The sequence below is a fragment of the Phaseolus vulgaris genome, chromosome 11 (assembly GCF_051622355.1).
Source record: "Phaseolus vulgaris cultivar YP4 chromosome 11, ASM5162235v1, whole genome shotgun sequence".
Lineage (NCBI taxonomy): Eukaryota > Viridiplantae > Streptophyta > Magnoliopsida > Fabales > Fabaceae > Phaseolus > Phaseolus vulgaris.
Genome location: NC_143508.1, coordinates 52,968,437 through 53,080,585, shown reverse-complemented (window position 1 = coordinate 53,080,585; position 112,149 = coordinate 52,968,437). Strand labels below are relative to the sequence as shown.

Genomic DNA, 112,149 nt, shown 5'->3' with positions numbered 1-112,149 from the left:
AAAAGGACAATTTTATTGTTATAATTTTTTAATAAAATTATATTAAATTGTTGACTTTCTTGCTGGTATATTTCTCTTTTTTTATAAAGTTCAGACACGCCTATTGAATGGTGTGTATGTATCGGACACACGTATGATACTCGTAAGATACATATTGGTGAAATGTCAATTTAAAAAATATTTTTTGGATGACAATTCTAGTACGGTTCTAACACAATTTTAAAAATGAGAAATACATTAATTTTCTAAAATCTCAAACTTATCGTATGAATTTTTATTATGATTATAAAAATAAGGAACAAATCCTATGAGAAACATCTTTCAACTAAAAAAAATTGAAATATACTTATGCACGTAAATTTTTATTGTTAATTTATATAATTCATAATTATACATTTTAGAGATTATGCGTATCTCTATATCTGATGTCATATGTCAGTGCTACATGGTTTTTAATACTAAATTATATAATTTTGTAATTTTGGCGGAAATGTTTGTAACACTTTCTAGGAAATTCAATTGTTGTTTCCACAAACTAGCCACTCCAAGCATTGTTTTGAAGTAATTAAGAGTCCTTCCTAGAATCTTCATGTTCAAGTGTATAATCATGAGTCTATAAGTAAACTCTTCTTCCACTAGTGTTTCCAAAAATGAATTTCCCAAAAATGAGTTATGTTCAAGAAAATGATACACTGAATTCTCTTTATGAGGTTTCACTGAGAGGTAGTGTATTTGAGTTAGAAACTCTTATTGGAAGAGACCCTCTTATCCTTCACAAGCTTTCCTTAACAACCTTCACTGAAACTCCCTTACACATATCATCTTTACTTGGCCACCTTGATTTCACAAAGTCCCTTCTAACTCACAAACCTCAACTTGCTCTTGAGATGGACCACTGCAAACGCACCCCTCTTCATCTGGCTTCTGCAGAAGGCCATGCAGAGATTGTTCATGTGTTGCTGCAAACATGTGAAGATGCATGCTTGGTGAGTGACCAAGATGGAAGAATCCCTCTTCATTATGCAACTATGAGAGGAAGAACAGAGGTTGCAAGAAAGTTGATTGGTGCAGCAAAGTCAGAATCAGTTATGGTGTTTGATGGATCAGGAAAAACTATGTTTCACCTTTGTGTTGAGCACAATCACTTGGATACCTTGAAGACATTGGTGCAAGTTGGAGATGTTAGGGAGGATTTTCTTAACTCTGGAGACTTACATCATGGAAATACCATTCTCCATCTGGCTGTTATGTTCAAGCAAATTGAGGTATGTTATTTCCTTTTTCTTTCACAAGCTAAATTATTATACTTCAGAGCTAAATTATTATACTTCAGATATTTTATCTGAGCTTTATAATTCATCAGGGTTTCTTATTTTCCAAAAAATCTTCTTTGATCCTTTATCTTTTAAATCTGCATCATTTGGTCCTTTCAATATAGCATTTGTTTTCAATTTTTGGAACACAATTTTAAATTATCATTTGAATGATTGAAAGAGTGAAACTTTGTCTCACTATATTCACTACAAGGAAATTATAGAATTGAACTGATGTTTAAATAAAGATAACACAACACATGGTTTCTATTTATATGGCTTACGAAGATTAATTTGGTGATTTGTAGAAACTAAAGTATGTTCGTAAGTCAGGTGTTGAACAGATTGATTTTTGACTACTTTTTGTATAAGAGTTAGGACATCCTTGAAGTGTCAGATTGATTTTTGACTACTTTTTGTATAAGAGTTGGGGATATCCTTGAAGTGTCTGCATAAGGATTGAAACACTTTTAAAATGTCTCATTTTATTTTATTTTATTTATTCTTTGCTAATAAAAAAAAGATTTGTGTGAAAAATAATTCTGTAAGCAATAATGAAATAGTTGACTTGACTTGACTTTTTCATCACTGCTTAATCTTAGTTAATAAACTTAATTAATGTATCTATGGTGTATGTTTCTAGACTGTAAGGTACTTGCTATCAATATCCAAAATAAGAGAAGAAGCAAATATTGAGAACAAGATGGGTTATACTGCTTTGGACATTATAGAGCAGGTTCCAAAAGACACCAGAAGTCTTCAAATAAAACTCATGTTGATGGATGCTGGATTCAAAAACAATGGAAAGAGCCAAGTACATCATCCACCATCTGCATCAATCATAGATGTTACTCCATCAAGAACACTGAATCCAAATGAAAAGTCTTGGAGAAAGTCTTTGAAGCGTGTGAACAAGCTCTTGCTACAAAAGAGTGATAGGTTGGAAGAAATGAGAGGGATGTTGAGTTTGGTGGCTACAATGATCTCAACCGTGACCTTTGGTGTTGTGATGAACCCACCAGGTGATAATTTAACTCCAATGTTACAATTTCAATTTCGAGAAATGTTCACAAGTTTGTTAACCATGAACACCATCTCTTTCATTTCATCACTTGGTGTCACTCTCTTACTTATAAGTGGAGTTCCCTTAAAGAATGAAGTCACAATGGGGTTCTTATCAGTAGGCACAAGTGTCTCTCTCACATTCCTTGTGCTTACTTACATACATGCTGTGCCTTTGAGCCGATTTATGTATTTTGGAGAAACATTTTCTGTGTTGTTTTCTTGGCTTGGAATTTTTGGGGCAATAGCTGTGTTTATCATAATTCGTGTAGTTTCTAGGATAGTGAAAGTTTTGTAACATGGAGCAAAAGGGGATTGGAACCTTTTCAAGAATGTCTTGGTGACTGACACGCCACTTAAATGGTATGTCCGTCGAGTTGTAATATACTCGTATGACATATATGAATATATGAATGAAGTGTTTAATTAAAAAAAGTATTTGTTATATTTTTAAAAATTCTAACATGATTTTAATATAATTTAAAAAAATACAATAATTTTCTAAAAACTCAAATTTATTATATAAATTTTTATTATGATTACAAGAATAAGAAATAAATTCTTTTAAACCAATTATGATAAACATTTTTCTATTAAAAAAATTAAAATATATTTGTTATACATTATTGTCAATTTATATAATATATAGATCCATAATAATATGTCCTACATTTTAAAAATTATATGTATTTTCGTATTTATATCCTTATTCATGTCATATTAAATATTTAATCTATTCATTTAAGTTTGCTGGAAAAAGTTTGTTCAAACAAACCAAATTAAAAAGATATGCAAAAGTTGAGATATTCAAATTCCACAAACAAATGTATCCATAAACCTTCATTCCATAATTGCACAAAATATGATGATAACTTGTATTTTTCAATAAGAAATTTGGATATTCATAGTGAAGCAGAATAACTTATGTTTAGATTACATCATATCAAAGATCATATCAAAGGCTAAATGTAAATTACAATCTTAGATGTCACACATGGATATTCTCATATCAATATAACATTAACATATTTTGGAGATATGATAGTGATTAGAATAAAACTAAATTAGAATGGATGCAAACTTTCTATTACAAATTAGTTTCTGTAAAATTAAAATAGATATAAAATCATTTATTAATATTAAGAAAGTTTCCTTTAAATTTTCATAAAATTATTTTTAAGATGAAGTTTGCATATGTTATGAAATGTCTTAAGGGATCTCTACAACATTCTCGTTCATTATATTTATGAACAACATTTTTTATAAATAAAAATTCAGAAATTATTTTATTGTTTAATAAATATAATTTCAAATCTTATTCTTTACTGTATATATATTAATTATTCAATGACGATTATTCCAAGATACTTTCTTTAAATAACTACAGATATACCTTTTAAAATAAAATCAAATAAAATAATAATTTCTTTTAGTTTCTATAAATATATTACTTTTATTTTAATCTTCAATAATTTGGTGACTTGACATTTTTTTATGACAACACCCATTAAGGAAAATATATATAAGGAAAACCACAAACAAAAAAGAGGAACTAAAACCAAAAGAAAATATATTTTTGAAGATTAAAAATCTAATTAAAAATGAAATATTACAAATATTATAAACAGTTTCACATATTTCCCGAATTAATAATAAAAATGGATACTTACGGTAATTCTAAATTAAGAAAATGTAATATTAATTATATTATAAAATTCTATTAAATTAAAATGAAATGGTTATTAACAGCATGATTAAACACACGGTTAATAACAATACTAAATAAATAATTAAACAATATCAACAATAAAAATAAATATTGATAAAATAAACTAAATGCTAATAATGAAATTAATATTAATATTAATAAATTGTAATAATAAAATATTTATTTACTTCTATTTTAAATAAATAATTTCAAAAGTAAAATTATTTTTCTCCGTTTCACTCTAATAAATGTTTATGTTTATTCTGTTCTTATTAAGAATTTTTTTTGGCTTAAATATAAATCATTTTTTAATTTACTTATTATCAAAATAACTTTATAAGTAGTATTTCTCTACTTGTTTTTACATATTGTTTTATATATTTAGAATACATTCATACTTTTTTTTTCTATTTCAATTAAAATATGACAAAAAAACTCTCAAGTATGCGAATATAAATATTATCTAATTTTTTAAATAACTTATAAGTTTTAATGATATTTTACTTAACTAAGTTATGATATAATATTAATTTGTATTTTAATAATTAATTATTTTTTGAAAACAACATTCATCAAGTTTTGGAATAACACCATTATTTTCATTTGATTAAAAACATCCAATGTAGAATTATTGTGCGGTATAGAATAAATCTGGAAGAAATTTTAAAATAATTTTCAGTTAGTAATAATTAAATAAGGGTAAATGAAATATTTTAAACTTGAATAATTAGAAAACCAAACATGTAATTAAAAATTTATAAGAATACAAATTTTACATCTTTAATAAAATAAGGGTTTTTCTTCTTCAACAAAACCCTGGTTACAGCGCAAACTGCAACCCCTAACACAGACCCAACTCAACTCCCTCTGCCTCAGGTGGCGGCAACGTAATTTTTTTTTAATTTTTCCATTTGGGTTTTCGAATGAACGAGTAATCGTGTATAATGCTGAATCAAAATTCCTCCTTTACAGATACAAGGATTTTTGGTTGAGAAACGAAGAAGAAGAAGAGGGTGTGAAGAGAGATGGGAAAGAAGAACAAAGTGAAGGATAATGGAGGCAAAGAGCATTGCTCCTCCACACTTTTTGTCTCGAACTTGCCCTATTCCTTTTCCAATTCTCAGGTATTCGTTATTTCCTCTGTTCTTCTCCATTCATTTGTTGGTTTGTTTGTTACTTGGTTAAATATTTTTTTTCCTGATAATATATTTTCTAATTTTTTGCAAAAAAATGTAAAATCAGTTGGAGGAGACGTTCAGTGAGATTGGACCTGTGAGGCGTTGCTTCATGGTCACACAGAAAGGTAAAAGTTTAGTTTTTTTTTTTCATGAGCTTAGTAATTGATGTATATTAGATTATGCATATAGATTATGTATGTGGGTCAAGAGGGTTGAGCTTAGTTGGGTGAAAAGGGTGAGAAAATTGTTCTAAACTCCATGATATGTGTTCAACTCTACTGGTAAAAGAAAATTATGTATATAGAGACGTCAGGCATAACTGAGGTGTATAATATATTTTGCTCTTTATACTCTAACATCTTTTTCTTTGGTTAATAATCCACAGGATCAGCACAGCATCGTGGTTTCGGTTATGTCCAATTGTGAGTTTATATTTAGCTTCCAAAAGTTTAATTTGTTGTCATCACATTCTTTGGTTGTCTTATCACTAGCAGTTGTCAGCGTACTCTGGATTTGTTTGGAGAAATTTCTCCATAAGAACTTCTAGGAGAGAAACACAAGAAGAAAAAAATGAGATGGACTTCTTAAAAAATGAGACGGACTTCTCTCGCAGAAGTTCTTGTGGAAAAGTTTGTCCAAATAATAAGCTCTCTATGTCATGACTGGATATTAATTTTGATATGGTTTCTTGCTCATGTTTTGACTAAAAACTCATTCAGTTCAACTGAAGCTGTCAATAAATTTGAATACTCAGTTGTCAGTACCCAAGTGAAAGTTTTCCCTTTTTGGAAAATGTCCTCAAATATGGACTGGAATATTCTCTTCTTGCTATTGTATCTCAGTAAACCTCCATGATCCTGTCACTAAGTTGCTAAGAAAACTTAAAGCACCATGATTTATGAAAATCACTCAAGATATCAATAGACAAAGTTTATTGTGGATATTCAAGTTGCATAGTGTAGTGCTTCAATAATATGAAACCTGTCTTCTGTTGATGGTGACTGTGCTGTATAACAGTGTTGTGGTTATTGGTAAATTAATCCATAATCATAATGTTCGTTGTCTCTATTTTTGTTTGAAATGTATGGTTCTTCTCTCTCAACTTTATCAGAATTAGAATCTGTGACTTAGCTTTTTTTTAGTTTGTAATTAATTGTTTCCATCTTCAGTGCTGTTGAGGAAGACGCCAACCGTGCTATTGAGCTGAAGAATGGTGTATCTGTTGAAGGCCGTAAAATTGGAGTGAAGAATGCAATGCCTCGTCCTCCCCGTGAGGAACGAAAGTCGAAACCAAATAAAGGTTGATGCTGACTTAATTATGGCTCAGCACACTGTGATATTTTCATATTCCATGTTTGAAAAGTTATGGAAATTATTTTAACCTTGTTGATACTTTTATTCCTTTGTTTTCTCTTCCCCCTCTTTCTTTCGTAATGTAGTAGCTAATGTAGTAGCGGGAACACCAGATGATCTTGTAAAACCAAAAGATGATGATGTGAAAGACAGCATATCATCTGGAACAGAGAAGCATGTTTCAGTTTTGAAGGAAGGTTGTGAATTTGTTTATACGATTATTTTATATTTTTTACATTTGTAATTTTCCCCTTATTTTATGTTTTTTTTTCTAGAAGTACAAGTCAAAAGTAAACAGAAAAGCTCTAAGAAGCCCCTGGAAACGAAAAAATCAGCTCTTTGTAAAGATGTAGCAGATGATGGTGGTTGCTCAGAAAAACAGAGGTATTTACTTATCTGTTCTCTGCAATTGTACTTAATCCAACCTTTCTAAATCAGTTAGTTTCCAAAGAGATAAAAGATGAATCCAGGAAGTATGATTAAGTGGAAATGACTAATGAGATGACCTGATTCCAACTTACGGATGTATCTTATGTTTGAATTATGTATTGTTCCTAAAATGCTGTTTCTTATTGTATTTTTTTTTTTGGACAGGGTTGCTAGAACTGTTATTTTTGGTGGCCTTATCGATTCTGATATGGCTGAAGAAGTTCACAACCAAGCCAGAGAGATTGGCACTGTGTGTTCTGTTAACTACCCTCTTTCAAGGAAAGATCTTCAGCAACATGGTAACTGTGGATTTTGATCTTTTCAGCTAGTGATATATAATGCAGATGAAGTAGGTTTTTGTGTTTATCTAGTACCGTAACTTGTCAGTTATATTTAGAAGTGATATAAAAAGATCTACACTCTTTTCTTTTTATTAAATAAAACAGGCTGCATTAGTGTTCTTTGTAAGATTTGACCTGTTTTATACTTGGTGTAAAGTCATTTGTAATTTCTGTGTGAAGCTGATTCTAATTAGATTTGCCATGTAATCATATTGAGTGATGATATGGATGTTGAAGTTTGTTCTTCCACTGAAATTGTCAAAGAGGTGGCTTTCCAGCTAGAACGTCGAACAAGATTTAATACATTACATCATTTATTCAAAGATTCTTTAAATTTCTTGGGATTTTATAATTCATTATGGAAATTTTCCAGGTCTCATGCAAGATGGCTGTACCATGGATGCTACGTCTGTACTTTATACAAGTGTTAAATCAGCCCGAGCTTCTGTTGCAAAGTTGCATAAAAAAGTGATAAGAGGGGAAACAGTTTGGGCCCGCCAACTGGGTGGAGAGGTAAAGTACTTGTCGTAGAACTCAACAGAGTCAGTACAATATCATCAGCTCCAGCAAAACATAATTTGTATATGAATAACTGCCAGCTGAGAGAAGCTGTATCATTTCGTTTTGTATTCATAATTTGCTTGATGTCTTAAAATTTGTTTTGCATGGTACTAATTAATTATATTGAATGTTATTCATTTTCTAAAAACTGAGTAGGTCAAAACCCTGTTCTCTAAATTTCTTTTTTATGCAAAATTCATTACTCATTATTACTAGTAGTGAGTTTTTATGTGTTGCTTCTAAAGGTTTAATAGGATTTTTATTTGGGTTTGGTTTTAGCCTCTGTTTCCTATGCATGTGCAGAAACTGGTTGGAATGCATTTAGTAACTATAAACTGTACTTTGTCAGATTCATCTAATAATCTATTAGGTGGTGGAATATAGACTCATATTGTTTATGCTTTATTGTTGTTTTTTTGTATGATTTTTAATTGTTTGTAGGTGAAGTTAACTTCCCTGTTTACTGTTTATGATCTTGAATGAGATATTTGTTTCTTAACAATTTTCTGCTGTATGTGGATCAGGGCTCCAAGACTCAGAAATGGAAGCTTATTATCAGAAACCTTCCTTTCAAGGTTCAATGCATAGAATTAAAAAAACTTGAATCAAATATTTTTGGATACCTTGACTTCTGACTAGTTGACTAAACATGGATGCAGGCGAAAGATACTGAAATAAGAGATATGTTTTCATCTGCTGGATATGTGTGGGACGTATTTATTCCACAAAAGTCAGACACAGGGTCAGTTCTTTCTACTTTTCCTTGACTAAGATTTTCAATATGCTATCATACATAATGGTTTCTTAAAATGTTTTTCTTTTTTCCTCTTCTCCTTTGTGCAGTCTGTCTAAGGGCTTTGCATTTGTAAAGTTCACCTGCAAACAAGATGCAGAAAATGTATGAACTGTTACCATTGTTTTATTTTATTTACCTACTACTGTTTGTGTTCTGCATATAAACTTCATTTTTTCTTTTTCAGGCCATTCAAAAGCTGAATGGATCAAAGTTTGCTAAACGAGTCATAGCTGTTGATTGGGCTGTTCCAAAGAAAATATTTAGTAGTGAAATGAATGATCCTCGTGCATCAGAGAAAGGTAATTTTTATCTTCAGTGAAAATGGTACTTTCATCAGCCATTCTTATTGTCTATATTTGAAATTGAATGAAGTTATGTAATTATTATACGTTGTCTAGATCTTATTCTTAATTTAAAAATATAATTTTGCTTGCCCTGCATTGCTCAATACATGAGGTGGATTGCTTAATCAGTTGAAGTTCCTTTTGGCGTTTCAATGCAGAAATGTATACTTATTTGAAGTGCTCTCCTTTATTACCAATTATTTAATAGTACTACTTTATGAGGTATAAATATTTTTATTTGGAAAACTTCTTGCCAGCAATATTTTAATGGAGTACATTACGTTAAAACATGGTGCTTGTAAGTGTTCTACTGTTGAATTAGAAATTGGGACTAGTCTATCACTGTTCACATGTTTGGGTTTTAACCTCAATTTCTCCATTACGTTAGTCAGCTGTTTGGTAGATTTGTGGAGTAAAAGGCCAGCTTCTTGTTATGTGGCTCAATCTTTATTACACTTAACTGAATACATGTTTCGTATAGTGTTCCTCTAATTTCTATGTTGTTCTAAACTTAAATAAATTCTTCAGTGGTTAATAAATTGGAGCCATGCTGCTGAGTTGTTACAAACTTAATTATTGTCGTTGACTTTGTTGGAAATCATACGTTTTTTTTCTTCTGGAATTTCAAAATTTAAGTTCAATAGATTTCTATTTGGTACTATCTCTATGTTGAGGTAAAAGTTTATTGATTCTTTTTGTAACCTTTGTGATTTCCCTGGTAGATTGTGTATTCATTTAGTGCTTTAGTTTGGTGCACCATTAATCATAATGTATTCCTATAGAAAAGTTTGAGCTTGTTTCTTCATGAACTGCTAACATAACATTTGAAGTATTGAGTCAGTTCTAGTATTCAAATATACTATCTATCGGAGCTTTACATAAGTCTCACTCTTCATCTTTGCCCTGTTTATTTTAGTATGCCAAAAAACTTTATTTAGAATATAAACTATTTAAATAATACGTCCTTTGCAATTTCTTCAGGACAACAAAACTTGAGTGATGAAGATAGTGATGAGGAAGATGTCGAGCTTGTTGATAAAATATCTGGTCAAGGAGATGATAATGATATGAACAGCCCTAGTGCCATGGAGGAAGAGGGAGCTCCTCCTGAAGATAATTTTGACGAGGAAGCAGACCTTGCAAGAAAGGTTCTTAACAACTTGCTTGGATCCTCAAGCAAAGGAACATCTGAAAACAATGATTCTATGTTGTCCAGAGAAAAGAAAGAGTCAAGATCGGATGAAGATTTTAAGGATGCAGATGGAAAAGTATCCGATGATTCTGAAAAGGTTTCAGGTGCTTCTAATCCTGAAATTTCCAGCAAAAACAACTTATCAAATCCTAACGGAACCGAAGAAGATTTGCAGAGAACAGTTTTTATAACTAATCTTCCCTTTGAATGTGATAACGAAGAAGTAAAACAACGATTTTCTGGGTTTGGGGAAGTAGAATACTTTGCTCCTGTTCTCCACCAAGTTACCAAGTATGTCCTTGTGTTATTTTTCTGTCTCTATTTCACTGGGCATTATTCATAGTCCCCTTTTACTCAATGCAGGCGACCAAGAGGAACTGGTTTTCTAAAGTTTAAAACTGTAGAAGCAGCTAATACCGCAATTTCAACTGCTATTGCTGCTTCTGGGACAGGTATTTTACTTCAGGGTAGACCATTGAAAGTTTTAAAGGCTTTGGATAAGAAATCGGCACATGACAAGGAACTGGAGAAAGCAAAAAATGAGGTTCATGACCACCGAAATCTTTATTTGGCAAAGGTTTGTCTTCTCCTTTGTAACTCTTGTGGAGTACGTTGTTGAAGCTGATAGATATTCATAAGATTAACATTTTGCATTCTACTAAATTGTAACAGGAGGGACTTATTCTTGAGGGATCTACAGCCGCCGAAGGGGTTTCAGCCAGTGATATGTTAAAACGCCAAGAGTGAGTATGGTCTTGAGTGCTGGTGGTTTTATTATTTAAACTCACATCTACGATGTTGGTTTTAGTTATTATGGGATGCACAACTTTTTCAATCTCAAACTGTCAAATTGTTATAATAGACCACTGATTCTCCATTGAGGGACTGACCAGTTGGTTCATGTTATGTGACAAATATGTGCTGTTCTTACCCTATGTGAACATAAGGAGAAAAAAAAAGTTGTATTGTGTTCTTCTCTTTGTTTTCCTTTTTCTTTTCATGCTTAGTTTTTGTTGGGAAAAATCACAAGAGGGCTGGAAAGAAGGCCTCTTGATAAGTTTAGATATATTTTCTAGCTCACAATAATTCTTGGCACAATCCATTTTGTGTATAGGTCAACAAACGAACTAATATCATTAGTGGTACTATTCTGATTTCTGTATGTTATGTTGCATCTGATCTTGCAAATGTAGTGGTTTAAAATTCTATCTTCTTTCTCAAGTGTAATTCTTCAGCTGGTGTTAGTGCTCAACATATAGTTATTGAAATTTCGTATAGGTTGGAGAGGAAAAAGAAGACAAAGCTTCAATCTCCGAATTTTCATGTTTCGAGAACTCGACTCGTGGTCTACAACTTACCCAAGTCAATGCATGAGAAAGAACTCAAGAAGCTTTGCATCGATGCAGTCATCTCTAGAGCTACCAAGCAAAAACCTGTAATTCGGCAGGTTGGTTAAGTAGATCATGACTTTAAGTTGTCAATTATTGTTTCTCTAAAGCTTTAAGGGTGTCAAATTTATAACAAAATATATGCCAATCTGCAGATAAAGTTTTTGAAAAATGATAAGAACGGAAAGGTAGCTCAAGAACGCTATTCTAGGGGAGTTGCCTTTATTGAATTTTCTGAGCATCAGCATGCTCTTGTGGCTCTGAGAGTTCTCAACAATAATCCTGGTACAACCATTTCTCATCATCTCTGGGGATCACACTATTTTGTACTCCTATTTCTGTTTAATTTGAAGTTTGCTTTCATTGACAACAGAAACATTCGGTCCTGAACATCGACCGATTGTGGAGTTCGCGCTTGATAATGTTCAAACACTTAAACTTCGGAAGGCGAAGCTACAACAATTTCAACAGCAGGCTCCTCAAGAAGACAACAATGCCATGCAAAATGACAAACCTGGCAACAATGAAGTTCACACGCCGGACAGAAAACGAAAGGCTAGGGAGCATGGTGAACCGGCTAAGGAAACAGTACTGAATACAAATGGTGAATCAGAGGCAAATGGAAAATCCCCTCAAGGACAAAAGTTCAAAAGACAGAAAGGCAACAATAAGACCAAAAGGGCACTGAAAGAAAATCCAGAAGCCTTGTCCATGAAGCCAAAGAATAACCAAAATGGCCAGAAAAGTGGTGGTACAGCAGTTGAAGATCAAAACACTGCCACTGCCACTGCCACTAACAGAAGAAAACCAGGAAACAAAGGTGATGATACTGGGTTTAGAAAAAGAAAGATGCAGACTCAAGAACAAGAAGCAGGCCATAAGGTGGTTTCTAAGAAACGGCCTAAGAAGAATAAAGGTTCAGTAGGGAAGGACGTAGTAGACAAGCTTGACATGCTTATAGAACAATATAGATCCAAATTCTCACACAAGGGTTCCCAAGAGAATGCAGAGAAAAAACCTTCAAAACAGCTTAGGAAATGGTTCCAATCATAGTCTACTTTTTCTTTGCTTCATATGAATTTTGTTACTTGTATTATTCTCTTACTGCCTTTGAAAAAGTTTAAGCAATCTAACATTAGTTGCACCATATCTTATGTTGTTTTGCCTTTTTTTGTCCCTAACAAGATTTCAAATATTGATGATTTTTCTGGTATTTTTTGCTGTGTTTGTGTTTGAGGAATGTGTGTGCAAAATATCTAATTGATTAAACCAACTAGTATTATTTAGTAAAATCATTTACTATTAATTTTTATACTTTGTTAGTTAAAACCATATTATACCATTGATTGATTAGAACATTGAAGAAAACATTCATACATGGCCTTTAACACTGTAGTTATTATTCAATGCATTTAATAAAATATAAATTAGCAAAGGAAAATTCTAAGAGAATATTAATACAGCATCATAGGTGCATGCAAGTTTGTCCTAGAAATTATTGTTGGTAGTTTCTAAAATAATTATAATAAGAGTAAATGCACTTACATTAAACAATGGAATGTGATTAGATTATAATGACATTTTTACAATGATTGTGAGTGTACTATTTCAAAACAACAAGATATTTTAAAACTCAAGCTTTAATAAAAAAGAAAAATTCATAATTCAAACTAGATCAAATATACAAAAAAATATTTTATACTATAAAATTGAATACGAATCTCATTTTATCAGTTTAAATTAGATTTAAAATTTTTCTATAAAAAAACTAACTTCAAATATTCTTTGAAAAACTTCTTTAAATGTTGGAAAAGTGCTTACAAAGGACTAAACAAGTTTTTTTTTTTCAAATTAAACTTAAGATTAATGTCATTTTGGATGAATACAAAAATCCTTAAAAAGAGACAAAATCACTTAATGATATTCCTTTTAAATAGCTCATTTTGCTTTATCTATCTTAAGTAACACACTTGTTTTCTTCTTAACAATTGTCACTTTACTAAAGATGTAACAATTATCTTTTCCTCCTATATAGTAAGTTTTTTTATGCATTTTGATTTTGATAAGTTTTAAACTTCAAAGTTTGAACTCCAAATTAAAAGCTGAGAAGCAAACAAATCTAGCTTTTAAACATCAGAAAAAGGGATTTTTTAAATATTATTACATATCATAAATTTATCAATTTTTTTATAACAGTTTTAAAAAAATCATTATTTGAGATAAAACTAATATTGTCCCAAATAAATAACATGTTAAAATTAAACTCAAATATTAATTAACATCTAAGCCCCTCTTAGTGATTTGAAAAAAAAAAATCAATTCAACTATTGAAGCATTAATTCTTCTCTTCCTAATTTTTCATCAAATTAATTACTATTCCCACATGAGTTAAAATTATGCATTTATGACACGCTTTCTAATAAAGTAGTTGTGCAGTTTCTATATATATTTAATCATTAAAATACTTTCTAAAATAACACATTTTAATTTTTGTTTTATCCTAATAGGATACTGTGTCAAATAAATTTAGGATGATAAATTTGGGATGATTGACTTACATTTGTAAGGAATTGAATCCTAGGTTTTATTTTTTTTTAATTTAAAAATAAAAGAAAATTAATTTTAAAATAAAAAAATTGTAGAAGAACACATATTTAAAAAAAAATATGTTGAGGGATAATATTCTAGAAACATAAATATATTAAAAAGTACTAATTTAAAAAATAATTATATATCAAAATAAATTCTATATTAAAATATATTTTGAGTCCACTTTCAATTTTTTTATTTATATTTTTTTAAAATAAATACATTTTAAAAATCTAATATTATAAATTCTTTCATCTCTTTTTAAATAATAAAAAAACAAAAACATAAAACCCAATTCTGTTTTTTTACACCAAATCATGTTTAAAATTTGATTTTCTGAAATTGAACTATTAACTATTAGAGTAAATGATGCTAGTTGGGTAATTATTCAACGTACTATCCTATTTAAGTAAAAAAAGAAGCATCAAATTTTGCTATTTTTGTAAATTTTCTTAATCAGTTTGTTTTTCCATTTAACACACTAAACATATATGCATTTATTCTTGTCCTAAAATTCCCTTTTCAAAATATAAGATAATGTTAATTAATTTTTATTAATCATACCATTAATCAAACTTAAAATCTCTATTTGATTAGATTTTTTTTTATAAAACTTTTATATTAAATATTTCTATGCAACTTTACACTTGACGTCTCAGTAACAATAATTATCTGTTATCATAAAAAAAAATATTATTAAAAAAAATAATATTAAAAAAAATACAGTAAAATTATAAAAAATTAGAAAAAAAAACCTATATGTTAAAAAAATTAAAATAAATAGATTATAAATATTTATAAAAAAAATAATTTTATGTATTAAAAAAATAAAAATGTTTTTTAACTGTAATCAATTAACTGCGTCTATTCACCAATCACGCATGCATCATGATTGGATAGTGCTTTTTGACCAACACCAATGAAACAGTTAAAAAGTTTGTTACCACGTGAATCTAACGGTTCAAATTTCTTGATCCCTTTTCTTGTAATACACTCGCCGTTAATTTTGCATTCACACTGCATGAATGCTGCAGCTTTGACACAGAGGATCATGGAAACTCAAGCGTCGTAAACTCACTAGTTACTCTATAAAATGTTCAGTGCTTTCACTCTCTCTGGATTTCTCACACTCATTTTCTCTCTTCATCACTTCATCTTCTTCGTAACCCTCGTTCTCTTCTTTTTCTGCAATCGCTGTTAGAAAATGGATAAACTCAACACTTGTTTTTTATTTTTCTGTTTCTGTTTGTAATCGTTTTATTTGTTTTTGCTTCGATTTTCAGTTTCTTCATTTCGTTGAAAGTTACCGATGGAATCCTCTGATGATGTGTCATCAGCTAAACGCTACTGTTCAACCGGTATATTCCTCATTTTCTTGTTTTTTTTTTTCTCTTTTATTTTTTTTTCTTTTACTTTGACATAATAAAATGTTGATAACCACTTACAGTGTCTGCATTTTCAATATCATTTTCCTTTTTTTAAAAAAAATTATCTATTTTTCTGTAGATTCTTTCAAATTTTTTTATTTATTTTAGGATTTAATGAGGATATTTTCTTTAATATTTTCGCGTGCAGTGTGGTAAGAAACTTAAATGTTGAGTCTGAACATTCTCATTTTTTGGTAGATTATTTCAATTTTTTTTATTTATTTTAGGATTTGATGAGGATATTTTCCTTAATATTTTTGTGTGCGGTGTGGTAAGAAACTTAGGACGAAACTTAGATAGTGTTTTTAATCAGAATTGGAATTTTAGCTATGTAATATGCTTAATAAAACTTAAGAAAGGTTTGTATTATTTATGTGAATTATCAAGGTGGTACCTTTTTTACTCTAATCATGGTGATACTTGAATTTTAATTAGAGAATATAAAAATAAAATAAATAACATGTAAGGTGCTATTTTAAAGTTTTTTGCTTTGATTATATTTTATGATTTTCTTTTGTTTTGATTTGATTAGTTGGTGGTTGGAGTTGAAACTGTGTTGGGGTGTGTGTACAGTATGTAAGCATTGAGAATATTTGGTTGTGCTTCATGATGGAATATATCTGGAGCTGTTCTTAGTATAGTTTGATTTTGTGAAACCAGGATTTTCCCCTGGCCCTCACAAAGACAAAAGACAGAAGTTATCAGATGTCGATGACCATACGAATCCATTTGCAATTTCGGATGTTGTGGTTCGTATAGAGCATGGGAAATTTGGAAGTGTCACAAAAGAGATAGAGGCTCTTGTAGCCCGAAAAATGCAGATACTTGGACCTTACTTTGCAAAGTATCCCGGACTTGTTGATCAATTGATCAATGTGGTAACTGACCACGATGAAGACACTGCTATGTTCGAAGATCAACTAGACAATGGTTTGACATTTCATAATGTCATAGATTCGGAGGGGAAGGATGTTAGTGCAGCTCCAATTCCTGTTATCCACATTGATTCAGATGTGGAAGATGATGGAGATGAAAGATCTATTGTTCCATTTCCTGAAGCTTCAGAGGAGGAAGATGATAGACATAATAAATCTATTGTTCCTTTTCATGAAGCTTCAAAAGAGGAAGATGATAGACATAATATATCTATTGTTCCTTTTCTTGAAGCTTCAAAACAGGAAGATGACAGACAAAAAAAATCTGTTGTTCCATTTCATGAAGCTTCAGAAGAGGAAGATGATAGACAAAAAAAATCTGTTGCTTCGTTTTATGAAATTGTGTTGCCGAGACAAGTTGCACCATCCCCTGTTGTGATGAAGACAACTGTAAGTTTTTCCTTAGTTTTTTAATAATTTAAATATATGAGTTACCAATATTGAAATAATGGTTACTAATATGCATACCTTTTAATTTGGAATATAATAGTAACACGCTCCAAGGAGAAACAGAAAATAATTATGGATTGAGATATCTCCTTACAAATATGGAATAGTCATCAAGCAAGTAAAACCAATCAGATAATGAGAAAAGTCAGCGTGTACTCAAAATCACCACCCAAAATCTCAGAATAATTCCTCCTTCATTTGGCTACCCTCCTTTTGTATATACAAACATGACTTATAGGCCTAACAGATGATTTAACAAAATTGTAGCACTTTTTAATTTTTGTGTTGTGGCTGAAGTTTCCTTTAAAACATTGACTTTTTCTTGTATTATTTTTTTTTTCTGATTTGAAGCTTGAAACAAAAATCGTGAAAAATTCTCAATTCCTTACTTTCTTGACACTGCGTAGTTCTCTTAAAAAGAAGTTCTAAATTTCTAGGTACTTTGGCTGAGTTTGACTTTTTTTCTAGTTCTGAAATCTTTGTATTGGATGTATCGCTAAACTTGAATGTTTTGACGAAGTATGATTTTTACTTTCGATCCTTTATATTATGCTTGGTGATTGGGCATTTGATGGGGTTTAAAATGGAAATAGTGGATGTGTCTGGATTTATATTTTATCTAGATGTCGTGCTATTTTTACATATTCTTTTTCTTTGCTCCTTTTAATCACATATCAATGTAGAAAAGGGAACAGTGAATGATATATGAGTTTAACCATTTGCTTTTTTTGAACATATTGTGTGAACTTTTTTCATTTGAATCACTTAACATTTGCATTTAGGTAACTTCTTAAGTTTCTGTGTATTTAGATTTAAATTTGTAGCTACTCTTCATGAGAAGATGCAAGCTCTTTCTTCTTTCTCTTCATTTCAATGTAAGTTGTTTCACTAACATGCTTTACTGTTCTGTGTCGAACAATGCATTTTAGAGGCCGCGTACTCCCATGCGTAACCATGGCAAAAGTAAAGATCTGAAAATTGAGACAAGTATGGCGGATAAAGGTACCACTAGAGATAAAGGTGTTTATATCGGTGTAGAGGAGCAAGAGGATCTTCAGGTTGACACCGCAGATAATGAGGGCCTAGAAGATATTTGGAAGGAGATGTCAATGGCAATGGAGTGTTCCAAAGTATAATACTTCAAATATTTTTTCAATAGTAATTTTTGTCTTATGTAGACAAATGTAAATAATTTTCTATGCATGTTACCTGTTGTATGTATGTATAAAACATGTAAGGCTTCAAAAATTACATTTAAATATTACTTGCTAGTTTGTTTTTTGCTACGTAAAACTATTTGTATACACGTCGTAATTTAAATTTGAAGTACATCATTTATTACGTTGAAGTCTACCTGCAAATTGCAGTTTCAGGGTTCCTTTGTCATTGATGTAGTTTAACTGTCCCTCTACTAGGTTGTTTCCGGGAATCCTCTGCCAGATGAAGAAGTAGGAAGAGACCATGAAGAAGAAGAAAGAGATGAGGACTGCGATCATTCTTTGATTTTAAAAGATGATATTGGTTATGTTTGTCGGGTTTGTGGCATTATTGACCGAAGAATTGAAACCATATTTGAGTTTCAGTACAAGGTTAGACTATTGTTTTTGCATCAATGTTTTTTTTTGTTAAACATAAAATATGCTTTTAGTCTTATGATCGCTTTTAATTATGGGGCTTGAAATTAGATGCACAACACATTAATTTTTGGGGAGACATACAAAATGACAAGTGAAACAGATCGCAACATGTGTTAAATAACCTCTTCTGATAATTTGCCAACCTCTACTGAGAAACTGTTTATTTTATTTATTCCACTAAATTTTCTTTGAGGACTGAGAAACCGCTTTATTAAACCAAAATTTTATTGCAGGTAGATCATTCATATCATGTGGACTTAACTGCTTCATAATACCTTGTTTTCATGCTCACGGTGTTGAGTATATTCTAGACTAAGATTACTTCTGGCTGGGACAGGAAGTGTTAAAGTTTGACTTATTATTTTTATTATTACTATCATTAATTTTATATTTTATTGAAGGTTAAACGGAGCACAAGGACTTATGCCTCTGACTCCTGTAAGACCAAAGCAAAAGCAGATGTATTTGGAATTAACGTTATTGGAGATGACCTCATGGTTACTGAAATCCCAGCGCACCCTAGACACATGAAACAGATGAAACCCCATCAAGTTGAAGGATTCAATTTTCTTGGTAGAAATCTTGCAGGTGACCATCCTGGTGGCTGCATCTTAGCCCATGCTCCAGGATCTGGGAAAACATTCATGATAATCAGTTTCATGCAAAGTTTTCTAGGCAAGTATCCAAATGCAAGACCCTTAGTGGTGCTTCCTAAGGGAATATTGTCAACATGGAAAAAGGAGTTTCAAATATGGCAGGTGGAGGACATACCTCTGTATGACTTCTACACAGTGAAGGCAGACACCAGAAGTCAACAACTGGAAGTGCTGAAGCAATGGATGGAGAAGAAGAGTGTTCTTTTCCTAGGATACAAACAGTTCTCCTCTATTGTCTGTGATAATGGGACCAATAGTACATCATTATCTTGCCAAGATATGTTGCTCAAGGTTCCTTCAATTCTTATTTTAGACGAGGGACACAATCCTAGGAATGAAAACACAGATATGGTGCAGTCCCTTGCAAAAGTTCAAACGCCAAGAAAAGTTGTACTGTCAGGAACCCTTTATCAAAATCATGTCAGGGAGGTGTTTAACATTTTAAATCTTGTTCGGCCAAAATTTTTGAAGATGGAAACATCTAAGCCTATTGTGAGACGCATTGAAAGTAGAGTTCATATACCAGGAATGAGAACCTTTTATGATCTCGTTGAAAACACTTTGAAGGGCACAGATTTTAAAGGGAAAGTGGCTGTCATACGAGATTTGCGCGAGATGACAAGCAATGTCCTTCATTATTATAAAGGGGATTTTCTTAAAGAGCTTCCCGGTCTCTTTGATTTTACTGTGGTTCTCAATCTTAGCCCTAAACAAAAGCTTGACCTTGAAAGATTAAAGAAGTCATCTGGAAAGTTCAAGATATCTTCTGTAGGCAGTGCTCTCTATTTGCACCCCAAACTGAAATCTTTAGCTGAAAAATGTGGAGAAAATAATATATCTGATGATATACTCGATGCTCTGATAGAAAAATCAGATCCCAGAGATGGTGTGAAGTCCAAATTCTTCTGGAACATGCTAAATTTGTGTGAATCAGCCGGAGAGAAACTTCTAGTATTCAGTCAATATTTGCTTCCTTTGAAATATCTAGAAAGGTTAACCGTGCAAACTAAAGGGTGGAGTCTAGGCAGGGAAATATTTGTAATCTCAGGAGAATCAAGCTATGAGCAGAGAGAATGGTCCATGGAAAAATTTAACAGTTCTCCAAATGCCAAAGTCTTCTTTGGCTCCATTAAGGCATGTGGAGAGGGCATATCATTGGTCGGGGCATCACGCATAGTTATTTTGGACGTTCATCTTAATCCTTCAGTTACTCGCCAAGCTATTGGTCGAGCATTCAGACCGGGCCAGCAGAAGAAAGTCTTTGTGTATCGATTGGTGTCTGCAGATTCTCCAGAAGAGGAGGATAACAACACTTGTTTGAAGAAGGAATTAATTTCAAAAATGTGGTTTGAATGGAACGAGTATTGTGGTGATCGAGCATTTGAAGTTGAGCAAGTTCTTCTCAAAGACTGTAACGATCTTTTTCTTGAGAGTCCATTGCTAGGAGAAGATGTAAAAGCTCTGTACAAAAGGTCAGTCACCATTTCCCCCATTTTTTTTGTATATTCATAAGCTGCCAATCACACACTTTTTTTTTTTCTGATATTTGTTTATTTTTCTATGTCAGGTAGGATGGGTAGGCAATTATTTTTCAGTTTCATTTGAGTGTGAGTAAAATTTTCTGAACTTGTTTGAGTTGCTGTAACCCTGTTTGCTTACTATTTGCCAATCATACACCTGTGTTTTAATATTTGTTTTATTTGTACGTACCTGCTAGAATTTGGCTTTCGATGAAAAAAGAATGAGTAGACAATATTTTTTGTGATTATCTGATTGTATCTTAGTTCAGAACAATCTTGGGTTACCGAGAATTGAATGAGTTGTCCTTTAGTCTTTATTTTTGTGAAGTTTCATGTCACTGTTCAATTTTGTGACGTGTTCTTAGTAGTTTGTAGCAAATAGCAATTCTACTATCTAGTTACGTTGAATCAACTGATTATAAAATGTTCAAAGCCTTATATATATATAGAGAGAGATTTATTATTTTATGAATAATTAATTAAAATATATTATATTTAAGTATATATAACTTTATATAAATATTAGCCAATTAAAAGTTGATACCATTATTCTCTGTAATATGAGCGGAAACACGTGTATTCACAATTTTTAAGAGGACTTCAAATAAATTATTTAAAAAATATTGTAAATGATAATTTTAAGAGAAAGATAACTTAATGAAATATATTATTTATGATAAAAGTAATTTATATTTTTATATTATATATTTATATTATATATTTATATTTTTATATTATATATTTATATTTTTATTTTATATATTTATATATTTATATTATATATTTATATATTTATATTATATATTTATATTTTAAATATTTTAATATAAGAATACCTTATTTACCATTTGGTATAAAATTGAAATAACTGTGCATAGTATATCTACTTACAAATAATATAGATATGAACCAGGAAATTCTTTCTACTCAACGGAGGTTTCGACATTATATATCTGTTAATTATTTTAGTTAGAAAAGTAATTTATGTGAATAATTATATTCAGTATTATATTTTCTATTTTTAATCAAATATTATATTTTTTACTTTTTAAATAAAATATCTGTCATCTTTTTTCTTTTATAATATGAAACTACTATTTGAAAAGTTATAAATAGTTTTTATTTGAAATTAAACAACGTTATTAGTATTTTTTAATATCAACTTCTAAATTAAATATCAGTTATTAAAATTTGTTGGCAATAGTAATATATATTGTTTTAATTTAGTAGAGTTCCTGATTATTAATCAATAGGAAATTTCGTAACAATGTGGCTATATATACACAAATTCTAATTATAATTTTCTAAAGTTTGATTTTGTTACATAAATTTGATAACTATTACATGTAATGCTAAGTCTTTAAAAAAAATGTTTAGCTTATCTTGTATACAAATATTTATAATATATTTTTGTATTATTTTAGAAAATTGAGTATTTTGAATTAATTATCCTGAGATGAGATTTATCACTCAATGTGTCTGGATAATGCATCCAAACAGAAGCATCCAAGAAAAAGGAGAGAGAGATATGTAAATGTGAGAAAGAAGTGATTTATTGTTTGTATAAAATTACATATGGCGAAGAATGTCCAGAAAACATATTCGCCATAATTTGCATACAAAATCCCTAATCATGTCTAAGAATACAATTTCTTTCTTCCACACAAACTTAATATAATATCTTTGGTTTCCTAATCATGTGAGGCTGTGGGTCATTGATTCATGGATACAAAGTACATTGCATTAAGAATTGAAAAAATAAAAAAAATAATAGCACAAAAATACAGAAGAGAATGGTGAGGTGAAGGAGAACTTATTGGCTTTCTTTAAACTTCTATTGTTGTGTATATTTGTTTTGATTTGTTCTTTCTCTCTTCCACACAATTACTACGCCATAAAAATCAGATGAAGCCAATAAATTTTCTCCATGGTTCCAGGCAATACCCATCACAGGAAATCGATGACCCTGCAGCATTACAATCATTTTATGCATTTTCACCTTTATTAACATCAATCATATTATTTTAACAAAACCACACTCAATCCCCTTAAAAAAACATGATTGGAAGACAAAACTCAACAAAAGATGACTATAATCAGGTTCTCTATCGGAGACAGTCATCAGTTTTTAGAAAAAATCAAAATACCTTGGATGAAAGAAAAGACTAACCTGTAGCTTGTTCACACATGTATTTTTGGGCCGAGTTAAATCATAAAAGTAGACATTTGAGTCCTCACTTCCAGCAACTTCACATGGCAAAACAGTGTAAGATAATGTAAGAAAGACAACCACAGTAATGTTGCTTAAGTAAAAGGTATTTAAGAAAAACTTGCAGCATATCAGTCTCCGTTTCCATTGAAGTCTCAATTGTAGGCATTATTTAAATCTCGTTTGGTAAACATTCTTGCTAGTTAAAATAAATTATTAGAATAACAAAGATATAGAAAAGGAAGATCTTATTATGAAAGTATACAGAGTGAAAGAGGAGAGATAAACAGAAAACAGTTTAGCAACTAACTGTTTAATAACTAACTGTCTAATATAAATCAAATTTCTCCTGTGAGTTAAATCACAAGTTAATTGATTTTAACTGGTGAGAAACTTCTTTTCTTTTCTTTTCTTACAAATACTTATGGAGAAGTTGACAAATTCAAGCAGTACATAATCCTCGACTTATTTTATAGTTTTACACAGGCAGAGTTTGGGTTATTAAAACCAGATTATTATTTAAAAGTCCTTCAAGAGACGGAAGAGGGAGGAAATGGAGAAGAGAAAGAAGTTTGCAAGAATGATATCAACATACCTATGAATTCTCCTTTTTCAAGGGAAAGGAGAGGACAGAAAGAAGCTTGAATTTTGTGTATACGTGGAGCTAATTTTAGAGAGCATCGAAGAGTTAAATAGCCATTTATCTCCAAAGCCACACTACAATACACCAATATTAGTGCTCCAAAGGAAAATGAGAGTTAAAAAAAGAGAACTTAAAAGAAAACTTTTTTTGAACCTGAAGAAAGACAGGTTTCCATCCTGGGTACATGTCAACAACACAGGTCCACGAGCGAGCAGAGAGAAACTCCTATACTGCACTGTGGTAACAGGAGATTTTTGCTTGCTACTACTTCGATAACGATGCGAGCGAGATAATACACCGGTGTGAGAGTTCATATTTACTGAGTATATACATCCCTGCACATACAATCCAGTACCTAAAGAAAATGAGATCAACCTAACAATTAGGATATACAAAACAAAATACATGTGCAGTGCATATATAGAGCAGCTCACCTGTCCATCTCCACAAAATATGAGAAGTCCTGTATGGTCATGGTCCAAAGAGGTAACTTCACTGTCAAATAGTGATTTATTAATTACCCTTCCGGTACTAAAATTGAACACCTGATACATCATATCACTTTTAAGAAAAATAATAAATTACTGTAAAGGAAATGTAAGTAAAAAATTACAACATCATAGGGGAGGATTTTATGTGGTGGAAAGTAGTAAAAAATACACATAGTAACTAAGCCACAGATATTTAATAGTGGGAGCATTTGATGAATTGAAGTGACTGTCACTGCCTTTCTCTTATTCCAGTGTCTGAATAACAAACAACCATTCAATGACTCAATCAAATGATCTATGAGTCTGCTTGAATATGGGGAGTGGAAAGGAAATGATGGGAAAGGAATAATTCTCCTTATTTAGGAGGTTGAAATTTTGTGGAAGGGAAAGTGTGTAGAACCATTCCCATTCAAACTATCTGAGCCGTTCCCTCCTAACTATCTGAGGGTTACTTTTATTTTTTTTAAACTTTACATTTACTACTTTACCTTCATAAATTGAGTAACTTAATAAAAAGGTTATACTTAATTTCACAGCGCACCACTTATAAACCACAAGACCTTCCTATTTCTTCCCTCATTAATATCCAAACACAGAAAGGTAACTCTATTCCCTATTACTCCATTTTCTGTGAAACGTCTGAGCATAATAATAGCACCAAACCACACAAAACAAACAGTTCTCGATACTTTACAAACAAATAACACAATGCTACTTCAATAACATTTAAGGTCTGAGCAACCCCACCACATCAAAGACATTTCAGGTTTACCAAGCAAGAACAGAAACAACCAAATATATTCCAACAGAAAAGCTTCAGCAAAAGTGTCAAACATGTTACTTCCTTCTCTAAAATAACAAAATGGAAACAATTAATATATTTACGTTGATTTCTTTGTTTGCATTTCCAACTGAAAGGAAGTTATTATTTACCTGCACCAAATACAGAAAAAATACAGGCTTCAGTAGCAACCAAGGATGGAATCAAAAGAAAAAAATTATTTACCAATATAAAATATCCAAATCCACATGCATAATGATATAGGAAACCATATCTTTGGAAAAATTGGACAAGTTGCAAATAATATTTAAGTTTCAGTAGATGAGAGGAAATCTGAAGCAAATTGTTGTCATTTACCCATTCTTTCCTAACTAAAAAACTCCCCTCCTCCCATGCTCACCCTCTATCATAGAGAAAAACATTCAGTTTCACTAGATGTGACAAAGATGAAAAATTCTATATGCTAAATTCACAGCCTCCTCCCCTCACTATTTTATGCTTCAAAGCATATTTGTATTTGTTGCAGCCTCAAGCACAACCAATTCAAAATAAAACCAATGTGTATGGAGGAAGTCTTAAATTCTTTAACATGGACCACAGAGAAAAGTACTGGTCCACCTCATCATTTTCTCTTTTTGAAAAAAGGTTTGATCAACAAAAAAAAGAAAAGACGAGAGAGGAAAAAAACTACAAATAAATCCAAGTTCAAGATCACAATGAATGTCTGAGACCTTCTGCAAACTGAGATTCAATTCCACCCATAAAAATCTAGCCATGTTCAATATACGAAAGTCAATTTTATCACTTCCCTTAGTGTAAAAAGTGGCTATTAGAACTTCTAGAAAAATATTTAGACATAAGAGTGACAGTCTAGTAAATTGAATACACACAAAGCAAGAGATAAAAGTCACAGGTTACTTTTCATACAAACATGAAATTTACCATAAAATTTCCAGAATATCTAAAGTTTTCAAATCTAAGACGACGGTGTTTTGTCCAACTATTAAAGAAGGCAACGGTATCCTCTAAAGAGATGGGAAGGCTAGCATTCTTAATAAAAAAGAAGACACCTTTATGCATAAACACACCCCCAATTATACTTACAGGGTGAAAACGGATACACAATTGTGGAGATACTCCATATATCACCCGTATGCAAATACCTTTCGCTATCTCCCATACTCTCACAGTTTTATCCAATGAAGACGATGCAATGTATTGATTATTTGATGTAAAATCAAAATCTGAAAATAAACAAGCATATGAGGTCATGTAATAAATTAGGGAGCATTACAATTTAGGAAATTTTGGAAAATCATAATTCCACATTAGGAATAAGTGACAAATTCAGCAAGAATAATTAGTCAATGGCTGCAGTATTTTTCTGAAATCTGGCTAATTTGATCTCCAATTGGAAAAAATGCAGACCAAGATTTATTGATCCATAATGTCCCAATTAAAAATAATACATTAGGTGATATTTCCTTAGCGCACTTGGTCATATATGTCATGCAGCATTAAATATAGATCAAATAAACAAAGACAGTTTATCCAACCAACCTGTTACATCTTTGGAATGCCCATCCAGTTGTTTGATGACTGAAGGATTCTCTGATACACTGCAGACAGTTAAGGTTCCATCAGATGCCCCATAAGCAAGTAGATCAGAACTCATGTGCCCAAACTTCAACACGGTAACTACACATAAAGATTTTCAGGATTATTCCACCAGAAAGTAAAACAGAGACTGGTATTAGTGTAACAAAAGACAAATTTAGATCAGACTTACCAGAGGCTTTGCACTTGTCAAAGATACAATGCATTCCAACAAAAGAATAAGCAGACTCAGCCCCACGGTGTCTAGGATGATCAGAATCACTTACACTTGAGCCAAAACTCAATCTATGATTATGTACTGGATTTGCATTTTGCAGATCCTACAATTTTGATAAATGACGAAAAAAAGTAAACGATCATGAAATTTAAACTAATACTCACAGCATATGAGCTAAACAGTACTGATCTCCTTCAATTTAAAAACAATTAGACAAAGCTCCAATTATCATGGCCTAACATAACCCACATATCCCTTAACAGTACAAACGCCCAAAGTATACTTGTAACATCTTGTTAAATAATGGTTAGTCTATCTATTTCATTAGTGTAGTCTTATGTAATATCTAAACCAATAAGTCAGTTTATGTAAATTTCCCCCAATCCAGGAAACTTAGGTGTATTTACTCAGACTGACTAACAGCAACTTCTATAATTGTAGTTTCAGCAAGAAGCATTGAGCAAAACTTACTAATATCAAGAAAGTGACAGTCAAATCTACCCAACAAAGTATAGGGTTGGTTTCGAGCCAATAATCAGTAAAGAATATAGTGTATCATCTATGGGCAATGTTAACTGCTTTATGACTAATAAAAAGTTATCTTGCCTTTTTCTAATGTATCTAATTTAGTTTCTGAATGCTTTGTTTAGCTCTTCTACAAACTTTTTCTTCCTAAAAGAACGGAAAAAAAAAAAACTGAATAACCGTAAGAATCCCACTTGACCGGGTGCCACACCAAAGCACAATCAGCACTTCCTGGACAATAGCACTACCAGTTCAAATGACTGGCTGGTTATCCTATCAGTTATTATGGTACACTCTGATATACTTAAATTAAAAGGTATAAATCCCATTAACAGAATATGTCTATCTGGTCATAATTTTAATGTATATGGCATTTTTCTACCCAATTAAGAGTTAAAGATAAAAGGTATGTGCAATACAAGTATATTGCAACAAAATCTACATCACACAACTTACCCTCCCAGAACTCAAGCTATCCACCTCAGACCAACGGGAGTGTGGAGTTGGAGATGGAAAAAATCGGCCACTGATGCATCAACCAGTAAATTATCCTGATGTCAGAATTGTACGGAAACATAAATTTAAACTAGTACCGTGAATGAGAAAGCTGCATTGACATAAAATGTGGTTATAATTACAAACAGAAACTCAAATTGAAGAATTAACCACAACGATGTACATCGAATCGAATTCACATTAAAATAAGAAAGGCAATTGATGGGAAAAAATGTACAGAAATTAAGATAATTTTGATATAAGAGACAAAGTACAAGTGTTGGAAAATATGATGTCATCCTAAATTAACCTAAAACATAACCGAGAAAAGACCAGTCAAGAACATTAGATAAGCTAAAACCAGCTTGCTACACAACCAGACATAAATCACAATCATCTTGTCAATATGTTTTAGATTACATATGTGAAGAAAGAAAGTAGATTTGAATGAATAACAACATCTGTCTTCCAAAATTTTCCATACAGATCAAAGTTTAATTTACTGTCCAACAGCACATCCAGATCACTTAGAAGCTCCGTATCCAATCATGGGCATCTTTAATTCCTTATTTTATCTTCTTTCAGCAACCATATCATCAAATTATGTGATACAAAATTAAGCAAATATGTACTCATTAGTTCCAGTAAAAAAAGAAAAAACAGCAACCTGTTTCCTGGAGTACTCTGCAGACTAGGGGCTCGCGAACTATCCCTTTCCCAGTTTTTAGACCTACTCATGTAATTCCGGTATGCCACATAAGTTTTCTCATTGCATCTCCAATCCTTCAACACAATCACATGTCCATAAGTCAAATAGTAACAACAACACAGCCCCAGAAGATAACACTATCACAAGTAATAATAAGAAGAAGAAAGACCGAACTTTTTATACTATTCTCTTATCAGAATTGAAGTTTCACCTCGGCAATCTTTGTAATATAAGGTGGTTAGCACTAAATGAAACATGGATTACCTATGTAAAACTCCAATTCTGATTAACTGCACTTGAAACTGTATATAAATACTGTCCTAATAATAATAATAATAAACTCAGCACTAAACGTACTTAAACATCGTTTATGATAATTGAGAACATTGTAGGAACACGCAAGTCAACAAGCTTATAATCAAAAAGTCAAAATGTAACAATATACAGAAACACTAAAACCAAATCATCACCATAAATAATGCAAATCTGTCACGATTGATCTGCATAAAGAAACAGAATTATATGCATATAAGAGAACGAGATCGGTGATTATAAAGAGAATTAAGCTACAAGCACTTATAACAATCTCAATTTTCAGATTGTGATGATAAAATTATCAGAAACATTAGATTTAGATAAGAGTGCGTGTTCTACACGGAGCGTACTCTGCGGCGGATAATTCCAGCCTCCGCCTTCCGAAGAAGGAGGAGGCGGCGAACGCCAATGTACTCGGGATCGGCGTCGGCGGTGACTGGCTGAAGCAAACAGCAGAACAACTCTGGATCTGAACTCTTCTCGTCATTGTCTACCTCGTTGTTGTCGGTGTGGTTGTTGAGGAGGTGGTGTTCGTTTTGTTGCGGTTCTGTTTCGCCGTTGTTGACGGCGGCGCTGCCTTGCTCCGCCATGATGATTTATGGAGCGTTCATCGGAGAGCGGTGGCCGAACCCGATTCTCCGGCGAACTTTGCCACGGTTAATGTGTGAAGTTGGATTCTAATGAGAGAAATGCAGAGAGACACAGAGAGAGATCGAAATTAACTGGAGACCTTACCAACCGGTGACCGGTAGAAAATTCAGCGGAAAATAAACATAGATATTAATTAAAAATTGATTAAAAAACAGCTATTGCGCTTAATTTAGATCAATGAAATTACACATGTAATTTTTATTAAATGTTTAACACAATTACCATTATTTAAAAAAATGAGAAAATTTAATGAGTTAAATTATAATTTTCTATATTACTTTTTATTTATATCAAATTTATGAAAAATAAATAATAATATAAAAATAGTTAAATGATTAATATTTTAGTATATTTCAAAATATAAAAGAGCACTAATATTTTAACACTCTAAACAATAATTACACTTACCTCACAATTTAATAAATTAATATTTTAATTATATTATTTTATTTTAATTTAAATACTAATATATATTAGTATAATGAGTTGTCAGATAAATATTTTTACTTTTTAGATATCAAAGTATTTTTTTGAAAATATAATATCAAACTAGTTGAAAATATATGGTATGTGTGTTTGTTTTATTATGATAACAAAAAATAAACAATATTTTTAAAATTATTAAAATAAAAAATATATTCAATTGAGTTTATGTAAGAAATAGAATTGTATTTTAATATACTTACTTTACTTATGAAAGACAACTTTTTCATAAAGTTTGATGGTAGAATTGTAGTCACAAAACATTATAACACTTTTTTTTTATGTAAAGTTTTCAGTATTTCACAACTTGATATATTAACATTTTAAATAACAACAATTATTTATTATCATATAAAAAAAATGTATTATTAAAAAAATATGAAGGAATTAGACCAAAATTAATATGTAATACCTCTTCATTTAATCTAATTAAGTTTGTTAAGAATTTGTCTTACCTGGATACCTTAAGTCACACAAAAAACTATTTTATATATTTGGCTTTGTGGTTGAGAATGTGATCACCACTTCATAATGATTTTTGTTGATGAACATGCAAAAAAAACTTTGAAGTACATCAATTGTAAGCTTGTCAATTTCTTCTTCGATAAAGCACAGAATGTAGTCAAAATTCTCAAAGAATGTTTGTATTATCTTCTCAACGATCTTAGCATCTACCATGTCATTTCCATAATTTCTCAAGTCAATGCCACCACCATGACTCATGCAACATAGTAGGTGATCGTCTCTCCTACCTTCATCTCTAATAGCTCAAAGGTTCTTCAAAGTCTCTGAAGTTGAGCATTCTTGGAAGTCTTTCTGAGTGATGACTTTCATAATAGACTTCTCAATAGCTTGGAAAAGATAGTTCGTGACCTTTAAATCCTTTAACTTCAACTCATAATGTTTTCCTTGGCGTTGCTGACATGTTATCAATGGTAAATAACAAACTGAATTGACTAATAAGAAACCTTGACACTTAGATTTTCCATTGATAAAACTCTTTGATTGGTCAAGATTTGATCTTGTAGACATGATCAAAATTTGGATTCATAATATAAGGATCATAACCATATAGAATTTACTCAACCTCTTCTCAATCTCTTCCAATGAATCAACTTCTGAAAACATATTAACCTCCTTAGCAGCTAATTGAGCTTCATCAGTAAAGAACTAATGTCATGATTTGTTTGTTTAAGAAATCTCAATTTATGGATAGAATGACAAACACGATGGATATCATTTGCGGATTCCACATGTTGTAACAATAAAGAAAAAACTGAAAATTCAACTTCTTCCATGTGATTGAGGAAACTTTGGTAAGAGACCAAATCTCAAACACATGCAAACCAAGAGAGATCATTTTTGCCATTAAGCTTTTTCAAGTAATTGTGGAAGCCCCAGTGAAAGAGTTGACAAGTTCTGAAGACATTATTAAGGTAAAGGAAGGTGAAAAAAAATAGGAACCAAGAGAGGGAAAGGGCTGCATCCTATGGGTTGAGCTAATCAATGGTGGAAAAGAGGCAAGGATGACAGTGAACAATGAAAATATAAGCAAGAATGCTAAGAGATTAACTCATCTCTTAGCTTATTCATGTGTTTAATCTATACGACCATTCATTGTGCTATTTCATAGACTTTGCAAAGCACAAGCATCTTGGGTGAACATGTCATATTTAAGAGCAGTATAGTATATAATACATAGTGTAACTAAAAAAATAATGGCTATGGAGTAAACCATTAAACATGATACATATGAAATTAGGTATAGGACATAAAAAAGGAGAGGATTCCAAGCTTGCACAAGTCAAATTCTCTTGTTCTGTTTATACGGATAACCAGGCTCTGATTCACTTGACCACCTGCACACACACCAAAACTGCATGAATACTACTAAAACTAAACCAGAATCACAAATTTCTCAGAGCAACAAGTGAAGAAACCAGATGGAAATACAAAACAAATTTTAAACACACAACACAGAACAACATGTAAAATTAAGTTCTCCAGATTGTTCTAAATATTGAAAGCCAGATCAGATATTCTAACATAATCAATGACCAATATTTATTGTAAAAAGATAGGCTTCTATAAAAATATTTCTTTCTTGTCTGTAGATCCTGATTAATGCAGGAAAACTTTCAGATATGAGTTATGATAGAAACGTAAAAAGACAGGCATATGATATGAAAAAGGGGAAAGAATGGTCATTAACCTTTTATATAAAGCTTTTACATCCTCCCCTAACAGTGGACTTTCAAGAAATTCATCACCACACTCTTTCACCTCAACTGCCTCAACTTCAAAAGCTCGATCACCGCAATACTCATTCCATTCAAACCACATTTTTGAAATTAATTCTTTCTTGAAACAAACATGGTGGTCTTCCTCTTCCGGAGAATCAGCGGATACTAAACGATACACAAAAACCTTCTTCGTCTGGCCGGGTCTGAATGCACGACCTATAGCTTGACGCGTAACCGATGGATTGAGATGAACGTCCAAGATAATTATGCGAGAGGCACCAACCAGTGATATACCCTCTCCACATGCCTTGATTGAGCCAAAGAAGACTTTGGCTTCACGAGAATTGTTAAATTTTTCCATGGACCATTCACGGTGCTCAGAGCTTGATTCTCCTGAGATTACAAAAATTTCTCTTCCAAGACTCCAGCCTTTCCACTTCATAGTCAACCTTTCTAAATATTTCAAAGGTAACAGATACTGACTGAAAACTAGAAGCTTCTCCCCTGCTGATTCACACAGATTTAGCAAGTTGTAATAAAATTTTGACTTCACACCATCTCTAATATCCAGTTTATCTACCAAATCATCCATTACACGATCAGATATAGAATTTTCACCACACTTTTCTGCTAGTGGTTTCAGTTTAGGATGCAAATAGACAGCACTTCCTATAGAAGATATCCTGAACTTTCTGCTAGATAGTTTTTTTATTTTCCCTACTTCAGGCTTCTGTCTAGGGCTAAGAGTGAGCACCACGGTAAAATCAACAAGACCAGGAAGCTCATCAAGAAAATCTCCTTTATAATAGTGAAGTACCTTGCTCGTCATCTCACGTAAATCTTGTATAACAGCTATTTTCCTTTTAAAATCAGGGTCCTTCTGCAAAGTGTTTTCAACTAAATCATAGAAGGTTCTCATTCCTGGTATATGAACTCTACTTTCAATGCGTCTCACAATAGGCTTTGATGTTTCCATCTTCAAAAATTTTGGCCGAACAAGATTTAAAATGTTAAACACCTCCCTGACATGATTTTGATAAAGGGTTCCTGACAGTACAACTTTTCTAGGCGTTTGAACTTTTGCAAGGGACTGCACCATATCTGTGTTTTCATTCCTAGGATTGTGTCCCTCGTCTAAAATAAGAATTGAAGGAACCTTGAGCAAAATATCTTGGCAAGATAATGATGTACTATTGGTCCCATTATCACAGACAATAGAGGAGAACTGTTTGTATCCTAGGAAAAGAATACTCTTCTGCTCCATCCATTGCTTCAGCACTTCCAGTTGTTGACTTCTGGTGTCTGCCTTCACTGTGTAGAAGTCATACAGAGGTATGTCCTCCACCTGCCATATTTGAAACTCCTTTTTCCATGTTGACAATATTCCCTTAGGAAGCACCACTAAGGGTCTTGCATTCGGATACTTGCCTAGAAAACTTTGCATGAAACTGATTATCATGAATGTTTTCCCAGATCCTGGAGCATGGGCTAAGATGCAGCCACCAGGATGGTCACCTGCAAGATTTCTACCAAGAAAATTGAATCCTTCAATTTGATGGGGTTTCATCTGTTTCATGTGTCTAGGGTGCGCTGGGATTTCAGTAACTATGAGGTCATCTTTAACAACATTAATTCCAAATACATCTGTTTTCTTGGTATTCCATGAATCAGACGCATAAGTTCTTGTGCTTCGTTTAACCTTCAATAAAATTAATATGATAATTAAAAGTCGTTTTTATAAAGCAACCAATACCACATGATTTGAATAATGATCTACCTGCTATTGTATTGTCTTGGTTTAATAAAGGGGTTGATAAGTCCTTAAAGAGAACTCAGATGGATTAAACAAAATAAACATTTTCCAGCAGGTGTGGGAAACAGTAAATTATCACAAGAATTTCCTTAACACAAGATTTATAGAGAAATTTAACAATTCACTTGTCATATTGTTATGTCCTGCTCTGCCCAGACTTTCAACCAGTACATCTAATTTCAAGCCCCATACTTAAAAACACAATTTTCACACATTTAATAATTTTTTAGTCATGATTTATAAACAAAAAAGCATGAATGCAGGAACTTGAGTTTAACCTTGTACTGAAACTCAAATATGGTTTCAATTCCTCGTTCAATAACCCCACAAACACGACAAACATAGCCAAGGTCGTCTTTTAAGAAAAAAGAATGATCACAATCATCATCATCTTCATCATCTTCTTCTTCTGCTTCTTCATCTGGGTGAGGATCAACCGAAACATCCTAGTGGAGATACATTTAAACCAGATCAATGCCAAAGGACCTCTTAAAAATGCCATTTATGGGTAAAATTTAAAGTAAGAAATAATGTACATAAAGCTTAATTACTATGACTTGTGTGCAAGTAAATTCTCCGGGCAGAAAAGAAAAGCATGCGATATCTACATGTTACATGCAATGCAAACAAGTATAACATAGAAAGGTTAAGTGAGAGAGCAAAATAATCAAGGCTAATAAGGACAATCATATGTCTTAACGCACTAAACATAATATTACATTCAATATGCCTTTAGTGAAGTACTGTAGATATAGAATATGCAATACACAAACAACTTATCTAAGATCAGATGACAGAAATGTTAAGAATATTTTCAGTGTACATCAGAAAATAATAATAATAATAACCTACATGTAAAAAAATACTACAATTGTCTACATAAATCAATAAATAATGTAGTTAACAAGTAACAAACCCACCCAACCATGTAACTACGCTATAAGAAAAATGTGATGCCTTCTCAACCCTCAAAACTAACATTATATAACCAAAGCATTACAAATTAAATTACATGAAAAGATCATCCAAATGAATAAATGAAAAACTAATTGGCAGAGACAACTATTATTATTGAAAAATATAACAAATTTAAGTATGATACTTTGGAACATTCTATAGCCATTGACATCTCCTTCCAAATATCTTCTAGACCATCATCTTCAATATCAATGTCATCTTCTTCCTCTTCCTGTACACCAACATAAACGCCTTTATTGTTCTGAGTGTTGTTAGGTTTATCCTCCATACTTGTCTCAATTTTTAGATCTCTTTCTCCCGGGTAAGGAATGGGAGGTTGATACCCCTAAAATCCATTGTTACAGGTAGATTAGTAAGGTATGTCAGTGAAACAACTTGCATTAAAATGAAGAACAAGAAAAGAAGAAATACCCAGCAACTTCTCATGTAAACAAACAAACAACCAAACCTTATCCCACTTAGTGAGAATCATCTTTTAAAAATACACATCTAAATCCAACTACAAAAAATCTTACCAAGGAAGGTAATTAAAAGAAAATGTGGTGATTCAACTTAAAACAATTTACACAATATGCTCTGAGAAATAAATGGAAAAGCTCAAATATCAATACACCCTATTCATCTTTCAACACTAGTGCATGCATAGCAAGAGTAAAGAAACAAAATATAAAAGACACACAATTTAGAAACAATATAAATCTATATATATCCAATATTTTCATTTTTTTCATTTTCAACCTTTTTCCCTACTACCAAGAATACATTAAAATACAAACGTAAAGGAAATTTCATATTACATAAGAATATTCAAGTTTAGCAACACATCCAATGATTACAAAACTGATCTTCCGTTTGGTAGAGAGGAAAGGAATAGAGGGAATGAAAGAGAAAAGAAAAGAAGAAATGAGTAGAAAAGGGGGTTGCTTGGTTGGAATGAAATGAGTGGAAAAGAAACACTGTTTTCTTTATTATTCATAATTATGTTATTATTAATATTATTATTTTTAATTACTCATTATTATTGTAACTATTAAAATAAATAAATAAAATGGTCTCTTGATCAAATATGGAAATGTTTTTAACCATAAAAAACACTAAAAAGCCAACTTAAAATGCCAAAAAGCAAAATGACAGGCCAACTCAACATGTCCAAAAGTTAAAACATATGGAATGGATCATATAAGGATGATGGATATGTAAAATGTACAAGTGACTTAAGGCAATATATTTTTTAAGGAACCAAAATTCAAGAAACTAATTCAAGAGTTGATGATAATTTTACAAGAATCAATGTTCCAATAGATGCTACAATTATGTCAAATCATTCCAAATAAAAGCTCATGCACATTAGCATTCATAATTTCAATGCTCATGTATTTACATAATTACCAAAACAAGGAAAGAGCAAAATCTTACAAGTATCTTCAATGCAGGAGACGGTGCAACTAGTTTCGGCAACACAACTTCATGAAATGGGACCATAGATTTTTCATCTCTGTCATCTTCCTCATCTGAATCAATAATCACAACATGATTTTGTGTTGCAGGGACATCCTTTCTGGTGTGTTCCCCCTCCAGATCTATGACATTTTGATGCGTCCAAACAGTAACTAGTTGATTTTCCAACTTAGGAGTTTCTTCATCAAGTTTCATTACCGCTTTCTCCCATTGATCCACTAGAATGGGATATTTAACAAAGTAAGGGCCCAATATTTGCATTTTTTGGGCTATAAGGTCCTCTATGTCCTTTGTGACACTTCCAAATTTTCCACTCTCTAAACTATCCAGAACATCAGATATTGCAAATGGATTGCTGTAATCAACAACATATGAAGTCTTATCATGCGTTGAGTATGGCAGGCTATAACTTGAAACTTTCAGTCTTTTGTCTCCACCCGGTTCAGAAGAAAATCCTGGTTTTAAAAAATGGAACTATATTCAATGAAACAAACTACAAATGTTCCTTCAAGTGTTATTATACATTGAATATTCTGCATAACCACACAATCCAATAAGTGCATGCATTATGGGGATTTGGGAAACATAATACCAGACAAGAACCGTGCAGTTTCAACACAGCCAACAACTAATCAAATCAAACCAAGCAAATTCAAAAAATGAAATGAAATATTTGGATTGGAGTTACCATTTTACATGTTTTTAACAGGAAAGCTATGTGGACCATTAGATAATTGTATGGCCCAAGCCAAATGGTGTCCACCAACCAATCACCATTTCATATCACACAATTCTCAACCCCCGTTCCCATCCAGTTTAGAACAGAACGGATTCTGGGTTGCCATTTTTTTTTTAACTTCACTTCTCAACCTACACCAACACCCTCAGGTTTCACAAAGACTGACTCAAACATCATCACATTGTTTCTGCAAGCTAACATCACTACTTCCAAGCCAACCCATGAATGAATGTCCATGACCAACTGACACATAACTCTCTGGCATCACCAGGAACAGACAGAAAGGGTTGCAAATGCAACACTTCACCATCTAAAAAGGGCTAAAAATACAACACCCAGAGCTAAAAATACATCATCTACACAATCGCAGAGCTCAAATGGCTTCACTGGTCCTTATAAACTACACTTAAAGCAACACACACCCAAAACCAAACACGTTAAATCTAGAATTAAAGAAAACAGATTGAATATTATGAATCAAACGTAAAAGACAAAACTTTTCGCATGTAACATGCACATAATCCACTAGAGACAACCATTAACTAAAGAGGGGAAAAGAAAATGATTCTGAAAATGCAAAATAGTGTACCCCAGATGAACATTAGTGTCAAATTTAAAATTAAAATGAAAGATTGAGAAGGAAATGATGAATATACCCATTTGTCGAGGGCGTTTTGCGCTTGACACAACATCAACAGAGGGCTCCATCACCCAGTTGAAAAAACTGAAAATTGAAGTGAGATTAAAACTAAAACAGATTATGGGTAGCAAATGAAATGATAAATAAATAAATAAAATCAGTTTTGTGATGAAAAGGGTTGAAAATAAGAGAATGAAATGTGCGAGGGATTGAAGAGAGGAAATGGGATTGAGAAATTTACAGAGTGAGTGAAGAATTTGATGAGGCTCTAAGTTTATTCAGTATACTGACACTGTGGAAAAGAATAAAGACACTTTTTCAAGTATAAAAAGGTAAACACTTCTACAATAAAATAAAAAATTTAACATAAAATTAGTTTTTCTATATCTTGGTCTTGTGCATTTTTTCTCACCATATATACTTCCTGACATTTAAAAAAATATTTAGATTTTTTTTTCAGATTATACATATTATTACTTAATTTAATAGGTTTATTTGGATTTTTATATATTAATTGTTTTCTTTTCAAAAATATTATAAAAAGTTATTAAATATAAATTAATTTTAGAGATAAAAATATTAAATATAATATTTTTTAAAATTTTAAAATAATATTTAATTTAATTAATAAAGTAATTAATTATTTTTGTTTTTATAGTTAATTTTTATTTAATTATTTTTTAAAGTGACATTTGTTTCTCTTTGAAAAAAAAATGAAGAGAGAGGCATGGGTTTCATCAAATTTCTTTCACCCCCTCTCTCTTTCTTCTGTGTGCCTTAAATATTAATGTTTGCACCATTCAAAATTCGTCAGCTATAAATTAGCTATTTTGGATTACCTTTTCCTTTTCATTGCTTACCACGTGTTCTTATTCTATATTTCCACTATTTTTTGTAATTTTTTTATTATAACTATGTTTATTACTAGTGGTGCGGGTTGGTTCGTCCCACATTGGCCCGTCCCGCATAAGTCTGTAAAATGTTGATCAGGTTAGTCCACGGACTTGCGGGTTGGTCCGCATAACTTTTACAAATGAAAAAACCTTAAAATTGTTGCTCCACAGATCTGGAGAAGAAGATAATGGAAAAAAAAATCTCATGAGTAAAAGTGGTAATCGTAGTCGCAGATGGTGGTGTTGGCGGTGGAGGCGGTTGCAGATGGTGGTGTTGGCGGTGGAGGACGATGGTGGCAGAGATGGTGGTGTTCACGGTGGAGGGAAGGATCGGGAGATGGTGGTCTTGGCGGTGGAGGCGGTCGCATACGATGGTGTTGGCGGTGGAGGACGGTGGAAACATACGGTGGTGTTCGTGGAGGAAGAATCGCAGCGACGACAGATGTCGCTCGCGGTCGTGGATGTTGCTTGTTTTTTGTAGGGTTTCAAAATGATTGTGAATTTGTGAGAAAAAAAAAGGGCACCAACACTTGCACATCACGATTCACATTCAGCAGTGAGTTGACGGGCCAGCTCGTCCTGCCTTGTCGTAAGCCCGCACAGGCCACGGGTTATGCGGGACGGGCTTAAGTGGGTTAGCGGGTCAGAAAAGAGAACCCTCCCGCGTTTTTTGTTGCGGGCTGCGGGTCGGCCCGCGCGACCCGCCCCGTTTTGCCACCCCTATTTGTTACATTATCCTCTTCTTTAAAAGAAACCTTGTCCTCAATGTTGAATTTTGCAAAAAGCTTGCCTCGAAGTTATAGTGTCCTCCCATTTTGCTTGGTGGTCTTCCAAGTCTTCCCACTTTATTAAGTGTTGTTGAATGGTTGTTGATTCCTTCTAATGATTTTGTTTTGTAGTATGACTTATGGTTGCATCACAAAACCTATGTTTTAATTTGTAATGGGTAATGGGACATATGTCTTAACATGATCACTTTTACACAATTTCAATTGAGTACAGTGAAAGACGTGATGATTTTTTTGCAAAAAGGAAAAAAAGGAGTTTATAAGCTACTTCCCCAATCTTCTTAATTATAGGAAAGGATTTGAAATATCAAAGGCTAAACTTTTGATTCTTTCTTAGCAATACATAATGTTGTCTAAAGGGTTGAAGTTTAACCAATATCATGTCATCAATTTCTAATTGTAGTGGATTTCATCTTCTATCCACCACTTTCTTCATGTGATGTTGTCTTTTTATTTTGAGTTTGTTGATTGTTGCATCTCTATATGAGTTGATTTTGAACATTAGGGATCCTGGCTACTAATGGTATATTTAATTATTTGTGGGGGGTCTCTCCCATAAACAACTTTGAAGGGTGTTATGTCGGTACTATAATGGAAGGAAGAGTTGTACCAATATTATGCCCATGGTAACAGTTTAGACCATTCCTTAGAATTTTTATATGTAAAGCATCGTAGATACATTTCAATGCATTTTTTCAATGTCTCCTATTGACCATCCATTTGCGAGTGGTATGCAATCCTTAATTTCAAAGCGGTACCACTCGACTTAAACAAATGATGCCAAAATTGGCTCATGAACACCTTATCTCAATCAGAAATTCTGGTTTTAGGAAAACCATGTAACTTTACTATGTTTTCACAAACAACTTAGCCACTTGCTTACTATTGAAGTCACCTTTTAAACCAACCAAGTGTGCATATTTTGAAAACCTGTAAATGACCACCATAATAATAGTGCGTCCATTGGAAAAGGGAAGGTTGGTGATAAAATCCATGGCCACATCCTCCATATTTGCTTCGAAATCGGCAAGGGTTGTAGTAACCCGGATGGAAGAATTATATAATGTTTTGTTTGTTAAAGATTAAACAATAATGCACATACTCCTTTACATCAACATACATACATTGTCAATAGAATTATACTATAATTCTCTTCAAGGTTCTTGTGAATCCTGAATGTCCACCCAAGAATATACTGTGGAATTCCTTGAGGATTTTTCTCATCAATTCATGTCCTTTAGGTAAAATCAATATGTATTTCCAATACAACAACTGATCACAAACTGCATAATGAGAATTGAGATGCTTGTTCTGCATACAAAACAACATTATTGCACTTAACTAATTATCTTGTGCGATAACTTCCCTTAAGTCTGGAAGTAGTTGTAGTTTCGGTTGAGATATTATCATCATAAAAGATCGTGAAAGAGAAACAACAACCACATTCTCCTTTCCAGGTTTATACTCAATAGTGAAATCATAGCCTATTAACTTGTGCAACCAATTTTAAGGTTTATATCTTATTTTATTCATATTGATAAATGTGAGCATATTATAAATCTTATTTATCAACTTAAGTCAATGGTCTAAAATAATAATCAAGTAAACAATTTTTTTACTTATCACATGGCATAACATGATTTTTTTTTATTCTGTCTTGTATTTTTCATTAATATAAAGAAACTCACTACATTTATAATGTACTATTCAATGTAATGGTTACCTCTCAAGCAAAATATTTAGTTCAACCCTTACAAAAGACAAGTTAAACCACATGTAATATGAACAATAACAATTTCTATACATTTTTTCTAATATCACAATATTAAGTAGATTCTTTTTTACATTGCCTTTATATGTTTAGTCAAAAGCTATAATAAGAATTGATTATGTTTCTGTGATGTTTTATATTATTTAGGAATAATCAATGGAACTTGTCTTTTGACTGAAGATTCCAAGATTTTCATTTTCACATAAAAACAAATTATACAATTGTAATTTGCACTTAAAGTTTGCGTAAGTAAATGCCCACTTAAATATGAGTGACAAAATATTTTTAATTTTTATTCATCTCCATATTAACATGAATTCAAATACTTCTATAGACCAACATAATAAGTTTACAATAAAATTAATTGATTGAAAAAAAATATTTATTTTGATTAACATAAAATTCAACAAAAACAAATTTAACAGAATTAAACAAATTGTAAATTATATAATTATTTCTAACTTGTTTTCATTTCACCATCTTATTAAAACAACTACAAGAATTAATGATATTAGATAAGGTGTAAAAGAAAAAAATTAATAACAAATTAATTTCAACTGTTTTATGTTTTATTTTGTTGAGGATTCGAAATATAGTTCGTTTTAAAAGTTAATATTCTATCATGATTTTATTTTTAAAAAATATTATAATAAATTAAAGAAAAATAATATATTTAAATGTGAATTATATATTAAGCATATAGTTTCATATTTTGAATATAGTTTTCAAAAGCTAACAATAAAGGTAAAATAAAAGTTTGAACTTGACCAAAAAACAAAACACACTTGTGTCGGTGTTATGGTATTCTTGTTTCCACAATAGAGTGTGTTTTACGTATAATGTTTTAGTTTGCAGAAGTTGGCTTCATCTTGGGGTTTGGCGCTTTTTCCCTGACGACCCTTTTAGATTCTGCCACTTCCCTCACGTCAACGGTTCGATTCCCTGCACCACTTTCCCCTTTTCAATTTTTAAAACCTCGTTGCATTTTTTTCTCTTCTTCTCTCTCATGTGATTTTTCAACGATTCTTCTTCTTTTTCTTCTACTTCTTCTTCTTCCACAGTCTCACTTTCCAATGGCTTCTCCTCCTTTTTCTTACGCCGTTGTAAAGGTACATCCTTTCTCTCTGTCGTTTCCACTGGGAGTGTCTCGTCGATTGTATACAGTCTTATGTCGTTTTGGGTTTTTTTCAGGATGCAAAAGTGCTTATGGTTGGTGCTGGTGGAATTGGCTGCGAGCTTCTCAAGACTCTCGCTCTCTCCGGCTTTCCTGACATTCACATCGTTAGTTTTCTTCTCTATCTGGGTTTTTGAGGTTGTTTTGAGAAAAGGGTTTTTCAGTTAGAAAAGGGTTCTCGAGTTATTTTTTGGGATTTGAGTTTTTTGGGTGTTTTGTTTAGGGTTTTGTGCTGTTGGGGTTTTGTTAAAGTTTCGAGCTTCGTGCGTTTCGTGAGATGGGTGTTTCAAATGTTTCGCGCCTTGGTTTTATTAAGGAGGTGTCTATGAGCGCGAGGGGTTAGTGTTGTTTGTGCTGCCATAACTGTATTGAGGTCTTGGGGTGGGGCAATATGGTGCTGAAAATTGATTTGTTAGGTTTTGGTTTCGGGAGGGTTGACTGGTAGTTTGATTTCTTCTCCTTTCGTGTAGTTGGTGGCTGATTGGTTCTCGTTCCGAATTTCAATGTTTTGTTGAAGGAGGAAGAGTTTTTGAGTTTTGAGCAGGTTTTTATGCTTTTGGGTATGAACTGTATTCAGTGGAGAATGGGGTGTTTCTTGTTGGAACTGCTGTGTTGGAGCTTGCCCTTTGTTGACTTGAATTGCTATTTTGCTATTTGATGTTGAGGATGATGGATTTATGGTGTTAGTTAGTCGGGTGGTTGTGGATCTTTGTATTTATTTGGGAATCTTGAGTTTTAGTAATTACAGTTATGGCTAATAAGATCTTCGAGAATTGAATGTTAATTAAAATGAGTTTTGGTAGAGATGGTGTAGCTACTCAGTGCTGAGGGTGATAGGTTAATGATAATTGTGGATCTGCTGAATGGAATCATGAGTGTGTTGTGACCTTGTGCCATACATGTTTTCATCAAGGATCTTCTCATATGTTTATAATTGTATCTATACATGTGTATATATCTATTATCATAGTAGTTTACGATGGGATTCAAATAGCAAAGTAATTTTCAATAACCAGCCATTGCAGCCGCAGTAATGGCTTTTCAGATGTTATAATGGCATAACAATGCTATAGGCTCCAAAAAGCCATTTTTAGTATTTCGTTATGTTCTTTTTTCTATTAACTTCATCATCCTTCATTTTTTGACTTTATTATATGTTCTTACTTCGTGTTGCTAAATAGCCACTATAGTGGAACTTTAGCACTATTATGTTGAGGAATTTCTCTGATTCCCAATCGTGACTTCAGCCACTGTTGTGGATGCTAGGGTGTTGTGGTTGCAGCATGTGTCTTGCGTCGGTATACAACTGATTTTTTTGTACTAAATAATTGGTATATCCTATGTCAACTGCTAATTGGTATATCCTTTGTCAACTGCTAATTGGTATAATTGATATTTCTCTATCTTAAAATGAATATTAGGGATTAAAAATAGTAATTTGAAATTTTAGAGGGATGAAAATTAGAGAAAAATTATTTCATAAGGACTAAAATCAAGATTCATACATTTTACAAGGGCTAATAATAACTATTTCAAATTTATAAGGATGAAAAACAGAGAAATTTTTTTGTAGAACCAAAAGCAAAACTTACTAATTTTATAGGGACTAAAAATATTAAAGTGTAGTAAATAATAATTATTAGATAATAATAATATTTAAAGTAGCGGCCTTCCCACTTCTTGTTATCCTATTATAGCATTTTCAGAGTTTGTCACTGTGTGTTGCTGCTATCTAGATTGATGACTTTATTATTTATTATTGCAAGTTAGATTCTCACTTGTTGTAATCAATGCATCATTAAGTGTAGCCAAATTTTGTCATGTCACTTTAGTTTTACAATTATTTTTCATTGACAACTTCGATTTATAGTTTTGGAGGCTGCAGAGCTGTTTGAAGGGAAACATACTGGGTTGAAAACTATCTTGAATATAGCTCAAGTGTGTTACTTTTCACCATCCTTGTTTCTTGAAAAATCTATCCTACAATTGTCTCATGCTGATTTTGTACAATGCCACTCTTTCTACTAAATTGAGTTCCTGGATAAAGGCTTGAGCATTACAATTGATTTGGCAGTCTTACTGTCAGCAATCAGTCAACCCCTCATGGATTCTTGCTCTATGTATGAGGAGTTGATATTGTGTGTGTGCACATGCTCACTACTACTAGTCATTTTTTTAAATTTTCTATTGATCTAACTGTATTGTTTTAAGCTATGAATGTACTTTATCAAATTTTCTTAATTTATTTCTAACGTGCAGATTGACATGGATACTATAGAAGTCAGTAACCTGAATAGACAATTTTTATTTCGACAATCTCATGTTGGGCAATCTAAAGCTAAAGTAAGTTTGAACCGTTATGGTTATTATTGTTAATGGTATAGGTTTCAGTTGTGCATCCATCTGACGAAGTGTTCAACCAGGTTGCTAGGGATGCTGTGTTAAAATTTAGGCCCCACATAGACATTACACCATACCATGCAAATGTCAAAGATCCTGAATTCAATGTGGACTTCTTTAAGCAATTTAATGTTGTTCTAAATGGACTTGACAATCTAGATGCACGCCGGCATGTGAATCGCTTGTGCCTGGCAGCTAATGTTCCTTTGGTTGAAAGTGGAACTACTGGGTTCCTTGGACAGGTAATTTAATTGTATTTATTGGTTCGGAGTAAGTGATATCCAATTTAAGTTTGACTTTTTTTATCATTTTTGGTAGATTCTGAGTGGTAATTTTTGTTTTTGATGGTTATGTTTATATAAGTGTGTCTATATTTTTTTGAATTATTGATTATCTGGCTGTCCATATATATCTAGTTAAGAAAATTGTTTATTGTTAGTGACTGGCAACAGTGTTCCTAGGTAGGCAAATTTCTTATTGGAAAAGCAATGTGTTTATGTGGCATGCTTTTATGCTTTAACATGTGGATATCAGCTAAATTTTAAATTCTGTCCTCAGATTATCCACTAAAACGTTCATCCTCTATTTCAGTTTTGTTCATGTTCCCTGATTAAATTGATTTGAACTTTTCAATTCTTAAAATTTGTATTTTATAATTATGTGACATTTGAGGTTTGATATTTAATACTTGATGTTTCTTTTGCTAATTTTGTTACCCCATCTGCCCATGGATTTTCTGCTTATGGATTTTCATGGCAAATGTGTGTTACAGTCTTTATTGTCAACTTCTTCATAATGTCAATTTAATGCGATTTGTTGTTAATTACTGCAATATATGAAGTTGCTATTTCTCAATCAAATTTATGATTTAGTTGAAATTGAAAGTAGGTAACTGTACATGTCAAGGGAAGAACAGAGTGCTATGAGTGTCAGCCTAAACCAGCACCCAAGACATATCCTGTCTGTACTATCACTAGTACCCCATCAAAGGTATGATTATTGTCATTTTCATTTGTGTGTAGTAAATGCAAGTGTTTGTTAGAAACATAGAACACTAGTGAGATTATCCGCAAAAGTTATATTGAATTATAGGCCTCCGAACATGTAGTCTATGACTGTTTAATTTTTTTTTTATCTGATATTACTGGTTATACATTGATTGTGTTTGGTTAGTCATATCTTTTGCTAGGTATCTAACAGTTTGTATCTTGGGACAGAGAAAATGAAACTATAGGAGCTGTGGTAGTTCATAGAAATTTTTGGTTGTTCATGATTTGGATTTTCAATGAATGGGATATCTATGTTGCATTGTTGAATCTTGAAGGATGCTACTAGATAAATACCTTTTTACATTATTTAAGGCTGTCATATTAGTTATATTTTATGAAAATAGATAAAATTTGCTTCAAAATAAGTAGGAATTTTGACATTTGCCTCAAACTTCTGTTTAATGAGTTCTAAACTTTTATCTCCCATTGTTTACGGCAGTTTGTTCACTGTGTTGTGTGGGCAAAGGACCTACTTTTTGCCAAGTTATTTGGGGATAAGAATCAGGATAATGACTTGAATGTTCGATCAAGTGATGGTGCTAGTTCCTCAGAAAATGTAGATGATGTATTTGAACGCAGGAAAGATGAAGACATTGATCAATATGGAAGGAAAATTTTCGATCATGTATTTGGGTATAATATCGAATTGGCCTTGTCTAATGAAGAGACATGGAAAAATCGTAATAGACCAAAGCCTATATACAGCAAGGATGTTCTGTCTGATGAACTGGCTCAACAAAATGGAAATTTGGAGAAAAATTGTGCCTGTAATGATGAATTATCAGTATCTGCCATGACATCTTTGGGTATGAAGAATCCACAGGATATTTGGAGTCTCAGAGAAAATTCTAAAATATTTCTTGAAGCATTGCGAATATTTTTTACAAAAAGGGAAAAGGTCTTTTGCGATACTTATTTAGATCTATCATATTTTAATATTATCTTCATATCCGGATACAACATTGTGTTTTTATTTTTAAATTCATCTTTGAGCAGGAGATTGGCAATCTAGGATTTGATAAAGATGATCAGTTGGCTGTTGAATTTGTTACTGCATCTGCTAACATACGGGCTGCTTCCTTTGGCATCCCTCTGCACAGCCTTTTTGAAGCTAAAGGTATTGCTGGTAATATTGTGCATGCTGTTGCGACTACAAATGCTGTTATTGCTGGGTTGATTGTCATTGAAGCAATCAAAGTGCTGCAAAATGACATTGAAAGTTGTAGGTATGATGTGATTCCAATTCCTGTGTATTCTTTTTTGGATTATTTGTAGTGATGGGAAAGTGGCTTTGTTACCTTAATGTTTGGGTTTGAGGAAACATTGTGAAATGTTATTTTAACCAAAAAATACCTTGGAAGAAAATGCTACCTACTGGCTATTGACAATTCTTTTACCGGGCAAAACGTAATTTGTAGGATAATCATGTTGGTGGGGCTAGATTGTAGAACTACACCCAAATTTCACTTTGAATGCTTGATAATTATAATTTTTGTTTGTTAAATATTAAATCAGTGTAGTTTATCGCCACTGAATAAAATTATGATTTTAGAAGATTGCCTGGGGCTTGTTTGTTGTTTAATGGTTAAAAGAAAGTTAACTTTGTTTTTGTTTGAGAAAAGTGCAACTTGTCAACCATTGCTTTTAGTTGAAAAAACATTTTTCTTAAAAAAAAAAGCTTAAAAAATGCCCTTAATCATGACTTAAAAGAGGGTACAGACACTGTAGTTTACAATCAACTTTACTATTTTTAATGTTTTTTCTAATCTTTTCTGGACATCTCAGAATGACATATTGTCTGGAACATCCATCAAGAAACATGCTGCTTATGCCTGTGGAGCCATTTGAACCTAACAAGTCTTGTTATGTTTGTTCTGAGGTTTGGCAAATCTCCCTTTGTTATATTTGTTGCCTGAAGTCATTGTTAAAAACATGCTCACACTCAATATATTCGTTTATGTGCTAAACAGACACCTTTATCCCTTGAAATAAACACCAACCGTTCAAAGTTGAAAGACTTAGTCGAAAAAATTGTTAAGGCAAAACTAGGGATGAACATTCCTCTAATTATGTGTGCTTCAAACCTCCTTTATGAAGCTGGTGATGTTGAGGACGACATGATTGCCATTTATGAGTCCAACCTTGAAAAGGTATATTTCTTGTCTTTTGTTTGGAATATATATGATCGTGAATTAGTAGCTAAAATCTCAGTAGCTAATTAGATACCAATTTAGAAACTAATTTATAAATTTTATGAATAATAGAAATTATTTTAGATACCAATAATTTTTTTTGTTTCTAAAATAATATTAAATTTAGTTAATATAGTGACTAATTATTTTTGGTCTTTAAAATTAATTTCTATTTAGTGATTTTCTTGTAGTGTTATAGTATTGCTTCAAAGCTTCAGAGCCTGTTTCCTATCTCTTTCAGGTCCTAGCTGAGCTTCCTTCACCAGTAACTGGTGGAACAATGCTTACAGTGGAGGATATGCAACAGGAATTTGTTTGCAATATTAACATCAAACACAGGTTTTTACTCGACTCTAGTTTTTTGTTCTGCTAGAATTGTTTTTGTTCCCATCTCCACGAATCCTTATCTCTTTTCTGCTTGTTTTAAAGTATTTTCTTTCTGGGTAATTTTCAGAGAGGAGTTTGATGAAGAGAAAGAACCTGATGAGATGGTTCTCTCAGGATGGATTCAACCAGTGTCAGCAGCAGAAAACAAAGACAAATCTGTTGGCAATGGTGGAAGCACCTCAGATGCAGCAGTAACAGCTGTGGAATCTGAGAAGGATGATGAGATAACTATAGTTTCAACCTTGAAGAAGCGAAAGCTTCCCGATGAAACCGACATTTCAAGTGCCACCACCACGACCGCCGATGCCGACACAAAGCATCAAAAGCAGTTGGAAGTAATCGACGACGAAGACGATCTTGTGATGCTTGATGGGGATTTAGACAGCTTTAAAAAGAGAAGATTGTCATAGTCAGTTCATGAACTAAAATCAGCATGAATTCTTGCATCCTAATTTTGTATTGATAGGGAGGTTTGGCGATTCTTTTGGCCATAGTAGTTGTTAGGAATGTTGCTAATAGTCTTTTGCTTGACATAGATACTGTTCTTCTCCTTTGTGCTTTCTCAGTAGCTGCAGCATGTATTATTCTCGCTGACGCCTGACAGAGAGGATCATTGACCTCATGAATTAACTTTCTCACACATGGCATTACTGATGATCAACAGTTTTGCAAACTGATTACCTATTCAATTATTGTCATGTATACTATATTCTAGATTTGAAATGTGATTTATCTTTTATCTGCTGAATCTGTCATCATTTCGAAAGGCCTAAGACAGCTTTTGTTCAAGGCATGGCCATCTATAGTGGCTTAATGATACCATGTGCTTAAGATTCATTACAATTCTCTCATACAGATAACACAGTTGGAAATTATGTAACACTCACATGACACGGACACAAAGATCTATATATTATATAATTATAAATTATATAAATTAACAATAAAAATTTGTATACAAATATGTTAGTTTTTTTAGTTGAAAGAAATTTTTTCATCAATGTTTCAAAAAAATTTGTTCTTTATTTCAAAAAGATTTGTTTTAGGATTTGTTTTTCTTTTCATAGTTTATAATGATCTAATATTAAATTTGAATTTTTAGAAAATTAATGTGTTTTTTTTTAAATAATGTTAAAATTGTATTGAAATTGTCAAAAATCTAGTAATTTTTTTACTTAGTGTTTTAAAAGTGTTGTACGATTTTCAATGTCTAATATCACATTATTTAAGAAGAGGGTTCAAATTTTAGTAATGATATATCAATACATCTAGATGTTGGACCCATCATATTAAATATTGAAGTTTTATAAATGATATATTAAACATTTAAGAAGAGTGTTGAATAAAAAGGTAGCATTTACATAATATAGTGTGAAGAAGAGTACATTATGTTGACGTCAGGATGTGACTAATATGATGGTGGTTCACTCCAAACAATCCAATGGTGTTTCATTTTTTTTATTGCGGAATGCAATGAAAGTTTGAAACAGCATGAAAGTGTAATGCTTGACCAAAATGTTTTCTTCAAAATATCAATAATTTTTTTAATTTATAAAATAATTTTTAATTTAATTAAATAATAACTAATTAGTTTAATATTTAAAATTAATTTTTATTTAATGATTTTTTAATAATAGGAATGTACAAAAAAAAGTGATGGAAGATTTATGGAATAATTGTTGGTTCTACTATTTAATTTAGAAGCGAGACTAGATAAAATAATTGTCATTTCTTCTTAGACATGGCACCATAATTTTGACAATAACAATAAATTTACACAATAATGGTTGTCTTATGCTAGTGGATCAACTAAGTAAAGAACATAATCCTGCAAATTTACTTATGTACTAATCCATTTTAATTAAGATAAACCTTTTAAAATCTACTTTTAAAATAAGGTATGTATACATATGAAATATCTTTATTTTTACTTTTATTTTTACTTGATGTCGAATTTAAATTTAATATTAGAATATTCTGTGGACAGAAGATATCTATATCTCCATTTGGATCATTACAAGGTAGGAAAAGGAGATTGTTCTACTTTTATCACCAGATTCAGCTATGTTGTCTTTGTCCTATTTATTTACGTGTTTCACTTTTTGACAGCAAAAAGTTTAAGAGAAGACACTGTTTTTATCAGTACCTGTGTAAAACAAGAGTTGAAGCTCTCGTTTGATATTTATGTGTCATTACATCTTCTATCTCAGTTAAGATAACTATTTTTTTTCTCTCCACATCAATTTGATTAATAATATAACTAAAAAAATGCGTTGTTTCGAAATTAAAAAAAATGAGAAATAGAATGAAAGAGACATTTAAAAAAGAACAAACACATAGTAGAAAATCTCATATGGCCAAATGAGAAAAATAGGAGATTTTTGTAGAAGGACTCGAAAACTCTGCTAGAATATTGGTCCATTACATAAAAATTGAAGTCAAAACTTCACTACCTGAAGTAGCCAGTTTCTCTGAACATGCTTCTACAATTATCTCCCTACAAGTTACATAACAATATACAACAATTCATTTATGTAATACCATACATCATTAATGGTACTGTGTTCTCACAAGCCAATAAGTTAATCACATTGCATATTTGATACACTCTTTTACTATCATGCAGAACAATACCCCACACACAATACAAAAGTACAAGAGAACCTACTCCAGAAACAACACCAATATCACACCATTACACAGGATATTTTTGGTCCAAGCCTTCACAAAGTTATAACATCTCCTAGAGATGATCAAAGTTGTGGCAGTTCAGTTGGGGGTGCCATTTATGAAAAAACTGAATCCGTTTTTTTTTATAAAAACTTTCATGTTAGGGATCACTAAACTGAATTGGTCTTTCACCTGCCATTCAGATTGCTGAACTGAGCAAACATTGCAGTTCCAGAATGGTCATCAATAGAGTTCATTTCTGGTGTAGCATTGTTCACTTCAGCACGTGGCGGCACCACTGCAGCGGCAGGTGGTGGAGCAGCCGGAGATGCCGCCAGAGCTGCCGCTGGAGCCGGAGGGTCATCAGAAGGAGTGGAAGGTGTTGGTGGAACATGTGGTGAAGTAGGAGCAGCTGCAGATGACTTTGTCTCATCTTCAGCTTTTCCTTGTGTGAAGGCCTCTTGAAGCTGCAAAGCATACTCCAAGTTCCACAAAACATCTCCCATTGAAGGCCTATCCACTCCATGATCAGCCAAACACTTCTCAGCAGCCTCAGCAAACTTCTTCATGGATTCAGGATTGATGGATCCAATGAGGAGAGGGTCTATGATCTTGTCAAGCAAGCCCTTTCTCTTCCACTGCATAGCCCAATCAGCCAAGTTTACTTGCTCACGGGGCAACTGAGGGTTGATGGCTGGCCTTGCACAGAGTGCCTCAAGCAGAACCACCCCAAATGAGTATACATCAGATTTTTCTGTGAGTTGCTGCCTCCTGAAGTACTCAGGGTCAAGATATCCAAAGCTACCCTTCACTGCAGTACTGACATGACCCTGCCCCATTGGTGCATCCTTGGAAAGTCCAAAATCAGAAACCTTGGCAGTCAAATTCTCATCAAGCAAGATGTTGGTGGTCTTGACATCACGGTGGATGATGCCTTGAGCTGTGCCTGTGTGAAGGTAGTGAAGACCACGAGCTGAACCAATGCAGATCTCTAGCCTTTGCTTCCATGAGAGAGGAGGCATGTTCTTTCCATAAAGATGGTCTCTGAAGTGTCCACTAGGCATGTACTCATAAACCAGGATCATCTCATCATTCTCATCACAGTATCCAATCAAGGACACCAAGTGCCTGTGTCTGAGCTTGGACAACATTTGGATTTCAGTCTGGAATTCATTGATGCCTTGCTCTGATTGAGGGTTCCCTCTCTTGACTGCCACTTGAGTCCCCTCATCTATCACACCCAAATACACATTGCCAAATCCACCAACACCAATGATGTTCTTTGAGTCAAAGTTCTTGGTTGCCTCCTGAAGTTCAGACAAGGAGAAGTACCTGCCTAGTCCCATTGATGAGGAGAAGAAGTTGCTCTTTCCCATTGAGTTCTTGCTGCTCATGAAGCTTGTGTCACCAGCATGCAGAGGCAGCAGCCATGAAGAGAAGCTGTTCCTCTTCTGCCAGTCTTGAGGCCTCTTGTGCCACTTGACCACCATGGCTCCCAGCCCAACAAAGGCTCCAAACATCATGGCAAATCCAACTGCTGCCACTGTTCCTCTGTTTGAACCACTAATACTTCTTCCATCAACTCCAAATTCTCCATCCAAACTATTCACAGAGTTGCTCATCTTCATCACCTCTATACCATTCACAATGGCATTGGCACTTCCACCAACACCAGTGGCTGGACCAACCTGAATTGATAGCCCCTCCTCCCCTATCAGTGTTGCATTCACCACAATGTCTTTGAAATAGGGGGTTGACAAGGCACCTGTGACTGCTGATAAATCAAAGTTGGAGATTGCTGTTTTCCCATTAACATACACATTGAAGTAGAGTTGATTCAGCCCTTTGCTAACAATGTCACAGAAGTGCAGCCTAACAAGGTAGCAGAAAGAATTGTCCACATCAAATTTCCATGAGACATTGAAATTTGGCTGATTAACACCAGCATCAGCCATCTCAGTGACAGAGGCATACACAGTTTGTGGAGCAGTGAGAGGGGAGATTGCAGGGTTGTGTTGAGGGAATTTAACAGCAGTGGTTGCCACCGAGGCCTTCTTGGCCAAATTCTTGTTTGTGAGAAAAGGTTCATCAGAATCCCAAGTCCTCCCAAGGGTGTCATTTGATGAGGTGATGAGAGGGCCTCCATTGTTGACCCTGAAAACAGGCTGCAAGCCATAGGCAGTGATGCCTGAGAACTCGCCAACAGGGAAAAGATCAGTGGCAGTGTCAGAGATGAGTTCATCAGGAGCTGAAACAACCTCAATGGCATTGATGAATGCAGCAGAGTTCTTCAGGGGAATGAAGGAAAGGGTGAATTGAGGCTCAGTTGCATTGATGAGGTACTCCTTGAGGATTGGCTTGTCAGTGTTGTTGACATTGAAACTGTGGAGGAGCACATAGGCATCTGTGAAGATGGAGAAAGTGGCCTTTTGGAGATCAAAGATGTTGTTCTTGATGGGGTAGAAATGAAGCCGAACCCAGTGAAAACCTGGCTGAACCAGATGGAAGGAGTATCTTGCTTCCTGGATGAAGATCCTTGCACTCTTGTACACAGGGTAGGATAATTTGCTATCTTGTGCATTGATTTTGAACTCATCATTGGCATTCAAGAAAGAACTTGCTTGAGGGTCTGTTTTGAATTGTCTTCCATCAGGGAGGGTGGATTGAACATCTGCACCACAATCAATGAGGAAATTGTCTCTTGGTTGGAAGGATTCTGAGGGAGGAAGGGCTAATGAAGGAGAGGAGAAGGAGAAGAGAATGGTGATGACCAGGAGGATAGCCATCAAAGATGATGAGCTGAAGGGTGATAGAAAAGGTTGTGTCATTGCCTTCATTTTTTTTTCTATCTTCCCCATACCTCCTGGGGTTGATGAGGATGAGGATTTTTCAATTTAGAATGAAAGAGCAATAATAACAACAAAGAAGTCTCAAATGTGGTGTTCTAGTATCCCTATAAGGGATTTTCTCTCTCTAACTGCTTCAATCTTTGGAGAGAAAAATGAAGGGATCACAACCTTGTGCTCCCAATAATTAGCCAATGATTCCTCAATTCTGGTTCATTGCATCTTTGTGTTTCCTATATTTAGCATTTCCCAAAACCAACCAAACCAAACGGTTCCTTTCTTTCTTTGAACAGGTCAAACTCACCATTCCCTTCCCTTTAGCCACCTTTTGCACTGATTTTTTGAGCATTCTCTGATTCTCTCAATGCAATAGATTCTCACAAATATAACTAAACTTCTCTCTTCTTACTTCCTACACCATTCTGTAATACTGACACGGACACTAGTACGACATAGACACGGACACTTCGATACAAATAATAATCTTTTTTATTGTGTCAGATATCATGGTTAGTTCAAAAGATTTGTTCTTTATTTTCATAATCAAAATAAAAATTTATACATCTTTTCTAAAATTATGTTAAAATCGTCAGATATCCAATTTTTTTTGAATTTTTTTGAATTAGATACATGTCATATAAATATCGTATGAATATGTGTGTCCGATACGGACACAATTTAAGAGGTGTGTCCGAGCTAAGCTAACTAAATTAAATCAACATGTTTTTACTATTTCAGTTATGATCATCATAGCTGCATTATATAATACAAGTTTGATGATGATCAGTGGATGGAGTAAAATTCTTTACAGTGATTATATATAAAAAGTTCACTGATCATAAGTTGATGATCATAATGGTTATTTTTTAACAAGTTGATTTACATTTATACCTTCACACTCACTGATATAGTTTCATACATATATGTATATCTGCATAGTGAGAGTCATTTTATCAATTTCTTTTTTTGATTTCTTAAATTTAGATAAAGTCTTCTTAATTTAGAAATAAGACACTCTTGATTCTTATAAAAAACAGTTCTTAAGGATAAAAAATGACTTATATTTACCAATTACAAGACTATATATAGAGATAGTTTTTTTTAATATGAAAAATAAAAAAACAAAGTTGACCTAAATTTGATAGAAAATGTTATTTAAGTCATATAAAAATTCAACTGTTGGATTAGTTTGTTTCATAGTCTATTGTAAGCACAGAAGTTTGACAAAAATGAAAAAAATAAATTTAAATAATTAAGATTAAAAAATTGGTAGATAATTTTTAAAAGTAAATTATACTATTTAATCATAATTAGTCATCTATAATTTATTTGATTAATATTTAATACATATATTTTTAATGAATAAACCACATGCACATTATGTGACTGCACGTAGAGAACTTGTCAAGCATGAATGTAAATGAATTGGGTTACTAAGCATAGAATAACAAAGTCAACTTGTGTGAGATTTTTTAAATTTTTTTGATCTTTTTTCAAAATTTAAAACACTAAAATAAGCATTTTTACAAAAGACGACAACAATTAATATTCTGAAGAGAGCTCCCTCAATTTAAAAAGTTTGAGACCAATCATTACAATGTATAACTCTTATATAAAAAGATGGTTAAGTTATTTTTATATTTATTTTAAAATCACATCTAAAACTAGTTTTAGCTCAATGATTAAAAATAATTTTTAAAATATAAGACTGGAAGACACAAATATATAATTATAAATCTATAATTATATAAATTGATAAAAATTACATATAATAGTAGGATTCATATATTATATAATCTATAATCTATATATAATATGAATTATAAATTATAATTATATAAATTGATAAAAATTACATATAATAGTAGGATTCATATATTATATAATGCATTCATAACTATGAATTATATAAATTAATAATAAAAGATTATATATATAAATATGTTTTAATTTTTTATATAAATTAATAATAAAAAATTATACATATAAATATGTTTTAATTTTAAAAGAATTTTTTTATAATGGTTTAAAATAATTTATTTTTAATTTTATAATCATAATAAAATTTATGTGTCCTATTTGAATTATCAAGTATCGTAATAGACTGCACCCCAAATCAATATAAAATACTTATCTTTTATATAAGTTATGACTAAAACTATCTAATATGTTAGTATACAAAATGAAAAATAATTATTGGAAAAGTAGGAAGTTATTACCTTCCAAAGACAACAGTTTTGGATGTTTTTAGTTACTGATTTTTTTTTCTTGTTTACATTGATAATACATATTATTATCTTTTAAAATAACTAAAAATAGTGTATAAAATTATTTTTCATTAATACATTAAAAATTAAACACATTTTACTATCACATCATTCATGTTACTTCATATTTCTCCTTCTTTTACTCTCTTTTATTGTAAAAGATGTTTGTGAGAAATAACACATTTCTCTTATTAAAATATATGTGCTTATTAAAATATATGTGCTTATCTGAAGCAAAACTCAGAAACATACATAACATAAAAAGCTTAACAAGTTGATGAATATATTGATTGTGAAATTTACTTCTTTGGGGATATGGTGAAACTTTAGTGGTTGCCCTGACCTGGCAATCTTTCTTTGATCATCTCTATTATCCCTTTTCTTGTGGTGATGGTGGTGGTGCTTGTGTGGTGGTCACCACCACCACTAATGGTGCAAGTTTTGGTGTGTGAATGCTCCTTCTTCTTCTCCTCTTCTTCTTCTTTTTCTTTTTCTTCTTCTATTGGATCTTTTGGTGATGTTTTGCTGTGTGAATGTTCCTTCATCTCTTCTTCACTTTTTTCTGTTGGAGACTTCTCTTTTATTCTATCCTTCTTCTTCTTCTTCTTCCTCCTTACATGCCCTTTATCCACAAACCCTTTATCATCAAACCCTTTATCCACAAACCCTTCATCATCAAACTACATTTGAAGAACAATTAAAGCAAAATCAAGTAAAATATGTGTATATATAAATATACATGATAAAATTTGTTTCTAATTAATCATCATAAATTAAAGTATTCTATCAATTATAAATATTTTAATGAAACTTTAAATGAAGTTTTAAAGTAATCTGGTAAAAATGAATGAGTTCATGATTTGATTAAATGAAAGTGGAGTATATATCTTTTAGAGTCAATGCATAAGTTTTTTCCTCTCCTCATTGTAGTGTTTATAATGGACAAGTTTTCAATTATATAAAATCTTATGCAAATTTATCATTCACACTTTCACAAAAAGTTAGAGTTCTTTACAATGAGGGAAGGTATATTATAATCAAATTGTAAATTAGTTATAATGATTATGTCTTTTATATAAGAAAATGAAGAAACACAACTTTGATACTAAAAAGTTTCCATTGATAAATATTTTTTAGAAAAAGAATCAAATTTGGGCAATGGAAGATTATATAATCTTTATTAATTTCAAAATAATTATTTTTAATGGTGTATTAAAATATTTTAATATAGTATCATAAAAAATATAAAGAAAAAAAAGAGAATAAAAAAACTATATTGGAAAAATGCAAAACTATAAGCATTTAAGGGGTTTTATGCCTTGGAGAAATATATATATTTTTTAAAATTCAATTCAATTAATTTATAAGTGAAGTATATAACTAAATAGGTAATTTATTTTATATTAAAAATTAACAATATAAAAATTAAGGCATTGATTACTATCTTTAAAGCATATAGTATTTATCTATCTAAAATATTTTAAAGATTTATTAGAAATAAAATAAATGAGTTACATTAAAAAGTTAGAAATCGTCTTAATTATATACATGATGAAATTAACTAATTTTCACAACTATATATATATATGTGAAAAAACAAAACTAATTTAAAAAAGCTAGAGAAATTAAAACTAAAATGGGTCATATCTAAAATTTTTGTTTAAAATTTTCAAATTAGCAAAAATCTATAGTCAACATAGGGAAGAAGTAAAACTTAAAAAAATGCATGAATAAGTGTGAAATTGTTCTAGTTCAATCATTAATTTCAAATTCAAAAACTCTAATGCAATTACTTCAAATTTGAGAAAGAAAATTTTCAGATCTCTCATCTACTTTTATATATATATAGATGAAATAAACATAAGAAATATATACATAACATAGTTTTTTTTTATCAAAAAAAAAAAAACACCCAATCAAATTTCTTAATACCCAAGCTGATTGAAAATCCAAAAAGACATTATAACACTGAAAATCCAACAGATATTACAACACTAAATTAATATGTAACAGATCAAAGAACAATAACACAACAAAATAGGATTACATGACATAGTTGATGTGTATATATATATACACTTACAGAAAGTGAGGTTGAAGTAGGGTTGGAATGAAGAGGAGCATGGTGTGGAGTTTGGAGAGTGTGATGATCTGCAATGGTTGCCACACCAGTGAGGTGCACAGGGTTTCCTTTCTCATCTGTTAGCCAAACAGGGTTTCCATATGCATCTGTCAGTTCAACAGGGTTTCCATGTTCATCTCGCAGCTCCACTTGTTGTGCCATCTTCAAACTTTTCTATGCACACCAAATTCCATGTTATCTGTCACAGAAACAAAGCTATATATATATGTATATGTATATATGCATGGATAAGGGTTTGTTTGGCGGTGTTGGAGATTTGCATGCAGCAACACGTGGTTTATTGAGAACATGCAGAAAGATAGTTATTCACACGTGTAAGCGTGTGAGAGAATACTTGAAGCCATGTGTCAAGGGTTAATAATAATAATAATAATAATATGTTTCTGAAACTTATCTTTCAAAATGGTCTTCAATTATAAACACTCATCTGTTGGACAAACCGATAGAAGAGAATAAAGATCTTTTGTAATATATTATTTTTTTTAGTATTATATTAAATTAATGATAAAAATGTTTGTGATATTTAATGATGATAGTTCCAATTTAATTATTATCATATAGTTGTACCGAACTAATTTACTGTTAATAATAACTTTTAATAATACTTTACTTATTCTTTTGAAATAGTTTTTTTTAAACAGTCGACTGAATTTGAAAAAAAATACGATAAATTTCAAGTCAAACGGATGAGTATTCATTTAGAAAAAAATCAAATAGTTTCATACATAATAAAAAATTTATTGCAAATCTTGTTGGATGAATTTAGGGCTTAAATCTCATCCAAAACTCAAAAGAGACAATGACGAATGTCTATAAAAATATCAGAACAAAATACCCAAGGAGTAGGGCGTGGTAAGTCCCAGACCGAGAGTGAACAAAACTGGTTTTTCAAAAACAAAACGTCCTAACCTTTATTCCCCGTATCTTCTTTTTGTGATTTCTTTATGGACCTGCCTCCTTAACTAGGTGCAAAAAATATATGAAAGTACTTGTGTGAATTTTTTCAACGCAATACGGACCCAAAATAAAATTGTAGAAAGTAGGGAAAAATTTCGCAAGTTTTTGTAGAGGATAGGCTTGGTTTGCACAAAATTTCTGAAAAATTCTCCCGAAATAGTTTTTTCCTAAAATTCCATGTAAGAATCTCCACTGAATTTGGGACAAAAAGTGACAAATTTAAGGTCAAACGGATGAGTGTTCACCCACAAAAAAAATCAAACAGTTTCACATACAAACGAACCTTCCTTTCAGCTTGGCAGTGATGAGAACAAATTTATTGCCAATCTTGTGAGACGAATTTGGGGCTCAAATATCAACTAAAATTCAATAGACATAGTGACGAACGTCTGGTAAAAATTTCAGACCAAAATACCCTAGGAATAAGGCGTAGTAAGTCCCAGACCGAGAGTGAACATGATGTGAGTTGGTATATGAAAAGACACTTTCAAGAATTGGATCAAGATTCTAAAACATTCAAGAACTCATCAAGAACACAAAAAAACACAAAATTTGAAAAAAGAACACAACAAGAATTAAAACTACCGATTGGAACACAACAAAGAATAAAACCCATCAATTGAAACTCAAGAATTCAATATAGAACTGGGTTTCTATGGAAAACGAAACAAGAACAGTAAGAACAATGGAAAATAATCGAACAAAGTGAAGAACAAATACAACAAATTAAAGGAAACAATTGAATCGATTGAAATTGAAAAACTACAAGAAAACAACAAATGGGTAATTATGGAAGATGAAGGGAGATGGACTTATGTGGTTGATGATCCTTGGAGTGTTTCACGCCACTTGAAGGGTGGAAAAACTTCAAGATGAGTGGATGCCGCCACTTCAGAGTCCCAAGAACCTCCCAAGATAAGACTAGGAAGAAGAGTAGAGAACAAGTCTCACATAACTCTCTCACCAATTTGGTATACTTTCTTTACTAAAAAATTTCATTTCAACTTATGATACAAGGCACCATGTACCTCTATTTATACAAGAAAAGGGAGTTGGAAGAGTCACCTTTCTAGTTCCTTCTCTAATCTAGCGCCTAAGAGAGAAAGGAGTAGGAAGAGACACTTCTTCTAGCCTTTTCCTATAACTAGCGCCTAAGATGCCTTATATGAGATGTGTCTTTTGGTTTTCCACTTTTGGTATTCTCCTAACGGCTACTCCTATATTATTTACAAATTTACATAAGGGTTATTACAAAAAGAGAAAGCATTTGATGCTCTTTACCCAAAACTTTAGCCTTGCTCCTTGTAATCCTTCCATGAGGTTCTTGAGCTTGGGCCTCACTTTCCTCTTCTACTTGATGTCCATATGAACAAAACTGGTTTTTCGAAAACAAAACGTTTTGGCTTTTCTTCTCGTATCTTCTTTTGTGATTTGTATATGCACATGCCTCCTTACCTGGGTGCAAACAACATAAGAAAGTACTTGTGCGATTTTTTTCAGCGCAATACGGACCCAAAATAAAATTGCAGAAAGTAGGGCGAAATTTCACAAGTTTTGCTAGAGATGATAGCCTGGGTTTGCGAAAAAATTCTGAAAAATTCTCCTGAAATATTTTTTTTCCTAAAATTCTACGTAAGAATCTCCACTGGATTTGGGGCAAAACGCGACAAATTTAAAGTCAAACGAATGAGTGTTCACCCACGAAAAAATCAAACAGTTTCACACACAAACAAACCTTCCTTTCAGCCCTAGCAGTGATGAATTTTTTTTTATTGCCAATCCTGTGAGACGAATCTGGGGCTCAAATCTTAGCCAAAACGCAATAGACACAGTGATGACCGTTTGGTAAAAATTTCAGACCAAAATACCCAAGGAGTAAGGCGCAGTAAGTCACAGACCGAGAGTGAACAAAACTTGTTTTCCGAAAAAAAAACGTCTTGGCTTTTCTTCCCTGTATCTTCATTTTGTGATTTGTTTATGGACATGCCTCCTTACCTGGGTGCAAACAACATATGAAAGTACTTGTTCGAACTTTTTTAGTGCAATACAGACCCAAAATAAAATTGTAGAAAGTAGGGCAAAATTTCACAAGTTTTGCTATAGCCTTGATTTGCACAAAATTTCTGAAAAATTCTCCCGAAATATTTTATTCCTGAAATTCCACGTAAGTATCTTCACTGAATTTGGGACAAAATGCGCCAAATTTCAGGTCAAACGGATGAGTGTTCACCCACGAAAAAATCAAACAGTTTCACACACAAACGAACCTTCCTTTCAGCTCTGGCAGTGACGAAAAAAATATTTATTGCCAATCTTTTGGGATGAATCTAGGGCTCAAATCTCATCCAAAACTCAACAGACACAGTGATGAACGTCTGGTAAAAATTTCAGACCAATATAGTCAAGGAGTAAGGCATAGTGAGTCTTAGACCGAGAGTGAACAAAACTGGTTTTCGGAAAACAAAACGTCTTGGCTTTTCTTCCCCGTATCTTCTTTTTGTGATTTGTTTATGGACGTGCCTCCTTACCTTGGTGCAAACAACATATGAAAGTACTTGTATGGATTTTTTCAGGGCAATACGGACCCAGAATAAAATTGCAGAAAGTAAGGCGAAATTTCACAAGTTTTGGTATAGGATAGCCTTGTTTTGTGCCAAATTTCTGAAAAATTCTCTCGAAATATTTTTTTTCCTGAAATTCCTCGTAACAATATCCACTGAATTTGGAACAAAACTCGACAAATTTTAGGTCAAACGGATGAGTATTCACCCACGAAAAAATAAAACAGTTTCACACACAAACGAGCCTTCCTTTCCGCCTTGGTAGTGATGAATAAAAAATTTATTGCCAATCTTGTAGGATGAATCTGGGGCTCAAATCTCAGCGAATAGTCAACAAACACAGTGAATACCGTTTGGTAAAAATTTCAGACCAAAATACCCAAGGAGTAAGGAGTAGTAAGTCCCAAACCGAGTGTGAACAAAACTGGTTTTCCGAAAACAAAATGTCTTGGCTTTTCTTCCCCGTATCTTCTTTTTATGATTTCTTTATGGACATGACTCCATACCTGGGTCCAAAAAACATAAGAAAGTACTTGTGTGAATTTTTTCAGCGCATTACGGACTCAGAATAAAATTGCAGAAAGTAGGGCGAAATTTCACAAGTTTTGGTAGAAGATAGCCTTGGTTTGTGCCAAATTTCTGAAAAATTCTCCCGAAATAGTTTTTTCCTGAAATTTTACGTAAGACCTTCCACTGAATTTGGGATAAAACGCGACAAATTTCAGGTCAAACGGATGAGTACTCACCCACGAAAAAAATTAATCAGTTTCACACAGAAACGAACCTTTTTTTCAGCCTTGGCAGTGATGAATAAAAAATTTATTGCCAATCTTGTAGGACGAATCTGGGGCTCAAATCTCAACGAAAACTCAACAGACACATTGAAGACCGTATGGTAAAAAATTCAGACAAAAATACCCAAGGAGTAAGGAGTAGTAAGTCCCAGACTGAGTGTGAACAAAACTGGTTTTCCGAAAACAAAACGTCCTGGCTTTTCTTCCCCGTATCTTCTTTTTGTGATTTGTTTATAGACATGCCTCCTTATCTAGATGGAAACAACATATGAAAGTACTTGATCGAATTTTTTCAGCGCAATACGGACCCAGAATAAAATTGCAGAAAGTAGGGCGAAATTTCACAAGTTTTGGTAGAGGATAACCTTGGTTTGCGCCAAATTGCAGAAAAATTATCCCGAAATAGTTTTTTCCTGAAATTCAACACAAGAATCTCCACTAAGATTGGGACAAAACGAGAAAACTTTTATGTCAAATGGATGACTATTAAAACACAAAAAAATTAACAGTTTCACAGACAAACGAACCTTCCTTTCAACTTGGCAGTGATGAATAAAAAATTTATTGCTAATCTTGTGGGACGAATCTGGGGCTCAAATCTCAGCCAAAACACAAAAGACACAGTGACTACCGTCTGGTAAAAATTTCAGACTCTAATACTGATAGAGATCAAGTAAGAGAGGATTTTACTAATGGAGGAAGAGGCCATCCACCCAAACATTTAAAGTTCTTCCTTTTAGTCTTCTAAAAAATTAAGAAGAATTAAAATAAAGAGAGGACCAAGCCTAAAGCCAAAAGAAGACTACAAGCATTTAAGAATGGGCTCCAATTAATATCTCTCTTTATAGTTTCTTTTGTATAAATTTGTAGATAATATAGAATAGTGTTTAGGAAGGTGATAAAGAGGGAAACCTAAGACACCTCTTTTGATGGCATTGAGCTCTTCTCTTTTGTGTTTTTGGGGTGGTTTACGGAAGCTTAGTGGTTTGTTGATGGATCAAGGCCCTCCTAAGAGGTGTGGCTGCCTTGTAGGTGCAGAAAGAGTAGGGAATTTAGGGAGGTTCGGCCAGCCCGTTTGGAAGGTGAAAGTATTGAAGATTAAGACCTAAATTCTAGGCAAGGGAGTAATGTATGGCTCAAGTTTGGCAGCATAACAATACTCAATTTAATCTTACAAAATGAGAGCCAAGCACTTCAATTTATAGTGTTTAGAAGGCTGGAAATTCAAAAGATAGTGGAAGGAAATTCAAATGAATTCCCTCCCAAAAGTGGAGCCTAAATGAGCACATGGGGAGGGGTGTGTCTAGTTTGTATGCTCACCCCCTCCATGGGCTTTCTAGACCGGCCTTGGTAAATTTAGAGGTTTTTTTAGAAACTCTAAGTTTACCTAGGTTGGTGTTTTAGGTGCCAAAATTAATTCTAAGAAAAATTACAAATAAAGTTCCTATGCTAATTTTGACAAAAAATTAAAGTCTACTCTACACTAGAGTTTATGACATTTGAACATGTAAAAGAACGTCTTCTTGGATCCTCTTGGCCATAACTCTAGGGTTGGCCCAAATCTACCCTTTGGTGGGCTTGCATGTGGGCTTGTGCTTGGGCCTCTTCCATCATCTTTGGTATAACACCTATAGGCATTAGTTTTAGGAAAAGTCTAGAAGGTGTCTCTTCACTCTCCATTTAGGCGCTAGAATTGGAAGAGTTTAAAAGGCTACCTTAGAAAGCTTCTTTTGTAAGCTTCTTTTGTAATAGGTGACCGGTCCTTCTCCCTATAAAAAGGAGGGCTTGGGTCTTTGAAATGATAGAATTGATTTTTGAGTAAAGAACCTCTCCCAAATTGGTGAGTTAATTGAGAGAGACTTGTGTCTTCTTCTCTTCTAGTCTTATCTTGAGTGCATTCTTGGACTCTCAAGTGGCAGCAACTACACTCATCTTGAAGCCTTTCATCCTTCAAGTGGCGTGCACATCTCCAAGAGCTACAACCACATAAGTTTCCGAGTTCTTTTCATCTTATTCATCCATTTCCATTCTAAAACAAACTCTAAAACATGTCTTTGATGTTTCTAATCATTTCAATCGGTAGAACTTGCTTATTTTGTGTTTTTGTTCAGTAGTTTCTTCTAGCTTGCTGTTCTTGTGGTTTTGGTTGAGTTTCCTTGTGTTTTAATCGGTTCATTTGTGTTTCCTTGTGTTTTAATTGGTTCATTTGTATTCTATCTTGTTTTAATCGGTTCATATGCCATATTATGGGTTTCTATATGAGTTTGGCTTGGTTACTTGTGTTTTGGTGAGTTCTTGAATGTTAAGAACATTGATCCAATTCTTAGAAAGTGCCTAATCATATTCCAACTCTTGTTGAATCCATAACATGTCCTTATCATATCTCTATCATGTTATTGGAATCATATAATGTGGTATTACGAGTCTTAGGTTTGTTCTTATGTGTGTTTGAGTTGTTTTGGCACTTTTAATTCAAGAACCTTACATTCTTGTTGTTACATTTCTGTTTTAGGTTTATTTTTGAATTTTCTTGCTGTTTTCTTGTTCTTATTACATTGTGTTTGTGTCATTTTGATTTTTGAATCTCTATTAGTTTTGTCAAAGTCATGTTTCTCCAAAAAATGTTATCAATTCTATGTAGTCCTTTTGTTGATAATTTTGGTTTCTTGATTTTGTGTTGAGTACAGTTTTATGTGTTTGTTTTCTTGATCCTTTGGTGCTTTTTCTTTTTAGTTTTGAGTTCATACTTGTGTAATAGACCTATACAAGTTCTTACACATCACTTCTATTATGTCTTTTGAAGTTCTTAATTCTGTTTTTCATTCCAGTTAGGTTTCCTCTGTTTTCTTGAAAACGTGCTGACTGTTTCGATTTATTGCAATTTCTTTGCTTACTGGAAATTTATGAAATTCTGGATTTGAGTTCTTAAAAGTTTTATAAAAAAGTAGAAAAAAGAAGTACATCAAAATTCCAAGTACAAAAAAAATGATAAATGTAATACGTCCAAAGTGTAATTCTGGCACAAAAAATACGGTAATCTGGCAGTGATTTTGAAAAATTTATCACAATGAATTGGCTTACTCTTTTTGTGTAATTCTAGTGCCATTGTTGAGATAAGATCTTGAAATTTATGTGGTTTATATTTCATAATCCAGTTTGTATTATACAGTTCCAGATAAATCTGTAAAGTCACATTAACAGTTTATATATAAAAAAAAAATTCCAGTAGTTCTGTTTTTTGTTTTCTTCATCTATTCTAGTGCTTTTCTTTAAGTTTTTTGTGTGCCATCCTTTAATTGAGTACCTTATTTTTCTTGCTTGTCTTTTATTCACTATTCTTTGAGTTTGTCAATATCTTGTATTCCTTTTGATATAGCCTTTCTTATTTACACCTTTTCTTGCTTGTCTTTTATTGTTCTTTAAGTTTGTGGTCTATTGGCTTTGAGAAAGAGTGCTTTTACTTTGACATATTTCATTTGAGAGTTACAAGACCTCAAGAGCAGATTGGTTGAGATTGGTTGAGGGAAGTATTCTTTCTTGGAGTGACTTCAGTGACTTTTAATTTTCAGTACATCCCTATAATTGTTCCATTTGCTAACCTTGTTTTTCTTGCTGTTTTCTTTGTCCAATGGATACATATTCAAGTGCTGAATCTTCCAAACCACATTCTACTAATAAAGCTTATGTTCTTAATGAGTTAAAAGAAGCAAAACAAGCCCTTGCTCTCAAAGATGAAGCTATGCAAAAGTTGGAAGATAGATTAGCAATCAAAGATGATGATGTAATGCTAAAATTGGAAGAAAGATTAGAAAAACTTGAATTGAAGCACGAAAGATCCTCACATTCCATCCATGGAAGACATCATTCTCCTATACATTTTTCAAAGAGTTCTTCCAATGCTCACTGCCATGGAGAAGAACATAGGAGAAGGAGGCATCACCATCATTCTCATGGAGAGAGCTATCACCGTGACCAAAGACATCACCAAGAAGCAAAACCTCAACTTCCTTTTGTAAAAGTACATAGATTTAGTGGTGATAGTGATCCTAATGTGTATTTAGATTGGGAGGCTAAATGTGAACAAATTTTTAAAGCCTATGAGGTCCATGAAGACCATAAGGTGAAAATAGCCTCTTTAGAATTCATAGATTATGCCATGAAATGGTGGCATAACATTGTAATGGACATTGGATATAACAAGAGACCTCCCGTGGTTTCTTGGAACGATTTGAAAGAGTGTATGCGCCTTAGATTCGTGCCACCACACTTTAGGAAAGACCTATTGTTGAAGCTCCAACGGTTTCTACAAGGCAAGCTAAGTGTGGATGCTTATTTTAAGGAGTTAGAAACACTTTTACTTAAAATAGACATGGATGAGAGTAAGGAAGCTAAGATAGCTAGGTTCGTGAGTGGTCTAAGAAGGGATATTCAATATGTTGTTGAACTTCAAGAGTATTCATCTTTGGGTTCTTTGGTTCACCTTGCAATGAAGGTTGAATCCCAACTTGCAAAGAAAAATGTTTTCAAAAACTCTCCCAATGATGGCTACTACAACAACTCTTGGAAAAATAAAAAATATTTTTCAAATCTTCCTTCTAAAGATTCTTCTTTCAACCATAAAGAGTCTAAGCCTTCTACTTCTACTCATATATCACCAATCAAATCATCTAGTAAAAAATGTTTTAAATGCTTAGGATATGGTCACATAGCTTCTAATTGCCCTTCTAAAAGGAATATGTTTGTGCATAATGGGGTAGTAGTTAGTGAGCATGATTCCGATTCATCTTGGGATTCTTTACCTTCTAAGCCATCAAGTGAGATTGAGAGCGAAAGTCCTTGTGAATGTGACTTATTGATGATAAGGCGAATGTTGGGAACAATTTCAAAATCTTTGGATGATACCCAAAGAGAAAATATTTTTCTCACCTGCTGTCTTATCACCAACAAGTTATGTTCCTTGATTATTGATAGGGGTAGTTGCACTAATGTGGCTAGTACAAGAGTGGTGGAGAAGTTAGCCTTACCCACTATCTCTCACACCAAGCCTTATAAATTGCAATGGCTTAGTACCGAAGGTGAAATCATGGTTAATAAACAAGTCCTCATTAACTTTGCAATAGGAAAGTATAAAGATGAGGTTTTATGTGATGTTGTGCCCATGGAAGCAACTCATATTCTTTTAGGAAGGCCTTGGCAATATGATAGACATGTTTTACATGATGGCCTATCCAATACAATGTCTTTTTCCTTCAAAGGGCGCAAGGTTATCTTAAAACCTCTCTCTCCCAAAGAGGTTCATCAGGACCAAATAAAAATGAAAACTAAAAGAGAAAATGAGAAAGCAAAAGAAGTAAGTACTAAACCGAGTCACACCACTTTATCCACAAAATCAATCATGTTGACTCGTGCTATGCCTCAAGTTGAACCTCAAAGGTATTCTTCTTCTTTATCTTTTTCATTACCCAAGGTTCCTATTTCAACACCAACTTGGTTAAAGAATGTTAGGGATGATTTTTTCATACCTCCTAATGGTTTTCACCATTTAAGAGGATTTTTTCCAAAAATATCATCATTCCCAAACAATTTTTTCCAACTTGGTCTGTTTATAGGACCTCCTTTTCTGAACTCCCATTGCTTACAAATTCTAAGTCATGTTTGCCTTTTTCTTATTCAACTGTTAATTTTAAAAGTAAACTGACTTTGTTATATGCAGGGATTCATAATTCGTGGTCGAATTCTCTCCAACTTGGGGAGCATGATAGAGATCAAGTAAGAGAGGATTTTACAAATGGAGGAAGAGGCCATCCACCCAAACATTTAAAATTCTTCCTTCTAGTTTTCTAAAAAATTAAAGAAGAATTAAAATAAAGAGAGGACCAAACCCAAAGCCAAAAGAAGACTACAAGCATTCAAGAATGGGCTCCAATTAATATCTCTCTTTATAGTTTCTTTTGTATAAATTTGTAAATAATATAGAATAGTGTTTAGGAAGGTGATAAAGAGGGAAACCTAAGACACCTCTTTGGTATAGCACCTATAGGCATTAGTTTTAGGAAAACTCTAGAAGGTGTCTCTTCACTCTCCATTTAGGCGCTAGAATTGGAAGAGTTTAGAAGGCTACCTTAGAAAGCTTCTTCTGTAAGCTTCTTTTGTAATAGGTGACCGATCCTCTCCCTATAAAAGGGAGGGCTTGGGTCTTTGAAATGATAGAATTGATTTTTGAGTAAAGAACCTCTCCCAAATTGGTGAGTGAATTGAGAGAGACTTGTGTCTTCTTCTCTTCTAGTCTTATCTTGAGTGCATTCTTGGACTCTCAAGTGGCGGCAACTACACTCATCTTGAAGCCTTTCATCCTTCAAGTGGCGTGCACATCTCCAAGAGCTACAACCACATAAGTTTCCGAGTTCTTTTCATATTCTTCATCCATTTCCATTCCTAAACAAACTCTAAAACATGTTCTAGTAATTTCAATCGGTAGAACTTGCTTATTTTGTGTTTTTGTTCGGTAGTTTCTTCTAGCTTGCTGTTCTTGTGGTTTTGGTTGAGTTTCCTTGTGTTTTAATCGATTCATTTGTGTTTCCTTGTGTTTTAATCGGTTCATTTGTATTCTATCTTGTTTTAATCGGTTCATATGCCATATTATGGGTTTCAATATGAGTTTGGCTTGGTTACTTGTGTTTTGGTGAGTTCTTGAATGTTAAGAACATTGATCCAATTCTTAGAAAGTGCCTAATCATATTCCAACCCTTGTTGAATTCATAACATGTCCTTATCATATCTCTATCATGTTATTGGAATCACATCAAATACCCTAGGAGTAAGACGTAGTAAGTCCCAGATCGAGAGTGAAAAAAACTTGTTTTTCGAAAACAAAATGTCCTAGCTTTTCTTCCCCGTATCTTTTTTTGGTGATTTTTTTATGGACGTGCCTCCTTACCTGGGTCTAAACAACATATGAAATTACTTGTTTGAATTTTTTCAGCGCATTACGGACCTAGAAAAAAATTGCAGAAAGTAGGGCGAAATTTCACAAGTTTTGGTAGAAGATAGCCTTGGTTTGTGCCAGATTTCTGAAAAATTCTTCTGAAATAGTTTTTTTCCTGAAATTTCACGTAAGAATTTCCACTGATTTTGGGATCAAACGCCACAAATTTCAAGTTAAACGGATGAGTACTCACCCACGAAAAAAATCAAACAGTTTCACATACAAACGAACCTTCCTTTCGGCATTGGCAGTTATGAATAAAAAATTTATTGCCAATCTTGTAGGACGAATCTGGGGCTCAAATCTCAGCGAAAACTCAATAGACACAGTGAAGAATGTCTGGTAAAAATTTCAGACTAAAATACCCAAGAAGTAAGGAGTAGTAAGTCCGAGACCGAGTGTGAACAAATTTGGTTCTCCGTAAACAAAAAGTCTTGGCTTTTCTTCCCCGTATCTTCTTTTTGTGATTGATTTGACATGCCTCCTTACCTGGGTGCAAACAACATATGCAAGTACTTTTGCGAATTTTTTCAGCGCAATACAGACCTAGAATAAAATTGCAGAAAGTAGGGCGAAATTTTAAACATTTTGCTAGAGGATGATAACCTTGGTTTGCATAAAACTTCTGAAAAATTCTCCCGAAATATTTTTTACCTAAAATTCCACGTAAGAATATCCACTAAATTTGGGATAAAACGCGACAAATTTCAGGTCAAATGGATGAAGGTTCACCCACGAAAAAATCAAACTACTTCACACCCAAACGAACCTTCCTTTCAGCCTTGGTAGTGATGAAAAAAAATTATTGTCAATCTTGTGGGACGAATCTGGGGCCCAAATCTTAGCCAAAACTCAACATACACAAGGACAAACGTCTGGTAAAAATTTCAGACCAAAATACCCAAGGAGTAAGGCGTAGTAAGTCCAGAGTTAAAAAAACTAGTTTTCCAAAAACGAAACGTTCTAGCTTTTCTTCCCCGTATCTTCTTTTTGTGATTTGTTTATGGACATGCCTCTTTACCTGGGTGCAAACAACATATGAAAATACTTGTGTGAATTTTTTCAGTGCAATACGGACCCAGAATAAAATTGCAGAAAGTAGGGCAAAATTTCACAAGTTTTGGTAGAGGAAAGCCTTGGTTTGCACCAAATTTTTGAAATTTTTTTCCAAATAGTTTTTTCCTGAAATTCCATGTAAGAATCTCTACTGAATTTGGGACAAAATGCGACAAATTTCAGGTCAAACAGACGAGTATTCTACCAGGAAAAATATCAAACAGTTTCACACACAAACGAACCTTCCTTTCAGCCCTGATAGTTATTTATAAAAAATTTATTGCCAATATTGTGGGACGAATCTGGGGCTCATATCTTAGCCTCAAGGAGTAAGGCGTAGTAAGTCCCAGACCGAGAGTGAACAAAACTGGATTTTCGAAAACAAAACGTCCTGGATTTTCTTCCCCGTATCTCCTTTTTGTGATTCTTTTGTGGACGTGCCTCCTTACCTGGGTGCAAACAACATATGGAAGTACTTGTGTGAAATTTTTCAGCGCAATACGGACCCAGAATAAAAATTGCAGAAAGTAGGGCGAAATTTCACAAGTTTTGGTAGATGATAACCTTGGTTTGCACAAAATTTCCGAAAAATTCTCCCGAAATAGTTTTTTCCTGAAATTCCATGTAAGAATCTCCACTGAATTTGGGACGAAACGCGACAAATTTCAGGTCAAACGGACGAGTATTCGCCCACGAAAAAAATCAAACAGTTTCACACACAAACGAACCTTCCTTTCAGCCCTGACAGTTATTTATAAAAAATTTATTGCCAATATTGTGGGACGAATCTGGGGCTCATATCTCAACCAAAACGCAGTAGGCACAATGACGTATGTTTGGTAAAAATTTCAGACCAAATTACCCAAGGATTACGGCGTAGTAACTCCCAGACCGAGAGTGAAAAAAATTGGTTTTCTGAAAACAAAACGACTTGGCTTTTCTTCCCCATATCTTCTTTTGGTCATTTGTTTATGGACGTGCCTGCTTACCTGGGTGCAAACAACATACGAAAGTACTTGTGTGAATTTTTTCAGTGTATTACTGATGTGATTCTAATAGCATGATAGAGATATGATATGAACATGCTATGGATTCAATAAGAGTTGGAATATGATTAGGCACTTTTTTAGAATTGGATCAATGTTCTTAATCATTCAAGAACTCACCAAAACACAAGTAACCAAGCCAAACTCACATAGAAACCCATTTTTGGACATTTGAACCGTTTGAAACAAGGAAGAACACAAAAGCACCGATTGAAACTCCAAGAAATACATTTAAAACCACAAGAACAACAAACTAAAGCAAACTACCGAATATAAACACAAACTAAACAAGTTCTACCGATTGAATCAACAAGAAACAAAAAAGACATGTTTTAGAGTTTGTTTTGGAATGGAAATGGAAGAAGAAGATGATAAAGACAAGGAAACTTATGTGGTTGGAGCTCTTGGAAATGTGCACGCCACTTGAAGGGTGGTTGACTTCAAGATGAGTGTTGTTCCCGCCACTTGAGAGAGCAAGAATTCACTCAAGATAAGACTAGAAGAGAAGAAGACACAAGTCTCTCTCAATCACTCACCAATTTGGTAGAGGTTCAATACTCACAAAATCAATCTTATTATTTCAAAGACCTAAGCCTCCCTTTTATAATGAGGAAGACCGATCACAAAGAGAAGCTTACAAGGGAAGCTTTTGAAAGGTCACCTTCTAACTCCTTCTTAAACATTCTAGCGCCTAAAGGAGTGTGAAGAGGCCCCATTCTAGTTTCTTCCTAAAACTAGCCTAAGGTGCTACACAATGGAGGTGTCTTTAAGGTTTTACTCTTTAGCACATCCTAAAGCTATTATATATTATTTACAAATTTATACAAAAGAAACTATAAAGAGAGATATTAATTGGAGCCCATTCTTGAATGCTTGTAGTCTTATTTTAGGCTTGGTTCTCTCTTTATTTAATTTCTTTTTTATTTTGAGAAGACTAGAAGGAAGAACGTAAAATGCTTGGGTGGATGGCCTCTTCCTCCATTAGTGAAATCCTTTTTTTTTATTCCATCATGCTCCCCGAGTTGAAGAGAATTCGTCCATGAATTCTGAATCCCTACATATAACAAAGTCAGTTTACTATAAAAATTAACAGTTGCATAAGAGAAAGGCAAACATGACTTAGAATTTGTAAGCAGTGGGAGTTCAGAAAAGGAGGTCCTGTAGACATACCAAGTTGGAAAAAATTGTTTGGGAATGATGATATTTTTTTGGAAAAAGTCCTCCTAAATGGTGAAAACCATTAGGAGGTATAAAAAATCATTCCTAACATTCTTTAACCAAGTTGGTGTTAAAACAGGAACCTTTGGTAATGAAAAAGATAAGGAAGAAAACACCTTGGACAAAACGCGACAAATTTCAGGTCAAACGGATAAGTATTCAGTAACGAAAAAAATCTAACAGTTTCACACACAAACGAACCTTCCTTTCGGACCTGGCAGTGATCAATAAAAATTGAATGCCAATCTTGTGGGACGAATCCTGGCCTCAAATCTCAGCAAAAACTCAATAGACACAGTGCCGAATGTCTGGTAAAAATTTCAGACCGAAACACCAAAGGAGTAAGGCGTAGTAAGTCCAAGACCGAGAGTGAACAAAACTGGTTTTCCGAAAACAAAATGTCCTGGATTTTCTTCCCCGTATCTCCTTTTTGTGATTCTTTTCTGGACGTGCCTCCTTACTTGGGTGCAAAAACCATATGGAAGTACTTGTGTGAACTTTTTCCGCGCAATACGGACCCAGAATAAAATTTGCAGAAAGTAGGGCGAAATTTCACAAGTTTTGGTAGAGGATAGCCTTGGCTAGCACAAAATTTCCGAAAAATTCTCCCGGTATAGTTTTTTCCTGAAATTCCACGTAAGAATCTCCACTGAATTTGAGACAAAACGCGACAAATTTCAGGTCAAACGGACGAGTATTCGCCCACGAAAAAAATCAAATAGTTTCACACACAAACGAACCTTCCTTTCGGCCCTGGCAGTTATAAATAAAAAATTTATTGCCAATCTTGTGGGACGAATCTGGGCCTCAAATCTCAGCCAAAACTCAATAGACACAGTGGCGAACGTCTGGTAAAAATTTCAGACCGAAAAACCCAAGGGGTAAGGCGTAGTAAGTCCCAGACCGAGAGGGAACAAAACTGGTTTTCCGAAAACAAAACGTCCTGGATTTTCTTCCCCGTATCTCCTTTTTGTGATTCTTTCATGGACGTGCCTCCTTACCTAGGTGCAAACAACATATGGAAGTACTTGTATGAACTTTTTCAGCACAATACGGACCCAGAATATAAATTGCAGAAAGTAAGGCGAAATTTCACAAGTTTTGGTAGAGGATAGCCTTGGTTTGCACAAAATTTCCAAAAAAATCTCCCTAAATAGTTTTTTCCTGAAATTCCACGTAAGCATCTCCACTGAATTTGGAACAAAACACGACAAATTTCAGGTCAAACGGACGAGTTTTTGCCCACGAAAAAAATCAAACAGTTTCACACACAAACGAACCTTCCTTCCGGCCCTGGCAGTGATCAATAAAAAATTTATTGCCAATCTTGTGGAACGAATCTGGGACTCAAATCTCAACCAAAACTCAATAGACACAATAGCGAACGTCTGGTAAAAATTTCAGACCGAAACACCCAAGGAGTAAGGCGTAGTAAGTCCCAGACCGAGAGTGAACAAAACTGGTTTTCAGAAAACAAAACGTCCTGGATTTTCTTCCCCGTATCTCCTTTTTATGATTCTTTTGTGGACGTGCCTCCTTACCTGGGTGCAAACAACATATGGAAGTACTTGTTTGAAAATTTTCAACGCAGTACGGACCCAGAATAAAAATTGCGGAGAGTAGGGCGAAATTTCACAAGTATTGGTAGAGGATAGCCTTGGTTTGCACAAAATTTCGGAAAAATTCTCCTGAAATAGGTTTTTCCTGAAATTCCACGTAAGTATCTCCGCTGAATTTGGGACGAAACGCGACAAATTTCGGGTCAAACGGACGAGTATTCGCCCACGAAAAAAATCAAACAGTTTCACACACAAACGAACCTTCCTTTCGGCCCTGGCAGTGATCAATAAAAAATTTATTGCCAATCTTGTGGGACGAATCTGGGCCTCAAATCTCAGCCAAAACTCAATAGACACAGTGGCGTACGTCTGGTAAAAATTTCAGACCGAAACACCCAAGGAATAAGGCGTAGTTTTTCCCAGACCGAGAGTGAAAAAAACTGGTTTTACGGAAACAAAACGTCCTGGATTTTCTTCCCCGTATCTCCTTTTTGTGATTCTTTTGTGGACGTGCCTCCTTCGCTGGGTTTAAACAACATATGGAAGTACTTGTGTGAAATTTTTCAGCGCAGTACGGACCTAGAATAAAAATTGCAGAAAGTAGGACGAAATTTCACAAGTTTTTATAGAGGACAGCGTTGGTTTGAACAAAATTTCCGAAAAATTCTCCCGAAATGGTTTTTTCCTAACATTCCACGTAGGAATCTCCACTGAATTTGGGACAAAACGCGACAAATTTCTGGTCAAACGGACGAGTATTCGCCCACGAAAAAAATCAAACAGTTTCACACACAAACGAACCTTCCTTTCGGCCGTGGCAGTGATTAATAAAAAATTTATTGCGAATCTTGTGGGACGAATCTGGGCCTCCAATCTCAGCCAAAACTCAATAGACACTGTGGCGAACGTCTGGTAAAAATTTCAGACCGTAACACCCAAGGAGTAAGGCGTAGTAAGTCCCAGACCGAGAGGTAACAAAACTAGTTTTCCGAAAACAAAACGTCCTGGATTTTCTTACCCGTATCACCATTTTGTGGACATGCCTCCTTACCTGGGTGCAAACAACATATGGAAGTAATTGTGTGAAATTTTTCAGCGCAGTACGGACCCAAAATAAAAATTGCAGAAAGTAGGGCGAAATTTCACAAGTTTTGATAGAGGATAGCCTTAGTATGCACAAAATTTTCGAAAAATCTCCCAAAATAGTTTTTTCCTTCAATTCCACGTAAAAATATTCACTGAATTTGGGACAAAATGCGACAAATTTCAGGTCAAACGGACGAGTATTCGCCCACGAAAAAAATCAAACAGTTTCACACACAAACGAACCTTCCTTTCGGCCGTGGCAGTGATCAATAAAAAATTTATTGCGAATCTTGTGGTACGAATCTGGGCCTCAAATCTCAGCCAAAACTCAATAGACACAGTGGCGAACGTCTGGTAAAAATTTCAGACCGAAACACCCAAGGAGTAAGGCGTAGTAAGTCCCAGACCGAGAGTGAACAAAACTAGTTTTCCGGAAACAAAACGTCCTGGATTTTCTTCCCCGTATCTCCTTTTTGTGATTCTTTTGTGGACGTGCCTCCTTTCCTGGGTGCAAACAACATATGGAAGTACTTGTGTAAAATTTTTAAGCGCAGTACGGACCCAGAATAAAAATTGCAGATAGTATGACGAAATTTCACAAGTTTTGGTAGAGGACAGCCTTGGTTTGCACAAAATTTCCGAAAAATTCTCCCAAAATGGTTTATTCCTGAAATTCCACGTAAGAATCTCCACTGAATTTCGGACTAAACGCGACAAATTTCTGGACAAACGGACGAGTATTCGCCCACGAAAAAAATCAAACAGTTTCACACACAAACGAACCTTCCTTTCGGCCCTGGCATTGATCAATAAAAAATTTATTGCCAATCTTGTGGGACGAATCTGGGCCTCAAATCTCAGCCAAAACTCAGCAGACACAGTGGCGAACGTCTGGTAAAAATTTCAGACCGAAACACCCAAGGAGTAAGGCGTAGTAAGTCCCAGACCGAGAGTGAACAAAACTAGTTTTCCGAAAACAAAACGTCCTGGATTTTCTTCCCCGTATCTCCTTTTTGTGATTCTTTTGTGGACGTGCCTCCTTACCTGGGTGCAAACAACATATGGAAGTACTTGTGTGAAATTTTTCAGCGCAGTACGGACCCACAATAAAAATTGCAGAAAGTAGGACGAAATTTCACAACTTTTAGTAGAGGATGGTTTGCACAAAATTTTCGAAAATTCTCCCAATATAGCTTTTTCCTGAAATTCCACGCAAGAATCTCCACTGAATTTGGGACAAAACGCGAAAAATTTCAGGTCAAACGGACGAGTATTCGCCCACGAAAAAAATCAAACAGTTTCACACACAAACGAACCTTCCTTTCGGCCCTGGCAGTGATCAATAAAAAATTTATTGTCAATCTTGTGGGACGAATCTGGGCCTCAAATCTCAGCCAAAACTCAATAGACACAGTGGTGAACGTCTGGTAAAAATTTCAGACCGAAACACCCAAGGTGTAAGGCGTAGTAAGTCCCAGACCGAGAGTGAACAAAACTGGTTTTACAGAAACAAAACGTCCTGGATTTTCTTCCCCGTATCTCCTTTTTGTGATTCTTTTGTGGACGTGCCTCCTTACCTGGGTGCAAACAACATATGGAAGTACTTGTGTGAAATTTTTCAGCGCAGTACGGAGCCAGAATAAAAATTGCGGAAAGTACGGCGAAATTTCACAAGTTTTGGTAGAGGACAGCCTTGGTTTGCACAAAATTTCTGAAAAATTCTCCCGAAATGGTTTTTTCCTGAAATTCCACGTAAGAAACTCCACTGCATTTGGGACAAAACGCGACAAATTTCGGGTCAAACGGACGAGTATTCGCCCACGAAAAAAATCAAACAGTTTCACACACAAACGAACCTTCCTTTCGGCCTTGGCAATGATCAATAAAAAATTTATTGCCAATCTTGTGGGACGAATCTGGGCCTCAAATCTCAGCCAAAACTCAATAGACACAGTGGTGAACGTCTGGTAAAAATTTCAGACCGAAACACCCAAGGTGTAAGGCGTAGTAAGTCCCAGACCGAGAGTGAACAAAACTGGTTTTACAGAAACAAAACGTCCTGGATTTTCTTCCCCGTATCTCCTTTTTGTGATTCTTTTGTGGACGTGCCTCCTTACCTGGGTGCAAACAACATATGGAAGTACTTGTGTGAAATTTTTCAGCGCAGTACGGAGCCAGAATAAAAATTGCGGAAAGTACGGCGAAATTTCACAAGTTTTGGTAGAGGACAGCCTTGGTTTGCACAAAATTTCTGAAAAATTCTCCCGAAATGGTTTTTTCCTGAAATTCCACGTAAGAAACTCCACTGCATTTGGGACAAAACGCGACAAATTTCGGGTCAAACGGACGAGTATTCGCCCACGAAAAAAATCAAACAGTTTCACACACAAACGAACCTTCCTTTCGGCCTTGGCAATGATCAATAAAAAATTTATTGCCAATCTTGTGGGACGAATCTGGGCCTCAAATCTCAGCCAAAACTCAATAGACACAGTGGCGAACGCTTGGTAAAAATTTCAGACCGAAACACCCAAGGAGTAAGGCGTAGTAAGTCCCAAACCGAGAGTGAACAAAACTGGTTTTCCTAAAACAAAACGTCCTGGATTTTCTTCCCCGTATCTCCTTTTTGTGATTCTTTTGTGGACGTGCCTCCTTACCTGGGTTTAAACAACATATGGAAGTACTTGTGTGAAATTTTTCAGCGCAGTACGGACCTAGAATAAAAATTGCAGAAAGTAGGGCGAAATTTCACAAGTTTTGGTAGAGGATGGTTTGCACAAAATTTCCGAAAATTCTCCCAATATAGCTTGTTCTTGAAATTCCACGTAAGAATATCCACTGAATTTGGGACAAAACGCGACAAATTTCAGTTCAAACGGACGAGTATTCGCCCACGAAAAAAATCAAACAATTTCACACACAAACGAACCTTCCTTTCGGCCCTGGCATTGATCAATAAAAAATTTATTGCCAATCTTGTGGGACGAATCTGGGCCTCAAATCTCAGCCAAAACTCAATAGACACAGTGGCGAACGTCTGGTAAAAATTTCAGACCGAAACACCCAAGGAGTAAGGCGTAGTGCGTCTCAAACCGAGAGTGAAGAAAACTGATTTTCCGAAAACAAAACGTCCTGGATTTTCTTTCCCATATCTCCTTTTTGTGATTCTTTTACGGTCACGCCTCCTTTCCTGGTTGCAAACAACATATAGAAGTACTTGTGTGAAAATTTTCAGCGCAATACGAACCCAGAATAAAAATTGCAAAAAGTAGGGCGAAATTTCAGAAGTTTTGGTCGAGGATAGCCTTGGTTTGCACAAAATATCCGAAAAATTCTTCCGAAATAGTTTTTTCATGAAATTCCACGTAAGAATCTCCACTGAATTTGGGACAAAACGCGACAAATTTCAGGTCAAACGGATGAGTATTCGCCCACGAAAAAAATCAAACAGTTTCACACACAAACGAACCTTCCTTTCGGCCCTGGCAATGATCAATAAAAAATTTATTGCCAATCTAGTGGGACGAATCTGGGCCTCAAATCTCAGCCAAAACTCAATAGACACAGTGGCAAACGTCTGGTAAAAATTTCAGACCGAAACGCCCAAGGAGTAAGGCGTAGTAAGTCCCAGACCGAGAGTGAACAAAACTGATTTTCCGAAAAAAAAAACGTCCTGGATTTTCTTTCCCGTATCTACTTCTTGTGATTCTTTTATGGACGTGCCTCCTTTCCTAGTTGCAAACAACATATGGAAGTACTTGTGTGAACATTTTCAACGCAATACGGACCCAGAATAAAAATTGCAGAATGTAGGGCGAAATTTTACAAGTTTTCGTAGAGGATAGCCTTGGTTTGCACAAAATTTCCGAAAAATTCTCCCGAAAAAGGTTTTTCCTAAAATTCCACATAAAATTCTCCACCGAATTTGGGACAAAACGTGACAAATTTCAGGTCAAATGGACGAGTATTCGCCCACGAAAAAAATCAAACAGTTTCACACACAAACGAATCTTCCTTTCGGCCCTGGCAGTGATCAATAAAAAATTTATTGCCAATCTTGTGGGACGAATCTGGGCCTCAAATCTCAGCCAAAACTCAATAGACACAGTGGCAAACGTCTGGTAAAAATTTCAGACCGAAACACCCAAGGAGTAAGGCGTAGTAAGTACCAGACCGAGAGTGAACAAAACTGGTTTTCCGAAAACAAAACGTCTGGATTTTCTTCCCCTTATCCCCATGTTGTCATTCTTTTATGGACGTGCTTGCTTACCTGGGTGCAAACAACATATGGAAGTACTTGTGTGAACTTTTCAGTGCAATAAGGACCCAGAATAAAAATTGCAGAAAGTACGGCGAAATTTCACAAGGTTTGGTAGAGTATAACCTTGGTTTGCACAAAATTTCCGAAAAATTCTCCCGAAATAGTTTTTCCCTGAAATTCCACGTAAGAATCTCCACTAAATTTGGGACAAAACGCGACCAATTTCAGGTCAAACGGACGAGTATTCGCCCACGAAAAAAATCAAAACACTTTCACAAACAAACGAACCTTCCTTTCGGCCCTGGCAGTGATCAATAAAAAATTTATTGTCAATCTTGTGGGACGAATCTGGGCCTCAAATCTCAGCCAAAACTCAATAGACACAGTGGCGAACGTCTGGTAATAATTTCATACCGAAACACCGAATGAGTAAGGCCTTGTAAGTCCCAAACCGAGAGTGAACAAAACTGGTTTTCCGAAAACAAAACATCGTGGATTTTCTTCCCCGTATCCCGTTTTTGTGATTCTTTTCTGGACGTGCCTCCTTACCTGGGTGAAAACAACATGTGAAAGTAATTGTGTGATCCTTTTCAGTGCAATACGGACCCAGAATAAAAATTGCAGAGAGTAGGGCGAAATTTCACAAGTTTTGGTAGAGGATAGCCTTGGTTTGCACAAAATTTCCGAAAAATTCTCCCGAAATAGTTTTTTCCTGAAATCCCACGTAAGAATCTCCACTGAATTTGTGACAAAACGCGACAAATTTCAGGTCAAACGGATGAGTATTCGCCCACGAAAAAAATCAAACAGTTTCCCACACAAACGAACCATCCTTTCAGCCCTGGCAGTGATCAATAAAAATTTTATTGCTAATCGTGTGCGACGAATTTGGGCCTCATATCTAACCCAAAACTCAATAGACACAGTGGCGAACGTCTGGTAAAAATTTCAGACCAAAACACCAAAGGAGTAAGGCGTAGTAAGTCCTAGACTGAGAGTGAACAAAACTGGTTTTCCAAAAACAAAACGTCCTGGATTTTCTTCCCCGTATCTCCTTTTTGTGATTCTTTTATGGACATGCCTCCTTACCTGGGTGAAAACAACGTATGGAAGTACTTGTGTGAACTTTTTCAGTGCAATACGAACCCAGAATAAAAATTGCAGAAAGTAAAGCGAAATTTCACAAGTTTTGGTAGAGGATAGCCTTGGTTTGCACAAAATTTCCAAAAAATTCTCCCGAAATAGTTTTTTCCTGAAATTTCACGTAAGAATCTTCACTGAATTTGGGACAAAACGCGACAAATTTCAGGTCAAACGGATGAGTATTCGCCCACGAAAAAAATCAAACAGTTTCACACACAAACGAAACTTCCCTTCGGCCCTGGCAATGATCAATAAAAAATTTATTGTCAATCTTCTGGGACGAATCTGGGCCTCAAATCTCAGCCAAAACTCAATAGACACAGTGGCAAACATCTGGTAAAATTTTCAGACCGAAACACGGAAGGAGTAAGGAGTAGTAAGTCCCAGACCGAGAGTGAACAAAACTGGTTTTCCGAAAACAAAACGTCTTGGAATTTTTTCCCCATATCTCCTTTTTGTGATTCTTTTATGGACGTGCCTCCTTACCTGGGGGCAAACAGCATATGGAAGTACTTGTGTTAACTTTTTCAGCGCAATACGGACCCAGAAAAAAAATTGCAGAAAGTAGGGCGAAATTTCACAAGTTTTGGTAGAGGATAACCTTGGTTTGCACAAAATTTCCAAAAAATTCTCCGCAAAAAGTTTTTTCCTAATATTCCACTTAAGAATTTCCACTGAATTTGAGATAAAACGCGACAAATTTCAGGTCAAATGGACAAGTATTCGCCCAAGAAAAAAATCAAACATTTTCACACACAAACGAACCTTCCTTTCGGCTTTGGCAGTGATCAATAAAATATTTATTCCCAATCTTGTGGGACGAATCTGGGCCTCAAAATCTCAGTCAAAACTCAATAGACACAGTGGCGATTGTCTGGTCAAAATTTCAGACCGAAACACCCAAGGAGGAAGGCGTAAGTCCCAGACCGAGAGTGAACAAAACTGATTTTCCGAAGAAAAAAAACGTCCTGGATTTTTTTTCCCGTATCTCCTTCTTTTGATTCTTTTATGGACGTGCCTCCTTACCTAGTTGCAAACAACATATGGAAGTACTTGTGTGAACATTTTCAGCGCAATACGGACCCAGAATAAAAATTGCAGAAAGTAGGGCGAAATTTCACAAGTTTTGGTAGAGGATAGCCTTGGTTTGCACAAAATTTCCGAAAAATTCTCCAGAAATAGTATTTTCCTGAAATTGCGCGTAAGAATCTCCACTGAATTTGGGACAAAACGCGACAAATTTCAGGTCAAATGGACGAGTATTCGCTCACGAAAAAATTCAAACAGTTTCACACACAAACGAACCTTCCTTTCGGCCCTGGCAGTGATCAATAAAAAATTTATTGCCAATCTTGTGGGACGAATCTGGGCCTCAAATCTCAGCCAAAACTCAATAGACACAGTGGCAAACGTCTGGTAAAAATTTCAGACCGAAACACCTAAGGAGTAAGGCGTAGTAAGTACCAGATCGATTGTGAACAAAACTGGTTTTCCGAAAACAAAACGTCCTGGATTTTCTTCCCCTTATCTCCATGTTGTGATTCTTTTATGGACGTGCTTGCTTACCTAGGTGCAAACAACATATGGAAGTACTTGTGTGAACTTTTCAGTGCAATAAGGACCCAGAATAAAAATTGCAGAAAGTACAGCGAAATTTCACAATGTTTGGTGTTGCACAAAATTTCCGAAAAATTCTCCCGAAATAGTTTTTTCCTGGAATTCCACCTAAGAATCTCCACTGGATTTGGGACAAAACGCGACCAATTTCAGGTCAAACGGACGAGTATTCGCCCACGAAAAAAATCAAACAGTTTCATACACAAACGAACCTTCCTTTCGGCCCTGGCAGTGATCAAGAAAAAATTTATTGTCAATCTTGTTGGACGAATCTGGGCCTCAAATCTCAGCCAAAACTCAATAGACACAGTGGCGAACGTATGGTAATAATTTCAGACCGAAACACCGAAGGAGTAAGGCGTAGTAAGTCCCAGACCAAGAGTGAACAAAAATGGTTTTCTGAAAACAAAACGTCCTGGCTAAATTGCAGAAAGTAGGGCGAAATTTCACAAGTTTTGGTAGATGATAGGCTTGGTTTGGGCTAAATTTATGAAAAAATATCCCGAAATAGTTTTTTTTTTAAAATCCCCGTAAGAATCTCCACTGAATTTGGGACAAAATGGAATAAATTTCAGGTCAAACAAATGAGTATTCACCCACGAAAAAATAAAATAGTTGCACATTCAAACGAACCTTCCTTTCAGCTCTGGCAATGATGAATAAAAAATTTATTGCCAATCTAGTGGGACTTATCTGGGGCTCAAATCTCAGCCAAAACTCAATAGACACAATGACGACCGTCAGGTAAAATTTTTAGACGAAAATACCTAAGGAGTTAGGCATAGTAAGTCTGTGACCTAGAGTGAAAAAATCTTGTTTTTCGAAAACAAAACTTCCTGGATTTTCTTCCCGTATCTTCTTTTTGTGATTTGTTTATGGACATGCCTCCTTACCTGCGTGCAAACAACATATGAAAGTACTTGTGTGAATTTTTTAATCGCATTACGGACCCAGAATAAAATTGCAGAAAGTAAGGCAAACTTTCACAAGTTTTGGTAGAGGATAGCCTTGGTTAGCGCCAAATTACTGAAAAATTTCCCAAAATAGTTTTTTCCTGAAATTCTATGTAAGAATCTCCACTGAATATGGGACAACACGCAACAAATTTCAGGTCAAAAGGATGAGTATTCACCCACGAAAAAATAAAACAGTTTCACACAAATGAACCTTCCTTAAGCTCTGGCAGTTATGAATAAAAAAATGTATTGCCAATCTTGTGGGACGAATATGGGGCCCAAATATAAGCCAAAACTCAATAGACACAATGACGATTGTCTAGTAAATGTTTCAGACCAAAATATTCATGGAGTAAGGTGTAGTAAGTCCCAAATGGAGAGTGACTGGATTTCCGAAAACAAAACGTCTTGGTTTTTCTTCCCCATATCTTCTTTTTGTGATTTGCTTATGGATGTGCCTCCTTACATGCGTCCAAACAAAATATGAAAGTACTTGTGTATATTTTTTCATTGCTTTACGGACCCAGAATATAATTGTAGAAAGTATGGCGAAATTTCACAAGTTTTGGTAGAGGATAGCCTTGGTTTGCGCCAAATTTCTGAAAAATTCTCCCGAAATAGTTTTTTCCTGTAGTTTCACATAAGAATCTCCACTGAATTTGGGACAAAACGCGACAAATTTCAGGTCAAACGGAAGAGGATTCACCCCCGAAAAAATAATATAGTTTTACACACAAACGAACCTTCCATTCTACTCTGGCGGTGATGAATAAAATATTTATTGCCAATCTTGTCGGATGAATCTGGGGCTCAAATCTCAGCCAAAACTCAATAGACACAGTGATGACCGTCTGGTAAAAATTTCAGACCAAAATACCTAAGGAGTAAGGCGTAGTAAGTCCTAGACCGAGAGTGAAAAAAATTGGTTTTCCAAAAACAAAACGTCCTGACTTTTCTTCCCCGTATCTTCTTTTTTTGATTTGTTTATGGACATGCCTCCTTACCTGCGTGCAAAAAACATATGAAATTACTTGTGTGAACTTTTTCAACGCAATACGGACCCTGAATAAAATTGCAGAAAGTATGATGATTTTTCACAAGTTTTGGTAGATGATAGCCTTGGTTTGCGCCATATTTCTTAAAAATTCTCCCAAAGTAGTTTTTTCCTGAAATTCCACTTAAGAATCTCCACTGAATTTGGGACAAAACGCGAAAAATTTCAGGTCAAACGGATGAGTATTCTCCCACGAAAAAATAAAATATTTCCACACACAAACGAACCTTCCTTTCAGCTCTGGCAGTGATGAATAATAAAATTATTGTCAATCTTGTGAGACGAATCTGGGGCTCAAATATGAGCCAAAACTCAATAGACACAGTGACGACCGGCTGGTAAAATTTTCAGAACAAAATTCCAAAGGAGTTAGGCGTAGTAAGTCCCAGACCGAAAGTGAAAAAAACTGGTTTTCCGAAAACAGAACGTCCTGGTTTTCTTCCCCGTATCTTCTTTTTGTGATTTGTTTATGGACGTGCCTCCTTACCTGCGAGCAAACAACATGTGAAAGTACTTGTGTGAATTTTTTTCAGCACATTACGGACCCAAAATAAAATTGTTGGAAGTGGGGCGAAATTTCACAAGTTTTGGTAGAGGATAGCCTTGGTTTGCGCCAAATTTCTGAAAAATTCTCCTGAAATATTTTTTTCCTGAAATTTCACTTAAGAATTTGCACTGAATTTGGTACAAAATGTGAAAAATTTCAGGTCAAACGGATGAGTATTCACCCACGAAAAAATAAAGCATTTTGACACACAAACGAACCTTCCTTTCAGCTCTGGCAGTGATGAATAAAAAATTTATTGTCAATCTTTTGAGACGAATCTGGGGCTCAAATCTGAGCCAAAACTCAATAAACACAGTGACGACCGTCTGGTAAAAGTTTCATACCAAAATACCCAAGGAGTTAGGCGTAGTATGTCCCAGACCGAGAGTGAAAAAAACTGGTTTTTCAAAAACAAAACGTTCTAGCTTTTCTTCCCCGTATCTTCTTTTTGTGATTTTTATTTTCATGTTTTATGGTATTATGAGAGCACCGTAAAGAGAATATCTTATGTTATTCGTGGATTATTAATGTGATATGATTCCAATAACAAGATAAAGATGTTTCATAGACATGTTATGGAGTCAACTTGAGTTGGAATATGATTAGGCACTTTTTAAGAATTGGATCAATGTTCTTAACATTCAAGAACTCACCAAAACACAAGTAACCAAGCCAAACTCACATAGAAACCCATTTTGAACAACAACCCATGGATAGAAACTCAAGAACATAACATATAGGAATTATACCCATGGAGGACGTGACAAAAACAGCAAGAACAACCAATTTGCACCGATTAAAATTGAATATAAGTGCAGAAAATGAAAGAGGACATCATAAGGAAGAGATTGCACCGATTGAAAGTGAAAACAAACAAGTAGAACAAAAAATTGGTAATTTAGAATAAAGGGAAAATGGATGAAGAAGATGAAATGAAATAGGGAACTTATGTGGTTGGAGTTCTTGGAGATGACAATAACAATAATTTCATATGTAACGTCACTTTACATAAGGATTCAAATTTGTATGTAATGTTCACTTTATGTAATAATCGATATTTAAATAGCAAATTTCTTGTAGTGAATATTTGGTCACTAAATGAGTTTTTATGTATTTTGGTTACTAAATTGGTTTCAATGAAATTGGTTGTTAATTTGGTTTCTATATAATTGGTCACTAAATTAGTTTCTATATATTTGGTCACTAAATTTGTTTTTATTTAATGGTAACTAAATTGGTTTCTAAATTAGAATATAAATTAGTATCTAAAATTAGCGACCATAATTTTAGCCACTTAAAATTATTAGTTTCTAATTAAGTTAGTGACTAATTTTATCATTTTAGAAACCGAAAATTTAGTTTCTAAAAACATTTTTTCTTGTAGAGATAAATTTTTAATTTTAATATTAAATACGCATTAAAGATAGCTTAAAAGTACATATCAATAACATTAATTGTTTTTTAAAATTATATTAATTAAAAAATACATCTAAACTAGTTTATTCAATATTCATAATCGTTTAATGGTAGAATTCCTCTTTTAATATAATTTATTTTATATTTTCTTACCCTAATTTTTTATCATACAAGTTACTATCTCTTGTAACCACTAAAGTTTATTATTAAGTTAATTATCTTATAATACGAAAGAGAAATATATTAAAAGTGAAGAGTTTGAATAATTTACATGTAGTTTTAGTTTTTAATTTCTTTTAAAAATATTTGTTGTTATCTCCAAAGTCACGTAACTATACAATTTAATTAATGAGTCTTATTAAAGACTTAAAAGAATTTATACGTAAAAGATACCACGTATCACCTTGGTGTGATTAAAGATAAGACTTTTTTGTGACCCAATAATTAGTATTAGAGATGATTAATTAAGAAATATCTTCTTAAAGTGATGTGTAGTTAGGATTAGTGAGGGGTTGTTAGTGGAAGTTAATCAAGATTAGTAAGAAAAGCAAGCACTAATTGAAACGTGCACGCAAGTAGCATCAAAGTAAGTGTATTTTTGGATTTTTGAATAGTTTTTGGTGATGTGATTTGATTCAACATGGAGTCAACAAGCAACATGAAACCTAGTTCGTGCAACCCATGTTTGTAAAAGGTTAATTATAAATTAATCTTGCTTCCAACATCACAAGAATGGCAAAAGCATGAACCATTTCAACAACAAATCCATTGATTTGAACTAGGGTTCTTAACACCCATTTTTTTCACTAAGAAAAATGCATATTATTAAATTTGCATTTTGTAACATGATTTTAAATAAATAAATAAAAAAACAAGATGATCCTTAAACAATTTTTTTCTTTTGAGGAATCATTTTTTTAAACATAACTTTTTATTTGTTAATTAGTCATCTTGATTTCGTTTGATAATAAGAAATCAAAATAGGAAAGTGAGAAATGATAGAAAATTAAGTAGAAAATTTGTGTATGATAGAAAACTAAGTAGAATTTGTTACACATATCAATTGTCATTTGATAGAAACTAGGTATATCTTAGACTCTAAATGAGTTACATCCTAACTAACTATTATTTATAGTTTTAACCAAATGATAAAGGTTAGATCCAAATTCATATTAAAACTTCAACAATTAATATGAGAGAGAAAATCACAAATTCAATTTTCAATAAAATAATTATTCAGAAAAAGATTATTGAAGGTTACATAATTATTAATCATTATTAATGTGAGGTAGGTGTAGGTGAGATAAGACAATTACTAAGGATGGGAGATATTGTTATAGGTAGCCACCTCCATAAATTATAATATCAAACTAAACTGCCAATTTGGTTTAAAAAATGAAAAGGAGAAGATATTTAATGCACATAACTCATAAGTAATTTTGTTTATTTTTTTAAATAATATTTTTTTTTCATGTGAAAATAAATAATTGTTGTTATTTGAAATCTCAGCCTAATTGAGATCTTAATTGAGATCTTAAGTTTCATGTGATAAACATAATTGTTATTATTTAAAGTAAAGTGTGAATCTAATTTGAAATATCAAGTTTTATTAATATTTAACCTGAGAGATTTATAAAAAAATGACCATATAAAGCAATGAAAATATGAATTCCTGATCCTAAATGAAAGAAAAAGATTAATTTACTTATCACAAACCATTTCTTTTTTACAAGACCTCATGACAATTGATGGGTACTTTTGCCACTTAATTTCTCAGTCATCATTTTACCTCTATTTCTTCCATTATTTATGTGGAAAAAAAAAAGAGTAAAACCTGATCCACTTAATTTTCAATTTTCCAGCAACCAAACAGAACATTAGAGAGATAAAAGGGAGAACAGGAAAGTATATCTATAATAGATAATACAATAAGGTAAATAAAATGTTTGAAGTGATTAAGTGTTCTTCACATATCACAATTTAACAACAAATTTGTGTCATTCCAACTAAATGTTATTGCCAAACAATCTTTGGAGACCATAGCACAACACCAGAAACTTCTAATGGCCTATGGCATTTACACTGCATTACATAACAGTAGAACAAGGTAGAACAAGGGGCAACAGAACATCTTTCAAGAATGAATTATATCCATATGCAATAAACTAATCAATCTGTACAAAATAACAAAACCATTGATTTCTAAACACTATCTTTGTCTTCCTATATGTATCTTTTCAGTTTCATATTTCTTCTTTACAGAGAAAGTCCAGCTTCTAAACCTTTAGAAATCATGTATTAGTGTATACAGATCATAAATCAAAGCTTGATGAATGTCATCTTCCCATTTCCTCGGTCATTTTATCTTAGGTTGTGTAGAAGTTCAACAACGGAACCTGCTTTAAGGAGAAATAAAGAAAAATTAAGTTGCAAAATAATTGCTGAGGAGTTCTGGAGCTCAATTTTTCAAAATATTTAACTTGGAAGTCAAATTCTGGTGCATGGTACCAAGGAATCAAACCCAGAGAAATCTGAATATAAGCCAGACAATGTTTTCAAAAATTAAACAGATAATATAACAAGAGAGATTTTAAAGATTTTATGTTTTAACTAGGTTGAACCTGGGTTGTCATAGACATGTAAAAAGAAAACCAGGAAAATTTTACAAATATTTTCATATAAATAAATAAAACCACAGACAATAATATTTAAAATTTGTTCTAACATAACCAAAATGATTTAGCACGTAAAAGAAATGAAAAATATACTGTATTGGAGTCTAAGCTATGCCAGTGGCACATCAAATAACTAAAAAGAAAGAGGTAAAATTTCTCATCCTATGCAAACGCACAAAAAATATAAAGGGTAAAAGGGAAAAGCTTCTAGATATAAATTGGAGTTAAACCGTTCATTGCATCACACACTATCATTTTCCCTCCATTGGACAAATTAATAGAGAAAGTCTGAGTTTTAAACATGTTTAAATTAAACCAAAACAATTTTAAAAGCTCTAATGGAGGGTAAAAAGGTGAAGTACTTCAACCGTGTAATCAGTTTAAATGGTTCAGCTGGTTCACCATAGACACATTTGTTTTTCACTAGTTTATGAACATGCAGGTCAGAAATAACCTGCCAACTACGACAGGGAAAAGTAGAATATTCTTATTGTCATAAATTGGAAAGCAAAACAATAAAGAAAATGGAACTTACCTTTCAACAACCCCATAGCAGCTTATTCTCTACTAGATTTTGCCCAAAAGAAGCCTTTCTTCGGGGTTGACTGATTATCTAGCATGGATTTGGAACTCCTTGTGCCAAATGAGAAATGTCTCTTAAGAAAAGGTTTCCCATTAGAGCTTCTCCCACTAGAACTAGAATCAATTCCAAGACCTTTACTAGCTTGACGCCATTTTTCTCTAAAATGTTCGTGCGCAACAGAATTATCGTCAATATCACTGTCCACAATTTGGTTCCTTGATTTCTTATTTTTAGCCTTCAAATCCATTTCAGCTTTCAGAGCTTTTTCAGACAACTTAAGAGTATATTTCTCACCAAAAGTGCAAACTGGACAAAGTGGATCGTACTTGTTGACTTCAGGTGTCAAACTCTCCAAGCATTCAGCATGATAAACATGCCCACAAATAAGGACAGAAACTACAGAAAGGTCATTACTAGCAATTATCTTTTGGGACCCCCAAGAAGATTTCTCAGTTAAAAGTTTTGAGCAAACACCACATGCTTGGAAATCAACTGGAGAATTTGAAAACTGACTACTGTATCTAACCAGCCTTTCACAATTGAAACCAAATGACTCACTATCAAATGACCATCTTTCTTTGAGGGAACTGCCTGTCAGCTCAGAAAAGCCAGACCTAGACCAATTACCTGAAGACCCACCATGGGAGTGCATACCAGATTCATTGCTCCACGAAGGAAACACTGGCCTCTCTTCAGATACATAAGAGTTGCTAGGCGTCTTATATCCAAAGATTTGGCTATCAGAAACTTGACAAGATAGTTGCTCTCCTGTGGAATGGCAAGCCCACCTTGAAGTGGTTGAGCTGGATGGAAATGGGTGACTATCGTATGGCTGAGGTGATACTGATGAAGTAGAAGGCAATGAATGTAGGGGTTTTGTGGGATACGGGCATGATATTGTTGATGATTCAGCCAACCTCTTCGCCTGCATAGTAATGCAGATGTACGAAGTGTATCCAAAAAATCAGATAGAAACTACTGATAGAAACATAAAATAACAGCAGATTCCTTTATAATTACAACCTCACCTGTTCCACGCTCTCATTTGTCAAGACATTCCTTGAAATAGTTTGATCTGAGATAAACATAAAAAAACATGTCAGATCTATAAATCAACCAGGTGAGAACATAATAAATTACCAATGGAATAATTAAAACAGGATAGAAAAAATATTTTTTAGAGAAGGAGCAATCTTAAAAGTACATAATTATAGCCCAGTCTCATGAAGAGACATAAGTCCACAACTTTTATTTTATTATGATTTCAAAAAAGGCCCTGTGGTGAACTGGAGAGAGATTTATTAACTTAATCATGTGTACACAATTGACACAAACATATATGCCAGATTATCAAACATCAATCAAGCAAAATAAACCAATAATCTATTTCAATGAAGAGATAAGTATATGCTTTTCTTCCTTGGTCATATCATATGCAACGCCTCCTTTTGGCCAACAAGAAAGACTATTCCACATGGAATGTCTAAGAAAATCTGACAACTTAATTGCAAGAGACATGAAACTAAATTGCTCTCATTTATATTTCAGTTTATGCTGTTCTTCTAACTATCACCTGCAACACCTTTCTCCGGAAAAAGAAAAAGGATAATCTAACTTACAACACAGACTCTCAGAAGCTGGTATCTTACACCAAACTACTAATCTAAATTACTCAAAACCCTGTTTCAGCATATGTTTCTTCTACTAACTGAGAAATTGTCAAATTGTCACATGCCAACACCCGATGTCTAACCCAAAAATAATTCCTACATTTCTAGATAATTGAATGGTGTTTTCCAGCTCACCATCTTCATTTTCCATTATTTTGGTTTGTGAATAGTAATTGTAGTGTAAGTTAACAAACATTAATTTATGCCATGCAGCATTTTACTCCAAAATGTTAATTTTTTAGGGCTCCATTGTGTCAGAAATGGTTAATCTAAGTCCTACAGACTTGCTACTGTGTGAGCGTGGTATAAAAAGCTAAATCTGTTCTGTTTGTTGAATTAAAATTTTAACCATGTTTTCTGCTAATTTCAATATTTTCTTGTGTCTGATAGCTTGAGAAAGAAACATACGTGAGAATACATCGCCATGTTTACACTCTATTTAATAGCTTTTGCATTTACCTCGTTAAATAAGAAATGAAGAGAAAATGAAACGACTGATAAAACTCCAATCCTAAACATTCGAACCCGAGTTGGTGTACGAATTATGATTAAAACCAGGGAGTTGATTTGATTAAAGTTACCTGAAGATGAATTTATCAGGTTCCTAGCAGTTCCTTCTGAGACTGGGGATTTTTGGGATCTACTCCTTTGATAATTCTGCAACGGGCTTCCATCCTCGGATACATAAGAGGGTTCATTTTTATTCTCCAATCCATCATTCCTGCTAATACCATTAGAAAACCAAGTTACAGCAGTATCTTCACCAGCTACACGCCCTCGATGATCCCACCTAAAGTTCCACGTCGGAGAATATCGAATATTCCGATGCATGATTTCACTGGGTGATGCACTTTGTAAAGTTTTGTCTTTGGCAGCAACACAACAAACGGCACCCATTCTGAAATAGACAGCAGTATACAGTTTCTTACATCAACAAAATCACCAATTGCACCCTCATCACCCTGGTGAACACAGCTCTATCCCTATAACAGAGAATCATTACTCAACCAGTATTCTTGCTTCAGTTAAACATATTCTTCCAAATTGAAATACCAGACCAAAAATTAAATCAGAACAGAAGATAAAGATTAATAGTAAATATTCATTTAATGATAAAAAAACCTCATAAATCCTTTTTCTTTCTGAAATAGATTAGTTTTCCAGTGTAAACTCCGGCTCAAACCCGCCAAACTTTATCATATAAAACTGTAAACAGAAACTCATCCCAAAACTTTCATCCAAATTTTAAGCCAAATCCCCCTCTAACCTGTAAAACAACCACAAAAGGAATCAAAAAATCAAACCGTGAAATGAACACCATTCAAAAGAGTTCATTCAGCATAGCCATATCATAGAAGTGTCTATGTACCAACCACACTTCATCAACAAACTCCATAAAACACAAGCATTCCATTCTCACCTTACTATTGGTGTTACCAACTTCATATCACTTGAAAAAGAAAACTCTCGGAAGAAAACAAAACAGCATGATGAACCAAAAAGAAACAACTAAACACAATTTCAAGAATTCCTTATATGATCTAATCAAACACCCCAAAAATAGAAAAAAAAACAACTCAACACTCACTCTCACACACTCAAAAAGTCAGAACGATCCGAAATCAATGCAGAAAACCCGGAATTCACAATCAAAACTCAAAACACACCAAATTCCCACAACACTAACAACCAATATTGCATTAACTTAAGTAATTAAAATTAAAATAAATAATACAAGTTTTACCATATATTATAGAAACAAAAATACACTCAAAACTCAAAAAACACCAAATTCCCATGACACTAGCAGTAATTAATACATTAATTAAAAATAAATTATTACAAATTAACACCTCATTATATTTTATGATAATGAATGTTTTCTAATAGAGAGAGAATATGAGAGAAAGTTACCTTTAAGGGAAACAAGGGTCAGAGAGAAGCATCTCTTTGAAATGAAATTTTCAGTTTCTAGAGAGAGAGAGAGAGTTTGTAGAGAGAGAAAGTGAGTTTCTGAAAGAGAGAGAGAGAAGAGAAAGAGAAGAAGAATAGGAAGGGAGCGGCGCCGTCTATTTTGACGACGTTAGAATGGCTGCGTCAGCGTAATTTTAGGGTTGCCGTCGTATGTGACGGCGTTAGGTGATTCCGTGGTTTACTCTCTTTATTTTAAAATAATAATAATAATTATTAGTAGTAGTATTATTATTGTAATAATATATTATATAGTATATAGCATAATTATAAAACTATAATAATTATATAATCATATACAATTATAATAATTATATATAATTATAGTATTATTTTAACATGCCATTGCCATACGTAATAATTATAGATTCTTTTCTCTTCTTTGAAAAAGTTATTTTTATTTTTTCACTCAAAATTTGTTTTTTTTTTAATATAAAAGTGAGTTTTGATTCTTAATTCCACCAACCCATGAATATTTTCAATTCTTCAATAGTGGTTTTATATTTTCTTTTAAACTGAATTTTGTTTTTTAATATATAAGTGGATTTTTAATTCTTAATTTCTAACCCCCGTGAATTTTTTTAAAGAGCCTACTTTAGTATTCTTTAAAAATAGAAGTTAATTTTTATGGATTTTTAATTTATATTTTAATTAATTATACATTATTATAATGGTTTTTACTAGAAATTATTATAAATATGAACTTGTAAGTAATTATCATAAAAACAATAACTTTATTATTTATGATTAGATGTGAATGTTAAAAAAAATTATACCGTCAGTGTATTTAAATTAAATTAAATTAAAATATTGAACTTTTAAATTGTAAGCTAAAACTAAAATTTTGAAAAGTGTTTTTTTTTTCATTTAACTTGAGACTTTTGTTTGTTCATTTTATATTTTTTTTCTAAGAAGTATAATATATTCTCTTTCTCAATAGAAATATTCAAGCGAGGTCTTATAATTTAACTATGAAATAATAACAATAATAAATTTAATTAATTAGAAATTAAGTTGTACAGAATAAAAAATTATTTTATGATAGAAAATAAGTAGGAGAATACAAATCTTATCGTAAAACAATCTAAAATTATGTGTTGATGGAGGTTTAAAATTGAACTAATGTAAAAAGTAATTGAAAATTAAGTTAAAAAACTAAAAAGAATATTAAAATTAAATTTTTAGAATTTTGTGTGCTCTATTCTTAAAGGAATTGTTTGATTTGAATTTTGGATTAAAAATAAAAAATTAAATTAAATTGCTTATTTTATTTAAATAGTGTGTTACATATAATTTTATAATAATATGTAATTCCTATATTATATTTAATTATATTTTTCAAATCTTTTACCTCAAAATCATTATTGTATTACTATACAACAATAAAAATAAATAAAAACATAATGGAGAAAAAACTACTCCACTTAAAATAATCATATACATCACCACTGCAAAATACTATTACCTTATTTATATTTGTCCTCTTTCATAATTTGTAATCTATATAGTTTATACAACATTTTTTCCTTCAAATTATAGATTACACATTAGCCATAGAAAATAATAATACACATATTTTTATTTAAATAAATAGAAATTAAAATTTAACTTGTTAAAATAAAATACCAAGATAAAAGAAATGCAATCAAACTAATATTTATTAAAATATGAGAGTATCTATTGTATACAACTAACTTAAAATGATTTTTTTATAAATATTTTGCCAGAGTACCAATCGTCATCAATGTGTGAAAGTTTTATGTGGTATTGTAAGTAATATAAAAACATTATAAAGATAAAGAATGTGATTCAATCACCTCATTATATTATAAGATAAAGTATGTCAGTGTAAAAAAGCTTCAACACAAAAATGTTTTAAGCACACAACCTAAAAAAGTCCTTTTTGGACACTCATGTAAGGAAACACTTCCATGCAAAAAGATAAAAGAAGGTTATGAAATAAAATCAACGTAAAAAAAATGTTATGAGATATAACTAGTAATCTACATGTGCATGTGAAAAGTGTAAAAAGCCTTCAACTCTTAGTGTTGTAACTCTTCTTCTAGATAACATTAAATATAGAGAGAGATTATTGTTGTGATAGTGTTCTCTAAAGACAATAAATATATATTTTATATTCACTTCTGTGAGTGTAAACTTTGTAATATAATATTTTATTATTGTATAATTTAGAGAGATTTTGTATAATCGAGCTTAAACTCCGTAAAAATTAGTGTAGAGCTTGAAGATGTCTAAATAGACGTTTTGTAATTGAATAGCTACCACTGACTTTATGTAATCATTGTAAGCTAAAAGTAATAGTGATAATATTTATTTTATATGATGAAACCCACATCTCATTTCTCTTTTCCCTCTTTCTCTTCCTCAAAATCCCTAAATTCTAACTCTCATCTCACCCACTGCATTACACCTGAACATTTCCCCCATCGCACATAGACTTTACCAAATGTTGGAAGTAAGTTGCTTTTGCTTTGCTGTATCACCGAGCGACTCTCCTCATTCGTACAAGGTGCGTTATGCGTTATGCATTATGCAAGGATTGATTTGATCTTGTGCTTATTTTTATTGTTTTCATGCATGAGTTTTTGTTTTCATTGTACTTAATTAATTAATAAATTTGTAATTATTTGTGGCTGATTTCAAACTCAATCACTACATCTTAGTTAGAAATGCCCTAATCACAAATGTAAAAACTAGGCTTCATAAAATACTTATCTTCAAGTATCCTTTTTTGTCACCACGAATGCAAGGCACTTGCAGGATTAGGAAAAAAGCAGGAATGAGCTCAAGATTAGAGAGAAAAACAAACAAACAAAAAACTTGTACATTATCGTTTTTGTTAATATATGAGTTTTGAGCTATTTTTTTATATATATATATTTTAGAATCAAATTAGCGCCAACTTAACGGACTCAAGTTTTCTTATTTTATTTAGTGTCCTTTAGCTTGATTTACTCTAGTAGCATTCCCTATAATGAAGTGATTGGTCATGTAGCACAACTTACCTTTAAAATATATTTAATATATTATTTTATGCTACAAGAATAAAAAAAATACAAAGACTAGTGTATTGCCGACTAGCCGAGTAGGCCGACATGACCAAATGTTCTTTTACAAAGATTCTACGTGACACTTAAATCGCTTCACTCAAGCCTGGGGACAAGTGTGCCGATTAGCTGAGTAGGCCGATATGGTCCAATGACCAAGAAGACAGTCCATAAATACACAGTTAACGGTAATTAAGTCAGTTTAGTGGTAAAACATGATTAAGAGATGATTGGGCCCTCTTTTAAACTCACGAGCACTCTCATGATAGTTAAGTCTCATCCAAAAAGTATAAATACAATAGGAGAACGTTAAATGTATTTTTTCACTCTCCACTCACCTGCATATTGTACTCAGACTAACTTTATCGTTGGAGTGCCTTTGCAAGTTTCCCCACTCATCTCGGTGAAAGGAAGAATCAATCGAAGACCACCACGCCTACCATGAAGACTAAAAGACGAAGACCGAATAAGTCACTATAGGAAGAACTCGACCTTATAAGAACCATAAATAAATATTTACAAAATTTAATATAATATTTTTTAACTCATTGATAGGTATCCTAAGAGCATAAATTAAGAAGAATTTTAATTAGGTCATTTTGTTTAAACTTAAACTAACTAGTTTTTATTAATATTTTAGAAATCACTCATTTAAAAAGAGATAGAATTTATTTATAAAAAAATATAAAATTACTTTTTGTTTTCAAAATAAAACATTAAAATATTTTAAAAATAAATATAAACTAACCTATTCTTCATCCTTGAATAAAATAACTAACCTAAGTTCTATTTTTGTGAACAAGAAAAACGTTAAAATGTTAACCTTATAATGAAGCGATAGAATAGAAAATTTGTGACCCATTGAAGTCATGAAAGACACCTTTTTCTTCAAATGAAGTTGTTGTTTTTGTCGAGTTGTGTGCGTGTAAGGTAGAAAGCAAATAGAGATACACAAGTTAAGAGATGATTGGTAGTGATTGAAAAAGAAGTTTGAATTGTGCACGCAAGATCATTAACAAAAACTACGTGTGCCTTCATAATTCATATTATGTGTTCTTCTGCTTCAACTTCTCCATTTTCAAGTCAAATGGATAACCCTTTTCTTTCTACGTCAAACGAAATTAATAATGTGTTTTGTATGGGATGGTATCTAATGAATCTTGAATATAGGTCTTTGATAAGAATAAAAATATTTGTAAACATTCTTTCGAAGTTCAAATCAGTATTTCGATACTTTGAAAATAATAAATACATATTCAAAATATCATCTAATGTCTAAACAGGTCGATCCCTAAACAGGTCGATCCGTAACTCGTTAAAAAAACGCAGAACTCGTTAAAAAAACGCAGAACAGACTCATTATTTTGGTTCATTAATTCACTTATATTCGTCCTACAAGCTATCATTATTTTGGTTCGTTAATTCACTTATATTCGTCTTACAACCTGTATAGCTTGGGTGCAGGGAGGGCAGGTCAGCCCGTGTAATAATAGAAAGGGTTTTTTTTTTACACTTCATCAAATTTCTTCTTGCACCCCATCAATTCAAGAAATCAAATTCCAAAAGGCAAAATAATCGTTCCAGATTTCAAAAGGTAAAGTAGTTGTTTCATAAATGTTTTTCTGAAATGTTTTTTTTTTCTCTTCTAAATTTTTATTTATGGAATTCACTTTTATATTATGGAAATTAAATTCTGAAATTGATGAGGTGCAAGAAGAAACATCCTAATAAAAAAAATATAAAATTTTCTTATGCGAACCAGGACTTATGCGAGACAGGTCAATAAATTCAACCCGTGTTACTTTTGTGAGATAGGTCCACTTGATCTACATTTTCCGGACCAAATATGTACAACTTGTATTGTCACCCCTAATCATTATCATGTTTTTAATAAAGAATTTTATAGATGACTCTTTGTTGTGTTTATTGGAGATGAAATTAAGTAAAGTTTCACTAAGAATTCTCTTAATAAAAAATCAAATGTTTTTTTTATAGTTATATATCATACGAAAAGAAAAAAAAATCAAAATATTTTATATAGATTTAATTATACTTTTACTTTCTTACATTAAATTCAGAGGAGTCAAAACTGCAAAAGAGAAAAAAAAACTCCTAAAATCCATGCCTGTGAGCCCATATTTCCATATATAGGCTACATACAGGAAATTACTTCCTACATTCAACAAATTTGAATTGCACCCAATACCTTATTTGAATGACAAAATTACCCTTTTTCAGCTTTTAAATAAGAGAAGGGTATAGATCAAAATGCATTTCAGATTTGGTATTCTGGAAACATATTTCAGACAAGGATTCCATAACACTTTTCTAAATTCAAGAATAAATTTTCTGTATTTTGTTTTTCTCTCTCTTTCATGAAGATTTATAATTTATATTACTCGTTAAATACTATTTTCTTAATATTATTTTTTAAAATTATAAATACTCATATTAAATGTATAAAATAATAATATAAATATTATATTTAAATAAATTTATTAAATTTATAAATTAATATAAATATTATATTTAAATTATTAAAAAATATTTTAATATAAAAATTGTGCATACATAGAAAATAATACATATGTTTTTTATAATTTATATCATATAAATATTTAAATAGATTACATCTTTAGTGAAATGGTATTTCTTTTTTGTTTTGAAAACGAAAATAAGAAATACTAATTATTCTTATAAGGACGAATATCTTCTATTAGGTTCCTTGAGTCTCTTTTTTCTTTACTTTTTTAGTTGTCTTTTCGATATGTCTCTAAGGGTGTCTATTTTCAAAAACACTTCAATGTTCAACTGAAGTATTTATTTAATTCACAAGTTTAGAATTAAAATAGTAAATATCTTTTTTATGAAGGTCCTTTCTTATTCATACTTTTTCATTAAACTTTAAGTTGTGTAAAGATTAGTATAGATTCAATTCTTTTAATCATAATTAATTTTATTTAATATGCAAATTAGTGTGAGATTGAATTTGAACAAAATGTTGTGTTGCCCCATAAGGGTGTTGACAATATATAGTATTTAAAATATTTGGTGGTTTATAGTCTTTCAAATTAAATAGGTAGACCAAGTCAATTATTTTTTTGAAGAAATTCAAAGAGAAATATAGCAATATAGGAGGAGAGATAAAGAAGGAAATAGAAAGAATGTTGTGTGTGGTATGACTATGAGGGTGACTTGTCCATCAACACTTAGTTCTATCCATGGAGGCTTATCATTGGTATGCATTTGCTCATAAAAAAAAATAAAAAAGAAAAAAATCATTGGTATTCATTGCATCTCACTAACTACTTAGTGAGTAGTTGACTATGATGTCATATCACCCCTAAAGTGTCACATCATCACTTGTTATTATATGCTTCTTTTCTTCATATTAGATATGCAAGTGGGAAGCTTTTGTAGTAGGGTTACTATTTGCATTGTTACATTTCAATAGATTTTTAATTGCTAAAAAGTAATGAATGAGTTGAAGAGACTAGGTTTAGATGAAATGTGCAACTCATTACTTTTATTTAGGTTTTATCTATCCATATTTATAAGAGAAAAAACCAAAATTTTCATTAGTTAAATTAATTTTTATATATAAGTTAAAAATAAAAAATCAAATAAATTATATGAAAAAAATTGTAAAGCAAACACTACAAGAAAATTATTAATTAATAACAAAATTTAGAGACAAAAAATAATTAATCAATATATTGACTAAATTTAGATACTATTTTAGAGACTAAAAATTATTGATATCTAAATTGGTTTTTATTATTAATAAAAATTTATAAAATAATTTTTAAATTGATATTTAAATTAGCTATCAAAGTTTGAGCTACTAATATTTTAGATTCTAAATTAGTTTTTAAAAGCCTAATAGAGACTAATTTAAAATATAAAGTAGTTACTAACTAAAACCTTGGTAGTTAAAGGTTAGATACTAATTTAGGAACTATTTTATAATTTTTTATTAATAATAAAAACTACTTTAGATATCAATAAATTTTTAATTTATAAAATGGTCTATAATTTAATCCATATAGTAAATAATTATTTTGGTTTGTGTTCCAGTACGCTTAATTTAGTCTCACATCGCTTAGGATTCGAAGCCAATGATAATTTATATACTTCTTTCTCCCTTAACCCACTGTGATGTCTTTTAAGGACAAAACTGTGACGAAACTCCAAGTTCCAAAGTGGACAATACCTCGGATGCGGTGATTAACCCTAATGATGTTATCTCAATGAATTTGAAGTTGGAACATTGATTCCTTAACCCTTCAACTAGGAAGAATCCTCTCCTTAGACCTCGAATGGTATACCAAAGCAAATTATACAATTTTAACTACTTATTACTTTAGATTTTAAAGTTGGTAGCTAAAATAGAAGAGTTCTCGTATTGACTAAGTACGGGTATGAACATAAATAATGTATATTTTTTAAATTGGATATGAAGATATTGATGAGTATGTGTGTATATATCTCTCTCTTACCCGTCCCCATATTCGTCCCAATACTCATCCTCATTTTCATACTTACTTTTTAAATTACTAAAACACCTTTCATTTATTAGGTAATCTAAGAAACTTTCCTTGATTCTTAATTTCGTAATTTATTTTTGTCTTATATTTGATAACTTTTTCTCTTCTATAATTATTTGACCTCTCATTTAATATATAATTATAATTTATTTCTTCATATTTGATATTGGAGAAAATTTCTTTATATTTGATATTGGAGAAAAAAATATGTATTCTCTTAACATTGAATGCTTTGTAATATGATATTTCATTTGATGTGATTCTTATTTTTTTTATAAAAAAACTATTTAATTAATACATGGAACAATAAGTAGATAAATACAAACGAAAGTACAAGATACGAGATAATTTTTATTTTTTTCTCAACAAAAAGTGAAATGAATTAATTGGAATATCTAAGGATGTCATGATCCGTTTAAAAAAACCAAAAACATGTTCACATGTTAACTAATGCTTATGAACATAATTTGTAACCAAAATTTAGTTGTTATTTTCTTAACTAATAGTTTTCTCTCTTATATTTAGAAAATGAATCATTAGAAAGAAGACAAATAATATATATATATATATATATATATATATATTAATTACTTTTATTCATATAAGTACACATTTACGATGATATCTAAGTAAAGTATATATGTATTTTATATATATGGACTCATCATACAACAAAACTTGAACTATGTAAAACACACATCTTCTAATAGATCTATTATATAATTATGCTACTAAGTTACTAGGGTTTTCTTTTTGTATATGACTTACTATATCTTACATGATTAAGATAAGAGCACATTATTTATGATACTTGTGCCAATACACCAACTTCCAAGATTCACATAATAGTGAGATTGAAGTTAAGTTAATTGGGTATGAGCTTGAAAGGAGGCTTTGAAAGAGATGGTGATGGATCATATCGTCCATAGTCTTTTGTGTTAGCCCTAAGAACCCTCTCATGGATGCTGCTTACTTCTTCCTTATTCAGTGCCTTCCTTGATGTTCCCTAACAAATTAAAAAAAAAAAACATTATTCATTTTGATTCTATACGTAGAAAACAGATAAACAGTACAAGAAAATCATTAAATAAAAATCAATTTTGGATAAAAAACAGATAAACAGTACAAGAAAATCATTAAATAGAAACTAATTTTAGAGACAATAAATAATTAATTGTTTTATTCACTATTTTAGAGACAACAAAAATTATCGGTATCTAAATTAATTTCTATTATTGATAAATAGTTTTTAAATTGACATCTAATTAACTATCAATGTTTTAACTACTAATTATCTAGATTCTAAAGTTAATAGTTAAAATCTTGGTAGCTAATTAGATACTAGTTTTAAAACTATTTATTAATAATATAAACTAACTTAGATACCAGTAATTTTGTTAGTTTGTATAGTATCTAATTTAGTCAATACAACAACTAAGTATTCTTTGTTTCTAAAATTAATTTCTATTTAATGATTTTTTTTAGTGAAATAAAAAAAAATATCATATAAATAGTACACATGATGATTTATTATTAGACGATAATATAAAGTAGAAAAGGGTTAACACACTTTTTCTATCAAATATTTTATGATTGATTACAATTATTGAATGTTACAAAAGAGTGAATCATTGAATGTGTAGTGGAACCATCAAAATCCATAATTTTCTATAAAATTCAACTAGTAAAATAGAGTGTGTTAAAAAAATGTTACTAATATTTTCTGTAGAAAAATATATTATATTATTAGTATGTTCTGTTTATTCTTTGTAGCTATATATATGCATGTTTAATTACTCTCATTTCCCATGTTCTCAGTCATCTAATACACTCACACACACAAATACACATAAGAAAAATAACAAAGATTGAATAAATAAGAATAAAAAAAAAAAAATTAGCAAAAATGAACTCTTTCAAATAGGAAGGTAATATTGGGATTGCGTTTTATATGAACAAACACCTTCTAGACCTAGTTTTATTTTCTTTTTTATTATTTTTTTGTTTTGTCTTCGAATAGAAGTCTAAATTTTTTTTTATTGATTTCTTTGTAATTTTTCCATTGAATTATCAAGTTTTAAAAGTTTTTTTTTTAATAAAAACAAAATAGGAAGGTAATAGATGGGTAGTTCATGAGTTCTGCACCATTTTGTTAGTTACAACCACAAGGTTTCAAAGAGAGAGAAGAGGGATAACCCACAGTGTTAGCAACATATGATGTTCAAGAAGATACCCAACTATTCAATATTTCTCAGAAATTAACATACATGGTTTTGAAGAGAGGTGAAGAATATCAGAAAGGTAACACTTTGTTCTTGAAAACTGATTCATACACACATGTGAATAACCTTATATATATTGAAGAAAAGCTTAATGAAAGTGTATATATGAAGCTAAAACAAACAGATTAAGATCAAAACTTGGTCATGCATGCATACCTCTTCAATTGCATTCACATCTTTGGTGAAGTTCCTCATAACCTTCGATCGTCTAGCTGCATATGCATTAAGGTAAACTTTCGTTAATGCCATCAAACACTTTATTAAGACTTTATAGTTTCACATTATATGAATCTGTATATGCATAATAATATCTATGAATACACTATATATGCATAATATATAACAGTAAAAAAATAAAGTTATGTCAAAGTTAATCACATGCCATGTTCAGATATCAGATATCAGATATCAGTTGAAATATCAGATATCAGTTGTGTGAAGTTGCATAGTGTCTAAAAAAATTTTATACATAAAAAAAATTAATCACATGCCATGCACTTAATCTCATAGGCATATGAAGTAAAAGATAATCAAAACCCCATACTCTGATAGATACACATTATATATATATATATATATATATATTAGTTTCTTCTACCTATCAAAGCTAACCTGAAGGCAACAATATCACTGCTTTTGATGGTATATATTTGGTTCAGATATGTTAAGATACACATGTTAGAAGTGTTTTGTTTTGGCAAAAAGAGAACTTATCAAAATAATGACTTGTAACTTTGTATCCAAACAAACTCTTAGATATTTGTGTTGATATACCAAGACCTAAAAAGACCCACCTGCAAAAGATGTTGATGGAAGTGATGCAGAGAGTAGGAGAAAGAGGAGGGTGAAGTTCTTGAGAAGCATGAGAGTACCCATTTGAGAAAAGTTTATGTCTTTGTAGGTTTGAAGTTATAGGGTGTTTCCTATGTATATTGCAAGGAAGAAGAAATTCCCCACAGAGGAAGAAGCCTTTTGAAGAAAAAACTGAAGTTGACACTTTAATTTTGAAAGCAAGTGTTGGCACTCTTTAGCATATAAATATTCAAAGAGAAAAGGTGTGTGTATCACTTTGCTTTTGTTGGGGCACTAAGTCTTAGAAGTTAGTGGAGTGACATATATTAATTAGGATAATAGTTGAAATTAGACCTTAGTGGAAATAATTATATACCCTATAAACAATTAAATTTTCTACCCTACCAAACTTTTATTTCTCACCATATTTTGAACTTAAAATATTTTCAAACCAACATGGAAACTTCAATTTTTATATGATTGAAAATTGTTTTTTTATTGTGCCCAAAAGCTTTACAGCAAATCCATCTTTCTATAGCATATTCATGGCTATATGTTTTTGCTACCCTTCCTTTCTTCTAAAAGTTTATTCTGGTATTGAATAAAACTTTTTTCATTATCATCATTCATTCAAAATCACTGAAAAAAGAGACTTTCAAATAACTACCTTACAGATTGTAGTAATAATAATTTTTTTTATCGTATAACTTAAGTAAAATTACTTATAAAAAATAACTAACTTTTAATTAAAAAAAACAAATTAAAACAGTCACAACCTAAAAACATTTCTAAAATGCTCCATTTAATTTAATTATTTTTTCTGATAAAAAAAATAAAACGTCAAATTTATTAATTTATTCTTAATAGGTTTACGATGGAACAAACTAAAACAAGTCACATTAATCTATTTTGATATCCTTAAATAAAACAACCAAATCGTCAATATTTTTTATAATTTAAAATTTAAAATTATTATTCTAATTTTTAAAATGACTTGTTTCTCAACAAAATTAAATATTAAAATGATGCACACATACATACCTTTCATGGTTAAGAAATGGTATTTTAAGAAATTTGTAATTATAATTTTCTATCCTACTATAATTAAATAATCAATTATCATTTTATATCATTTAATATTTATCAACTAATTTATTAATTTAAATTTTTTAACTTCCAATTATTTTATAACATATGTTTCCAAACGAACATACATATAAAAAATCAACAAAGAAAATTCAGAAGAAAACATTAATTAAACCTTGCACCTCATCTTGATATAAAACATCTATACCATATTCAACCACTTCCATAAAATTCTCTGCATCACTTCCTAAACCATACCACAGTTATTGCTTTCTATGTAAACTTCTAATGAGTTTATGACATAATTTTTCTAATAAACAATAATCAAGCAAATAACACCTCTATTTAATAACAATAATAAACATTAATTAACATTGATTTAACCTCAATCAAGCAAATAACTTTATCTACTTACAAAATCTCATTAGTTCTGTCTTAGAATTCTCCCATGACGACTGTATGAAAAAAAAAACATATTATTAGCAGTGAATATGATTGGCAAGTTCCAAATTAATCACAACCTTGATCATAGTAGTTATTATAATGATAATAAAAGAAAATGTATTGGGCATTATGAAGAATTTGATCTGATCCAGTGGCAGGGAAATTCTTATAATAAGCTAAAATTTCAAAAGGGGTTGAAATGGAAAGTTAGAAAAAGCATGCGCAGAAGGGTCTAAAAGAACATGAATCCAAAGTTTGTGTACACAAAAAGTGATATTAGGTTAACATAAAATAGTATTCTAAATTGTAGTGCTTCCAATTATCCTTAACGACAAGGACAAAGCACCAAAGAAGAAGGACATTGGTGGAGAATAAAGATGATAGCACTGTTATGTTTTAAAAACACTTATCTTTTTCTACCTCTTTTCTTAAAGTGGTTTTAGGACGTTCATGAGCTCCCCTAATTAGGTCAAGCATTATCTTCTCTCAAGATTCTTCTCCACCTCTTTACCATATTAACAATTGGTCAACTCACAAAGACTAATTGGCACAACACATTACATAAACTTGGACAATAAGTAAGTGTATCATAGAACAGTCCTAAATATATTGGATAAAAAAATGAACTAGATATACAATAAATATATAGGATAAAAAGAATGAACTAGGTATATAAGAAGCAGTCTGCGTTGGAATTTGATGTATTGGTATACTTTGACTGTTGTCAAAGGTAAGTTCTTGTGTAAGTGATTTTTTTGGAATTTATGTCAGTCGACAACTTTTGTTGGGAGATTGATTTAGATTATGATGTAAAGTTCCATCTTATTTTTCCTCTTTATTTATGTATAAAGGTTGAGTCACCCATGAAGTTATGCATAATATTTCTTATTGATAAAAAAAGGTATACCAACTTAACTTAAAACATTATATTACCTTAATTTTTCTATCAACTAAGAATAAATGAATTAATAGAAGCATTTAAGAGATGTTTCAACCCTATTTACAAAAAAGATTAAGTTGAAACTATCTCACAACTATAAAACGTTACTGAAACACATAAATGTCAAACACGTTATATTATTATATATGACTTCCAAAAGAGATCGCATAACAAAACATGACAAACACAACATTTCAATAAATAAAAAGTTTATCGATAATAAAAAATCAACAAATGAGAGTATTTTTAAGGGATACTCGAAGGGAACATCGTGTCTCACGTAAGCAGTTATGTTTGTGGGGACATACTTAGAGGAGGTCTGGGTAAAGTATCCAAGAACCATGGAGGGCAAGACACAATTCTGATGCTTTTCACTTTGTCATATTGATTTTAAATAGGTTCAAGTTAGGTCATCTGTATTGGTTCTATCTGGAAGGTTTTCTGTATCAATCTTAGTTGTTATATTATGCTTTTGTTGATTGTTTTGGTATGTAAGATTGATTCTCTTTTATATAAGGGTTTAAACACCTCTTGGATACTCCCTTTTAATTCAATTCATTCATTATTGGTAAAAAAAAATAATACTCCAAACTTTGTTAAAAAAAACTACACAAAGTAACCCAACAAAAAGAGTTCTCCCAACATATAATCCTAAAATAATTCATACGATCCAAAAATAACAAATAGCTAAATGTGTAACTAAATGAAAAAAAAAAAACTCCATCCAAAAACAAAAAATTTCAATAATAATCCATGTAGACAAAATTGAACAAAGTTCATGTCTCATCCTATCTTAATTACAATTTGATTCATTATTGCACTCCTAATGATAAAATAATAAAATATAAATGCTTAAATAAGTTATGTTAATATGATAAATATACTTAACCAAATCAATAAATCAAAACATGTCATTTCAATTAATATATAATCAATATATATGGTGTGTCAAAATTTAAAATTTAAATTATAATATAGTTTGTCGTTTTTGTAAGCTAAAAGGTTTTATCTATGAAAATTATAATCTTAAATACAAGTGGTGTTAAGGATTAGAGATACAAATCAACAATAAAAAAAAACATGTTTTCACCACTTGTGAAGATTAGGGACCCAACACGTGGACCCTTACAAGAACAATAGCCTCGTAATTCCAAGCCACTTGCCATTATAGTCACCTTATATGAATCGACCAATATTTTTATAAGGATATAGTTTATCTAAAAAGACGTGTTCAATTTAATTAAAAATTAAAAATTTAATTAGAATTAGTTAAATTACATAATAATATTTTGTATTTATAATAAAAGTGAATTTAAACTTTATGTGCCTTCACTATAAAGATTTTCATATTACCAACCGATAAGAAATCATTCCAAACATATAAATTTTGAAATAATTAATAAAATCATTATACTTTTTATCGTATCAATGCATTCTAATTGACTTTTTTGTTATTTTATTATTTTTATTAAAAACAAAAATCTTTTTTCCTTTTCTCTCACATACTTTATTAGCTGTCCTGATTATGTTTTTTTTAAGCAAACTGGTCTAATAATCTTTTTGCATGCATGCTTTGTTTAATTGATTAGGTTTAATTAGGATAATACGTGGATTGCTTTGCCATTTGAATACTCATCATTATAAACATCCATTCACAATAGTAAAAGCTTTGTGTTATAAATCAAATCCTCATCATCAAGTGCATCATATTCTACACCATCTAATGGCAAATTAAATTTCGACATTCATCTCATTCAATAAAGTTTTAGATATAGTTAGAAGTGCACTTTGCCATCACTAAATATATATATATATATATATATATATATTACATTACTCTTGAAATTAAAATTAGGATTGATGTATACTATACGAAAATCATCGAATACAAATTAATTTTAGAAAAAAATAATAATTACTAATTGACTAAATTAGATACTATTTTAAAGACAGGTAAAAATAAAATTATTGATATATAAAGTATTTTTTATTATTACTTGATGATTTGTCAAGTTTCACAAGTGATGTCTAACTTAGGAGCTTTTATAAAAAAAATATCACTTTAATTAGATACCAATTTAAAAATAATTTATTAATAGTAGAAATTATATATTATTAATTTTTTTAGTCTATATCTAATTTGATCAATATAGTGATTAATTATTTTTTGTTTTTAAAATTGATTTTTATTTAATGATTTTTTTTAGTGTAAGGATTCAGTTTGTAAAATAAAATATTTTATTTATTTATATATGGATATTATTTATTTTAAAACATATTATAAGTAATCTTAATAGTTTTAGGATAACTTTTGATATTATTCTATAATTAATTTCTTTAGCATAGCGTTGACAATTTTTTATGATAAAAAATAATAATTAACTTTGTCGGATACATTGAATATATATGATGTAGATTTTTTTTAGTAACATTTATTCTATATTTAAAATAGCATTACCATGATTTCAAATTTGATCAAACAATATAAATCACTATCATTATATATAGAAATGTCAAAATGGGTGGTCATTTCAATTCGGCATCATCTTACTAGCTAAGTTAAAAAAATTGAAAACCTAATCTCACTTATATTTTAAAATAAGTCATAAATTTTAATTTAACATAGTCATATGTTAGGCCCATGAGCTAATGGGTAATTATATAACTTTGTATTATAAATTTATTGGAAAATATTTTATATGGCTAAATGTATTGAAAAATATTGTATTATATATAAATTTGAGATCTCATAATAAGTTTTATCTAAATATTAATTGAAGGAGTGTTATATGTTCTCCATATTTATAACATATAATTAACACAATTAAATATTCAAAAAAGTTTATTTCACTATGAAATTTTTGAAGGTTTTTTTTTCGTGTTTTGGGTTTTTGTTACGTGTTAGTTTTTTTCTAAGTTTGAGTTTTTTTTTACGTGTTTTGTTTTGTTCGTCGGCTGATTCTCCTGTACCCAATTGTTCATGCGAAAAGACTAAAGTGTCCTTAATGAAATGAAAATTAGGTTAAATTAAATGTGCACCCAATCATCACCCAATACACTAGCGTCTACCTTCAATCAGCACCCAATACAGCAACAACCACCTTCGTTTTCGAAATTCGGCACTTCTCCCTTCATTGAGGCAGCGCCGCTTCACCTTCAACGAACACCCCCGGAGCGACGTAGGTTGTTGTGGTGACTGAGGTGGATGAAGGAATCCAGAAGGCGAAAACCAGTGTAAATGTGTTCTTACCTCACAAGAATGTCAACCAAACCTAAGAGTGACGTAGGTTCCTACCACCATCACCACACTAAAAGTGCCTCATCTGCACCTCCAACGAACACTAAAGAACACCAACTTTCTCTGCACCTCAGTCTACACTGTTTTTTCATAAGAAAAAAGACAAGGTCATAATGGAATTTTAAAACTTTCGTCGGGTGCCATTCAAAATTGATTAGGTGTAGGAAGCAATTACCTTGTTCGTCTCTTGTAATCTATATAAGATTAGTTCACTTATAAAATATTATTTATTTATTTTTTCTTGTTGATAAAAAAACTATGAAATTGATAATCTTATTAAATACACATTATATTTAAACTCTATCACATTTTATATTCTCTATTTTCCAACTATATAATCTCTAATCGATTGCAAATTTGAAATTTTTTCCAACTTTATCATCTTTTTGAGTTATCCTTTTTTATTGGTATGGATAATTTTATCCAATGGATTAGTAACCAAGTAAGTGGAGTGATTCCATTACCATTCATCAATGATGACTCAACTTGTTTATTTTTTTTATACATATATCTTGTGGTGTGGTGTTGTTCATCATTTTTAACAGTGAACGTTTAATTGCCCTAAAAAAATATGGTACTAAGAGAAATTCAATGGTGACAAAAAAAAGTATTTTTGCACTTTGGATCAATAGAATATGTATAACGATTGATTGGTTTAGCATTTTTAAATGTTTTTTTTATAATTATTTTGTTGTTTGTTTGGTAATCCAAATCCACTTTACCACTTTGTGTTATAGACTTTATCACTTGGGGACATTGAAATTTGTTTTACTATTTTTTATTATCCAAATCCATTTCATTTTAAGTGTAAGATTCTTGAAATAAATGTTTTTATTTATTGATTTTTAAAGTTTAGGATAATATTAATTATATTCTTATTTTTAAAATAATTTACATATTTACCGTGTAAATAAAAGAAGTAATAAAATAGAAATTTCATAAGTATTTTACCAAGATAGAAAAAAAATACTGTTTTTTTTTAAATTTTTATACAAAAAATTAAAAGCCAAATAAAAAGTAATAAATGTTTGGATAATTGAAATAAGGATAATGATATTTTTACACCTTGCTCCACTTTACACCTACAACAAAATATTAATATTTATAATATAAAAAAATTTAAAAATAAAAAAATGTCTTTAATGAAAATATAGGCAAAATACAAAATGTTAAAATAATTTTAAAATTAAAAAAATTAAAAATAATTAAAATATTCATATTTAGTGGGGTGTAAAGTGAAGCAATGAGTGTGAAATAATATTTTCCTTAAAATAATAAGAAGATTTAGATCTTACAAATGACTCAATCCACCAACATGTCTCAATTATTAATGCAGCAAATTGACATGTCGATCAACTCATAAAAAAATTAAGTTCACTATGTAACTTTTTTAAGTTTTTAATATTCGTAAAAAATTGTAAATATATATTTATGGTTATTCTTAGTTTATTTTATAAACTCAATCATTCAAATACTAAGTGAAAATTTATATTCAAATAAATTTAGATTGAATTATAATATATTTTAGATAATTTAATTAAATTTGTCAATTTGAGTTAATTTTATTAAAAAAAATTGATGTTTTTTTTTTCTTTTTCTCATTTTTCTATGAGCCCAACTAATCTATTTCATCACTTTTAATAATAATTAAAATGAGAACTTTCGGGGCAATTTTCTTTATATCATCATAATTAATTTTAGCATCATTTTCAACTTTCATAATAATTTATTTATCCATTTTATTATGATTGATGTTTAAAGTTTTCTTACTCAACAATGTCAATATAATATATTTATTAGGGACTAAATTTACTAAAACATCTTTACTCCTTTTCTTATTTTTACACTGCACTATTGAGTATTTAAAACAACAAATAATTATTAAATAAAAAAAATTAAAATTTTAATATTTCATTAAAAATTGAAAATGTCAATATATATTTAAAAACAAAACTTAAATACAACATAGATACTATTTGTTCTATTATTAATAATAGAATCCAAAGTTTCATCTCTATAAAACAAAATTTAACAAAAAAATTGATTAACACATTATATTATTAAAGTGAAA

General features: G+C 32.3%; 10 protein-coding genes across 29 annotated transcripts; 4 read left to right on the top strand and 6 right to left on the bottom strand.

Moving 5' to 3' along the window:
• The first annotated feature begins 619 nt into the window (after positions 1 to 619).
• Positions 620 to 2,803, top strand: LOC137817791 (uncharacterized). Its single transcript, XM_090297483.1, has 2 exons — positions 620 to 1,265; positions 1,957 to 2,803. The coding sequence occupies exons 1-2, from the start codon at positions 651 to 653 to the stop codon at positions 2,671 to 2,673; spliced, it is 1,332 nt and encodes a 443-aa protein (XP_090153609.1). The 5' UTR covers positions 620 to 650; the 3' UTR covers positions 2,674 to 2,803.
• Positions 2,804 to 4,865: 2,062 nt separating this feature from the next.
• LOC137819679 (RNA-binding (RRM/RBD/RNP motifs) family protein) lies at positions 4,866 to 12,878 on the top strand. Of its 4 annotated transcripts, none has more exons than XM_068623605.2 (19): positions 4,866 to 4,959; positions 5,056 to 5,207; positions 5,326 to 5,386; positions 5,647 to 5,683; positions 6,431 to 6,561; positions 6,701 to 6,811; positions 6,890 to 6,998; positions 7,209 to 7,342; positions 7,758 to 7,897; positions 8,470 to 8,520; positions 8,605 to 8,687; positions 8,789 to 8,843; positions 8,926 to 9,040; positions 10,067 to 10,568; positions 10,641 to 10,854; positions 10,950 to 11,020; positions 11,556 to 11,724; positions 11,821 to 11,950; positions 12,039 to 12,878. In XM_068623605.2, exons 2-19 carry the CDS (start codon positions 5,109 to 5,111, stop codon positions 12,716 to 12,718), a joined length of 2,892 nt encoding a protein of 963 aa, XP_068479706.2. In that variant the 5' UTR covers positions 4,866 to 4,959; positions 5,056 to 5,108; the 3' UTR covers positions 12,719 to 12,878. The 4 variants fall into 4 exon arrangements, with proteins under 4 accessions (XP_068479706.2, XP_068479721.2, XP_068479713.2 ...); XM_068623620.2 differs by having other exon boundaries at positions 4,869 to 4,959; positions 6,704 to 6,811; XM_068623612.2 differs by having other exon boundaries at positions 4,869 to 4,970; positions 6,704 to 6,811.
• A 2,502-nt stretch (positions 12,879 to 15,380) lies between these two features.
• LOC137832405 (protein CHROMATIN REMODELING 35) lies at positions 15,381 to 21,341 on the top strand. The gene is made up of 7 exons (XM_068640565.2): positions 15,381 to 15,450; positions 15,538 to 15,612; positions 16,342 to 17,006; positions 17,996 to 18,196; positions 18,482 to 18,655; positions 19,105 to 20,831; positions 20,927 to 21,341. Exons 2-7 carry the CDS (start codon positions 15,564 to 15,566, stop codon positions 20,928 to 20,930), a joined length of 2,820 nt encoding a protein of 939 aa, XP_068496666.2. The 5' UTR covers positions 15,381 to 15,450; positions 15,538 to 15,563; the 3' UTR covers positions 20,931 to 21,341.
• A 1,069-nt stretch (positions 21,342 to 22,410) lies between these two features.
• Positions 22,411 to 29,643, bottom strand: LOC137826555 (Transducin/WD40 repeat-like superfamily protein). Of its 4 annotated transcripts, none has more exons than XR_016517695.1 (12): positions 29,232 to 29,631; positions 28,525 to 28,640; positions 27,819 to 27,888; positions 26,793 to 26,940; positions 26,564 to 26,701; positions 26,108 to 26,247; positions 25,108 to 25,155; positions 24,166 to 24,276; positions 23,885 to 24,086; positions 23,684 to 23,805; positions 23,050 to 23,126; positions 22,411 to 22,845 (listed from the first exon to the last, which is right to left on the bottom strand). XR_016517695.1 is itself a non-coding variant. In XM_068632560.2 (12 exons), the coding sequence occupies exons 1-12, from the start codon at positions 29,469 to 29,471 to the stop codon at positions 22,714 to 22,716; spliced, it is 1,524 nt and encodes a 507-aa protein (XP_068488661.2). In that variant the 5' UTR covers positions 29,472 to 29,643; the 3' UTR covers positions 22,411 to 22,713. The 4 variants fall into 4 exon arrangements, 1 of the variants encoding a protein (XP_068488661.2); XR_016517697.1 differs by having other exon boundaries at positions 24,166 to 24,226; XR_016517696.1 differs by having other exon boundaries at positions 23,885 to 24,066; positions 24,166 to 24,226.
• A 2,026-nt stretch (positions 29,644 to 31,669) lies between these two features.
• On the bottom strand, positions 31,670 to 38,187 carry LOC137826527 (protein CHROMATIN REMODELING 35). The gene is made up of 7 exons (XM_068632521.2): positions 38,128 to 38,187; positions 37,903 to 37,970; positions 36,466 to 36,962; positions 35,174 to 35,374; positions 34,350 to 34,517; positions 32,228 to 33,957; positions 31,670 to 31,874 (listed from the first exon to the last, which is right to left on the bottom strand). Exons 2-7 carry the CDS (start codon positions 37,952 to 37,954, stop codon positions 31,820 to 31,822), a joined length of 2,703 nt encoding a protein of 900 aa, XP_068488622.2. The 5' UTR covers positions 37,955 to 37,970; positions 38,128 to 38,187; the 3' UTR covers positions 31,670 to 31,819.
• A 3,871-nt stretch (positions 38,188 to 42,058) lies between these two features.
• On the top strand, positions 42,059 to 49,288 carry SAE2 (SUMO-activating enzyme 2). The gene is made up of 12 exons (XM_068632540.2): positions 42,059 to 42,270; positions 42,400 to 42,447; positions 42,530 to 42,619; positions 44,772 to 44,855; positions 44,936 to 45,154; positions 45,801 to 45,902; positions 46,401 to 46,859; positions 46,958 to 47,187; positions 47,747 to 47,840; positions 47,932 to 48,111; positions 48,395 to 48,492; positions 48,608 to 49,288. Exons 2-12 carry the CDS (start codon positions 42,412 to 42,414, stop codon positions 48,948 to 48,950), a joined length of 1,935 nt encoding a protein of 644 aa, XP_068488641.2. The 5' UTR covers positions 42,059 to 42,270; positions 42,400 to 42,411; the 3' UTR covers positions 48,951 to 49,288.
• Positions 49,289 to 50,943: 1,655 nt separating this feature from the next.
• Positions 50,944 to 54,260, bottom strand: LOC137830626 (putative receptor-like protein kinase At4g39110). The gene has a single exon (XM_068638082.2). It carries the CDS (start codon positions 54,066 to 54,068, stop codon positions 51,399 to 51,401), a length of 2,670 nt encoding a protein of 889 aa, XP_068494183.2. The 5' UTR covers positions 54,069 to 54,260; the 3' UTR covers positions 50,944 to 51,398.
• A 2,115-nt stretch (positions 54,261 to 56,375) lies between these two features.
• Positions 56,376 to 60,430, bottom strand: LEA (dehydrin LEA). Its single transcript, XM_068647647.2, has 2 exons — positions 58,407 to 60,430; positions 56,376 to 57,003 (listed from the first exon to the last, which is right to left on the bottom strand). Exons 1-2 carry the CDS (start codon positions 58,605 to 58,607, stop codon positions 56,650 to 56,652), a joined length of 555 nt encoding a protein of 184 aa, XP_068503748.2. The 5' UTR covers positions 58,608 to 60,430; the 3' UTR covers positions 56,376 to 56,649.
• A 28,213-nt stretch (positions 60,431 to 88,643) lies between these two features.
• LOC137821217 (RING/U-box superfamily protein) lies at positions 88,644 to 93,774 on the bottom strand. Of its 14 annotated transcripts, none has more exons than XR_016517466.1 (6): positions 93,565 to 93,703; positions 92,773 to 92,917; positions 92,232 to 92,633; positions 91,004 to 91,055; positions 89,933 to 90,905; positions 88,644 to 89,118 (listed from the first exon to the last, which is right to left on the bottom strand). XR_016517466.1 is itself a non-coding variant. In XM_068625738.2 (6 exons), exons 3-5 carry the CDS (start codon positions 92,545 to 92,547, stop codon positions 89,955 to 89,957), a joined length of 1,314 nt encoding a protein of 437 aa, XP_068481839.2. In that variant the 5' UTR covers positions 92,548 to 92,633; positions 92,773 to 92,917; positions 93,565 to 93,703; the 3' UTR covers positions 88,644 to 89,121; positions 89,933 to 89,954. The 14 variants fall into 14 exon arrangements, 8 of the variants coding, with proteins under 8 accessions (XP_068481839.2, XP_068481822.2, XP_068481816.2 ...); XR_016517465.1 differs by having other exon boundaries at positions 88,644 to 89,121; positions 92,232 to 92,548; XR_016517464.1 differs by having other exon boundaries at positions 92,232 to 92,548.
• An 8,088-nt stretch (positions 93,775 to 101,862) lies between these two features.
• Positions 101,863 to 104,584, bottom strand: LOC137827671 (aspartate carbamoyltransferase). The gene is made up of 3 exons (XM_068633913.2): positions 104,313 to 104,584; positions 103,675 to 103,730; positions 101,863 to 102,242 (listed from the first exon to the last, which is right to left on the bottom strand). The coding sequence occupies exons 1-3, from the start codon at positions 104,392 to 104,394 to the stop codon at positions 102,102 to 102,104; spliced, it is 279 nt and encodes a 92-aa protein (XP_068490014.1). The 5' UTR covers positions 104,395 to 104,584; the 3' UTR covers positions 101,863 to 102,101.
• Between the last annotated feature and the right edge of the window lie 7,565 nt (positions 104,585 to 112,149).

Coding starts and splice junctions, on each gene's coding strand:
- LOC137817791 (XM_090297483.1), top strand. CDS start 651: ATGAATTTCCCAAAAATGAGTTATGTTCAAGAAAATGATACACTGAAT. Junction 1,266..1,956: donor TTATGTTCAAGCAAATTGAG/GTATGTTATTTC, acceptor GTATGTTTCTAG/ACTGTAAGGTACTTGCTATC.
- LOC137819679 (XM_068623605.2), top strand. CDS start 5,109: ATGGGAAAGAAGAACAAAGTGAAGGATAATGGAGGCAAAGAGCATTGC. Junction 5,684..6,430: donor GGTTTCGGTTATGTCCAATT/GTGAGTTTATAT, acceptor TTCCATCTTCAG/TGCTGTTGAGGAAGACGCCA. Junction 7,343..7,757: donor GAAAGATCTTCAGCAACATG/GTAACTGTGGAT, acceptor GAAATTTTCCAG/GTCTCATGCAAGATGGCTGT.
- LOC137832405 (XM_068640565.2), top strand. CDS start 15,564: ATGGAATCCTCTGATGATGTGTCATCAGCTAAACGCTACTGTTCAACC. Junction 17,007..17,995: donor CTGTTGTGATGAAGACAACT/GTAAGTTTTTCC, acceptor AATGCATTTTAG/AGGCCGCGTACTCCCATGCG. Junction 18,197..18,481: donor TGGCAATGGAGTGTTCCAAA/GTATAATACTTC, acceptor TCCCTCTACTAG/GTTGTTTCCGGGAATCCTCT.
- LOC137826555 (XM_068632560.2), bottom strand. CDS start 29,471: ATGGCGGAGCAAGGCAGCGCCGCCGTCAACAACGGCGAAACAGAACCG. Junction 25,156..26,107: donor TGTGTATCCGTTTTCACCCT/GTAAGTATAATT, acceptor TATTTGGTGCAG/GTAAATAATAACTTCCTTTC. Junction 23,127..23,683: donor TGAAAAAGGAGAATTCATAG/GTATGTTGATAT, acceptor TGCCATGTGAAG/TTGCTGGAAGTGAGGACTCA.
- LOC137826527 (XM_068632521.2), bottom strand. CDS start 37,954: ATGGAGCCCTCTGTTGATGTTGTGTCAAGCGCAAAACGCCCTCGACAA. Junction 36,963..37,902: donor AAAACGCCCTCGACAAATGG/GTATATTCATCA, acceptor TTTTAAAACCAG/GATTTTCTTCTGAACCGGGT. Junction 34,518..35,173: donor TGGCTATAGAATGTTCCAAA/GTATCATACTTA, acceptor TATCTCCACTAG/GATGTTTCGGTTGATCCTCA.
- SAE2 (XM_068632540.2), top strand. CDS start 42,412: ATGGCTTCTCCTCCTTTTTCTTACGCCGTTGTAAAG. Junction 42,620..44,771: donor GCTTTCCTGACATTCACATC/GTTAGTTTTCTT, acceptor TCTAACGTGCAG/ATTGACATGGATACTATAGA. Junction 45,903..46,400: donor TCACTAGTACCCCATCAAAG/GTATGATTATTG, acceptor TGTTTACGGCAG/TTTGTTCACTGTGTTGTGTG.
- LOC137830626 (XM_068638082.2), bottom strand. CDS start 54,068: ATGGGGAAGATAGAAAAAAAAATGAAGGCAATGACACAACCTTTTCTA.
- LEA (XM_068647647.2), bottom strand. CDS start 58,607: ATGGCACAACAAGTGGAGCTGCGAGATGAACATGGAAACCCTGTTGAA. Junction 57,004..58,406: donor CTACTTCAACCTCACTTTCT/GTAAGTGTATAT, acceptor CTTCAAATGTAG/TTTGATGATGAAGGGTTTGT.
- LOC137821217 (XM_068625715.2), bottom strand. Junction 91,056..92,231: donor CCTGATAAATTCATCTTCAG/GTAACTTTAATC, acceptor TGTTTATCTCAG/ATCAAACTATTTCAAGGAAT. Junction 90,906..91,008: donor CAAATGAGAGCGTGGAACAG/GTGAGGTTGTAA, acceptor ATTACTATGCAG/GCGAAGAGGTTGGCTGAATC.
- LOC137827671 (XM_068633913.2), bottom strand. CDS start 104,394: ATGGGTACTCTCATGCTTCTCAAGAACTTCACCCTCCTCTTTCTCCTA. Junction 103,731..104,312: donor TCCATCAACATCTTTTGCAG/GTGGGTCTTTTT, acceptor ATGCATATGCAG/CTAGACGATCGAAGGTTATG. Junction 102,243..103,674: donor ATGTGAATGCAATTGAAGAG/GTATGCATGCAT, acceptor TTAATTTGTTAG/GGAACATCAAGGAAGGCACT.